Below are 121,896 nucleotides of genomic sequence, written 5' to 3' on the forward strand. Positions count from 1 at the left end.
CACACAAAACCAGATGTGCGTCCAGGAAGGTGAGACAGGACAAGACGAACACACACACACACACACACACACACTCACAGCTTGTCCTCTTTTAATGTCTTCAGTCCAAACAAGCTCTTCAGCTTCCTTTTGCGTGATCGTGCCTGGATGTCCTTTCCAGAATTCATTGAGGCAGATAAATGGCACACCGCAGAGATACTTTTGAAGTTAATGTGAATTTACTTTTTTTCTCGCTTTCGAGATGTGGAGCAACATTTATCCTTTTAGATTTAAACATGCAAATATTCCCATTTTGACCATTCATCCACTTTAATTTCATTGAATTTCTAGAATGAACATGTAAGGGGAATTGAACTGACTAAGGTGAATGTGATTTGTGAGTTTAAATCCTCAGAGTCTCAAAAGGCCAGTACTTGAGGAGCGGGATGATTACCCATAGTCCACTGCAGAAAGTCTGTGTAGAATCAACAGAATCTCTATTCTAGAGAGACTCTGACATATAGCAGGTAATTATAAGGACTTGATTTAAAGGAATAGTTCACTCAAAAAATGAAAAATACCCTTGATTTACTCACCCTCAAGCCTGTATATGACATTCTTCTTTCAGAGAAATACAATTGGAGTTGTATAAAAAATGTCTTGGCTAATCCAAGCTTTATAAGGGCAGTGAATGGCAGCACAAAGTTTGAAGCTCAAAAAAGTTTATCCATCCATTATAAAGTAAAACAGCTCTGGACTTCTGAAGCGAATTGATGGGTTTTTGTAAGAAAAATATCCATATTTAACACATTATAAAGTTAAAAATCTAGTTTCCGGCGGACCACCGTCTGTTTTCAATGTACGGAATAAGCGTAACTTCCGTGATGATGGCATGATGATGGATATGATACTTGGAAGAGCATTTTTTAATTAATACATTTTTTTTTTTTAGAGGACATTTTTTAAATACTGAATAACTCTGATAATTTCCGTCTGAAAGAAGAATGTCATTTAAACCTACAGGATGTCTTGAGGGTGAGTAAATCATGGGATCATTTGAATTTTTGGGTGAACTATCTGTTTAATCTCTGAATGTGCCCGTGTCTGCATATGCATGAGCATGCATGTCTTCATGTTTGTATGCATGTGTTTGTAGGTGTAGGTGAGTCATGCAAATGGAAATTACTCTATCAAACATCTGTTGAGCAGATGTCACACATATTCAATAACCACTGAGAATTTCTTCACATGAAAATGACAAAATCATCCATTTCTCTTCTTTATGTAATTGTACTTCAGACACATGATCTTAATAGGCCGCTGAATTAAATAAAGGTTTAATGGCCTCCAATTCAGATTGTATTAAAACTATGACTTTGAAAGTGAGGAAAGTTCAATACAAGCCATCATTTTGGCTCGTTTAGCCAGGTGTGAAAGACTGCACTTTTCAAAACTTTCAAAAGGTATTTAAACAGACGCAAAAATGTTGACTGAAAAATATATTTTTCACAAGAATAATTACACAGCAATGGTATAAATTTCTTGAGGGATCAAATGTGAGAATAAAGATGATTGCACTAAATATCTTTCATTGATCCGAATCATCTAATTGGCCCAGATCTCCACACACACAATGTCCAGAGAGTCACAGATTAGAAGCTAATTTAATTCTCCCCATGGTTTTTTTTTCATTGCTTAACAGATATTTCCTACAGCTGAAAGTGATAATGCACACCTTAATTCAATAATTCATGATGAAAACAGTCTATGATCAAATTACTGTTGATTAACTATTGACAATAAGGCCAGAAACGGCTTGGAGGCATGATAGAGAGGCAGGCAAATAGACATTTTTAAGACGATAATGTTAGTAATCATCACAATGTGAGTGTGAGACTCTTACTGTGCTTGTAAACAGCTCGCCCAGCAATTATTTAAACTACCTTGAATAATGTGAAAGGCAGGATGGCACCAACCAAACAACCTCTACAGGCTGTGTAAGTGACCACAGGAGTGATGCCTCATTCTAATAATAGCATTTCTATCATTTCTCTGTTGGTGTGTGTGATTCTAGTCATTAATCATTCTGATTTTTTCCCCAGAGTTCGAGCATTTCATCAAACAACTTTTCTGCTGTACTCTGATGCAACCCAAGTTCAAGGAGCGACTTTGCTTTTCTTAAGGTAATAGAAATTCTTCAATTCTACAATTCTTCACACTGAGAGAGAAAGAGAGAAAAGAGAGTCATTGCAATTAAAATAACTACAGATCAAAGCAGTGCTTTCGTCATCCATTTTGGAGAAATTCTATTCACTGTTAGTTATTATTTGTCATTTACACAAGGCATACATTTTTTTAAAGCACACTGTATAACATAGTACAGTAATCAACTATTTTACATTTAATTATGCATGATTATTGACAATTGAAATAGTCATGTACCCAAAATATTGCATGTATGCATTTGATACACTCTTTTATTCAGCTGGCAGGGAATTTAAGCTATACATTTTTCAATATCTGTCTTCCGTGGGAACCAAAAGCATGACCTTGGCACTGCTAGTGCCATGATACTGGTTGAGATACAGACACACTTTAAAGCAAGTGGGGAAGAACGAAAGTAAGCAGAGAGGCAGAAGGAATAGGACATCACCTGCAGCCAGTGAGGATACTTCCCTTGCTTGTGAGTAAAATAGAAGCTAATTAAGTAGAAGTGCCAATAGTAGAAGGTCTTCCTGTTTGTACAGCAGTTAGTTCCCACTAAGTCTTCCGTCCACCTCAAGGGCTATTCCTGATGTATTGAGTGAGACACAATGATCTATGGCCTAATTAACAGCAAATTATGTTTATGGTACATCTGTGTTCTACAGCATGGGCACAGGTGGAAAGTGATCTGTTCTATATTTCTCCTTGTGGAGACGGTGTGGTGGTTAAGTTGTCTGGCAAACAGGTTTATTATATGTACTTACAATGACACTGTAAGTCATTTATGACAACTCTGTTTGCCAAGCTAATACTCTGCAGGTGAAAAGACCTTCAATTTCCTGGAAAAAACATTTTTTGATATAATTAGTCCCAAAGAGCTATAGACAAGGATAGAGTGTGGACATTCGATACAGTTATCATAGTCTGACTACTCAGAGTTTGATCCTTTTTTTCTTCTTCTTTTTCACATCAACATGCATCAATGTGTGATGCAACCACGTCGTTTCCCCATGTTCGCGCGCGGCTCTGGCCAGCACATATAAAATCTGCGGCAGAGCAGCGACTGCGTTCACACACCGAAAATCTGCCTCGATTAGTCCCTGCCGGTTATCCGCTTCAGGGGGTCGAGGCAGAGGTTCGGTTGATACCCCAGACCAGCCTCGAGAGGCTGGTCCCCTTATCAGAGTATCTCGGCGCATGGTCATGCCTTCCGAATATCTCTGTGTGGGCCCTGCGCACTGTAGAACGGGGATACAGACTGCAGTTCAGAGTTCCCCCCCCGAAATTTGGGGGGATAGTCTGGACAGTGGTCGGTCCCGAGCAGGTGGGGGTAATGGGGCAGGAAGTACGCTCTCTGCTGGAAAAAGGGGCGATAGAAAGGGTCCCCCCGCCAGAAAGGGAGGTCGGGTTCTACAGCCGGTACGTCATAGTCCCCAAGAAGGATGGGGGGTTGCGTCCAATATTAGATCTCAGGCTTCTGAATCGGTCTCTGAGGAGATACAGGTTCAGGATGCTAACCATTCCTGTTATCGTGAGTCAGATCCAGTTCGAGGACTGGTTCGTCACGATAGATCTAAAGGACGCTTACTTCCATATTTCCATCCTTCCCAGTCACAGGAAGTTCCTGAGGTTCGCTTTCGGGGGCGAAGCGTTCCAATATCGGGTCCTTCCCTTTGGCCTAGCCTTGTCACCTCGCACCTTCACGAAGTGCATGGATGCAGCCCTGGCTCTGCTAAGACTCCAGGGCATCCGGGTACTGAATTATATCGACGACTGGTTGATCATGGCCAGGTCGTACGATATGGCAGTTCAGTATCGAGATGCTGTTCCAGCACACATGAGGTGTTTGGGGTTGAGACTCAACGCGAAAAAGAGCACGTTGACGCCCTCCCAGAGAATTACGTTCCTGGGAATAGTGTGGGACTCGGTAACGATGCGGGCACACATGTCACCCGCACGTATCGAGACCATACGGGCGGAGGTCTCAAGTATAAGGTTGGGCCACAGCATCACTGTCAAACAGTTCCAGAGACTGGTGGGTCTCATGGCAGCAGCGTCCAGTGTGATTCCACTCGGCCTGCTCCACATGAGACCGCTACAGTGGTGGCTGAGAACCAAGGGGTTTTCTCCGAAGGGGAATCCCTTTCGTATGATCAGGGTAACGCGCAAATGCATTCGTTCCCTGGTTATATGGAAGAAACCTTGGTTTCTGTCCCTGGGGCTAGTATTGGGAGCATCGTGTTGCCGGAAAACCGTTTCAACAGATGCATCCCTTACTGGTTGGGGCGCGGTCATGGAAGGCCGAGGGGCGAGAGGTCCTTGGACAGCCCAGCATGCTTCATGGCACATCAACTGCCTAGAGATGCTGGCTGTCTGGAAAGCTCTGAGGAGTTTTCTCGAGGACCTTCGCGGCCACCATGTCCTGATACGATCCGACAACACTGCCGTGGTATCGTATCTAAATCATCAGGGGGGTCTGAGATCGCGCTCTCTGTACAGACTGGCGCATCAAGTCCTCCTGTGGTCCCATGGGAAACTGTCTTCTCTCAGGGCAGTTTATATCCCGGGGGACCAGAACCAGGGAGCAGACATCCTGTCGAGGCAGGGACTGAGGCCCGGGGAGTGGCGTCTCCATCCAGAGGTGGTGGAGGCCATATGCGAGAGGTTCGGCCGAATGGAAGTGGATTTGTTTGCGTCTCGAGAGACGACCCACTGTCCACTTTGGTTCTCCCTCAGGCATCCGGCTCCGTTGGGCCTGGATGCCATGTCACAGGCGTGGCCGAGGCTGCGTCTGTACGCATTTCCCCCGATTGCTCTGCTCCCGGGAGTTCTGGAGCGGGTTCGCCGGGAAGGCATTCGCCTGCTTCTGATAGCACCCCGGTGGCCGACCAGGGTATGGTTCTCCGACATTATGGACCTGCTAGACGACCTTCCATGGCAGATTCCTCTGAGGAGGGATCTGTTGACTCAGGCGGGGGGCTCGATATTTCACCCCCAGCCAGAGTTATGGAACCTGTGGGCTTGGCCCCTGAGGGGGCAGAGCTCATAGAGGAAGGGCTGTCAGCAGGTGTCGTGGAGACTATACTCAGCTCCAGGGCTCCTTCCACCAGGAAGCTGTACAACTTGAAGTGGAGAGTGTTCTCCATATGGTGTAGAGACCGTGAAGTAGACCCAGTGAACTGCGCTGTGGCTTCAGTACTGGAGTTTCTGCAAGATCGGTTTTCCGCCGGGCTTACCCCGTCCACACTTAAGGTGTATGTGGCAGCGATAGGAGCTTTCCACGCACCATTAGGTGAAGGACCTCTGGGGAGGCACCATCTGGTTGTACGGTTCCTCCGAGGAGCGCGGAGGATGAGACCTGTGGCTCGTTCTAGGATCCCTGCGTGGGATCTGGCAGTGGTTCTCGAAGGGTTGGTTGAGGCCCCCTTCGAACCGCTGGAGTTGGCTGAGGCCAAGAACCTCACGCTTAAGGTAGCTTTTCTCTTAGCCATCACCTCTCTGAGGAGGGTGGGGGACCTTCAGGCATTGGCAGTAACACCCAATTGCTTGGAGTTTGCCCCAGGCAACGTGAAAGCTATCTTGCGGCCGACCCCGGGATACGTCCCCAAGGTACCGTCTAATGCGGTACGGTCGGTGGTTCTCCAGGCTTTTCATCCCCCGCCTCATGTGACGGCAGATGAGGGCAGGCTTCACCTCCTCTGCCCGGTGCGGGCATTGAGGATTTATTTGGAGAGGTCTGCCCAGTGGAGGAAGTCAGACCAGTTGTTAGTGTGCTTTGGTCCACCTAGGAAGGGGCTGCCTGCAGCGAAACAGACAATTAGTAACTGGATTGTCCAGGCAATAGCAACGGCCTATCAGGTGCGCAACTTGCCTTCACCTATAGCCGTGAGGGCTCATTCTACCAGGGGCATGGCCTCCTCGGTAGCCCTCCTTTCCGGAGCTTCTCTGCAAGAGATTTGCGAGGCGGCTGGGTGGGCCACACCGCATACCTTCGTGAGGTATTATAGTCTGCACCTCCCGGTGACGCCAGGCGCTAGGGTGCTCGCCCCCTGATTATGCACTCCGGTTCATGTCATGGGGTGCAAGATAGGCGAGGACTAGTGGGTACTCGTTCCCCGATGTGTCATCTACGATGACGCAGTGCGAGTTCCCTCGATAAAGGGAACGTCTCGGGTTATGAATATAACCCATGTTCCCTGAGAGGGAACGAGACACTGCGTCTCGTAGCCCCGCCTATCTACAGAGCGGCCCGCTTCATAGCAGTAAGCTGCGTTTGCTTGTGCCGGCGTCCCTTTATACCTCCGGGTATGCCGTCACTCGTTACGTCATTACGCAACACCAATCAAGATTGGACTTTTTTGATATGAACTCAGCAGCGTCACGCCGAGGGCGTTCCCCGATGTGTCATCTATGATGACGCAGTGTCTCGTTCCCTCTCAGGGAACATGGGTTATATTCATAACCCGAGACGTTTTTCCTATGTTCACATTTCTTCTTTAGTTTTTTTCAGGTTTTTTTTTTTGTGCTATTCAGTGCTGTCTTTTCATTTCTGTATCTCAATGACATGTTCTGTCAATAAAATACAGTACACACAGTAAGAGTGTACATTTGAATCTTTTCCATTCTCTTGCAATTACACTCACACATACACTAAGATGTAACTTACAATTGACAATAACTGTCATCAAAACTTTAGCTGTAGTTTCCATCAGAACATCCCTCTAGAGTAAACTGTTATATTGACAATATGACTAAACAATTTGACTGTCTTATCCGTACACAATGACACAAGATACTTTTGAGAGATTGACTAAGGATTTTGAGTAAGAGAGTGGCTTTTGCAGGTTATCCATGGTGTTTTGCTATTTGTACTAATTGTTTTGAGAAATGCACTTGCTGTTTTGAAAATTGTGAGTTTGATTCGAGAAATGTACCAAAGCGACTGGGAAAAACTATATATATATATATATATATATATATATATATATATATATATATATATATATATATATATATATATATATATATACAGTCTTGTTCAAAATAATAGCAGTACAATGTGACTAACCAGAATAATCAAGGTTTTTCGTATATTTTTTTTATTGCAACGTGGCAAACAAGTTACCAGTAGGTTCAGTAGATTCTCAGAAAACAAATGAGACCCAGCATTCATGATATGCACGCTCTTAAGGCTGTGCAATTGGGCAATTAATTGAAAGGGGTGTGTTCAAAAAAATAGCAGTGTGGCATTCAATCACTGAGGTCATCAATTTTGTGAAGAAACAGGTGTGAAACAGGTGGCCCCTATTTAAGGATGAAGCCAACACTTGTTGAACATGCATTTGAAAGCTGAGGAAAATGGGTCGTTCAAGACATTGTTCAGAAGAACAGCGTACTTTGATTAAAAAGTTGATTAGAGAGGGGAAAACCTATAAAGAGGTGCAAAAAATGATAGGCTGTTCAGCTAAAATGATCTCCAATGCCTTAAAATGGAGAGCAAAACCAGAGAGACGTGGAAGAAAACGGAAGACAACCATCAAAATGGATAGAAGAATAACCAGAATGGCAAAGGCTCAGCCAATGATCACCTCCAGGATGATCAAAGACAGTCTGGAGTTACCTGTAAGTACTGTGACAGTTAGAAGACGTCTGTGTGAAGCTAATCTATTTTCAAGAATCCCCCGCAAAGTCCCTCTGTTAAAAAAAAGGCATGTGCAGAAGAGGTTACAATTTGCCAAAGAACACATCAACTGGCCTAAAGAGAAATGGAGGAACATTTTGTGGACTGATGAGAGTAAAATTGTTCTTTTTGGGTCCAAGGGCCACAGGCAGTTTGTGAGACGACCCCCAAACTCTGAATTCAAGCCACAGTACACCGTGAAGACAGTGAAGCATGGAGGTGCAAGCATCATGATATGGGCATGTTTCTCCTACTATGGTGTTGGGCCTATTTATCGCATACCAGGGATCATGGATCAGTTTGCATATGTTAAAATACTTGAAGAGGTCATGTTGCCCTATCCTGAAGAGGACATGCCCTTGAAACGGTTGTTTCAACAAGACAATGACCCAAAACACACTAGTAAACGGGCAAAGTCTCAACAAAATTAATGTTATGGAGTGGCCAGCCCAATCTCCAGACCTTAATCCAATTGAGAACTTGTGGGGTGATATCAAAAATGCTGTTTCTGAAGCAAAACCAAGAAATGTGAATGAATTGTGGAATGTTGTTAAAGAATCATGGAGTGAAATAACAGCTGAGAGGTGCCACAAGTTGGTTGACTCCATGCCACACAGATGTCAAGCAGTTTTAAAAAACTGTGGTCATACAACTAAATATTAGTTTAGTGATTCACAGGATTGCTAAATCCCGGAAAGAAAAAATGTTTGTACAAAATAGTTTTGAGTTTGTACAGTCAAAGGTAGACACTGCTATTTTTTTGAACACACCCCTTTCAACTAATTGCCCAATTGCACAGCCTTAAGAGCGTGCATATCATGAATGCTGGGTCTTGTTTGTTTTCTGACAATCTACTGAACCTACTGGTAACTTGTTTGCCACGTAGCAATAAAAAATATACTAAAAACCTTGATTATTCTGGTTAGTCACATTGTACTGCTATTAATTTGAACAAGACTGTATATACGAGACGGAGTATAGACTGGTGCATGTTGTGTGTTTGCTCACGTGATAACGGCAACATCATACGCACATGTCAACGACAAGGAGGTTACTGGTGGGTAAAGCGAGTTAATCCTCCTCCTACCTACTCCTTTTTAGAGTTACTAAAAAAAGCTAGTTTTACTGAGATGTCTTATCCCATGCAAACTGGCCATTAATATTACAGATGTCCTGAAGTAAAATTACTTTATCTCCACGTCCCCATGTTAATCCCATCTGAATAGGGCAAGTCTGGAAACCTCTATATAGTTTTGTCCTGCTTCTGTTAAACTTTTGTGGGAACCAGTCACAGACTGGCTTATCTACCTGGCACGCTATTGGCGGGTTTGACCCAATGATCGATGCCCGTTGATCACGGCTCATGTGGAATGATTGATTGAAGGACTATCCAATTGTGTGGAGAGAGTCATTTAAATTATGCTCGTTGATCACAACTCTTGTGCAGTAAAAAATACACAGCAGACTCCCCACACCAATGGCTAATCTTATAAAGGGGTGGTTGCATGCGATTTCACATTTTTTAACTTTAGTTAGTGTGTAATGTTGCTGCTTGAGCATAAACAGTATCTGTAAAGTTACAGCACTGAATTCAATGCAAATGGAGATATTGTCTTTTAAAGTTATGGCAGGGTATTGCCTACAAAATTGGCTGGTCTGAACTACAACAAGCTTCTTTTCCGGGTTGGTTACATCATAAACCCTTGCTATTAACATAAACTGCCCCCGCGAACACGCAACAAAGTGGGCGACGTCGCAGTCATTATGGAAGAGAGAGCTGTTGCGGTAGGCTAGAGTGTTGCAGACATGCAAACAAAACAATGTTATTTTCACACAAAGTGCACAACTTCTGTGTTCGGCCTTCCTTGGGACGCTGGACTTCGGGAGCAATGGTCACAATTTGTGTTTAATTCAGTTCCTGCTGATTACAATGCAAATTTAGCAGTCTGTGCTGCACATTTCACAGAAGACAGCTTCAAGAATCTTCACGAGTTCAATACTGGATTTGCTCAAAGGCTCATACTAAAAGATGAAGCAGTTTCCACATTAAAAGCAGAAGCTGCTGTTTTTGAGCCTAAACCTGTAAGTACATGTCTTATAAATGTGTAGTTTCTGTATGTGTTTTGGTTGCATCAAAACCAACGCGGTTTGGCTACGCTAGGCAGTTAACTAAATTGTTTCATACTTCTCCAACAAGCGGCTACAAGATTCTATGTAATCACACACGCGAACATCGTTTATTTATAAAAAAATATTATATAAACAAGTTGTTCATGCTACAAATAAAACAATACCTTTACAAACAAGCTACTACTCAGTTGTGTATTCGGGTACATTTAAACTTTAACTAGAATATGAAAAGATAACTAACAGCAGTGACATTACAAAAAAACTTGAAAAAACGAAAATGCTTACCATGGGATGCATGCACTAACGTCCATTAAAAGCCTTGCGTGCAGAGGTTCGGCTTGACCTTCATCCCCTATCTGGGTCTGATTCGGGCTCAAATTGGTATGCAATATTGACGCCATTATTTACACCGCAGATGACTTCTGCCCATTATGGTAAGGGGTGTGGCGTTTCCGGGCAACCTGTGCATAAAATGCATGAAATCTGTTTTTAACAACGCATGCGTCCTCTACTTGTGTCCTTCACATGAACAAGTAAGCGCCATTTAATACAATAAACTACGCACTGCGTTGTTGAATTATAGCTTTAGATTATATTTTCATTTGGATACACAAGAAGCACATGCAGCGAAGACAGGCAGGTTGTTGTGGTAATGAACACCACCCCCATACAGCAAGTTTCGGCCCAGATCCGGGCCACATCTGGTAAGCTCAATTAATTCCATGTCGATTATGTCAGAATTGTTTAGCAGGTGAATATAGTATTTCACTGAACAGATAAATTTCCATATGTAGCTCTCTAAAAAGTTTATTGTCAAGCATTATCTATTGTGAAGGGTCATTTATCCACACAGCTCGTAAAGCCAAGCAATGTTCTTCTCCTGGTCTTTTTTTTTTTTGGGGGGGGGGGGGGGGGGAGGAGGGGGAGAGAAATTTAATCTAACATATTTTTATGGCGTTGCAACAGATGACATTAAACAATAATAACCCATAGTAAAATAATCACAGTAGCCTAGGTCATTGCCTTTTTATAAGCTCTTTTTTGCATTCAATTTCCTTCTTGGAGTATTTATTCACATTAAATCAGGGGTAAGCCTGCTGCACATTTGTGTAAACATTACATTGTAAACTGCTGTAAAAAAACTGTAGGGGTCAATATCTTTAACACGCTCTGAACACAAAAGAGAAGCAATGGAATAATGCAATATTCATTTAATTGGGCATCATTTAACAATCTCTTACAGCTGTTCTTTGAGCTTGCACGGTAATTAGTTCTTATTTGTCAGAACTGAAACCAACTAATTTAAAATCTCTTTTTAAAATACTACTCTATTTATATATATGAGTAGCATTTTAAAAAGAGATTTTTAAATATAAAAAAAGATTATATAAGATATATATATATATATATATATATATATATATATATATATATATATATATATATATATATATATATATATAAAATATAAAAAACAGCATAATTATTGGAATGCACTGGCTTGGGGTGAAATAAAAAGATAAAAATCTAAACTATTAATTATTACATTAAATCAGATTGAACAATGTTCTTTTCTTAGGACTTTCCAAGTTGTCACATGTTTTAATGTTCTCCAAAAATAATGTGTTGGCCAAAAGCACTGGAATATTAAGTAGGTCTACAGTTCCACTGGCCAATCCCTCTCTCCTCTCCGAAGGGATAAGAAATTACCAAATTTCCCTTTTTACATGTTTGGTTACTGCTGTTGTAACCAACATGCTTTTTGATCATGCTTTATTTCATAACTGGTTATTATTATTAAAAAATTTGCTGAAAAGTCTATTTAATGCATGCTAGACTCAATTTTAACCTCATATGGCATGAACATGCCACACAAATGTCAGTAGCCTATTTGTGAAACTGAACAGTTTTGTTTGTTTTCAGGACAACAATAAGTGAAATATTTATACTTGATATATGCAGGAATTGACTTTTAAACTATCACCTTAATCTAAAAAAAAATATTGTGTCCCCTCCCCTATAGGTTAAATAAGTATGTGGAGAAAGTAAGAAATTCTACTTCCAGGGCAACTTTTATCATCATTTTCCAAAAATGTTTGTGTAAAAGCGAGAATTGTCTTTTTGTTGCAGACAACTCCCTTCAACAGTTCTGTGCAGTTTGGTACGGTATGAATGGCTCTTATAAATGAACGCTCTGCCACCTGCTGGTGCGTCACTGACACTCTAGCCAATCACGCTCACGCGCCGGGAGAAGCCTTCCTCTCGTGCGCTCCGGGAGATTCCAGTGGCCTGGCAATTAGTGACCAGAACGATACAGGGAACCGAGACACAAATATCCGGACGGCAACGGACGACCGAGGACAAGCCGTGCATTACTGGAGAGGAACCATGCGCTTTTAGTGGATCTACCAAAAAGCAGAGGACTGACAAGAGCAAGTTATTTCCACTGAGCATCTTTACCTTTCAGTGAACTCTTGCTAGTAAGGTAAGATGTGGATAACGTCAAGAATTACATTAAATTAGTTGCGTATGTATTTAATCAATTGAACTAAATGCATAGTAAAGCACAGCAGCCTACTATGTGTATGCATGGTAAAGCTGTTGTATTTTTTATTTTCAGGATTGTTTCTGTAAACTCATTTGTAAAATTGAGTTAAATTCATTGTTAGAATGTATTTCTGCAACTGATCGAATACCATTTATTATATCATCAGTATACCGAAATTGATTAGGCTTAATTTCATCGTTTACAAAAACAGTGCTTAACAGTAGCGACACTATGTATTTAATATGCTACGTAGTCTATATCAGTGATATAGCTACCGTCGATAGTTTTTTTTTTTTAAATCAATGCTTTTAAGTAAAAAAAAAAAGAAAAAAAGAAGAAGAAGCTATTTTCTTGATTAAGTAGCTAGCTGGCTAGGTTGACAAACGATAATTTCGCTGGAAATATTACACGAATCATATCTGTTTGGAAGCAGGGCTAGATGCCTAATCGCAAATGAATCTTTGGAGTCGGTTCTTTTCAAAGAATTGATCAAACGATCAAACTGGTTCCCAAAACGGTCTGAATCATTTGGACGTCTCACTCGCGCACTGAATCGTTTGGAGAGGTTTCTTTGCAGTTCTTTATACCGAAGGGTGACTGCTAAATTAAAGCGGATACTTGCCTGCAGTTTATTGAAATCAAACCTGCAAATACATCTTATCCTTTGGCAGCAATATTAATAGGCTAAACACCTGCACGTGCACAAGTGAACCAATCTGCTGCAGGTAAACGCATTTTCCTAACGAATGAGTGTTAAAACAGCACACGAAAGCACTGAAAGTAGCAAAAAGAACCGTATCATGTGTGACGTACTGTACTTTAATGAATATAGTAGCCCTTACATTCTGACACCATCACTGTTTGTTTTGTTCAATATATTTCGAGCGTATAGCAAATAGCCATATTTTGAGATTGCCCAGCAACACATTTTAGAAGTTACATGATTGATTGCACGTGGCTTCTTTCGTTGTTTTAAATAATTTAATGTATGTAGAAGTGTAATTATTTTGACATTTTGTGAGCTTTATTGTCATGGTTATTGGAGAGCGCGCAACTGTTGGTGTTCATGAACGATCTCGCTGGGGAGACGTCATACTCATAACTCGGGTGACAGACGTTTCCATCCGCAGATGTTTTGTTTGTTTCTGGAAAAGCGTGAAAGGTGGATAGTTCTGAAATCTCCTTTAAATGCTGTGAATGTTTGCACGCGCCTTTGCGCACAGGGTCGCGAGCTTCTAGAAGATGAAACGGACAGAAACAGAGGGCGAGGGACCGGGTGCAGTGAAGGAATGTTCTGACATTAATGAGATGTCGGTCAATGCATCCCTTTAGAATGGAGGATAGTCAGTCTGCACTCTCAACAAGTATCTACTGCGCCATTTTGTATAACAGATAATGTATATTTTGAACTTCATGTGCACTTCTTGTCAATGTTTATGACTTTGATCTTCACTATGTTATTGGATAACTTCTCACTGTAGTAGGCCTATTTGTAAAATAGCCTTATTTTTGTAAGTCTGTTAAAAAAGTCAGTTAGCCTATATGTCGTATACAGTCATATTCTGTAAAGACATACCTTGTCTTATAGGTCTTGGTTACAAAACAAGCTATAACATTTCCATTGTGTTTTTAACTGAAAAAAGGAAAAATATTTAACATGTTGACCATTTTTGGGCCATGTCACACTATCTATGGCGAGGTATCACAATAGGAGCCATATTTACTTAAAAGTGTGTGTGTGTGTGTGTGTGTGTGTGTGTGTGTGTGTGTGTGTGTGTGTGTGTGTGTGTATATATTATACACAGAGAGCTAGAGAGCAACACTGTGTAAATAGTAACATACACAAACATTAAACCATTGATTTTTTTTCCATAAGTAATAAATATATTGTAAAAAAAATTACAGCTTGATGTGGCACAACAAAATTATATTTATGAAAAATCCCTGGTGTGACAATCTGGCCATGGTTTCTCCTAAATATAGAATAGATGACTGGCATTATTTATCAGGTAAGTATTTTTGATATTGTTTTACAGAAAAGCATTTCATTCAGTAATGAACAGTATGCTTATGTCAAATAGTGATAAGAGCTCCCCATGTTTGATGTATTAGGTCTTATCTGTGCTGTTCACCTCTTAATAGTGTGGAAACGGCAGCAAAGAACATAGTGTCCATTCCTGTCTTTGGAAAAAGACTTTAACATTGTGCGTGTCTATGTCTGCTTGAGAGAACTAGCCAGAGGATCAGATTAAAGAAAGATGCTGTGGAGTGCGCCATGCCCTTATATGAAAGGATTTTTAAAACGCCTAAGAATGAAGTGATCCCTGAAAATTTAGGCGGACCAGTATTTCGGAGTCTATTTCTTCTCATTCTTTTCCTTTCATTGTATTTGTCCCGTCCCTTTCCTTGTTTCATGCCTCCACGTGCACTCTTTTCTGTCTATCACTATCTATCTATCTATCTATCTATCTATCTATCTATCTATCTATCTATCTATCTATCTATCTATCTATCTATCTATCTATCTATCTATCTATCTATCTATCTATCTGTCTGTCTGTCTGTCTGTCTGTCTGTCTGTCTGTCTGTCTGTCTGTCTGTCTGTCTGTCTGTCTGTCTGTCTAAAACGGAGTTAGACGTAACACAGGATAAACAAACTAACCCACCTGCCTTTCCACTTGTCAGTCATGCCTCATTTACTTATCATTAGGCAACCATCATTTTAAAATGATTTAGTAACGGGTGTATGCTTCATCAGCCTCCTAAGGCTATTAAAAGATGCACCTCTGTAAGTAAATCACACCTTGTCAGTTAGGCGTCCTGAATTACTATTTTTTTAAATTATTTTTGTTTGTCTAGGGAATTAAAATACTAGCCAACTTCATAGTGTTAAAAGTATTTTAACTAGATCAAAATGTAGTTGATTAGCTTAATGCGTTAATTGAATGATTATGTTAGTCAAATGCCATTATCCTTCATGAAAGTCTTCTGGCGGAATGAAGTAAATTAATGGATTAAGCTAATCTAGGTGTGACAAGGCCATTCAGGGTCACATTGATGCGCAATAAATCAAAAGTGAACACATTTCATTGGTATTCCATGCTAGCTGTGTGTATTTGGCCCTTCTTGGCTCCTGTAGTCTTCTCAGACCTCCCCAATGTCAAAATGGCTGAATGTTGTGCCCCAAGCAAACGGTGATGCGCTGGACTGCATGTCCTCTCCTTGGAATGTGATTAGATTCTGTCATGCTTTAAAGGCATTTCCAAAAAGACGGGGGTAATTATGTTTACAAAACCTGGTCCAGAGCAGTGTTTAGGTGGTTGGCAGAACTGTGAAAAGAAACATATCTGGAACTGATATCTAGCCTGAAGGCTGTATAAAAATATAGGTGGGTCTGTAGCCTCTCACTCAATATAGTACCTGCTGTGCTTTCATGGTCAGATCCCTCTGTTAAATATCCAAAGCATCTGGACCAACAGGTTTAAATAGATTCACCTTTGGTTTTGATGCTTCCCTGCAGTTCTATCTTTACTGTGAAATAACGTTTATTTTTCTTTATCATTCTTAGTAGTGGATCATTGCACATAGAAACAAGCCCATTAATCACAAGCATTTCCTCTTCCCCATGTAAGCGATTCCCCAGGCTGCTTTAACCTGCTCATTGATAAGAGAGCATATCTTTTTTTTTTTGTGATGAATTGGTTTCATTTATTCTTCTAAAAAACAGTCATCTGTTTTTTTATTGCGTAATCGATCTTTGGATTTACTACGGTTGGTCATCATGCAATGTAAAAATCTGAAGCAATTTTGCTCCACATGTGTGTAGTCAAATATTTTTTTGTGTTGAATTTACACCCCAAGGAAGTTGTGTTTTTCATTGTATAGAATTCTCCAGACACAGTTTAATAAGTTTGGACTTGCACATACAATGGGTGAACCTGGTTATACTATTGTTTCTTATGTCGGTGCTGAGGCAGTAACTTTGACACAATCCCCATTAGCACTCTGGATTGCTGGTTTATAATCCCTTTTATTAAGTGTTCTTCTGACAAATGTAATCCAGACGTGATCCAAGAGCATTGTGACTCCCACCCAACAGTAGCATTTTGTCTCCTACCTAAGCTGATTTACTTCTATACAACGCAGATGTTGACTCTGAATTTATAGTTGGCACAATAAATAAGGGCTATGATTTAATTTAAAGTCTATTTTCAGTAAATACCGCATCAGAGGATACAAAAACAAAACTGGCTTCTGTAATGTTTTTAATAAATCTTTTGAGTTTTGCTAACACACGTGGTCACACTGACACAAAAACAATCAATCAGGGTTGCCAATCAAGCTGATTCTGTAGACACAATCATTGACCTCCTGAGGGCTTGTTGTTTATTATAGCGGGGTTCCTTTAGTCTGTGATTTAGGTTTACACAATGTCTTTTAAAAATTTTTTTTTTTTACTTGCTAGGTATTACCTGCTTTTAACTCATTTTGCAGTTAGGGATGCCACACTGACTGACTCATTAATACAAATAATAAATACACTCCCTTTATAATCTCTAAAGCTGTCAATGACTAGGTTTACATGTGCACCAATAATGCAATTATTTCTAATAATCAGATTAAGGTCTTAATCGCAGTAAGATGTTTACATGACGAGCAGAAATGTTCACTCCAATGTACATGCAATTTTCATTATTCTAATATTCTTGTTAATAATATGGTTATACCACACTCAGCTAGGCATACAGTATGCATGTTACCAGCCATTGTTTAAATCTACTTACATCAAATTCATAATACATTTTTATGGACGTACTGGATATTATATGACGCAGTGATGAAAATTGCAATGCTGGGTTTGTCTGCTGCCATCATGGCCACCGCGCCGTCCGGATGAAAATGTGGAGCAGAGTTTAGTGATTTGGAGAAGAGAACTTTAGAATAATGTCAGATTCATTCATGAAGTTGTGTGAACAACATCGTGTATGTCTGCACACGTGCACTTCGGTCAAAGCGGTAATAATGTGATTATGGTGTTTACATGCTTGTTTATTGCGATTTAAAATCAGCATATGCCTCATAGTTTAGTGTGATTATGGTTACTACAATTATGAGCTTAATTCTCATTAGTTTGACGAAAGTATTGTGTTTACATGAGGTAAAGTTTAATCGCAATATTGCCAAAATCCCATTGTGAGGAAGCAATTATGTAAACGTAATCAATGACTTTAGTTCAGCACAAGCGGATGCTAAAAAACACTGTTATAATCAATGAAGCTGTCTACATTGTAAAAAATAAAAATAAAAAAAATCCAGGTCTGCAATTAAACATTTTCTAGTGACTGATCACATCTACATTTTTCAGTTGGCCAAATTGAATTTCTGTGAATTGATGCAATAGAATTAACAGAAATTCAATTTGGCCAACTATTTTTTTTTTTAGATATGATCAGTCACTAGAAAATGTTCAATTGGAGACATGATTTTTTATTTTTTTACAGTGTATACTGCAACAAACGTCTTATTTTTTACCTAGTATTTATAGTCTAGAAATCTAGACACACCTTAGCGGCAGCAAATCTAATTTGCCGCGAGTGTAGTCTAGCAACTCTCAATAGACTTCTGAGCTGGAAAAACCAAACTCTGGTCAGGCCAATTACATCGTGTATAGAGTCGGTGGGCGGGCCTAACATAATGACGGCAGAGTTGTGTGCTACTTGTAAACGAAGAAGCTGGCGAACGGCTGTCTTTTGAATCCGCTTTGGCTGCAACTCTGGAAAAAAAGGAGTTAAGCTTTTCTTTAAGAAAAGATCAAAGAATGGCACTGAAATCATTCTTAAGAAAGGAAGATGTGTTCGGAGTTTTGCCAAACGGATATGACGAAAGTTTATTCTGTCAACTAGTTCTGCTTCACGTTGCTCTGGTTAGTTGTAGCGGTTGGTTGTAGTTGGTTGGTCAACTGCGTGCAGAGAGAGTTTGAAAGACAAGTGTTTATCCCGCCCCTCGGATTGAGTCCTGTAAATGATGAGTTCCCAGACCCAACATCTTGATGTGGGTCTGGCTTATCAGGCTATAGTATTTACACTTTGTTGGTTATAATAAAGGAATTCGCAAGCGAGAAATGCTCTCTGCCATTTTAAGCAGTAATTGAGTAGATTCTTAAATGTCTCTGATTGGCAATTGGGCATGTAACTGGCTATATTGCTCATGCTTAACACTTGCACAAAACAGGTTCTGTCAACCAACTTTATGTAAGATATTGTTAGGCTATTGATATGACTGCAGTCTCCTTCTCATATGTGACCCTGGTTATTAGGACAATTTTTGGCCGAGATACAAAAATCTGGAATCTGAGGGTGCAAAAAAAAAAAAAAAAATCTTTAAAGTTGTCCCAATGAAGTCCTTAGCAATTAATATTAATACTAATAATACATTTATATATTTACGGTAGGAAACTTACAAAATCTTGTGGGAAATGATTTTTGGCATAAAAGAAAAATCTATCGTTTTGACCCATAAATGTTGTTAGTAGCCTAGAAATCTAGACGCACACTAGCGGCAGCAAATCTACTCTGCCACGAGTGTCGTCTAGCAACTCTCAAAACACTTCTGAGCTGTAAAAACCAAACTCTGGTTGGACCAATCACATCGTTTATAGAGTCGGTGGGCGGGGTTTAACATAATGATGGCTGAGTTGCGCTTGTCAGGCAATGTTGTTGGCTATTGGCAAAAATATACCTGTGCGACTTATGACTGGTTTTGTGGTCCAGGGTCATATGATGATCTTTTTTTCTATTAATATATATATATATTTTTTACATTTTAATGTCTTCATATGTAAAAAATAAATAAAAATAATAAGCAACATTTGCTTTTTAATAAGCTAACCTTATTAATAACAACATTACAAACATTATTGATACCAGAGAAGAACACTAGTTAAACAAGCACCATGGAAAAAATATTGATATCTGTATTTTTGAATTTGCATGGCTTGTTAGTTCTTTACTGTATAGCTTATTGGAGTTCATTGTTAACCAGCCACAATAGCCCACCACAGAAAAAGTCCAACCTGATCATTGTTCTTCCATGAAAAGAGAGTCGCATGGGCCATTAAAATATGGAACAGCAGTTCAGTTGGCTTTCAAAACTCATCAATGTAAGACCGACAATTGGTGGAAAAATTGGTTGGGAAGCTGCTTGTCTTATAGGACTAGAACCCCCAAGTCTGAGTTGACATCCAGAAGCCTCCAAAAACGCAAACAAAGTAAAGTGAGACAAGGTCCAGACATGCATTGTCCATTTATAAATATGCTGTAATTACTTCAGACATCTCAACAACTCAGATGCCATTCTGCAGCTGGGGAATTATTTACAACTTCCCTTCAAATAAAACTGCAATGCAGTTGCTCTAAATAGAAACCCCTCAGCACCATGCAGGCTAAAATATACTTTTGACGTATGTCTTATTATATAAGTAACTTGTGTCTTGTTAGGCTGAATCTTGGATGACCGAGGCGGACCAGCCAAAATAAAGAGGAAATTGACAGATTTTGCTTCTAATACATTATTTACTCTTCAGACTGTAGTGTTAGTAAGCAAAGCAACCTGACAGAGAAAGTGACCTCCATTCTTCCCACTACCTCACCGCCTTGCACAGAGAAACACTAAAGCATAAAAGCCTTCAACAAGATGGCCTCCACAGGGGACCCTGGAGGAAAAATGCCTAGTGAATAAAGGAATGAACATTGACAAGGTGTCTTTTCTGTGAACTGGACCAGTTTTGTGGAGGTGAAACCTCTCAATGGATGTCACCTCAGAGTATATATCACTAGGTTGCTCTCTTTGTGAGGAAAATTTTACATTGACATCTTTTTCTTTACATTTTCCATTCTATTCTTTAACACTCAAATAAATACTTCTCTAGTTATGTTTGATGGAAAAATTACAAGTTAAACAAAAAGCCGTTTCTCTGTCACCAACTGCTTATGTTTATATTTCAAATTTTCTTTTTTCTTTTTTGCTTGTGAGTGTGTATGGTGTTGAGCGGTTTCATTTTGTTACAGATATAGTAGTTGCGTATGCCTTAACTCTACTGTGTGTCTCCACCAGCTGTGTAAGACCTAGTTTGCTTTCCTTTTTGTTCAATTCGATCAGCTCAGTCACAGAGCTTTAAACATTATTCATACTCTCCAAATCCTGTTGATTTGTTGTTGGATCCTTTTCAGACTTCTTAAAAAAAAATCCACTCCAATTCAATGTTTTGCATCAAACTTGACATTTAAGAGTTAATTTGCCTGGGATAAGTCCTCAAAAACAGATGGCCCTGTTTAGTCAGGTTAAAAGCTTTATAACAAACAGATATTGAAAGTCTTTTAATTAATGCTGCACCTGTTGAACTGGTCCTTCCCGGTGTTATTAACAACTTTAACATAATAGCAACGGTAATAGTCAAGTAGAGAGGATCATCCTCTGCCTCTGGAATTAATTTTTCCTGCAAGGAATAATTTATTGCTTTGCTGTGTATCTATTCTTACTTTTTCTCTTCACACTTTCTTTGTCCTCTCATCTTTCAGTGGTTAGTCTGTGGCTGCTGATAAGTAGAATTTTGAAACCAGAGGTCACCTGGGAATCTGTGATTGGACGACACATGCCTTCTAGTCTCTTCTGATCATCAGGAGGATGTGTTAGGAATACCATATTGCAATACTACTCTTGCTATATTTGCAGTAGTATGCATATGATGCATAGCTGTACAACAGTGCATACAATGTGTGGGATACTGTATTTCACAATGCAGTCGACCGATTTCCATGGAACAAACGAACCATAAGTAATGTGATTTTTACTTTTTGAACTTAAGGTTCAAGGATAGTCGGTTAACATGGCCCATGTAACTACACAATCTGGTCCTAAAAAGCTTGCATATTTCTCCCGTGATTGCCATTTACAAGTAGACGTGACTAAATATTTTATTGTAAGAAAATGTATTCGTTTTATCATATTATATAAAATACCTGTGGCCAAATGTATTTGTTTATTTTCCACTGTCTTTCATGCCACAGCTTAGGATAGTCGATAATAAAAGGTTTGGCCTTTATAACTTGTTTTCTGAAGTGAAAAGTGGATGTGATGACTGTAGCATTCTATTGTTTAAACTCTTTTATCATTGCATTATGCATTCTGTTTCATAAAAATACAAAACAAGAGGCAGACTTTATCACAGTATGTCGTAAACGGTAGTATTTCAGTTCAGAGCGTATAGACTTAGCTCTCTGTCCATTACCCAATTTCTTTTAATTTTTAAACGTGCTTGCTGTTTACGTGTCTTTCTTTTGTTCTTTCCTTCCTTTCATCCCCTTCTGCGATCATAATTACACTTTTGGGATTCAAATGTAGCAGCCGTAAGACAGAGTAATATTTGGTTCTGTTCATTAATTTTAACTATTTGTCATTATTTATTTATATTAAGTTTGTTTTTGTATTGTATTGGAGATTAGAGGCATTTTTTAAATTACAATATTTAAGCCTGTTTGTGTTTAGGAGAGAAATTAACTTTTATTTTCCATTGTCATTTTTCTTCTTGCAGTTTTGCTTAAATGAAATGCAGTTGATATATAAAATTCAGCTCACGAGGGATGATGACCTTAGGTCTTCATGGCTGGTTATTATCTTATAAGAAGCCATGATTTTAGCAAATGCAATTAATGCACCATCAATTATATTTTGGGACATTGAGAAAGAGATCAAGTATGAGTCAGACCCTTCAATTTGGAAATATTCCAAAGCCTTTGTCATTTCCCAGGAAACATGGTGAAGGCTCCCTATTACTTTATAATAATAACATGTCTGGATGGTTTGGATTCCATTTACAATAGTGGCAAGTCAACATCCGGATATTCTCTGGCAAGGTGAATTTCAGGGCTCAAGGATTCACAACATGAAAAGTCCTTGTTGCCTAGACACAGATTAATCTTTGCCCTGGATTATTCTGTCAAATAAAATTTTGAGAATTGAGAACATTTTAATCCAAGAAAATTCTGTGTCCAGGGAAATGACTTGAACTAACCCTGTCACACCTGAAATGATGGGCCTTAAAAAATAAATACATGCTTTCCATTGGCACAAATATCATGCTTCTGTTTCTTTTGTGCTAATAAATTATAATAGTTATCTGCATACATATATTATATTTCTACAGATTAAATATTTAATTGTGCATGCTCATTTCCCCCATTTAAATTAAAGTTGCATCATCCAACACTCATTTAATGTAAAAAAAAAAAAAATGATAAAAATACTAAAAAACATTTTTAAGATTACATTTAATTAGTGCTGGGCAATTGATGAATTGCATAAAAAGTAAAAGGTTGTGTTTACGTGTGTGTGTTTACGTGTGTGTGTGTGTGTGTGTGTGTGTGTGTGTGTGTGTGTGTGTGTGTGTGTGTGTGTGTGTGTGTGTGTGTGTGTGTGTGTGTGTGTGTGTGTGTGTGTAATTATTATGTGTATATACAAGAAATATTTTATATATAACTATTATATTATTTTTCTTAAATATATACGTGCATGTGTTTGTGTATTTATATGTACATAATAATTATACACAGTATAATATAGTGTATTGTTTAATTTTAACTACACAAAATAGTTGAGAATTATAGATAGAATAAATGTCTATTTTACAGTCAAATTCTCATTTTAGAGCAAATTTTGTTTTAACTTGAATCGGATACAATCAAAACCCAGACTGGCTTGAGTAAGTCTTTTTTTCATGTTCCAATGGAAACTAAAATTATTATTTCGATTGAGTTCTAGAATGTAAGATCTGTTATATTGGCTGAGATCTCCATTGATTGAATGTGGTTCATTCCTGATTTGTTTATACGGGATGCGGTTCACGTACAGGTATTTCCTCTGGACTATCTCCCTGCCACATCATTAGTGAAAGATCTATTAAGGTCATTAAAACAAAACATGACTTTCCACTTAATCAATCTCCAGGTTCTCTCTCTCTCTCTCTCTCTCTCTCTCTCTCTCTCTCTCTCTCTCTCTCTCTCTCTCTCTCTCTCTCTCTCTCTCTCTCGCTCTCTCTCTCTCTCTGATTTTATCTTTGAACTACAGTCTTAATCTTCATCTTAACGTATGCTCTGCCATCTCTTCTGCCCTCCCCCTACTCACTCAGATGAACAAACATGGAGTGATTGAAGTGTTCAGACATGATAACCCCAAATCAACACATAATGTTGGCGCAGTGGGAGTTTTAACCAATTCACAGACCTTTGCAAACTCCCACACCTCTCTACACCCAAAACCTTCTTTTGAGTTCTTTTGTATAGTTTGTTATTGCATTGCTTGAGGTTATCAGTGGCCCTATTCAACTATTATTGAGCAGTCAGAAAACAAAAAGTTAAACAAGAGACAAAAATATTCAGGCAAATGAATAAATTTGTCTAATTTCATCAATTTGAGTTGAAAATATGCCTACATGATTCATAATGTATGCCTATTAAAAGAACAAGAAATATTAACAAAGCCATTTTCATCAGATTAGGCATATTGATAATGAATGCGTATTGTAAATTACTATAATTCCATTTGTAACATTCATTAAATAAAAAAATCTCAGCTCATCCTGTATTGGGCATAATATTAGTAATGAATGTCATTATAATAGTGAATTAAACCTTAACTTTAATAAACAGTAAATTAACGTGTCTAGGAAAATTATTCATAAAACGTATAAATATCAGTATGTTAATATGTAAACCATATGGGTACTTTCTTCACTGACGAAAATGGAAAAACTAGCCTATATCAGTCAAAGTCCAGCGTTATGAGGGAAAGATACAGGGCAAGAGAAAAGGAGAGATGTGGAGATAATACTGCTGTGACATGGTTTTCAAACTATTGTTATCAATTTTTTTGGCTTCAGAACATCTTAAACCATATATATGCACATATATAGATCATAGAAATCAATTTTCTCAGGGGAGCATGCTCCCGAACCCCCCTAACATTTGGGATCTCAGTGATTATAAACCAGCCAACATTATCGGGTACGATTAAGGCATGTAGGCTACAATATGGCAATAAAGTATTAATATTAGCTTTATAATAATTAACAGCCAATATCCTATGGGTACGCATGTTAGTAAGCTACTAGTTAATAGCACAATTTGTCTGGATTTTTTTTTTTTCTTAGGCTACCCTCACTGGGGGCTAAATCCTAGAAACACCCGTGATTCTTATCAACCTTAAACTATTCAAGTGATTGACATAGTCAGCTCTGCAAGTCGTATTGAATGTAAAACACTACATTTCAAAACAACCTAAATTAAAATCAGATTTATTCACAAAACATTTCGCAATTCATTGATCCATTTCTTTTTAATAATCATGAAGCAAAACATCCAGATTTGCAAATACAGTCAAACTAATTGTGAATTTGTTTTCCTGAATATAAATGGTACGATACTTGCATGTGGTCACAGTTGAGAAGTTTATCTACTGGAAGATTGAGTTTTATTAATATAGATATTTGTAAATGAGATTTGCGAGTTTAAATTCACATTGACTGTTCATTCTTGATCGGTTAACAGAGTAAATCGTCTTTCAAAGTTTTGATGAAAGAATTGATCAAATATATGAGGATTAAGCCGTAACATAGCCGTGTTTACTATTACTCTTTATAAAACAACTATACAACATTATTTCTTCAACCGTTCTCTTCACTTAATTCAACACTGATGAACTTTTTCTTTAACTGTACTGTAATTATATAATTCTAGCTAAATGTGAACCATTCCTAATCATTAATAACTTTATAAATTTGGCTTAAAAAGGTTTTCAACAATTATCAACCAATTTTTCCCTCTTGTTTTTTTGTTGACAGTGAGGCATTATTTGAGCTCAATTTTCTAAACGGATTATATATAATTCCAAAATTAATAAACTGTGACTAAATGTTATTTGCCAGGTAATTAACCTCAGATTTAATGTACGAAATGCATCGCTCAGCTCCAGAGCGCTGCTAACTAAGCTAGAAACTTGCTTTAGTGGACAGACCTTAGCTAATGTGCTGTAAAGTTCATTCTGGTTACATCAACTCCCTCGTGACACCACACACCTCTCAGAGTGGGCTCGGGGGGAACCACAGGCTGATTCATCTGTCCGAAAGAGGAATGAGTGGTTCGTTTTTGCTGTTGATGCTGGACACCATGACCAGGGCATCTGTGACTTACATTTCAGTGTGTTTTAAGAATGTCCCCTTTTAATTTGAGGCAAGACTTTTAGGTCAGTCTTTCCACTTACAGTCTCTTTCCCTCTCCCCCTTATGAATTTCCCCAGTTTGATGTTATGTCTGGCAGAAGACTGCATAAATTCATTTTCCACCATCACAAGCTCGCTGAGTGCTTATGCAGGAGTTAATGAGCCATTCATTTAGTGCTGTCTCCAGCAGACCACAACCATCTCGAGCAAATTAGACTTTCGTTCTGCTTCAAGGCGACGCAAGGAAAACACAACACAAAGATTTAGTCTAGGCCTCGGTGGAGGGTTTAAGCAAGCAGAGTTAGCCTGAAAAATATGGGGCAAAAACCCTGAAACAAAGATTGAGTTGAATTCAGCTTTGATGCAATTTTATGCAGTTATTACGCTACCGTGACTTTGAAGGCTTGTTTCAAGCAAGCAAAAAAGTGTTTTTACATCATTTCACAGCAATACATTTTGTTTTCTGTTACGTTATGCTGCAACTAGTTTTTTTAAAAAAAACATTTCAGAAACCACATCTCTTATTAAAAATACTACAAATGAAATAAAGATGCAAGTCAGTATTTTGTCTTGTTTTCCAGTACAATAATCTAGACATCTTTAAAGGGTTAGTTCACCCAACAATGAAAATCCTGTTATTAATTACTAGTGTTGTAGTCAAGACCACCTAAACCGAGACTTTGAAGGGTCGAGACCGAGTCAAAACACACACACAAACACACACACACACACACACACACACACACACACACACACACACACACACACACACACACACACACACACACACACACACACACACACACACACACACACACACACACACACACACACACACACACACACACAGTACCATATCCCCATGCATTTTTTCTTATCGTATTTTGATATCTCATATGTATGATCTCTTATCTTGCTGTTTTTGTTCCTAATTTTTACATTATTTAAAATATTGTTTGGGTATATAATCATAGCAATATTAGAAATAGCATTAACAATTAATAGATTAGATACAATTTAATAAAGTGTTGAGCTAGCTAACAATAACTTTGTTCTGTTTTAACCTCACTCTAAACTAAATGATTTTAGAATATTTATTTTACTACAAATTGTCAACATAAATAAGCTGAAATACTGTGGATAATTAAAACTAATTCTTACTGTCCACTCTTTCTGAATTGGGTAAGCACCCTTGTGTTCTCATTTCGGAGGTGTTCTGAGTAAATGATTAAACTGATTCGTTCAGTTTAGTGTTGGACAGGTCAGTTGTTTTAACCAGTCGTTAAAATGATTTGGTTCAAATGAGTCATATTGTTGTGAATCGGACATTAGCAGACTCGTGTTTGAATCCTGGCTGTTAGAATATCGCAGAAGATTTGCCACACAGAAAACGCTTCATAACTGGATATGTTTCCCGTTTATTTAAAGTATGATTTATGTCAGCTGTTTAGGTCAGAGAAGATCAGAATTTTTTGAGCGCAATTCACACCCAGCGATAATTCAAGGGGAAAAAAAATGTCAGAATGTGCAACATTCACCATGGATTCGGCCTTCCGAATTTTTGATTTTGATTAATATGTAAAATATGAAAGATAAAGAGCTAAGAAGGTGATTATTTTGAATTCAGAGTGAGAGCTCGTGTGGGGTGGAGTTCTCTGCTCTTTACATGCCCTCTGCTGTGGTCTTGACCGGTCACGAGATAAAATCCCGAGTCATCTTCGTCCGAGACAGAGCATGAACAAGTAAAAATGCGGTCGATTCCGAGACTTTAAAAAGGTCTTGAGACCAAGACCGATCTTGAGTACTACAACACTTTTAATTACCCACCCGTAAGACTTTTGTTCATCTTTGGAACACAAATATATATTTATTTTTTTATGAAATCCGAGAGCTCTCTGTCCCCTACATAGACAGCTATATAATTAACTCCTTGTTAAATAGTCCATGTGACTTAATTTTACCTTAATTTTGCGAAGCGACAAGATTCCATTTTGTGTGGCAGCCAATGCTATTCATGAGAGCACCACGATGCATGTGCGGGAGCTGCACTGTATTTACAAAATAACCAGCGGATAGGAGACTGGCACAGGCCAGAACGAAATTGCTGAATTAAGTCATTATTTTTGTTTGTTTTTGCACACAAAGAGTATTGTCGTTCTTAAATGTAAGGTTGAACCATATCATTTTTTTTTCTTTTTTTTTAATTCTTTTTTTCCCTAGTTTATAACAAACCAAGACGACACACATCATGTATGTGAAGAAGCACTAGTGTACTTCTAGTGTATTTCATCACATTTCTGCTGGATATAAGAAGGCATCTGCTTTAATAGTTGTCAATCAAAGTCAAAACATGTCTGCACCAGATGATATGACTCCAACCACCCCCCCAGCCCCCCCCCCCCCCCCCCCCCCCCACACACACACACACACACACAATTTATATTACCATTTTTATATCCAAAATTTATTCTCTGCCTGACACACTTTTCTTATCTATGTATTTGTTTCTTTTGTTTTGTCTCTTTGTTTTAATTTATCTCTCTTCTCCAATGTTCCCTCTGTGATCAGATGCTTGCTTAATTAGTTTGAGGGTCCTGCTGTCTTAACTCGATCCAGAGTCAACACAACTTTTTTTTTTCTCCGAGACCTCACAGAGCAGCATGTTCTCAAGTGTGTCAGTGGGGAACATGGTGGTTCACAAAGATTCACTCTCTCCATATAAAGGAGTATTCAGAGCAATCTTGCAGTATAAAGGAGTGAACTTGATATTATATTACAAAACTTCTGCAACTTTGTGATTTTTACACAGATGAATGCATCAGCAGAAGGCATTTACATGTCAATGAAAACTATTGGCTGATAAGAAACATGCCACTCACCCAGTGAGGTAATGTGAAGAAAGCAGCACTATTATTACGGTTCTGCACATTATCATTTCAGTTCGATCTTAACCACTTATTTGGTGCGTTTCAGCACACGTGTTGTGACCCTGCCACAATTTAATGCAAATTTTGTTAAAAAAAAATCCCACAAAACTGTTTTTCAAGGATGGGGGAGATAAAAACTATATTTAACAGAACATAAAACCCACACGCTGATGTGTGGGTACCAGAGAATAGTGATGTTGCCCATTTTGTGTGTGACAGCTAGTGAATAAAGAGCCAGAGAGAATGTGGAAAAATGTCTTAGAAAAACTAAATAATGGCTGTTTTTGTCAACTTTATTAGAATTTTATGATACAATTTTGCTCTATCCTGACCAGAATGAGAGGCACTTCTCTAAAATCTTAAGTTTAAGTTTCTCTAAAATCTTTTAAGATTTAAAATACACAATCAAATCTGTAAAATTTGACTCCTATTCCTACTATCCGCAAGTCATAAACTATCTGTGATCAACAGAGCAACATTTTTTTTAATTTCAAAAAGCATCATTTGATCTTTTAAACCAAAAATATCCGAACAGCATGAAGAGCAGAATTTTCTCTTCATATTTGCGGTGGAGGTTTTTGAAACAACATTCACATTAAACATTACACACTAATGCAGGTAAGCTGTCACAAGATCATGATGACATGACATTTATATTGTGAGAAAACTGTCGTCGAAGTTATAATTCACTTAGCTCTGCATAGTTGCTGTGCAATTGCTTCATACACATAAATATACATGAACAAACCTTTTTTGTGCAATGTTGCATGATTATGGATTATTACATGCTGTGAGAAAATCCTGTGTCCGTTCACTTGTTGAGTGATTTGTTTGTTTAGTAAAAGCTTTAACAAAGGTCACTAAATAATTATCTTTTGATGATTTATCTGTTTTATTAGCCTTATATCCTCTTCTAAACATCTAAATATGCAGATTAAAGGCCTTACTTTATCAAATGTTTGCTAGTTTTGGGATATCAGCCTGATATGATATACAAAGTACAGTTATCTTTGTAAAAGTAGGACACTATAAGGTTCTGGGACCGAAATTAGTTGTGCGTCAGTATTTTGTTGCATTTATTTTTCTTTACATGCTTGTGTATTTAACTAATATGGCAAAATAAGCTTGAAATTAAATGTTTAAAGGGTCAAAAAGGAAAAAAATGCTAATTTACTCCTCTTTATATGCATTTTATTATTTATTTTTTTATTTTTACATTTTTACATTTTTTGTTCCCGTACACAGTAATAGTTTTAGGTTTCAAAAAGGTCCCAAAACACCAGTAACTTTTTTTGTTGTTGTGAAAAAAAATTGTTATTATTGAAAATCTGGACATCCTCTTTAATGATAAACACAGTAGTGATGTTAATCAGATCAGTTATTATTAATCAGATTGTTTCAATGAATGCATTGATCCAGTTCAAAAACTGATCTGAATGATTCATTCAAGGATTAGACGCATCCAGTCCGATTCAATGAACCGGACACAGCAGTTAACAGCTCACTGAAGGGGAAGATTATCAGTCAATGGTGACTTGCATTTTGGTCTGTTTCTCACACAGTTATCATATGACATCAGAAGACATATGGCTCAACAAGTCATATGGACTACCTTTATGATTCTTTAATGGTGCTTTGATATACTTTTTGAAGCTTGATTTTAGAGCTTCATTGATAGTATTTCAGATGTTTTATTTTGTTTGAATAAGCTATCTGTTTAAACGTGAACTCCTAGTGTGAAAATATGTGACAAAGTTTCCTGTCATGTAGATTCTGACCACAGCAATGAATTTTTTTATTATAGCTGGTTTAGTTCATATGTTGAGGCACATACTTATACATACACACACACACACACACACACACACACACACACACACACACACACACACACACACACACACACACACACACACACACACACACACACACACACACACACACACACACACACACACACATGTTGGTCTATGTGGTTTACAGGGACTCTCCATAGGCGTAATGGTTTTTATACTGAACAAACCGTATTTTCTATCCCCTTACACTGCCCCTGCCCCTAAACCTACCCATCACAGGAAACATTCTGCATTTTTACTTTTTCAAAAAATCATCATTTAGTATGTTTTTAAGGCCATTTGAATTATGAGGACATTTGATATGTCCTCATAAACCACATTTATAGTGTAATACCCATGTAGTTATACAAATTTGTGACCTCATAAACCACATTTATAGAGTAATACCAGTGTAATACCCATGTAGTTATACAAATTTGTGACCTCATAAACCACATAAACAGGCTCACACACACACACACACACACACACACACACACACACACACACACACGTCGTGTTTCCATGTTTTATGGGGACTTTCCATAGGCGTAATGGATTTCATACTGTACAAACTGTACATCCTATCCCCCTACACTGCCCCTGCCCCTAAACCTGCCCATCACAGGAAACATTCTGCATTTTTACTTTCTCAAAAAAACTCCTTATGTGCGATTTATAAGATGTTTTCCTCATGGGGACCTAAAAATGTCCCCACAAGGACAAGGATTTCAGATTTTCCCATCTTTGTGGGGATATTTTGTCCCCATAACGTAGGGATTACCAGGCCACACACACACACACACACACACACACACACACACACACACACACACACACACACACACACACACACACACACACACACACACACACACACACACACACACCCTCAGAGTTTGTGGTTCAGTGAGGCATGACACACACTTTAATTAGTGTCAGAAACCGTTTACTTCTGAGAGCTTTGGCTCAAAGTTAATATAGTCTAGCAAATATCATCCTGGCAGACATTAGTAGCCTTCTCTCTTACACACTTTCATGCTCTCATGTCTGTGTATATACATTCTCCTTGCATGTTTAAAATACTAATGAACATCCAAACACCCCCCCCCCCCCCACCCCATCATAGGTCATCCCAAGACTTTGCTTTCAGTCATCATAGGAAAACACCTTATATCAAACAAATAAAGAAACATTTGCTTATCTGTCTGTCTGTCTGTCTGTCCGTCCGTCCGTCCGTCCGTCTGTCTGTCTATCTATCTATCTATCTATCTATCTATCTATCTATCTATCTATCTATCTATCTTTTGCATGTAGTTTTTCCATGCTCTGCATTAACAACCAGATATTCAAAAGTTGGGGTCAGTTAATTTAAAAACTAAATAAAATCAATCACTTTTATTCAGTATGGATGCTAATTAAATTGCTCAAAAGACAGTAAAGTATTTTATAATGTTACAGAAGATTTCTATTAAAAACTGACAAGGCAATTAAGTTTACATGACGAGTTTACATGACTTTATTAATAAACCGGGTTATTTCTTTGTAGTGACGTCAAAAATAATAATGTCTGTATCTGACTCTGAGTTTTTCAAATGTTGCGTCAGTTGTGATGTTAAATAAAGCGTGTGCCGTGTCACCGAGAGATTTACAGCTCATTATCCCTCATGCAGTTACAGAAGCAGCGTTTTGACTGAACCTCTTCTACTTCTGCTGCGTGAGAAGAGACAACACATCTTTACAATTTTCTGGCTCTTAAAAGAGTCTGCGTTTGTGTCCTTATTTCATGCAAACCGCTAGCTCGCTCTGTCTGGATGCATTTAAATCTGCTCTAAGTTTGCGTTTTTGTCACTTATCACACATGCGCACTTCAATAATCCGACAGAAAGCAGGTTAATGCGTTTACATGCAGCGTAAAATCGGGGAAAGAGGCAAAAAACTACCCATCCCGAACGGTTTATGCTTACGCCGTTTATGAACTTACTCCAATAAAAGAAAGCGGGTTACCGCGTTTACATGACCATGTTCATTGTCGGCTTATTAGGCATAATCGGCTTAAGAACGTGCATGTAAACGCAGCCATTCTTATTCCCCTTAATTTCATAGGTGTCCTCGCAAATTGACAAATGTTTATATTTCATCATATTAACAATAAACATGCTTCACAAAATTTGAAAAGATTTGAAGACTTTTTGTCTTCATTTTGAACAATAATTGTTGTACATTTTGAAACTTGACAAACCTTTTTTTGTGTGTGTGTGCTTTGAAAAAGTACATTTCTGTACACCCATTTCTGTACAACACTTGGAGTGTTTGGCATGGTAATATGACTGTTAATATGCTGCTGCTTTTGGTTATTGCTGCTACTGCAGAGTATGGAACTTGCTAGTGCCAATACATACGTAACACGCTGCTGGGAGCAAGTCATGCTGCTGCTGAATGATAGAGCTTACATGAATTACTCGTAGCAGATCTTTACAGGTGGAGCTGGGGAAGGTGAGGGCTTTTGAAAGCGTGCTGCAAATGCTAAAGCAAAGCTGGTCAAACAAGTATTTGTATAATCCGGTGTACTGTATTTTGCGTACGTGAGTTTTTGTTGTAGATGGCAATTGCTGCACGTTTAGCTAGAATGCCATACAAAACCAACCCATTGGGCCACTGAATCTGCTTAACAACAACAGTTGGGGCAACCGCCTTAGTCCTAATGGGTTGTTATCATGGCTATCAAAACCCAGTGTTCTGTATTTTGCGTACGTGAGTTTTTGTTGTAGGTGGCTATTGTAGATGGCTATAAAAAAAAAAAAAGTACTGTGCTAATTAATTGAGACTTCTTACAGGTTGTTGGCCTCGTTTGTTTCGTTACTTCTATTGCTCTCCCCTTTTTTGTAAGTCACTTTGGATAAAAGCGTCTGCTAAATGATTAAATGTAAATGTAAATGCAAGTATTTGAAAGTTGAGCATCAATCTCCTTGGCTACAGATACAGAAGGAACGAATCACTTGTGCCCTATAGAGAAAAATGCGATTAAGTTAAGGACCTATCAACTGCCATTAAGAGTTTCTTGACAGAACTTTGTATTTCTTTAAATGCAACGTTGTAATATCATTTAAAGTGTTCGGCCTCTTTGTGTTTTCATTTGGGTATCACAATACATGACTAGCAACGCTTCTGGGCAATAATATAGTAAATTTGACTGACATATTAATCAAATAGCTTGTGCCTGAACAATGATTGATTGGACGTTTGATCCAGGGATTGATTTGTTTCATGCAATTAATGCGAAACAGTAAGTGACTTAAAAAGCGCTAGCCAGCAACCCCAAGAATCATAAATCATTAGATTTCCCAGGGAATGGATGGGTGAGTTTTTCCTGAAATTTCCCCCTTCATTCCATCCTCTGGTTCCCCTCATAACCCCTGAGGTCTCACAGTATGGAGTAAACTATCTGTCCAATCCACTTAGAGTTTATTAAGGACACACACATACCCCATTGTGAGTTAACTCTAATTACTGAGCTTGATTTGTAGTGGTCAGGAGTTTACCGGTAAGGTCATTGGTAAGATGTGTAGAGATTTGAGAGGATTCGTTTAAATTAATTTAGTTTTATGGACGTTATTTAAAAGGCATGCCTTTCACAAATGGATTCAGCACTTTTCTTTATCATCAATATCTTCAATAAACCCAGCAACGGTTGACATAACGCTACAGATTTCCCCAGATCATTGATTGGGGCAAATACATGATTCATTTCTCTGAAATAACAGAAGCAAGTCTTAAAGAGTTGTTTTAGGTTCAATAGACCATGCTGTCAAGTATTTTAGAAAACAATTTTGACATCCCTCAGTTTGTAAAAATGTCACGTACAGTAATGCACTTACAAAGGAAGCCTTTAGGGCAATGATTACACTATGAAAAATGTCAAAACAGGCCTGGTGCATAGTGTGATGAAACTGCTTACTAACCTCATCAAAGTTCTGAGCTTTGTTCAGTGACTGCTTGCTTTTTTTTTATCAAGCTAATGAATTTACTTTCGGGGGCATTTAAAAAAAACTAAAAACGCTCAGAGTGCTGATTTTGCATTAGTAATGTGATGTCATCTCATCAGTGACTGCAGGTATGGCTGTAGTATTACCTCATGTCTGAATCGGATGTCGGACTCGCAAAAACTCTTATGCATGACTCGCCAATAAATGACTGATTTATGGCCTAGATGGTCAATGACAAATAGGGCTTTACGTTTTTCATATAATGGGATGTCTCTTGTCTTTCTTGCATACGATTGTCATTAACCCAAACACACTGCAGCATTCAGCGCGTAATGATTTCGGAGTGCCGGCCTTGTACTGAGAGCAGCTTGTGGGACCTGGACTGTGAGTAAGCAGACAGTGCCTGTTCCACATTTTTATGTGCCGTTTATTTAGGGCTGTCAACAGTCTGTCATTCTGACAACCACATTCAGGGGAAGGAGAATAAATTCAACGGGCGAAATGCCTGAACAGATTCAAGGTTTGGGGAAGTAACCGTGTTGCAGACACACTTTGTTCGTTGTTTGTGTAGGTGTGACAGTTCGGGTTTGTGCACAATTATAAAAATGCTATAATTTTGGACTTGTCAATGTGAGGATTTCCCTAAGACACTTGGCATTCTTGAGACGCTGAACAGCAGATGTTTTTGTTTTTTTCTGCTAGAATTAATCGGCCCATTCACTTTATAGTGGATTTCATAATAATTTTTTTAATTATATTTATTATTTAGAAAATGAATACTCATTTGTTTTTATTTGTTTCTGTCCATAGATGAAACTCATACATTACATTTTAAAATGTTTACATTAAAAAAGGTCACACATACTCCACGCCGTGTTGTGTTTTCACATATGCTGCGTTTGCAGTCCGCAACTGATCCGCTGTTGCATACCACAAACACAGCATTTATTCATTACTTTACAATCCAAACGTTCTTACTGAACGTGGCTCGTCAGAATTGCAATTCTCTTTGTCTACTCTTTCATAGATGTCAGGTTTTAACATACTACATTTAAACAACATTTTATTAAATTAATTCATTCATATTTATATAGCCATACTTCAGATTTAGCTCACATAAGTGGCAAATCATTTAAACATAGGTTATAGCCTAAAATCACAAACATTTTGAATTAGAAACGTACAATAGGCTATTCAAAAACAGCCAACTCTCGTCTTTTCTTTCGTTTTTAAAACCTTTTAAAAGAAATCCTGCAGGTCATAAAGAACTTTGTTTTCCACCTCCATGTAAGGATGAGTGCTATTCATTATAGCACTTTTTTTTTCCTTAAATTCCAGGTAAGTTGTCATTTCCTTGCTTTACCTGAGAAAGAAAAAAGCCATGTGTTGATTAGTAGTAAAAAATAGTATATTTTAAATGATGCATCTGTGTATTGAAATTACTAGATTTCCACGTCAGTACATGTTTATTTTAATGCAAACAATGTTGTGTCACTTTTAATGCAAACAATGTTCTGTCACTTTAATGCAGCAGTGCAGCACAGCAAAAAATAGACTCGGTACGGAAACGATTGCTGCAGACGCACTGCACCTGGAACGGAATGACGGACTGACGGACCGCATCCGCGCGCAGTGTGAAAGCTGTAATCCTTTAACATGGGTACGGAAAAAAATGCGCACCGTATGCACACTGCAGATGGAGTATGTGTGAAACGGGCGTTAGAGCACACAAAGTGCCCAATGTTCTGTGATAAAATGAAGGAATTTTCCACAGTAATTTTTCACAGGTCCTTTCCCCATACTTTGGATTACGCATTATATTGTGTTATAGGGTTAAAGGAAATATCTGCACTGGAAAAAATATTTAGGACTCCAATTGAAAATTTTCAAGTGACTGATCACATCTAAATTTTTCAGTTGGCTAAATTGAATTTCTGTGAATTAAATTGCATCAATTCAAAGAATTTCACTTCGGCCAAATGAAAAATTTAGATGTGATCAGTCACTAGAAAATTTTCAGTTAGAGACATTTTTTTACAGTGTGTAAACTTAACAGAAATTTTCCAAATTTCTACAGATGTAATAAACTGCATTATATTATATATATAACATGTTAATCAAATAAATCACAATTTATTGCATGTATCCATATTTGTTGATAATATCACAATAAAAGATGTAACATTTAAGCAGCAGATACACCCTTTTCACCTTTTTTGCAGTAACCCAATAAATTGACAGGCTTAGTTAAAATGAAACTCAGTTATTAATAATTATTATTAATACTTGATACAGAGCAAAATACCATTTAATGTTAATTTATTCTTAACATGAAGTTCTTATGTTATGGAAAATATGAAAATGTTTCGCTCAATTCAGAAGGCAGCTGAAAGTAGGCACACGTCGTTGTCTCTGTGTTTCCTCACGCCTCTCATAAGGAGAAATCTCTGTTTGATTTATCCTGTTTGAAACAGACAGTGACACTTATATCATCTGTCTTATTGCTATGGTCCCAGCAGGAGCAGAAATCTAAACACAGAGAGGCAGGAGACGGCTGTACACCTCTGCCTGCAGCGAGCAGCGCTGTCAGATGCAGGAAATGTTCTAGAGAAAACTTGTCTACACTCTGGTGAGCTCTGCTCTCAAGGGAATATATCAAGGGGCTTTTAGGGTAATATTCATGGAGGACTGAAAATAGGACTTTTTTTCGATAAAAACTTTTGGAAATATAGTGAAAATTCATTTAAGGGCATCATCAGCAAGTTGTAGGTGGCATGTTTATTGACTGAGGTAACCCCAGGTCGTGTGAAGCTGTTTGCATGTGCTTAGACTCATTCTCCTCAGAGTGTAGACAGCTTGCACTCTAGCTGCCAGAGCTTCAGTTCTCATCTGGCAGGCTTTACCTATTTTCCATTTCAAGAATGAAGACTCATGACCTACTAGTGTCTTCTCACTGCCCTATTAGTCAAACGCCACTCAGATCTAAACCACCTGTCCACTAACATTACCACAAACTCAGTCACAGTGGATGGGAGGTCCTGATTATTATCCAAATAGTTAGTTATTGTTAGCTAAAAATTAATTGAAAAAAAGATCAAATTAAATAAAAAATAAAAATTAGATTTACATTTTTACATGACACCATTTTCAACTAAAAACGGAAAGCTATTTATGTATTTCGGCTGTTCATTTACATGACAACTGCATTTTAGGCAAAAACACATTTTTGAAAACAGTTTGTCTCTGTGTAAACTACAAACCACACATTTCTGGGCCACAAAACCAGTCATATGGGCCTTCTTTTTTAATTTTTATTTTATACATCATCTGAAAACTAGAATTCCAGATGATGTATGCATCATCATACATCAAGACAATATTTGACCAATTTACTATTTTAATCTGAGGGTGCAAAAAAAAAATCGAAATATTGAGAAAATCACCTTTAAAGTTGTCAAAATGAAGTCCTTAGCTATGCATATTACTACTACTAATATTTGTTATATATATTTACAGTAGGAAACTAAACATTTTCATCAAACATGATCTTGACTTAATATCCTAATGATTTTTGGTGGATTTTGAGTGGTTTTATGGCCCAGGGGCACATTTGTGAAAACAGTGACATCATGTGCATGCATATTACATGTTTTACATTGCGTGGAATATTTTGTATTTGTACACACAGGAGAACTTCTCACGAAAAATCGCCTAATTTACAACATGTGCATACACACATGTATTTTGTTCTTAACCTCAATCTGATGTTAGTGAGTTCTAAGTATTCCAAAAGATCAGCACAAGGTTAGTCATTTGCATTAAACATGCCCAGACCATCTCCATAATGCTTTACACACACGCCTACCTTACAGCCTTTTGCCACTCTCGTCAAACTTGCCGCTGTTTACAGACGCACTCTCGCCTGATCCTCGGGCAATGCCAAGTGTGCGGTTCACATCAGTTCTCAGAAACACCTTTTATACAGACCCAGACTACAGATCTCTCATTAGCCAGCTGTACACAGGCATAGCTATATCTGTATTATTCAGAAAAACCTGTATATGATTGTATTATTATTTTGTTCATTTGTACTATATCATTTTATTTATGGATTTTATATACAATCAATGTAACATACTTTAATATAATTATGGTTGTGTTAGGATGAAAAATAACTTCTTAACACAATTATAAGACTTTGCAGACTACATTCTTTTTGCGTACGTGTGGTTTCAGTTGTTCCTATTTTTTTTTTTTTTGTGAACGTACAACACATTTTATTACAATATTGTTTATTACCCATTGTTTTTCTAGCAGATTGTAGTATAAGCAGATGAGTTATCCAACAGCAGGTGAGGCTTCGAACTAGTTTGAAGTGAGATTATTTATTAGTATTGTTATTTGCACAGGCAACGAGTGCTCGCATCATATTGGTAATAAGCAACTCAAATGCGTATGCATAATTTGTTTTTAGGACTGCCTAATACAGTAAATTCCTTTGCATCAGTCATTTTACCCCATGAGTCACCTTTGACAGTGCCAGCAACAACCTTTAAATTATGTTTTAAGTTTTAAATATATGTTTTAGGAAGCAGGGATCCATTTGAATGTCTTCTTTATATTTTCACCAAACTCGCCTTTCGATATAAATGCGTTATTGTAAACATTTTGTTTAAAAATTCATTGTCATTTCAGACATTAATACATTTTCTCATGCAGCAAACAATGCAAAATGCAGTTTCCTGTCAGCCACTGAAGTTTGGATTTGGATGAGGAATCTGATCCTAGATTAGCAGTTTTACGGTCTTCATTATCCTGGAGAAGCAGAATTTCTAAATCAGTTTCTAAATTCATATATACTGTACACACATCATGCCTGCCAGAAGATGGCTAAGTTTATTCCAGGCTTACACACGCTCTGCTTATGTCAGTTGAAGACTTCTGCCACCTTTTCTCATCCTTCACTGGAACATGCACATAAACCATAGCTAATTTTAAAAAGTGCATGCCAGATCCCAACTAGTGCATGTACTAATGCACAAATCCTTGTTTGTGTCTTGACCTGTTGTCTCATATAGTTAGAGTTTCTCTCATACATTATGTCTTTGAGGATGACATTGGTTTTATTTTTAATGCACATTCTTTTGCTGGCCGACATATAAAGAAGTGTCATGCTTTTATGGACCAAAACTGCTTTCTGTTTGTTATGATAATGCATTACACAGATTCCACCTTGATTGTTGTGTCATTTAGTCATGAATGGAACGTTGAACAAAATCCTTTCAGGAACATACGACTACACCCTTGATGTGAGCCTTGTTTCGTTTGGCACAGGTTCTGGGTTGTTAAAGGGTCAGTATAAGAACTTTGACAACCAAAAAAGGCCAGTCTAGAGTCCACATTAAAGGGTGAACAAGTAATACATTCTAGCGGACAAAGTCTAAGGACACCTTTATAATGGATCCTTGAGCTTTTTGTGGTTTTGAGTTCAGTCAATTAGACTTGTAAGTTTGGGTAACAATATATAATTTGTTAGCATTCTTTGTGGTGAGTGTAGTCGCCATTTAGATGAATTAACTGCTGTAATATTCCTGATATCTCCACAGTTTTACAATGTTGTAACAGCTGTGATAAGATTTTAACACAAAGCAGCTTTTCCACACTAAACCCAAAAATGCTTTGTCATACAGCATCCAATCAGAACAATGCGTGGACGAGACGAGTCCTTTTATGGTTTTCCTTGTTGAACCTGAGGGATCTGCCTTATAGTATCAAATGCTTTTACAGTCGATTCCTCCTTGTCCATTTTTTTATGCTCAATATAAATGAGGTGTTCGATGTCAGTCAGTGTTTTGGTGTAAATGGTAAAGAAAAGCAAGCTTTTAGCATTTTGTTTTGTGTTGCACCTGGTTAGGCCAACTGAAACAGTGACTGCCAGGCCTTTTCAGGATCAGAATGTACTAAAATGTCTAATATAATCTTTATAAACCCTTATGTTCATAAAGACTGTTGAATGAGCTACATTTATGACCTTTTGTTCCTCCTTATATTCAAACAAATACAGCAATATCTCATGGGAAAGGTACATTCAAACCCAGCCGGTTTAAGTGATAACCTGCATTAGCTGTTTTAAATCTAGAAACTTTCAAAAATGACATCTGTATTAGATTACAGATGAACTGGTGTTTTAGACAAAGCCTAGTATTCATTATCATGGTTTTGATAGGATATTTGCCAAGCTCTGATAACATTTGGAAATGTGTTTTGATGGAATATACCAGGTCTTTCAGAAAATGTAGTGCATGGGCTATGTGTTCTTTGTTTCATATGAATGGTGTGAGAACAGGTAAGGTCGTCTCAATTAAGGCTTTATGTTTGTACTCTTATCATTGACCTTTTACCTCAAACACAACTTTTACTTAAAAATAAAATAATACTATAAATGTCATCTAATACAATGACATTCATACATCTTTAAGTGTGATTTTTAAGCGTCAAAATGCACGTTTGAGCCCAGAGCACATTTACATTACAAGCAGATGCTTCTGAGAGGCTTCAAAAATACAAAACGGCATCTCTCACCTGACATTGGACCATTAAAAGTGATGCTTTGTCTTGTAGTGTAAATAACAAGGACACACAGGACACTCTAAATAGTGAGGTGAATTTGAAATAAATCTACCCTGCTACACTATTCGTTGCTGCTACCCTCGATTTGTTTAATTTGCTCGCTGGTTCGTTTTTGTGGTGTCATTCTCAGTTTGTTGGGCTCCATGCTGACTTTTGTTCATGTCTGACATGAACAGAAATTGTGTGTCCCTAGTAATTTGTCAAACATTCTGTTGTGTTCCGGGTTCATCTCGTGAAAACATAAGTACAATCTGTGCTTAGTCAAAAGGAAGAAATGAATTCTGTTGTGCCTTGATCAACTCATTTGTTTCTTCTTGCTCATAAATTCACTAAAAAGCTCTACATTCTGTCTCAGATGCTGGAGATTTTACACATGCCAAAAAGTGGTTAAGGGAGGTTAAAAAATGAAAATGGTTTGTTAATATTTCTTGACTTACTGTGAAATTGTCAGTCAATTAAAAAATTAAAATATTAATTAAATTTTTAAATCTTAAGATAAAAGGTGCAAAATGTAGTATTTTTGCGGTAAAATATCCCAAAACCGTCAGCCCAGTGTTATATATGTTCTTCAGTTGAGTTCTTACTATATTCCAAATATTTCCAACTATTTGTAAATTGTTAGAAAATTGCTATTTTAACCAAAGAGCCGGGACGTCTGAGGGAGTCGCCTGTCAATTGCATCATATCCGTGTTACCCTCGGTTTCCGATTTTATTTGGCAGAAACACTTTAATCTTAGAAGTGTGAACAAGTGTCACAGCAGCCGCTGAGCGAACACACAGAATAACGTCATAACATGATTTTAAACACACTTAAATGTATCTAATATGATAAACAGAGCTGCGTTACCTCATGCTTATGATTGGAAAAGAGGAAATTACACCCACAAATGTGTCCTGTCATAATAAAAGTCCTGCTACTTGCGAGGCATGTGTTTGTGCAACAATCGCTCCAGCGGCCTTGCTCAGCTCCTCAACACTCGGTCCTGCTCTGCTTCATACTACAGTAACGTTAATAACCGCATCCATAAATATGATTTCTGCCCGAGTCCTATCCCGATTCTTTCCCACCGGCTGTGAGGTGAAAACTGCGTCCCAAGATTCTGATATATAGTGCAGCTTTAGTCAGCCATCATCATCATCTCGAAATAAACCCTGACAAATATACAACTACATGGACAACTGATTTAAATGGAAATTATTTTAGAATTCAAATCAGTTATTGAAAGAAATCCATCCATGTACAACTGGTCTGTCAAACACTACATATAACAATATTAAAATGTAATTTTCAATACAATTAATAACTATGGTGTGAGTTGCATTTACATGAAATTATAAAACTAATGTCGGTGTCTTGAGAGCAGTGATTGAAAATAAACAGTACATCCTAATTTACATAACTCTCCAAAACATATGGAATCTGTGAATTTGTTAAGTTACTAGACCTACACTACTTGTTACTCCCCACCACTGTTTCTGTCTGCACTGTTGTTGCATTTTTGGTCTAAGTACTTATAGGCTACAACATGGGTTTTGGATCATAATTCTTGTCATATGTGGATTTGCAAAAAACAAGTGCTAGGACATTTTTAATAATTTTTTATAAAATGACTTCTGTTTTTTTTATGTAAACATGCTTGATGGACATCTTTGATATTGCACTATGCCTTGTTTCTCTTTCAGTGACTTGCTCATAAGCGCTGCGTTTTCAATTAAATAACGTACTTTTTTTTATGTGTTGCAGTTCATCTGTTTCAAAACATTGGGCAGCTCCAATTTTGTTAAATTCCTCAGCTCTGTCTCATGTTTTTAAATTCAAAAAGCTGTTCTGTCATTGTCCTTTGAAAGTTAAAATAAGGCATGAATGATAGCCTGTGAAAGTCAAAATAGACAAGACAAAGTCTGCACTGTTACAAAACAAAAAGTGAATAGCAGTTAATTATTTCTGGCACATCATAATCAATTGAATTTGTGGGCATTATTAAGACAGCCGTATGAATGTGAACCTGAATGATAAGGCCAGACCACACGCATTTCCCCACGGTGGATCCTACTGTCATTATGGAGGAATTGTCTTTGTTAGGTTGTATCAATTATTTCCAGTGGTCCTTTTTCATCTCTGTGGTGGTCTATTGTTTTGCTCAGGCAGGGTCCTAAACAAGAGGGAGATACTTATACATTTTGCATGCTAAGAGACTTATTAGCTGATATATTCTTTCTCTTTCTGTTTTCCCTCATTCTCCATCTTTATTATTCAAAAGCATTTCATTGTTAATGAATTCTCATTAATACCTCTATTAAACTAGCAAAAGTGGATTCCGACATGTTCTAAGTGCATGCGCACGGTGCTCTTTAGACCTTGTTTAGATGGTTAAAATAGGGCCCTCAATGTCATGAAGCAAACTTTGCTGAATCTTCTGCTAGTTCCTTGGAAACATGCCATTGTATTAGCCTGGTACTGTACTTTGTAAACCCTGCAAAGTGCTAAAATGATGCACCATTACACCTGAAAATTGTGTAGAAGCAAGCCATTCTTATCGAAAGAGGGGATTTTTGTCAGATAATGTAGTTAATTCATGTAGTATGCATTAGACAGTAAGTGAATGGTTTGTGGTCATGTTGTCTAATGGTGCTACTAGGATCACAAAGACTTTAAAAGAAACATTGCTGCACTTAGTGGCCTATTGGACCAACAAACATGGGTTAATCTTTCAAACTGCTCTGAGACACTGTAGCCCTCGACTCCTCCTGCAGCTTCAGCAGTTTCAAGATTAAATCCAAAAGAACCCTGTGACCATATTTGTTTGCAAGCTTTGGATGGAGCAAGTTGTTTCAGATGTGTTGAAATTTTAAATTCTTGTCAAGTGTTGGCAGCTAAAATTACACTTATGACGATTTTTTACAGATCAAAGATGAATTATTCATTTGTTGATGGGAATGTCTCAATACAGATAAGAGAGTGGTACATCAGACTTTGATTCTTCTTGGGATCAAACGGGTCTGACTGTATGTTTGTTTATGTGCCCGCAGGTCCGGGGCAGTATGAACCAGACTAATGTTCTGTCTCCATGCCAATTGAAGCTTCAGGTCGAGGTGCACCTAAATCCTCCTGTCAGAAGGTGACCTCTCTGCCCCAATCCAAACTCTACAGGGTGAGTGACCAGAATTATTGCCCATGTGCAGCGACAGCACTGTTGAAAATGATTTTTTGTTCCCTCCTTTATTTTTAAGCGCAATTTTTCTTGCTACAGTTAATTTCCTCTGTTATGAAATTGCAGCATATGTGAGTCTTTTGAAATGGTAGTGAAATTAATTTGATAGGGAATAATGATAACCCATTCTAATGCCTGTGTGCCTAATGTCAGACAACTGTGTGATGCCAGAACTCACTTTGTGCTGATTATTATGGAAAGGCCATTAAAGGTCATATAAGTTCGATTGAAGGAAATGTCAGACTTTTTGTAGAATAATGCAATCTTCATGTTCTTTAAACCTCACTTTGAGTCCCCCAATGTGTTTTTCCATGTATATTTATGCAGAGAAAGACATTGTTTTGTCATATTTACTATTTATTATTTATTATAAGTCATTTTATCATAAGTATTCTCGTTTTCAAAAGTGTTCCAAAAAAACAAAATAAAAAAAAACCTTGCCTCAGTGAGTTTGAGCATCAAAATATGAACAATATATGTATGAACGGAGACAGCAAGGATCAGCTTTCAGAGATGACTGCAAAAATAATCTAAAACAGACTAAATACTTTTGGGGGCCACTGTTGCCTTTCTTTGTATCTGTACCAGGTTCTGATCAGGAAAAGCATACGGTAACATTAATGCGTATTTGCATTCAAATCCACAGTATGCTCTCAGAAAAAATGTACAAAAGCCATCACTGGAGTGGTACCTTTTTAAAAGGAAATAAATATACTGTTACATTACTAATATAGATATTAGGCACTAATGTTTCTTTAAGTTAATAATATGCACCTTTTAGGGCTAAATAATGGTACAAAGGCATACCTTTTGGAAGGGTAGTGCCCCAGTGACAGCTTTTGTACCTTTTTTTCCCAGAGTCAGAAAGGTCTCGCTCTCTCTGCGTGGGTGTGCTGGTTAGCAGCTTGACACTGAAATCTTTGGAGCTTAATTATGGTCCTGTCACATCGGCAGAATGACACGTTTTGATCTATCCTCGCGTAATCATTTAACATGAACATCAAAATCGATCCATCATTAATACCCTATGAGGTGCATGACTTTACATAGAATGGTGTGTGTTTGTTTGTTTGTTGGATGACAGAAATAGAAAATAGATTTATGATTGTATAGATAGATATGGATTTCTCATCCTTAAAATAATACTCTTGTGCTACCTAAAAAAGTACAATGGCAATACTATAGTACAGGAATGATTTTGGATCATATTTTGAAAAATATTGCATTAAAAGATTACCATATTCATATACCATGGTATTTAAATGCTATTCTAAGGTACTTAACGGGGAACTAGTTGTGATTTTGATTTGTGGGTCTGCTTGAATAAGTTTTCATACTTGAATATTCAGAAACTTAATTTTTCAAATTTTACATTGCCACACCTCTCGTTCCAGTCTGTCTGTAATGCTCTGTTTAGCTCTTGTCTCTATGAAACTCAATACTTCAATAGAGGCGTTTCAGGGAGTTCAGAAACGGTGCTTACTGATATAGAGAATAACTCTCTTTGGAGCGGATTGTGTGCTTTATAACTTTGCAGACCCTTTTCTTTCGCAAACAGCAACATTATACACTAAGGAAAGTTGAAAATGTGTAAAAGCATAATAGGACCCCTTTAAAAAAGTATTACTATGATGGTGTCAGAGAATTGCAGGATTGGAGTTAAACTGTTTCTTTTTTCAGTGATTATTTATGTTGGACAGATAAATACATTTACTTGATGCACTCAAACAGTAAATCAGAGCTTTTTATAAACAGCAACTGAGGCTAAAGTGGTGTCACATCCTGCTAAATGATCATCTTTGTCTTGTCCTGTAAGTGGAAAATTAGATGGTATTAGACAGAAATTGTGTTGATATTTTGTGTATGGTTAGTCTGGATAAAAGGACACCCATTGACATTGTAGGCAGCTTCCTGTTTTTTTTTTTCTCCATCAGCTTTTAGATGTTTGTGCAACATGATTGGGGCATAAAATAACAAGACACTTTCTCAACATCTCTAATCCTCCTCTGGTGACCCACTGAAAGAATCAGTCAGATTATTTTGCTCATATTGATTAGGTCCAAATCAGTTTTTGAGAGGATGTGTTATGTACACATTTGTTTTAGATGAATTGCTTATTTATGAATTTAAATGACCAGTGCAGTCTGTGTATTCACAGATGAATCAAGGGTCTGTCAAAATAGATTCAGTGCAGTGTCACTCAAACAGAAATTACATACGAACATTGCTGAATATACATTTATTTATGAGAAATGGGGTCATTTCAGTTCTGTAGAAACTAGTCAAACTCTTCTTTTGTTGTCTGTTGTTTTTAGGTTGGGCAGAGCAAAATTGTATCTATGATGTGTGTGTGTATATATATATATATATATATATATATATATATATATATATATATATATATATATATATATATATATATATATATATATGTGTGTGTGTGTGTGTGTGTGTGTGTGTGTATGTATATATGTGTCTATGTATATATGTGTAGACCAGAATTTTTGTTCTAATAGGCTCTTTCTTATATCATGACTTGCGACATAAAGAGATACAGTGTATTAATAGCGTTTCTGATTTAAATGTCAGGAACAACTAATCTGAGCTGAGAAGTGTGATTTCTATATTCTACAACTTCCCGTATGTTGTGTACAAACAGTTAATGTGTGGAAAGGTTGGCTCGGTGTCTCGCTTGCTGCGTCATGCCCCTCTGAGGACTGGATACAAGCACCAATTCTGCTCCTTAGCTGAGTTCCCCAGCGGTGAAGCCTGGTGGAGTTTCCCGAGCATCTTTGACAGTCAGATGCATCAAATGCCTCTTATGCAGGTCTAGTACCAGTGCATATGCCCGGGTAGTCCATTAGTATTCCTACAGGCAAGATGCAATCTCCATAGTGTTCTTTCCAGTTTGAATAGGCCCAATTTCCCAGTGTTATACAATAGTCTCACCGTACAGGGTAATAGGAACTTCAGTGATTGACATTCATTGTGCATAGCACTGTCCCTTCTTCTGCCCCAACAGGTTCGGGGGGACCATCTAGCTTGCTCAGGATGCTGGAAGGGGCAGCAGTTGTGGTGACTTCCATAGCAATCCCAATTCGGCAGTTCAGTTTTAAACGTGACTGACTCATAGAGAATGTCTAGGGTTACTGTTGTTCCACTCTGAAATTGGGTGACACCTAACACATTTGCAAGGTTCTACAGTCCGTTGTTTTGCATGTTTGCCAGAGACGTGCCGTGTGCCAATGCCCAGGTGGAAGCAACACTCGAGTAGAGTTGAGTGAGCTCTCACTCTGAGGAGGCATGGCTTGTCTTGGGATTGGTATGCCAAAATGATGGCGTCAATCCAGTGGGCCAGGCTCTGTTTGGAGACTGTGGAAGCCTTTCCTTTCTGCTGGCCTCCATAGAAGACACAGAGCTGCCCTGTGGTTCTGGACAGGACACCGCAACATAAGGACTGGGTATGACTCCTATGGGGGCAGCACTTGCAAGTTCCCCCCCCTGGTCCCTATAAGGTGTGGTGGGAACATATCCAGGCCAGGGTCTTATGTGAGAGCTGGTCGGCCAGAATTCCATCCACACTTAGGTCCCTCACCCTCTTAATTCATCTTAAGAGACAGGATCTTAATCTCTATCAACTGCAAGGGCTCGAAGTGTGCTTTCAAGACCAAGGAAAGGTCACAAGAGGGCATGAGGTTTGGCAGAGGTGGATTTAACCCTGAAGAGGAGGAACTTGTACCGATATCCCCGTTGAACGCAAAGTGCAAAAATAGTCAATGTCGAGATGGGATCGAGACATGGAAGTACACATCCTTTAGATTGATCGCTGCAAACTAATCTTGGCTGTAAACACACGTGAGGATGAGTTTCTGTGTCAGCATCTTGCATGGGAGCTTGTGAAGGGCCTGGTTCAATAGACATAGCCGTGGTAGGGTGAGCACTGTAGAGCACAGTGCACTCTTACCTGGCTCTGTGGTTTCTGTGAGGGGGTGGCTGTAGATGCATGAGAAGATGTCCCATCCTCAAACTGCATACTCCTGCCTGTTGGCAAAAGAAGAGGTGGATTAGAGGGACAAGGCATTCCACCGCTTACTGTCAACCCACACCCCTTGTAATACAGAGGTCCACCATCTTCCAAAGAGCAGACCAAGATGGAAAGGCGTTGGCAGCAGCATCCTGTTGGGACGGGATGTGTTTGATCACCTCCATCTGCTTCTTTACTGCCAAGAACTGCTGGGCAAAGTTCTCAAAAGCATAGATGAAGAGGCCTGGGATGGGGAGTCAAGAAAGCTAACCTTGTTGACATCTCAGCAAGGTTCAGCCAGAGTGCTGTAAGCCTTGGCTGTGAGTGTAGCCAAGAAGTGTAGCCTTGAACAGGCATAACTGCACCGCAATTAAATGCTCCAAATGTGGGATGCTCCAAAGCCCAGCCATCAAGGGTAATGAGAGCGGAGAAGGCAGCAGAATGGTTTCTAGCAGAAAAAGGTGTCTTCCACAACTTTGTGACCTCCTTGTACACTTTCAGGAAGAAAGGCACTGGAGCAGGATGCTGGGGGCTTAAACTACACAACTCTCCCCAAAGGGGGCAGCACAGCCAAATCTTCATCCCCAGAGGACTCCAGCCCACCCTTTGATGCAGCAATTGACATATGCAGTCCTCAGGGGGAGCCGCAAATTAGATGCTGGGACTTCCATGAGAAGGCCCAGCAACCACAGCCGGAAGCTCCACAGCTTGTGATGGAAAATACAGGTGGCTGCTTCTTCAACCTCTTTTTGAGTGTCTCTGTTCATCTTTGTATTATCGTGTACATGCTGATATGGTTTGAGCTTTCTGCAAAGTTGCCCCATGCTTCAAACAGATAAGACTGATGTGTATCAGGTTTTCTGTTGGATTAATGTTTCAGGACAAAACTTAATTCGAGGGCGATGTAAGCTGGGTCCCTTTGGCCTCTAGTTACTGACAGCACAGAACGGAAACCCCCCAGCATTGCTCCTCATATCTGAAAATGAAGTTCTGCCATCTGAGCATGCTCTCATTGGATATACACAGACCTCCCCTGCACCTGTCTGGCTTCTCCAGGTGTGTGTGTGTGTGTGTGTGTGTGTGTGTGTGTGTGTGTGTGTGTGTGTGTGTGTGTGTGTGTGTGTGTGTGTGTGTGTGTGTGTGTGTGTGTGTGTGTGTGATGGTCCATCCTCTATCAGGGTTTAATTAACACTCTGAAAGGGGAAGACTGGAGGGAGATAGAGTGTTCAGTGCAGAGAGGGAAAGATGGATTGCAAAGGGGGGACAAGTGAAATAAGCAAAAAAGAAAGAGGGCAGTGAGCCGTTGATGGGGGAGAGTCTGCAATGGAATTTAATTGGCTACTTATACAGGCTGCAGGGTATTGTACCTGTCACACTAACACACTCACCGTAAAGTTTAAATGTGTGAGGGTTCATGTGTGTGTTTGAGCATGCTATCTGCAAACATGGCACATAGAGGTCCACTTAAATGGATAGTTCATCCAAAACAAAACAAAAAAAATTCACCCTAATGTTGGTTTTCATCCAATATGTATGTTTATTTTATTTCAGTAAAACATTTTTTTATCAGTTTAGTTAACAATAGCAACACTGAGTGAAAAATACGGAAGAAGAAATGAAGATATTCAAAACGCGATAAATGGCAAAAAGAAAAAGAAAAAGAGTTTGTCATGCCATTTTGCTGTGTATTCTCTGCTCCATCAATCTTTGGTGCCAATTCGCTATATTTCCTTGTTTAATGTACTGCAAGATGTAGTCTCTTTCCAAACTGCTATAAGTGCCGAGTCTGTGATATATCCTCCCATCTTGTTTTGAGCCCCTGCCCTTTGAAAGTGAAAGTGCCCTTTTCGATCGCGCTACGGTATCCCCATGAAAAGCTGTTTTTTTTTACAATATATAAATGAACTACATATAAAAAAATGGATTTGTAGCGTTTTGAGAAAAAAAACAATAATGTTGTTTTATTTAACAATCCTTGTTTAACATGTTCAGATGGAGCCAATAGACCATTTTCTCAGGATAAAGCAAATATATACAATCTGTATGAGTGTAGGTAAAAAAAGACATTTTCATGAAACCTATTAATATGGATTTATAGCATTTTGGTAAAGAACTCCTCATATGTATAAAATGTCTCAGTTTTTTTAATTTTTGGGTGAACTATGCCTTTTAAAAAGTCAACTTTATTTACTTCCATAATTTGTTCATTTAGAAACAGGCATGTTTGAGTAGCTAATTATATATATATATATATATATATATATATATATATATATATATATATATATATATATATATACACTCTGTATATTGTTGTTTTTCATAGTGATTCTCCCTGTTACATTGTTCCTCTGACTGACCATGTTAAACAGCTGCCATCTGAATTTGGATTTTTCTGAGAAGCTGAAAACTCATTTTATTCTCTCTGGTTGATTGGGTTCAGTCATAAGCAACTTTATCACACAAATGCATGCCTAATTCCATAGTTTTCTTCCCCTGGCCCAAGGCCACATTAACTATTTAACCGCATTCTTCCCAGCCAATCACATCACAGCATCTTGACAGGGCATGACAGGGGAAAGTTTATCCCCTTAGACATTACGTTACGGCAAACAAAAACACACACGCATGCTCCTGCTACCACCACCACCACAGCTCCATAAAAATGATCACCACTGTTGAAATTGGTAATTATGGAAAGAGGGGAATAATTTTGGTTTATCTATGTCAGTCACGCTTGCTACACTCTGTCTTTTGGCTTCGACAGGATCTGCAGGATAGAGCGTATGCCAGGAATGCATTTCTAACAGAGCGGGAATAATCACATTGAACTGCCGGCCTGCATGAGTAAATAGCATTGAACACAGTGTGCTGAAAAACTGTGTTTATTTGACGCCACTAAATGCCTCCAAATGCTTGGATTATCCGACGGTAATTCTGCCTCTTGCAAAGATCAAGTCTCATTTATTGGTGTTTAATGGTGCTGTACTGTATATCATGGTAGACCAGATTTTTACATTTTTTTTTAAAATAAATTTAGTCAGTGATGTTTATTGTTGCCTTTGATGTGCAGTGTTAGTTTTATTTTAGGTGATTGTCTACTGGCATAAGTCATAAGAGCCTAGCCAAAGTCTCAGTGATCATTCAGATATTACCCAGGTTCCTCCTTCAGTGTTTGTCCATTCTATGCTAAATTATATTATATTATATTATATTATATTATATTATATTATATTATATTATATTATATTATATTATATTATATTATATTAATTATATTATATTATATTATATTATATTATATTATATTATATTATATTATATTATATTATATTATATTATATTATATTATATGGAATTAGTCAGTTGTGTCTGGCAATTTGTATGTAACCCTGTTACCGGATGATATCCATTCGTCCACCCGTACACACAGATTATTATTTCTTTTAATTGTATGTATTGTGCATATCCAGTTTTGGTGATTATTTTGTATATATTGCTAAAACACACTAAGGTTTTAGGTTTTGATCAATAAACTGAATTTATGTCAGAAATATTAACGGAAAATATATATTTATTTTGAGATTTTATTTAGCCTGAAATTTTAAGTGAATTTAAAATTGTATTGAGTCTAAAACTGTTTTGTACCCTATTCATGGAAAGTGCCAGTAATAAAGACTTGATAGACAACATTAACGCTTTGGATGACAGTCAGAATCAAATTCCTGAAATGTGAGGAATTTTTAGAATATCTGTTTATAAGGGTTACATGTGGACTAAGAACATATTGTAATGAAAGAAAGGTCAGGCCATTAATGTTGTGCAACACCAGAGACATCCAGCAAACCTCAAACAGCTCATTTAAATATCCTACATATCCATGGATGACTCAAGGAACAGATGGTGGAAAGCAAAGTTGGATTATTCATTTGAAATGAGAGACCAACAGATAATAGTGCGTGCGTGTAATTGAAGTTTCTTGAGGCATAGAATAGGATCTGCTCTGAATAAGCTCCTGTTTTGCCTCCAGAGGTAAATTCCTCATTCTCACAGGTGCTTTCACCTGCACCTGTTATCTTTTCATCCACTTGGATGGATCTCAATGTCCATGCGTCTCTTTCTTTCTCTTCATTTCCTCTTTTCTCTATTCATACTCTCAGTTTGTCTGCACCGGCATTGTGCACACACTTTGGCAGGTGCTAAAGTGTAGGTGAGAAGTGTGTGTGTGTGTGTGTCATAAAATCGTTAACAGAAGGCCTTTTTTGTGTGACGTTTTTCAAGCTTTGTTCAATAAATCTGTCACTCAAAACATGTCAGTTCCATGCTGATCTTTCTCACGCAGTTAAACTGTTTTAGTCAACCTTTAGTTCGACGTCACCCTTTCCCCTCCTCCCATCTCCAGAGTTTTATCTTTCCGTTGTGTCAAACAGCTGTGGTATTTGTTAATTAAGTTGAAACACTTTGTCAGATCGCAAAGCACAATTTGACAAACCGAATCTCCCCCTAGATGCTTTTCCTTTCGATCATTTCAGATGTAAGATAGCAGTATTTCACAGAGCACAGACGATTAAGATTTATGTGTCAATTCTTCAGCGGATGCTGCAGTAAGAGTTAGTTTAAATGGATCGAAGAGTTCATCCGTGGTCAGTTGGTTCATTTCATTCTTATAGGTAAATGAATAAATCAGTTAAGCTGATGTTTTATCATTGCATTGTTTCATGCTTGTCAATTCCCCTGCTACACAGCAAGCTGCTTTTCATATACAGTGGCTTTAATGCATTGAACTTGGTTTGTATCTTTTATCCTAGTTATTGTGTCTTTACAGACCCTGCAACCAGTGCCATATGACAGTCGGATGATCCCAGTCCCTGTAATATAATATTAATAGCAGAAACTATTGTATTCTTGGCAGCTGAGACAGTGAAAGTTACAACTGCTGAAAGACCGTTTCAGGTCACTGCTTGAGAATGAAAAGCTTTTACTCTGTGCAAATATGACTGAGGTTCACTGAGAAAAACACACTCGATCCACGTCCTACATCATTTTAGAGAAAGATGGAGTTTCTCTTATTGTATACTGAAGGGCAGAGAGGATGGCACATAGCCAGGATCCAACACTGAATCTTTGAAAAAACGTTGGCATTTCTTTCTTTTCTTGATAAAATGGTGTATTGAGCTGGTAAATTACTAAAGTTAATGACACCATTATTACTATCACTCATTACTACTTATTATGAAGTAGTACTATGAATAAATGCAAGTAAACCTTACCCTGGGAGGCAACTGATATGGCTATTTTAGTCAATACTTCTGTGCTGAATGACACAGCCACTCATGAACAGATGCTTCACCCCCTCTGAAATTCAATCATGTTATATAGCGCTTCAACCTGGGCTTGGCTTGAGTGCAACTTGTCTGCAATGAGCATTTTAAATACCTCCAGTATTGCTTTGTATTCCTCTCATAATGTGTTATGACAGTTTATTTCAAATAGATTTACAGCAAGCGATTAGTCTTCATTTCAGGGTCATTTTATATGAATCGATCGAGACTTGCTGAATATGCTTTGACAGTGATGCAGCATTGTTACACAGCTTTTCAAGGCAACAACTTAAATTTAACGTTATTATCATTAAATCTATCATAAAATATCCATAAGCTGTCTGTATCATCTTGTTGTCATAGAGAAATGGGCTAGTTTTAATTAGCCTAATGACAGAAAGGAAGAGACCAGAGGAAGCCAGATAATTATTTCATTATGCAAATGTGAACTAAGACCATAATGACAACTAGCATGGAATATAAATATCATTGTTTCCTTCCAAATACCCCTGACCGACATTAAAGGTCTCCCTGCCATAATGACTGCTCTTCACTTTATTAATACTGACCAAAACAATATTCACATAATTGTTGGGCTTAACATAATCACAGCAGAGTTGCGGAGGTTCTGCGTGCTACTTGTAAACAAAGAAGCTGGTGAACGGCAGTCTTTCGAAACGGCTTTGGCCGCAACTTTGGAAGACTTGAGTTAAGCTTTTCTGAACAAAGAACGGCACTGATATCATACTTAAGAAAGGATGTGTTTGGACTCAAATTATTTAAATTTTAAAGTTTAATTATCAACTAGCTCCACTTCACGTTGTTCTGGTTGGTTTTAGCACCATCCTATTGTATGCAGAGGGAGTTTAAAAGACAACCGTTTATCCCGCCCCTCAGATTGAGCCCTGTCAATGGTGAGTTCCCAGACCCAACATCTTGATGTGGTTCTGGCTTGTCAGGCTAGACCATGGGTCCTCTTACAGTTGAAAGACATTGCAAAATGGCAATGTTTCTAAAATAGCCCTAAATGGACAAACTTCTCTACAGAGCGATGTCTGTGCTCTCTGACGACAACATTTTGATCCTTTGTCGGCTACCTTAGTGCTGGTTGATTGCAATTCACAACCTCTCCGCTAGATGCCACACCGAACCTTTAATTAAGGCTTTATATGGTTCAAGTTGTCCTGTAGGCATGGAGTCAAGCAAAATCTAATTTAAAGGTCCCGTTCTTCATGTGTTTTCGAAGCTTTGATTATGTGTACAGTGTGCAATATAACATGAGTTCATGTTTCGAGTGTAAAAAAACGCAGTATTTTTCACACAATTGACTTATCTGTACAGCGCTGATTTCTCTGTCCTAAAAACGGCCTGATGATTTCCTTGTTCTAGGAAGTCCCTCCTTCAGAAACACGTAACGAGTTCTGATTGGGCCAGCGCTTCCTGTGTTGTGATTGGACAGTAGCTTAGCGCACTTTGCCCGGAAAGGTCCCGCCTCTTACCATAACGGGGAGATGCAATCGCTGAATGCTCGCTCTTCTCCACGTGGGAGAGCAACAAGACCACGCCCCCTATTTTGCGTGTACTTGTGGGCAGAGGGTTAGTCAACAAACGGTTCTAGTGACGTCACTCAAGCAAGGAAGTGCAGGGGTGTAGTCCAAACCGGCCGTTCGCTGTAGGCTTTGAAAGGGAACTTCTGTTAAATAAAATATCTCGCTTGGCATTGAACTTTGAGCTTTATAATTTTACAGGTATTATTTATGCTCCAACAGCAACATTACACACTAACTAAAGTTTGAAAGATGGAATCGCAAAGAACGGGACCTTTAACCAAGTGCATTTGTATATGTATAATTTAATATTTTAAGTCATATTTATTATTTTCAGCGCAACACACACACCTCCTGTATATGTAAATTTGAGTCAATATAGACTGCACATTAAATAGTGTTCACAAAACACTATTTGCTTGCCGCAATTATTGTTATGTTATACTGAATTTCATTTAAAAGATATGTTTGTGATATTTTCTATTGATCATGATTGCAGTAATTAATGAAATGATGATCAAGTGATGGGGAAGAGCATTATTACCTGACATATCCAGATGGTCCACATGGATGTCTGAGGCTACATCTACATTTAATCTCAATACATTTGAAAATGTCAAAAATGCATTAAACATGCACCACCGTTTTTCAAGTACCTCAGTCCACACTACAATGCAAAATAATGCGTTTTCAAATTGATCCACTTCTGAAAGAATCTTCAAAAATATTCACCCTCTCTCAGTGTGGACGTGAGGCTAAAATGTAGAGGCAAGGATGCGTCAAACATCTCTGATTCAGTGCGTTTTGTTTTTTGGTCTAGATTGTTAAACAAAGATTTGTACGTGTCTGTTGTCAACTATAAAGCTCACAGTTGGTAACTGTCTCACATGAAAATGTTTAGTTATTCAGAGTCATGCATCATAATGCATAAATAATGGATGCAGGAGATGGAGGTTGTATATTGTGAAGAGGATAATTCACCGAGGTGATGTTTAGTGTGATGAAAAGACCCTCTTCAAGGGGCCCATTTCACATTCATCTTAAATTTCCAAGAACCCCACTTATGTTTTTTTTTTACTTTTTACTCATGATTACTTGCTCAAAAGGGGCTGGTTATGGCCAAAATCACACACACCCTCTGACTTAAAAGTGTTTATTATAGATTAGTCAGACATACGTCTTTGTGAGAGCTGCAAGACTTTGAAAAACATGTTTTTTATTTATTGAAAAATAGTCCTTTGAGAAAAATATGTCAGTAGTGGCACAGAATCTAGAGGGATGAATTGTGGATCTGCGCTGCAATCTGAAATGGGAGATTATTGCGCCGTAAGTCATGATGTGTAAGTCAAGATGTAAATAACAGCCCCACAAAAGTGTGTTATGACTGCAATATAAACAGGCCATTATGCAGTATCGTCATCATCACTATTACCTAACTTTTGTTTTTGTTCAAACTTTGAACTTTCTGTTGGAAACTAATGCTTTTCATTTACAGTGCTACCTTTTGGAGGGAAACCCTTTTAAATCCTGAAGATCTGAATTGATGGTTCTGGCTTTAATTAGTATAGCCTGTTTTAGTGATCTGATCAATTCTTTACAGGCTATGCTAATCTATGCCAGAATTAGCAATGCATGTGGGACGGACTTACTCTTCGCTTATGGCGTCACTTTGTATTGATAAGTGGTGGGCACTGTGGCACAAGAACAATTTTGAAGTGTGTTTGCTTTATGGATGTGCTGATTATGACCTCACATAATGCTGATGGTTTAATAGGTCATCCTTTCAATATATTAACATGATATTTTGCTGTTTGGATAAATAGTCTGTGATGCATTGATACCTAGATCAATGCATTAGTGAAATGTAATTATAGCTGAAATGTAAATAATTATGTTTTAAAATTATATATTCAATTAAGAAAGTTGTACTGGTTTGGAACAACATAAGGGTGAGTAAATAATGACATAATTTTCATTTTTGGGTGAACTAATCCTATAAGGATTTTTTTTTCTTTTTTCTTTCTGGCTCACTGCACATTTTACACCACAAGATAATAAAAGCAAGCGTTTCCACTTGACTTACATAGCTTCCATACATTCTGAGAGCCTTGATCTGATTTAGTGCAGGCGCTTGTGTGCCAGAGCTGAACTACCACAAATAAGAGGAACAAAGCTAAAACACAAAGACCGTTTCCCTAGAAAGATGTCCAATCCAGTCTACTCATCCTTGTCAGTGGCCCAAGATTAGATAGTTTTGTCCACTGACCAGAAGCATAACACAAAGACCACCTCGTACAGACAAGAGCTGCGTGTCATCATCTGTCTGATTGTAATCTCCATGCCGTCCTGACTCAATGTTATAGGGCAGCAGAGGACGTAAAAAAAACTAAATTGGGTCATGCTTCAGTCCTGATCTAAGAACATTCTTCATTAACCTGGGGGTGTCAAAGGTCATCAGTTGGTGAATGGCCTTTGGAAACTAATTTAACACAACACCGCACCTTTGGAGAAGTCATTATCAGGTGTTTGAATTATTTCTGTGTATAGTGGGTCGATATCTCTGGCTTCCCTCCAAACTCGTGTCGTGCTCTAGTGCACTTGAACATGTTCCCTACATGTATATGGACTGGAGTGTGTTTACATTTTCCAATGTACTTCAAAAAGGCTTCGGTCCAGTTGTCAAAAATTAAAACTAGATAAGTGCCAAGAATCAAATACGCTTCTTGTTGTTTTTTTCTTAGGAGCAAAAGAATGAATTATATTTTATTCATCTTCTGTAATCTCTCTCGACCAGTCTTTTCTTTGCATTAACTTTGCTCACAGTGCTCAGGTGAAATCATCTTGGGAAAAGGTGCCATATATAGTCCTAATTACTTGCCCATGTTTTGTCCTTTTGCGCTATTGACAGGTGGTATTAGTAGACGTCCTTCTGTGTGCATGAACCCAGGATGGCTTCACAGTCTCTTCACATAACTGATTTGAGCAGGGCTGCAGCTGATCTCAGATCAGCCTGAAACGTCCACCTCTGCCCAGTAACAGATTGGCGTTTGAGTGGCAGAGCGAAAGGCTGTGATAGTCTGTAGGCAGCTGGTACACACCCCTGGCATCCAGGTCCATGAATGTTAATGTGGCACTGTAAAGCCCACGGGTACCAGATCTCTCCACAGTGGGAACACCTGAATTTGCATACCCCGTCAGTCATTACAACACCTACTTAAAGGGATAGAGACCTAAGCTGGTGCGGGTGTCAGAAAAAGCAATAACTTGTATATACCTGGATTTTTGGTATCTTTTACTTTTTTTTTTTTAAAGAGAATTTGCATTTCGCTCCAGGGCTTCTGTCATTAAAGGGGGCTAATATCATAAGAAATGTAATACCCTTGATCTCTTGATATAAAAGAGTTAATTTAATATGAAAACGCTCTGTGACTTTCAGAGTTTAAAGCAACTTCCCTTGTCCGACAGGCACATTTTTTGAAACTGAGCTGCAAAACAGCTCTTTTCAATATCCTTGATTTCTAAAGTAAGAAACCTGAGAACATTAGCACTAGGGCTGCAGCAACTAATTTAAAAAAATCGATTATTAACGATAATGAAAATAATCGAAAGCGTATTTGATTATCGATTAACTGAGTCTGCGCACTGTGCTTGGAAACCATCAGCGTTACAACAGTAGTAAATGAAAAACCCATTTCTACCAGAAAGATTCGGAAGCCAGATGAATTGCAAAAATGAACAAATTTATTGATAGTCCAGCAAGTATGATAATTAGAGTTCTTCGGTGTAGGCCCTGTCCTTAGCTTCCGTTTCGAGGGTAACGGACTCTGCATATCCTGTCTGAAGATGAAGGCAGGGGCGCAGCCGACCCCCGGGAGGCGGGGACCATCCTGGTGGTGGTGGGGAGGATGGAGGTAAATGTCGGCATCAGCATTTGCAAACTCAGACATGTGTAAGTGACCATCTTTCATACTCTGTGGATTATGAAGTGATTGGTTAGGTCTGAAAGTGACGAGTGACATAACATTGAATCTTCCTGGCAGAACTTGCGCTAAAGCTTTAATTTCTATAGACTAACACATATGGAGGACATAGGACACAGAGTGAGATTCTGCGGGAATGGTATACGAATCAAGGTCCAAGTTGTCCGAAACATGATTGATTTATATTTATAAGCACTTCAAACAAATGCATACAGCATCTTGCCCATCTGCTTTGACATATGTATGTGTCGTTTAATGCTTCTGCTACGAAACGTCTTTCCTCGGTGCATAACTTACATTTTATGGTTATCTGTAAATGTTAAAAAGTCCCATGAGTATTTCTATTTTGCACATTCTGACAGTCTTTATCTTGTTAAACTTCACAGACTGCAGTGAACAAGCATCGATGGGCACATGCACATCAAAAAGACGGTACGCAGTAGAATAGGAGCGCAATAATTCTGACTAAAATACATATTTTGCTCAAATATGCTGTAGGTTTAAAATGTTGTATATTATGTACTACATAGCCTAATAATGTTCAGCATAGCCTACATGGATACTTTCACTAAATTCGTTTTCATAGGCTTTATATTACACATTGTTTGGAGGACATAATTGGGCAGAAAAAATGTATAACATTGTTTAAAATAATGGATTAAAACATTTATGTATAATAATGACAGATTGATTATCAAAATAGTTGCAGCCCTAATTAATAATAATAAAATATTAATACATTTTATTTGTATTGCACTTTACATTTGGAAAAAATCTAATTAGCACCTTATCAGTGTTCAGAAACGGCCAGTCATGATGAGTTTAATACTGAGACACTAGTAGAAATGATTATCATTAAACACTAATGATAAGTAAGAAATGATAAGTTTGTCAGACATTGTGCTGTTCCTGGCTTCATATCTGCTTATTTAAATGATCCAAACACTGATGATAAAAAGTTTCAGCCAGTTTTTCTTAATGTTCCAGTTCTTTATTTGTAATTGCAGGGGTCAGAGAGGCTGGAAATGTTTATGAAAAACTATATTACTTTGGCACAAAAAAAAAACTTTGACTTGTATTACAGGTGGACCACATGGGGGAAAAAAAGTATAATTTGATTCCTCGAGGAACTGAAATGAAGACCTCATCATCTATGTTTTATCAGTCCGGCACACTATGCCTGGCCTTTCAGCTTCAAAGAACCTATCAACATCTTTTCCTCCTGGTTTATACTTCATATTCTGATAATGAAATCGTATCAGTATCCTAGTTAATAAAATCATTTACCAAATTTCTTTCCAGCATTCATAAAGTTAGTGTTTGAGTTGAAACATGTGGCAACTCTTATTCTCTCAGCAGCCATGTCTCTTGGCAGTCCATTTTATCTTGCTGGAACGGTTTATGCATTCAGAACTAATTAAGGGTTTCATACAGGGACCCATTTATTTGCAATATAAATTCATTTATTTTATTTCTCAACACCTTCAAAATGTGTTTGTTTGTTTTTTTTTTGTTTTTTTGGCAGGCCGTTAGTAGATGTGGTCGATCTACTTGATCGATAAACTTTTATTCAAGGTTTTTATTTTATTTTTTATGATGAAATGTCTTGCTGTGTGAATTCTGGACGTCTGTTTAGACTATTATGAGCAGATGAGATTTGTGGTGTTGAAGCAGGTTAGCCGTATGGCTCTCTGTGTGTGCCTGATTAAAATTGAGATAAGCTAGCAGTGTGAACTGTCTGAAATACACATGAGGTTGCCAAAGTTTGATGCACAGAGCAGAACAAAACACAAAACGGTGGACTTTATATCCACAGTTTGACTTTGAATTTTGTTAGAAATTTAAAATAAAATACTGTTAATTTAGATAAGAATGTGTTTTTTTTCCCCCTTTTCATTTTACCCACCTTCATGTCATTCTAAATGTGTATGACTTCTTCTGTGATAATTACTAATGTTCAGGATGTTCTTTTTCATGAATAAGCAGTAAATGAGGAGCTTTCAAGAAGGGATGCGCTGATCATGATTTTTCACAATGCCTGATCAAAAATGTTTTTTAATTTTTTTATTTGAATGTATAATTTCATTATTTAAAGCCAAAACAGAATGGTCTGACTTGAGCTTTGTATAATTATACTACATAAAACAGAAACATCAGACAGACTGAATGAAAATACAAATTCATTCTCTGACAGTAGGTGGCACTTATGGAACAGCAGCTTTACAACATTTCCTTGGTTACCACTGTACACAAAGCAGTGCTGCTTATAAACACTACTTTAAAAGGCATGATTGTAAAAATAAATAAAATGCATCTGAACGTTTCTGTAGACAGCCAGTTCCCTTTAGAAATACATATAAACCCCAAATCCCACTCAGTGAGCTTGCTGTGCTTGGTAAGGTATTTTGTGTGCCGTCCTCTCCTCTGTACGTCTGTCTTCAACGTGTCCCTTCTCTGGCCTGTGTTATCGTCCACTTTACAGCAGTCTTGTGCACAATTCAGAATTGAATTGAGAATGACTCCCAAATTCGAATTGAATTTGAATTGATGTGAAAAACTGAATATAGAATTACAATTCGAATTTGAATTAAAGGAAGTAGAATTGAAATTCAAGAAAAATTCAAAGAAATGCATATACATGTCCATCTTGCCATAGCAGCTTCTTCTGCACCTGTTGAGAGAATCTTTAGTGTTGCAGGAAAGATCTTCAGAGCAGAACGCTGCAGACTCGATGATAAAACATCTGAGGAGCGATTGAGGATTAGATGCATCAGTGCTGCTCAGTGAGTTTTGCATTGTGATTAATAACTGCATTTACAACAACTTTGTGTTATTTGATTACTTTGACATGACAATAACATTGGAACAAAACTATTAAATAGTATTGAGGGCGTAATTTATTGAAATTGATCATTATCTGTATTTTAGGACAAAATGTATGCAGGGGTGAGGAGTGACACTGTCAAAAATGAATCATGGGTCTTGTATTTTTCACAAAAAAATTTAAGGTGATAATTATGAATAGTGTTTATTATTATTATTATTATTATTATTATTATTATTAATTATTAATTTATTAAAATTAAAATTAATTAAATTAATTATTAATTTATTTATAAGATAATTGTGGTTCTGTCATAAAGTCATTAGTCACCTTATTCATAATATGCTTTCTTTTTTACTCTCATCTTCCCTCGGGTCAATTTGACCCTGAACTTTTTTTTTTTTTGTAATGAAAAATGTAAGTGTTCACCGGAGTTGTCCCCCTAAGACGTTTGTCACACTTGAACCACAAATGCACAAAACAAATTACCTGGATTCGAGGATATTGGTGGTTGAAACTTAAAAAGTAACAAATCCTTCCATCGTAGGTAAATTTGACCTACATACGAATTAATCGAATGCTTTAGTACGCATAGAAAAACCTAAAAATGCTCAATTCAAACAAAAAATGCTAAAAGTGTATTATTTTAATTATATATTTTTAAAATATTTATTTTAAAAGCTGATCTACAGCTGAGGTGGGAGACTCTGTTCATAGGACCACAGTCAGTCGTATACTGCACAAATCTGGCCTTTATGGAAGAGTGGCAAGAAGAAAGCCATTTCTTAAAGATATCCATAAAAAGTGTTGTTTAAAGTTTGCAACACGCCACCCGAGAGACACACCAAACATGTGGAAGAAGGTGCTCTGGTCAGATGAAACCAAAATTGAACTTTTTAGCAATAATGCAAAACGTTATGTTTGGTGTAAAAGCAACACAGCTCATCACCCTGAACACACCATCCCCACTGTCAAACATGGTGGTGGCAGCATCATGGTATGGGCCTGCTTTTCATCAGCAGGGACAGGGATTGATGGGAAGATGGATGGAACCAAATACAGGACCATTCTGGAAGAAAACCTGATGGAGTCTGCAAAATACCTGACACTGGGAAGGAGATTTGTCTTCCAACAAGACAATGATCCAAAACATAAAGCAAAATCTACAATGGAATGGTTCAAAAATAAACATATCCAGGTGTTAGAATGGCCAAGTCAAAGTCCAGACCTGAATCCAATCGAGAATCTGTGGAAAGAACTGAAAACTGCTGTTCACAAACGCTCTCCATCCAGCTGTTCTGCGAGGAGGAATGGGCAAAAATTTCAGTCTCTCGATGTGCAAAACTGATAGAGACATAACCCAAGCGACTTACAGCTGTAATCGCAGCAAAAGGTGGCGCAACAAAGTATTAACTTAAGGGGGGCGAGTAATTTTGCACGCCCAATTTTTCAGTTTTTTCAATTAATTTTTGTTCCACTTCATGATTGTGTCCCACTTGTTGTTGATTCTTCACAAAAAATTACAGTTTCATATCATTATGTTTGAAGCCTGAAATGTGGCAAAAGGTCACTAAGTTCAAGGGGGCCGAATACTTTCGCAAGGCACTGTATCATCGGTCTTGGACAACGGTTAAAATTTGTTCAACATGAGCTTCTATTACCCTGCGTTTTAAAAGTATAATTTCATTTATTTTCCCCATGAAACCCAATGTTCTTGACACCGAATTACATAAGTGATTGGCGAGTTTTCTATGCTGAGGTAATTTTATTAATTTCTTCCTCTTTTCACATCTGTGAAACTGTGAGCTGTATTTACTCTGCTCTCTCTCACTGCTTGATCCCATTATAATGAAATGTAAAGCACAGTACAGTGGTGCGGTTTATAGCTAAAGCTCAGGGCTGGTTACTAAAATGTTTATGTTGATAGTGATAGTTCACCCCAATATTTTTTTTATTTTTATAATTTACTTAATGTCAAGAGTCAAAAAGGACAGAAAAGCACCATATTTTAGTTTATGCAACTTGTGAGCTATAGAATTCTAAACCCATAGTGGTATGCGAAACAGGCTGAAGTATTTTTTTGCTGAATCGTCCTTCTTGACGTTTTTTTTTTTTTTTTTTTTCGTAATTTCTCTTTTAAAAACACTCTCAGCACTTATCTCAGCTTAATCTGGTTGCCTATTTAGCTCTGACTGTAATCTTTGCTAACCTGTGCAGTGTTGACACTCAAGAGTTGATCAGCAGTGAATGAAAAAGAGAACGTTCTAGCTATGAGTGCATCCTTCAGCACTTTGAGGAACAGCTTGTACTTTCCTACGGGGAGAGTCATTACTGTAGTCCTGGTTGTCTTGGTTTTATAGACCCAGGAATAGCCCCACAGAAAGATGGAGGAAGTCTCCCATCAGCAAAAGCTCTCTGTTGTGATAGTCAGCATTTGTGTGGTCACTATAATCAGAGATCCGATGTCTTCAGGAACAGTGTGTGTGTGTGTGTGTGTGCGTGTGCGTGTGCGTGTGCGTGTGCGTGTGCGTGTGCGTGTGCGTGTGCGTGTGCGTGTGCGTGTGCGTGTGCGTGTGTGTGTTTGCATAGATGCCTAAATCCCAAAGCTAACTGTTTGTTTGTTCGGTTGTAGAGTTTATGGCAGCAAATGGATCTGATTTTAGCCTAGGACTTATTTTAGGAAATGCAAGGGAGAAAAGCTGGCATAATATTTGAAAATGATTTATTTGATTTATACTTTGATATACTTTGAATTATACTATATAATTCTTGCAGTAAATTTGCAGGTTAAGGTGCAGTCGCATTTACCATTTTTCAGCGACGGTTTGTAGGCGAAAGAAAGTGAGACCAAATATTTGTACTCTGCATTTAATGCATCCAAGTTAGTGGACACACATTTGTAGTAGGGAGTAGTGAACATACACACTGCAAACCATGGACACACACACCTAGAGTGGGTAGCCATTTTGCTGTGGCGATTTGGGGTTAGGTGCCTTGATCAAGGGCACCTAAATTATTTTCTGCTGGTATTGAGACTCAAACCTGCAACCTTCGGGTTACCTAACATTCCAGTCTGCACTGGAAGTCCATTAGGTGAAATTCTTAATTGCGCTAATTCCAATTAAAATGACTGGATTTTGTGTGGAAAATTTCACTGCGCGGTGGTAAATATCATGCACCTTTTGTTTTGCATAGCCATTCTTTTAAATACATTTTAAATTATCTACATTTTAACTCATACTGGGCAAAAATGTGCTGCTTTATTCTGGAAGTAGTCCCCTGACCTAAATTTTAAAGTGACCAAAGTTCAATAAATTTGAGTGTTTTTTAAATGCATTATATCAAAATAATAGGCCAAAGTGAAAAAAAAAAAGTGGTGAAATAATTATCTCCATGAACAGTTATTATTATTTGCAGTGTGAACTCAATACAGTTGCTGTAAATACAGTATGCAGAAAACTGCAAGCCATTTGTCTTTATAATTTCATAAAATGTAGTCAGGGTCATCTATCCCAGATAAGCTCCTTATTATGTGGTTTTAGTGATCTAATCATGATTAGATCACAATTTGTTTTGGATGCATTTCACCTGTGATCTGATAACTGAAAACGCACAATGGTCAGTAAAATGTAGAATATACACACTTTAAAAAAATAATTAGAAAAAAAGTTACCTAGTTGCCTTACAATTTTGAGTTCATTGAAATTAAAATTTTGAGTTAATACAATGTTTTTTTTTTTGTTGAGATTTGAAATATTATTAAAAGATTTTGTAAGCATATTGGGTAATTGTGTGTGTTTTATTTCTGATGACGCAGTGAAACATGCCAAATAGTGCTGTTTTCATGATTTATCACCTTTTTTTTAAATGTGGTTTAGATACAATAATATTTTGAGTTTCTATTTATTAAAAAAATGTCCTTCATTGTATCAACTCAATTTTTTAATTTCAATAAACTCACAATTTTAAGGCAACCAGGTTACTTACATTTTTAAGTTAAACCAACAAAAAATGACCACATTTTTTTACAGTGCAGAAATATTCTGCTTTTTGATAATCTAGTTAACCTGCTAATGAGTGCCTTTCAGATACCTTTCAAAAACGTTATGCCAAACTTTTGGCAAATCCTTGAGCAAATCTGTTTCATCCTGCAAAGTGTTCTGTACTGTTTTGGGTTTCTAATTGACCATGCAAGAGTTTCTTTTTCTTACTAACTTCAAACTCGAGAGTTCATCATACAGTATGTGTTTTTCACTCAATTAAGGGCCAAATAAGGAGAAGAAAAATACAGCTGGTTAATGTCGGGGAAGAGAGGAGGAGAGAAAGAGTGAGTGATTGTCTGTTATAGTGGACACAGAGATTATGTGTGTGCCAGACTCTTTGGCTTTCCATCGTCATACAGCCTGATAAATACTTTACACCTGCGTTGAATACTGTAGAGAATCAATCATTGGCCTTTTAAGAGGGAACAAAACAGAACGTTTCTGCTGCAGCCTCAGCATTCATTTATTTGAAAAGGAATTAGATCCCTTTCATAAGTCAGAGAGAGTGTGAAGCGTGAATAGGACAAGAAGGGAAACCTATAAGAACATTCTAGAAGCATGATGTGTTATAAAGCATTGCATCTCCATTCTTGGAAAGTGTGTAGAGTGTGAAAATCTGAAACATAAAAGGAAATGTGAAATTGACCGGCAAATACTGACAAATACAAAGACTTCTGTGCCTGAGTAATGGAGCAGTGCCAGATGTTATTTTGCAAAACTTAGACCAAATTGTAGCATTTGAGGCCACTATCAAAACAAATGGAATATTGGTCTAGGTATTCCAAAACATTTTTAAATGTTTTATTTATCAACTAGGATGTCCACAAAACATGGAACCTATTGAAATTAAATAAGCTCCACTAGCATTTACAATAATACAAAAAAAAAAAATAATAATAATAAAATAAAAATAATTAATTTATATTATATATATATATATATATATATATATATATATATATATATATATATATATATATATATATATATATATATATATATATATATATATATATATATATATATATATATACACACACACACACACACACATTTCTGCCTTTGCAAAGGAAAAAAGGCCGTAACTTCGTTTTTGGTCAAAAATGAGTTATTGACATTTTTGGGACATTCAAGACCTCCTTTATCATGTGGATAAATATCGTTAGTCAATTCTGTTGTTTTTTCGAGAAAATTATGGATTGTCTTAACAGTAACTTCCAAAAGCCCAGGAGAAACCAAGGCAGAACACCGTAACAGCAGTTACCGCTCTTTGCCTTTGTTTTGGAACGCTCAAACTGAGTTACGGTACTCTGCCTTTGTTTTGTCATGCTTTAAAATGAAGTTACGGTACCGACATGCAGTTATGGTGTCCCGCCTTTGTTTTACTGTCTATTAAAGTTTGCCCCTTTAAGTTATGGTGTAGCCTCTGTACTGAGTGTCATACATATTTTCATAATGCAGAATATTCACTCAGCGCGCTGTCAGGCAGTCTGGGGCTGCCCACTGCACCAGTGTGTGTAGATACCGTGACAGCGTGCGATCACGCATACAATCAGTAGTAACAGTTCGCAATTATATCCATATATCCTACCTTTTCTTGTAAACCCGATAAAATCCATGGCAATGAACGTCATCGGAGATGTTTAATCCACAAGCATTCTGAGAATTATTCCTACTTGTCGTTCACATCAATCTAAAAGTTGTTCTTTTAGGCTAGGCAATTTTCATTCAAAGATGTAAAAGTAATTAAGCTATGTAGCCTATTGTATCATTTTTTTTACTAGATGAAAACAATAAAAACATATTGCAATAAATAATTACTCTGTTTAGCCTATGAATGGGCAATCCGATCCAGTCAGCGCTGTCATTAGAGCGTGATAGCCAAACTTAACCCTTGATTAACCAGCGGCACTGTTTGCTATTTATCTTATTCCAATCCCATGCATTTTTACATGATTTGTTATTTGTTCTATTTTTTATATCTTTTTATATCTAGCATTATATATGCAAATGTTTACTTGCTTATCTTGTTCATATAATTCAGTGTCACCTATCAATCTGTAAGTTTTGCTGCACACCAATGAAGATACTCTTTACAAGACGTATTGTGTCCTTAATAATAAGAAGATGGCTATAATTAATTGTAAATCATCCAAAAAAATGCCATGATCATTTGATTTTATAAAGGTGTTACTATATTGATTTTGTAAATGGTGATCAGCAACCAAATATTGATAATATGGAAGTTACTGCCTTTTGCTTTGGCATGACTTCTCATTTTTTGCAGACAATACAAAGGCAGAGTGCAGTAACTTCAAAATAGGGGTCAAAAGTCCAGTTTGAGTTAAAAAAAAAAAGTGTATGTAGATAATTTTCATTACTAAAACATCTAAATACCAGATTTCCAGTGTCCTACCTATAACTAATTTGGCTGGACAACAAAAAATCTTTAAAGTCATTTTTCTCAGTTCCACACTCCAGTGAGTTAAGGTCTTTTGCCTTTGTAGGGCAGTATAGGCGTGACATGCGCTCTCTTAGGCTCATTAAAGTCCGCTCTCGCTGCTGCATTCTGGATCAGCTGCAAGGGTTTGATAGTGCATGCTGGAAGGCCAGCTAGAAGAGCATTGCAATAGTCCAGTCTGGAGAGAACAAGAGCTTGAACCAGGAGTTGTGCAGCCTGTTCTGATAGGAAGGGCTGTTCTAATCTTTCTAATGTTGTACAAAGCAAATCTGCAGGACTGTTGCAGTAATGTGGTCAGTGAAGTTTAAATGGTCATCAATCACAACTCCAAGGTTCCTGGCTGTCCTGGATGGAGTTATGGTTGATGAACCAAGCTGAATGGATACATTTTGATGAAGTGCTGGGTTGGTTGAGACAACAAGTAATTCTGTCTTTACAAGATTGAGTTGAAGGTGATGCTCCTTCATCCAGTCAGAAATGTCTGTCAGACAGGCAGCAATACGAACACTGACTGTAGGATCACCTGGTTGAAATGAGAAGTAGAGTTGAGTGTCATCAGCATAGCAGTGATAGGAGAAGCCGTGTTTCTGAATGACAGAGCCTAATGATGACATGTAGATGGAGAAGAGAAGTGGTCCAAGCACTGAGCCCTGGGGAACCCGAGTAGCTAGATGATGTGACTTAGACACTTCACCTCTCCATGACACCCTGTAGGACCTACCAGAGAGGTAAGACCTGAACCACTGGAGAGCAGTTCCTGAGATCCCCATCTTCTTAAGTGTTGACAGGAGGATCTGGTGGTTAACTGTGTCAAAAGCAGCAGACAGATCCAGCAGGATGAGCACTGTGGATTTGGAAGCTGCTTTTGCCAGTCTCAGTGCCTCAGTTACCGAGAGCAAGGCAGTCTCAGTCGAATGGCCGCTTTTGAAGCCGGATTGGTTGTTGTCCAGGAGGTTGTTCTGTTTAAGAAACATAGAGAGGTGATTGAACACAACTCGCTCAAGTGTCTTTGCAATGAAAGGCAGAAGGGATACCGGTCTGTAGTTTTCTAAAAGTGTTGGATTCAGAGAGGGTTTCTTAAGCAGTGGGGTTACCCAAGCCTGCTTAAATGCTGTGGGAAATGTTCCCGTGTGAAGAGAAGTGTTGACAATGTGAGTGAGTGCAGGAGTGATTGAAGAAGAAATGGCCTGAAGGAGGTGAGTGGGTATAGGATCAAGTGGACAGGTAGTAAGGTGATTGGAAAGGATGAGTTTAGAAATATCTGCCTCGGAGAGCGGAGAGAAGGATGGAAGCGTGTTCGGGTTAGTTGTTGAGATGTGCGTGTCAGTTTGTGGTGAGAAGAACTGGTTGCTGATGACAGATGTTTTGTTTGTGAAAAATGATGCAAAGTCATCAGCTGTAAGAGTTGATGAATGAGGGGGAAGAAGAGGAGGACAAAGAAGAGAGGAGAAAGTTTTAAAGAGTGTGCGAGAGTCAGAGCAATTGTTGATTTTGTTGTGGTAGTATGTTGTTTTAGCAGTGGAGACATTTGTAGAGAAAGAAGAGAGAAGAGACTGATACAAGGTAAGGTCAGTATAGTTTTTAGATTTCCGCCATTTCCTCTCTGCCGCCCTGAGTCCAGAGCGATGTTCACGGAGAACATCAGACAGCCAGGGGGAAGATGGGGTGGGGCGGGCTTTTCTGGATGAAAGGGTGTAAAAACTGTCTAAGGAGGATGTAAGAGTGGAGCAAAGAGTGTCAGTAGCACTGTTAGCGTCCAGTACTGAGAACTGAGCAGTTGGAGGGAGTGAAGATGAAACCATAGTGGATAGGCGAGAGGGAGAGAGTGAGCGTAGATTACGCCGAAAGCTAATCTGTGTTGGAGTGTGTGTTGTGTCAGGAGTCAGTATGAGGTTAAGAGTGATGAGAAAGTGGTCTGAGGTGTGTAATGGAGTAACTAAAGTGCTGTCCGTGGAGCAGTTGCGTGTGTAGATGAGGTCTAATTTGCTTCCTGATTTGTGAGTAGCCGTAGTAGATACTAACTTAAGGTCAAATGAAGTCAGTAGAGTGGTGAAGGCTGTGGCTAGGTGTTTATCAAGATGGATGTTGGAGTCACCAAACAGAATTAGAGGAGTGCCATCCTCAGGGAAGCTAGAAAGTAACACATCCAACTCCTCCACAAAGTTACCGAGGTGACCTGGAGGACGATAGACCACTACAACATGAATTTTAACAGGGTGAGTAATAGTGATTGAGTGCGATTCAAATGAACTGGCCGATAGAGATGGTAAGGGATCAAATTTCCATTCATTTGAGATAAACAAACCAGTACCTCCACCCCTCTCAATTGGTCGAGGGGTGTGTGAAAAAGTTAAATTAGTTGATGGGGCTGCAGGAGTGGCAGTGTCCTCTGGTTTGAGCCAGGTCTCAGTTAGGGCCATGAGGATGAGCTGAAAATGAGTCCCAATAGATGAAATAAAGTCTGCTTTGTTTACAGCAGACTGGCAATTCCAGAGACCAATTGGAATAGAGAGTAAAGTAGCAGAGGATTTATGTAGACTGCGCAAATTATTAGGATTGCGGCATCTCGAGCGTACAACATGTGATTTACGAGTGCTAGTAGTAATAGTAGAGATTTGAAAGCACATGGTGAATACAGATCAGAGAACAGGCCAGACAGAAATAAGAAAACTGAACACACATAATAAAAAGGAAAAATTATACTCAAGTGCCTTGTCGGGGTCCTTGCTCGGGAGGAGTTGTTCAGGGAAAAGTTGAAGTCTTTACACTTGGTCTTGCACAGGGAAGAGTTGAAGTCTTAACACTCGGTCTTGCACAGGGAAGAGTTGAAGTCTTAACACTCGGTCTTGCACAGGGAAGAGTTGAAGTCTTAACACTCGGTGGTCTTCACACAAGGAGGGCTTCACACGAGGACTATCCAGTATATTTATACTCACCTGAGTATCGTTATTGAAAGCAGCTGGGAGCGCCCCTAACAAACGCATTCACTCACAAACGTGACAATGACCAAACAAATGCTAACTCCCCCCACACACACCGCGAAAATACACCAAAACTACTAATACACACCACTGCACTAGACAGACACACTTATCCAACAACAAATGAACAAACAATCAAATGAGAATTATATATATTATTTTTTTATTTGTCTCATTTCAATAGGTTCTTCATTTTTACATTATAATCTCTATTCATTCACATTTTTTAAAAATTTATTTCATTTTTATTTTGTACAATATAATAGTATTGTAATTTGATCTTTGAGCTGCATTTTTAGTGCATGAAATGTTATACAAATAAAATGATGACAAATTATGTAGTGACCAGCCATGATTAACTTTTAACTTCTTTACTGAATTTTACATGACTAACTTTTTTACTCACAAATGTGATTGGGATTTCTGTCCAAAGATAATGAGTTGGTTACCAATCATTTTACTTTTTGCAGAAGCCAGCCAATACAATTTCTGTCAGATCTTTGGCATTGTAAAACAGCAGTTGCTCTTTCTGACAAATGTTAGGATAAAAGAAAAATCACAGATCTTTAGGGGACTGCAATGAAAGATAAGGTACAGGCAGACCCCACTAAATATGGTCTCGCAATGTCTATGACCTTATGTGTTTATTTTTGAGGGTGTATGTGATTTGTTATGTGCCTGACAAGCCTTACAGGAACAAGTGTGTGGATTCTGTCTGCATCTCATTGAATTCATCCCTTAATGCATTGACCATGAAATGTGTCCTCTTCTGTCACCCGTAGGTTGGGTGCATGTCCTCTAGAAAAGCATTGTGGGTAATTAAGAGTCCCTGGCAGTAAATGTCGGGCATAGTCATAAGTCACTGGATAAAGAGTGTGGTTATAAAACGCTTACGAGAGCGTTGCTGCTTAGTAACCCTGTTTGTTGTTTGAATCTTTCCATTTAGAAGAAATGGCTAAAGTCAGCATTGACAATTAATCATGCCTGATAATATAACGGTCTCTTAAATGTCTTTTCATTGCCGTTTCTCCTTTATACAGATTGCTGCAATCTGTCAGTATGCTAGAGAACTGTGCCTATGCAGTAATACCTCCTTAAAACCTTTAGTGAATCAGACTATAGCTTATGCAATGATGGCTTCCGTACTGATAGAGCTCTTTTTTCATCCATTTTCACATTTCCAGTGTTATTTGAGACTGCCTCGATATAGTCCAACATGTGAGATCTGAGCTAGTCTGAACTAGTCTAAATGCTTTCATCATATTCAATTCTTCCCTCAGTTATTTATTGAATCTTAATTGTGTCTGACAGAAATGATTAAAGACACTAATTTGCTTCGTGACATGTGTATATCATTCCTGTAGGGTCTTATAATTTACATATCCTCAACAGTCTCTTTAGCTATTCATCTCAAGCCTATGAGCCATTTCTATGACCCCACTGTTTAGCTCAGACTCATATTAATAAATCAGATGCTCACGTCTAAACCGTGGCTCTGTCTATTGACAGATAACACCATCATGGTATATAGTAGTATGTGCCTGCTTGGCTGAAGTAGATCTGTCTACTTCTATTGGGTCCCAGTGCCATTTTTACTGATGGCTTGTGAGCTTTTCATCTTTGGCACGCTACCAGACAGCATCTGAAACCGAGAATTTTGTGCAACACCCTGAGAGCGGAGAGAAACCTCTCCAACAGAGCTGAAGATTGTGTCCCTGAAAACTGTGTAGAATGTGTTGTGGTGTAGAATGTGTTGACTGGAGGCCTAAAAGGATGCCAGATAAGCTTTAATCTTGCTTTCACTAAAGTCTTTAAAGGCTTTAGACATACATTTCATGTTGTTTGCTGGTGCTTTTCTAAAAAGAGAAAGAAAAAAAGCACAATATCTGAAAACCTCTGTACGTTGAGGGGGTAGCCTTATCATGGCATAAATACAGTGTATACTTAATAAAAAAAAAAGTTTTACAAGAGACATTTTATGCTCACCAAGGCTGCCTTCATTTGATAAAATACAGTGAACATTATTCTTTTTATTTGAAAATGTAATTTAAAGCTACACAATGTAACTTATCCATCCACTAGAGGGCACCTATTCAAAACAAAGACGTAGCTTGATGACGGCAAGTTTCACAGAATCAGAATCTTGGGACATGTGGTTTTCACCTCACAGCCGGTGGAATAGATTCGGGATAGGACTCGGGCAGAAATCATGTTCATGGATGTGATTATTAACGTTACAGTAGTATGAAACAGAGCAGGACCGAGTGTTGAAGCTCAGCAAGGCCACGGGTGCGATTGTTGCGCAAAACATGGCTTGCGAGTATAATATCCGCGATCCCGGAATCGCGGAATTGGCATATTAACACGGAATCTGCATATTAACACAGAATCTAGTGTTAACGCAGATTTTCCCAGAATTTTATATATTTGTAATGAAATTCTGTTTTGTGTGGGAGGAGAACGTATGTCTGAGGAAAATGCAGACTGGGGGAAGCAAATCTTCACGACACAACCCCTCCCGTCATTTCTGCTCCCCCTTCAGCTCCTGCCACTGTCGCCTTTGGCTTGACTTGCTCAGTTGGGGACACTAAAATTATGATCAAAGTTATTCAACTAATTATACAAATAAAATTTATGAATTAGGTTTTAATTAATTCTATAAACTATAATACTGATCTGCCAACATTGTCGCTGTATAATAAATTAAAATAAGCTGATAACATCACTGTTTTCTCTAGAATGACTGTACAGCCAAATCAAATTTTGTTGCAATATTATCCTGTTTGACACTGTGAAGCTGCTTTGACACAATCGTGATTGTAAAAGCGCAATATAAATAAAGTTGATTGATTGATTGATTCAAAACAATGAAAGTATGACTAAGTTGGTCTCCACGGCTCTGCTTTCGTCAGCGAAAAAGTTAAGAAGCTCGACGCTAACGGTGGTTTCACACTGCACGCGTAGGTAGTGCAGAGGCTTTGCGTATGGAGAGCGGGAGCCGTGTGCCCGTTGTGCTTTACACAGGCAGCAGGCTCGACCCCTGTCATTCTCGTGCTCTGATTTATGATAGGCACATTAGGCAGCATATCTCTTGCAAATGCGACTGTGTTCCCCTCTGTTCCAAACACATATGCATATAACATGCTGTATATGGGTATTTTACATCATAAAAGTAACCTTAAAGTTAAGATAAGCATCTAGATTCAATCATTTAAAAGGGCCTTTGAAGTTGGGGGAAAAAAAACTTCTGGAAGTGTTTTGTTTTCGTGTATTTTAATTTTTCACAGCTCTGGATATCATAGCCTGGTTATTGTTAAACACACAGAACAATTTACTACATGATTTCATGGTGAAATGTTATTTTTTTTTCATGTTAATTTTCAGCTCTAAATTTTTTACTTAATAGTACTGTATGTAAAAGATGATTCTTATGATTTTTTTGTTTTTGTTTTTTTACTTGAAAGAAAAAGCTAATGGAGCACTTTCATTTTAACTTATATAAAGTAATATAATGTATTTTACCGGAAAGTTTAAAGCTAATAACCATTAATATTTGAAGTACTTGAAGTGCAGTGTTATGTTGCATCATGCAGTATTTGTCCTGAAAAGTAAATGTGATGTTTGTTACCTCAATAAATTTAAGGTAATTCCTATTTTTTGTTTTATATGTTCTATTATATTAACATTAAAAGCATACTCTTTTTTCACCAAAATAACAGTAAAGGGTAAAAAAAACCTGATTTCCCCCCCAAAAAATACGGAAAAAAAGGAATCTGCAAAAATTTAAACGGAAAAAACGGCATTTGGGAAAAAATAAAACAGACTTTATAGGGCACTAAGTATGAGGTAACTCAGCTCCGTTTATTATATTAGATACATTTAAGTGTATTTAAAATTGTTATGACATTCCTCCGTGCGTTCACACTGTTCACACTGCTAGTTTTGTGATTGCAAAGCTGGATTTTCAGCATCATTACACCAGTTTTCAGTGTCAAATGATCCCTCAGAAATCATTCTGATATACTGATTTTATAGATTATTATTATTATTATTATTATTATTATTATTATTATTATTATTATTATTATTATTATTATTGTTATTGTTATTATTATTATGCTGCTGCTTTATAATTTAGTGAAAACTGATAGGCTACATTTTAGAATCATCTGATGAATAGAACATAATTTATTTGAAATGTAAAAATCTTTACTGTCACTTTTGGTCAGTTTAATGTATCATTCCTTGTTGAATAAAATTATTATTTTTTTCAAAAACATATATAAAAGAATATACAATATTTAATTTGTTGCACCCTGTCTTGTTTTAATGTAATATACAAGTCAGTGACAGAATTATGCAAATCAGGTTACAGCGTAAATACAGTATGGACAAAAAATGTTTCGTGAAAAGTTGTTTGTCTGTGACAAACAGTCACCTTTCATAAAGTAAATAAACTAAATATTAACAGTTTTAGATTTGTCATCATTTTTATGAGTTTGACGCACCACAGGACAGTGCTTTGTCTTTTTGACTGTGCTTGTCTTTTGCACTGTTTTGAGGGACATTTAGCATCAGCATTCATCGCGGCTGCTAAACTTCAGGTGCCTCCTAATCATAATTCTGTGATGATCTCAATGTTAATTTTCCTCATTACTTGACACAACTGTCTCACTTCCATTAGAGGCACATTAAGCGTCTGCCAGCATGTCACATTGTCATTCGATTTCAATGGTGTCTGTTTAATCTATCAATCTTGTTCATCAATAGATCTGCCTCACTGTAGGCGGATGAGCAAAGGTCAGAGGCTGGTGTTATGTCAAATATCATTTCAATAGAAATTTGTGCATATTTGTTATTTTGGTTCAAAACTATTTTGGAAAAAGTGTTTTTGCTTCAAAATATGGATTTTGTTTTCTTTGCAGCTCTTTTGGCTTTGTTGTACATCTTAAGCAAATCTCAGAATGAATATCCATATTTCGTACTGCACATTATAGTTTTTATAATTCATTTATATCATTTAAATATATTTAAAATGTAATTTTAGACAAAATAGCCATATTATATTATCATTATCACCCAGAATTTTATAATGGTTGCATATGTGCCTGATCTGCCTACGATTTGATTTCGCTCTGCAACTCAGTCTGGAAACCTGTACATTCATTTCTACTGCTTCTGTTATACTTTTGCGGTAACCGATCACAGACTCGCTTATCAGCCTGGTGCGCTATTGGCGGGTTTAAAGATATGTATGTAAGATTGTGGCCAAAACTGGTACTGTAATAACTATCCCCTCTCCCCCTCCCCCTGACTTGAGGTTGCCAGATAGGCTGCAGGATCCAGCAGGAACGTTAGTAGCTGCAGCTGTGGTAACTAGAGCAGAGCTGGCAACCCGGATGCCCAAACACTACTGACTTCATGATTGGTCGATAGGTGGAGGGTGGAGCTTCAGGCCAAAACACAACATGTCAACAACATCAGTTGAGAGCTGCAACAACAACTTTTAAATGACAATATCCTTGCTGGACTACTGTTGTCAGTGATATAAGTATTTGAAATTAACATGATTTCCTAATGTCTATTGACATATCAGAGCCATTTTATGATTAATTGAAATATATTTCTTACATACAGTTCCTTTAACACGATGACAGATTGAGAAGCAGTGGGTCGTTGCATGTTGATCATGCCTCTTGTGCAGTAGAAAATACAGAGCCACCCCAGACCAATGTTCCATTTTAAATTGAGCTTGGTCTGGTAAATGCCAGACAAAGTTGACAGATAAATTGCTTGTGTCTGGACAATTGCACTGTTTCTTGCTTAACCATGTAAGTTAGCGAGAGAACGAGAGCGATTGAAAGGAATACGGAGCTATCTGCTCTCTAATTGCTTTTGCAATATTTGATGTCATACACCATCAAAAACGTATGGGTCATTGGGTGCGTTTACATGCACGTTCTTAAGCCGATTATGCCCAATAAACCGACAATGAACATGGTCATGTAAACGCGGTAACCTGTTTTCTTTTATCGTAATGTTCTCTTTTCTCATGCAGCAGAAGTAGCCTATAGAAGAGGTTCAGTCAAAACACTGTATAACTTCATAAGGGATAATATGAGCCGTAAATCTCCCGCTGACACGGCGCACACTTTATTTAACATCACAACTGACGTAACATTTGAAAAACTCAGTCAGATATACGGACGTTATTATTTTTTACATCACTACAAGGAATAACCCGGTTCATAAATAAAGTCACGCGGTTTACTTGCGTTGTCGGTTTACTGGTTTGCATGTAAACGGGGAAAACTGTTTTTTTCAATAAGCTGATTTTTTGGTGTTATCAGCTTACTGGTGTGCATGTAAATTCACCCAATGACTCATTTGTTCAAACCAGTTTTATATTCAAATTAATTATATCTTTTTAAAGGGGTGGTAAAACACATTATTTCGAAGACCTGATTATGATTGTGGGGTGCACTGTAACGTGTTCATGCTTCGTTTTTAAAAAATTGCATTATTTTTCATATATTTTACCTTTATTCTACACTGCTCTGTCCCTCCTTGTAAAAACTGTCTAATGGTTTCCAGGTTCTATGAAGCCGGTCCCTCAAAAATACGCAATGGGCTCAGTTTGGTTAGCTGGCCCAGCTGTGTTCTTATTTGATAACCGCCTAGTTCATGTGTTTGATATTCCGTAAATTATCACCAGCTGTGGGCGGGGCTCCGCAATTATACATTTTCAACAATCAGGGAGATGGAGCCTGCTGGATTCACAACAAAAGATCCAAGCCATTGTGCAAATCCTGCACTGAACTCGCGACGATTGTGAGTTTTAATTCCTCCGTGAAATGTGCAGCACAGAGAGCGAGATTTAAATTTTAACCATTGATCTCTAAATCCCTGTCCCTAGGAAGGCTGAACAAAGTGGACCTACAATTAGGATGAAAATAACAGCGTTTCATCTGCATTGCAAAATGGCCTCGCCCCCATTTTTTAATATTCTCGAAGTAGAATAAATATTGAACCCGCTGATGTCAGTGAGTCTGGAGGAAAAGGCTGTAGTTCCCTACCGGCCGTTTGCTGTAGTCCTTAGAAATTGATTTCTTTAAAAGCAAATATCTCGCTTTGCTTTAAACTTTGAACGTTGTAACTTTGCAGATGTTGTTTATGATCAAACAGCAACATTAAAGTCGTGTTTTAGCACTAAATACACTGCAGCAATTCAGAACCGTGGAAGATCTGTGAAGATCTAAAAAATTTGTGATTCTTAGTTTATCCAAAATCATGTAAATCTACTTTAAGGAAGGCAAGCCAGTCAGTACTATATCAGTGTTAATTTCGTTGACGAAGACTATGACGAAAAATATTCGTCAACTAACCTTTTTCACGGACGAAAACTAAATAAAAACTAAATAAAAAGTCAGATATGATGACGAAGAACGTGACGAAATATAATTGGCACTTTAGTCAACGAATAAAAATGAGACGAAAATATATGGGAGGGACGAATGGAGAAGAGATCCAATCATAAGTACTCTTTTTGTGGGCCGTGTTGGGCAGAAATCCAATCAGAGCGAATCTTTGAGGGTAGGTTGATCTATGCAGAAGCAGCCGAGAGCCATTTAAAAAAGCCGCGACAAATGGAAGCGCAACAGCTAAACAAACGCAGCAGCAGTTACACACAGAAAAGACAGAACAGAAATGTCAGAGGCACATGAGTTACATGCCAAAGCATGCACGCCAAGTTTATTTTATCAGATAAACCACCGTGTTTCCGCTAGCTGCTAAACTTGGAATAAAATAGAAGCTAAAGAAAACCACGTCTGACCTGTATTGATTAGACCAGCGTTTCTGACCAGCGTGCGTGTAAAACGCACTTGCACCGCGGTCCATCTTACATCTGATGATGACGCATCTTTGATATGGGTTGTAACTTGAAAATAATGCTTTATGTATGTTTCTGTCGATGGATACACGTGCTGGCTCCTCAGTGATAGGCTACACTACAACAACGATAATAAAAGAAAAACTGGCAAAACGGTTTCTCTTTGTAAACTGTGTTCAATGCACGCGAGTGCTGCCGTTTGTCCAGTCATTTCGCCGTCCTCACCCGGGACGGGTAACGTTATATTCGCCAGAAGACGCGAATGAGAGCGCGCACGCGCTGTGTGAAGATCTGTCATCCGAGAGCGCGCACGCGTCCCACAGCGCGCAAATATTCAGTTATCTTTCAAGTCTTGCGCTTGAACGGACAAACTCATACAAAAAGTATGTCAACATGTCCATCTTGTTAAGTATCCAAGCAGACATAGTCTGAATATGCCTTAAGTGAACTTTATACAGTATAGAAAGACGACACATACCCCTGTCTTAAAGGGGCAGCAACCTTTAATGTCAAAGAAAATATGAGGACTCACTGCTCTTGATTGAATAGCTTGTGTAAGTTTAATAAGGATTAATCTTTCATTTAAATAGTTAAATAAGTAGTTATTTTACATTTGATTATTTATCCTATTTCTCTGCCTAAAACTAACGTTAGACCTACCTGAAAAACAGGAAATGCATTGTTCATTTTATCAGTATCTTTGCTCAATAGAATTTATTTGTGCTACTGCTTGTATTTAAGTTATTTGCTCTTATCTTCTTTATTTTTAATAGTCCTTTATTCTGTGAACATAGCAAATACCGAACCGTACTGAAACCATGAACCTAAAACGTTATACAAACCGACCCGTGAGACTAAGACTAAAACTCTTATGATATTTAGTCGACTAAAACTAGACTAAGACTAAAAGATTTCAGATGACTAAAATGGGACTAAAACTAAATGGTGTGTTATTCAAAAGACTAAGACTAAGACTAAATCTGAATTTGCTGTCAAAATTAACACTGTACTATATACACTGACATTGTCAGTGATAATCATAACCTAATGAGCACTTAAAAAAATAATAATCTATTATTAATAAAGTCTCTCTCTGGAATCTGTTAAACAAGAAACAGGTCTTTTAAAAGCGTGTATTCACCTTTAATAAGTCCTGTTGGCTCTGAATATTGTCAATATTTAATAAAAGGATTTGGAGGGATGAAACCTCATATTCTATTATTAATATGCTTCATTCACCGTATAATAAGGAAATCCTCTGAAGGAATGAGTCTGAGGAGGAATAGTTCCTACGGTTTTTGAAGACCGCAGCATATTTTTCTCTCTTTCTCTCTCTTTCTTTCTGTAGCGCACTCTTGCTCGCTCTCTTTGTACTGACAGGAAACAACTGATTCGAATTCTTGCTAATGAACAGTGATGGAAAGAAAAAGACAGCGTGAAGCTGGAGTCAGGCACTTCATAATGTTAGGTTTAATGAAAACGCGATGTTTCACTAATTGAAAAGGAAATTGATGCAGGAGATGCGTAATGCACATTTGGGTTCAGGTTTCCCATTTGATTTTGTTTCTGCATGATGTAGGGAATTCAGGGTGAGTCCCAATGAGCTGTCACCATATTTTAGCCTAGATCCATTTGAGAGTATGGGCTTTGAGAGAAAATAAATGGAAATTTGAATGAATTTAAATTATATACGCTATGGTTCAAAACTTTTAGATCAGTAAGATTTCTATTCATGTTTTGTATTAATTAGGGCCCAAGCCCTGAAAGGGCGCAGAGCCCTATTGTTCTTCTAAGGATTATTATTATTAGGGCCCAAGCCCTGAAAGGGCGCAGAGCCCTATTGTTCTTCTAAGGATTTTTCTTATTATTATTATTATATATTATTATTTTTTTTACCGACTATTTGGGCATTTTTGGGGCCCTTCATAGGCTATCACAAATAGCTATCACTTTGATGTGAAAAATAAGTTAAAAAAACCACACAAAATATAACATATCTTTAAAAAATTTACAGGCCTTCTGGACTTACAAAATTGTGCATGTATATTACTCTTACCTGACACTGATATTAAAATCATTTTTGTGGTTTCTGTGATTTAGATTTATTTATTTATTTATATTTTTAAAAATATTGAATGCCACACATATTAAAATAAAAACATGCATGCTTTTTACTGCATAAGACTGGTGAACAAACAGAAGCTACGGTAGGTCAAAAACACAAAGAGAAGTGTAAGGATAATACAACAATTCATGCTTGATAATACATCAAATTGCATGTGGGCTCATTACTTTTCTTTTTCTCCTCTGATTTAAAATTACATTTCAATGAGTTAAGAAAGTTTTGGACTTTGAAGACTTTGCCATGAAGTTACAAGATCGTAGACTCCCCCGTTGGCCCAGAGGTCTTCACATTCTCCATCCCTAAAACACCTCATTATAACGTTTATACATGACTGCACACATCTCACCACCTACACATTTTCAAATAAGGATCAATCGATTGGAGGAACCACATGAAACTTTATACAGTTTTAACCATTCATTTATGATAGGGTTATACGTATATGCAGCCTGCCATTTAATTTTAATAAAATGTTTAATACTGTTCAAATTTTTGTGGTTGGCCACATTTAAAAATGTATATATAAATATTTTATAAAATATTTGGTAGCACTTTAATGTCAAACTTTAGTTTAGCATCCAATTCTCACTATTAAGATAATAGTTGTTAAGATTAGGTATTGGGTAGGATTAAGGGATGTAGAATACAGTCATGGAACCTCCTAAACCTAACCTTAAGTAGTTAACTTAGTTTACCCAGTATTTTCTTAGGTAAGTTGTAAATACACGCAAGTGCACATTCTGTATAATAAAGTGCAACCAAATATTTGTAAGTCTATTATGCTCACCAAGGATCAAAAAAACAAAAAAACAGTAATGTTTTAAAATATTATAATTAAAACTTGTTTATTATAAAGAGATCATGTCATGAGAAATCGTTGCGTAGGTGTCTACAAAGTATAAATATGTGAGTTAAGTTTCTGAGTCTGCTGACAAATGGAAGAGTTTAAAAAAATAGCTTTGTGTTAACAGCTTGTTTGCGTATCATTTTGCAGTGAGGCACAGTGTAACGGAGAGTTTGCAAAGAAACTTGTTGAAATGAAGCAGCCAGCTTGCTGTATTGGATTTGATTTTAAAATGCATTGTCCAAAAATGAGTTTTATAAGAGTAGTATTTTCAAAACAATGACTTGTGTGCAGTAGCGAGTGGGTGTTGATACTGTTTAAGTCACCCCTTTAAAACAGATCATTTTAGACAGCGGATTAGATTTTGATTTTATGCATTTGGCAGATGCTTTTATTCAAAGCGACTTACATTGCATTCAAGGTACACAAATTTACATTATTATCAGTTCTTGCTTTCTCTGGGAATCGAACCCATGACCTTAGTGTTGCTAGTGCCACGCTCTACTGGTTGAGCTACAGGAAAGCATGGATCAGAATGAAGGAAGAATAATCATTACTGGTAAAATCTAAGACCTAATACACGGTATATCACTAATAAACACTGAAATGCACAATTTGCTTCTTTGTCCCAATGTTACCATTCATAAGGAGATTAACATATAAGCAGATGTTTATTGATCCCTAAGGGGAATGTCTGGAATTTTGGATAGGTTAATATGTGTCTTAATTACTGTTATTTCCTCAATAGAGAAAAGCTGATATATTCTCATGAGACATATTCTGACATGATCTTGTATAGTATTTGAGTCTGGGCTACTTATCTTACATTACACACACACACGCGCACACGCACACGCACACGCAAACGCACACGCACACGCACACGCACACGCACACGCACACGCACACGCACACGCACACACACACACACACACACACACACACACACACAGAGAGAGAGAGAGAGAGAGAGAGAGAGAGAGAGGGGGGGGGGGAACCTTTTAATACAATTTTTCCCATTAACAATGATACTTTTGCCAAATTCATATTTTCTTCTGCTTAAATATTGCAAGCATTTCTAATTTGTCCCTATTGTTTTAATTCTGAATTATTGTATAGATTTTTCTAGGTCCTTAATGTCATCCTCCTCCTGGAAGTTATATTTTTTGTAAGAAAAAAGCAGCATAAATACATTTTACATATTAAGATGTAATGTATTCTGTAATGTCTGTAGTGTTTGATTATCACTTTCAAATATTCCATTCTGTCAGATAAAATGTGTGAAAATCTTTAAAAAAAAATAAAGATTTAACAATAAATAATAAATTAAAAAATTAAATAAAAAAACACTCTTAATCCCTCAATGAGAAATGACTACCTTCCATACTGTTTAGTTTCATCTTATTAGGCCTGATAGAAATATTTTCTTGCCATTTGTGTAAATAATCAAGTTTAAATTAATACAATTTATGGACCTGGGCCTGAGCAGATCATATTTTGAAGGTCTGCTGTACCCTTTTATGGAAATACTTCCCTAAATTACAACAGAAGCGTATTCATTTTTTATAAGTTAAAGATCTCACAAGGCACTGCCTAACAGGAATAGCCCAAGTACACGGTGTTATCTTCACCACTCAAGTCTGCAGTTGATTCAGTTATGCGGTTGTTCACGTTCTTTCCTCCTGTGAGCGGCTGGTTGGGACTTCACAGGTGCTTCAGAGGTGCTATCTGACCGTAGTGCTCGTCCATCAAAAAGCCCTTGGAGTCTCCTTTCTGCTGTAGATTGCTGTGTAAGGTATGCTGTTATCCAGTTAGCAGTTCCCTTGGCCACTGAGGTCATGTTTATTTCATATTCATTAGGATTGATGGCTGCGATGCGCACTTCATTTCCCATAAGGTCCGATGCCGAAGATCTTTAATAGTCTGGGTGCAAAGGCCAAATATTTGAACCAAGTTCAAACTGACATTGTATACATGATTTAACCTCTACCCTAACAACAGTATTAGAGTTAGAAAGTTCATATCTGTTAAACAGCACGAGATCAAATGTCTTCTATGATTTGTAGGCACTTAACAGCTGTGATTTTTCCATTATTACAAAATGTACCTATGAGACCACCACTAACTGAATGAAAGACCTCCTTTTGGCGAGTCAATGTGGCATGAGTTGTTGTTTAGAAGGTAAAGAGGGAGGACACGTTAGGGCTGATTTTGCAAATTAGGTTTTAAATAGCCTGGACACAGTTGACTCGTTTGCTGTAGAACTGCGGTGCTCAAAGACGATCAGAACCACTAAACTTAATTAGCCAATTCAGAAACGTGCCCATGATTGAAATGCTCAGCCTCACACAGTGAAGGAGACCAAAAGAAGAAAGAAACTAGAGGTGGGAACTATCGGCATATGTATTCATACAGTAGGTGTCAGAAGAGCCCATTTTGATATGTGAAAGTAAAATCTTTTAAACATTCAATAAAATGTTGCTGTTTAGTGACCAATCTTAAAGGAGCCGGTCCTTAAAATTAGATCATTTCAGATGGTCAGAATAAAAATTTTTTTAAAAAGTTTGTGCAAAAAACAAAGATATTCCACGAGATCTCGCGAGACTAAACTGTACGAGATTTCTTGTCGAGTAAAAGCCGTATCGCCTCATATCTGACGGAGTGTGAGGGTGAAGTTAGGATATTTTATGCAAATGGTATGTTTACATTACGCCTTCACTCTAGTTTTGCTTTTTATAGAAATAAAAACATTCAAATGCAATATCAATACGTTACCCTGTTGGCATGCGTGGGGCATGCGAATATCTCCCAATATGACAACTATTAAGTTGTAACCATCTCTTAGCTCTTTTTTTGTATGCCTGAAAAAATGTGCACTTTGAAAATTGAGTACTTTGTTTATGGTTATTGTTTGCACTAAATATCTATGATCAATTTGTGGGAAGGAGTTTAGTTAGGAGGCCAAAATAAGCTCATGCACAGTTCTTAGGTCTGAAAAGACAATCATACAGGAGAGAAGCCAGTCAGTTGAGTTTTTGCCAAAACCTTTACAATTTTGTTTTCTTTTTTAGTGTCTGATAATTCATACTCAGAAAGTTGATTTGTTAAAACATTTCACATGCACCTGAAACAATTCTTCAAGTCATGTATTTCATCATTGAGGATTTCTTAATTTTCTTAATACTATGTAAAAATCGGTAACACTTTACTTGAAGGGGTGTGCATAAGACTGACATGACACCTTCATAATCATGATATGACACGTGTCATGAATATGAAGGAGTTTTTATGCATGTTTATAACAACTGTCATTAAGTGTCATTTGCTTAATTATGTCATTTTTAATGCAATGATGACATTTCGGAGATGTCTTTGTTATGACAACTTGACATAAACCAATACATCATAACCTGTCAGTGTCTTTGTCATGACAACTTGACATTACCAAGACAACATAACCTGTCATAAACAGACATGAAATGACATAGCAGATTAATTATCAAATTTAAGAAACTACTTAGCTTTTTGGGTTTACATTACATTAGTTGCTAGGCAACGTGGGGGAGAGGACGCTGGCGTTGTCTGTTCGCCGCTTCTCCACCCACAAATCATGTTAACTTTACTATTAAATTTAGATTTTATTTTCTTATTTTTTTGACTAGTCTAACAGTCAGAGCTACAAATGGGACTGTTGCTGATTGCTGGCAGCCACTGAGAGGACGTTATTTGCCGTTTTTTCACCGCTTCTCTTCTGTTTTTGTTTGAATTTGTGGTTGGTTTTGGTTTGAAGGACATTTGATGTTGCTCGCTGCGGCTGCTCTCTCTTCTGGGTGTCGGCTGCTCACTGGTGGTCTCCCTCGGGCTTGAACTGCATGGTGGCTGAAGTTTGCACCAGGCTAGCGTCATCAGCATCCGGCATGATGTTGAGATGTAATTTTTACTTGTTATTCATGTATTGTTATTTTTTCCCTTTGTTGCACTTTGAGATTCTTCGGAATGAAAAGTGCGTTATAAATAAAATCTATTATTATTATTATTATTATTAAACTGTCATGTGGTTGGTTTTGACGTTGGCTGTCATTAGGCTATCATGTCATGATTTTTTTTATAAATTTAATTTGTCATTTACATGTCATTAAGTGTCAATACTCTGTCAAATTATTTTATAACATTGTCATGAATATATTTCTTGACCTAAACTACAGTGGTACAAGTTGAATTTGTCATTAACATGTCATTAAGTGTCAATACTGTGTCAAATTATTTCATAACATTGTCATGAATATATTTCCTGACCTAAACTACAGTGGTACAAGTTGAATTTGTCATTAACATGTCATTAAGTGTCAATACCGTGTCAAATTATTTCATAACATTGTCATGAATATATTTCTTGACCTAAACTACAGTGGTACAAGTTGAATTTGTCATTAACATGTCATTAAGTGTCAATACTCTGTCAAACTATTTTATAACAGTGTCATGAATATTTAGCTTGACCTGAAATAAGGCATCATGGAGGAAATCGTACAGAGTCATTAAAAACTATTAATATAACTTAAAATTATAGAGTGGCATAGACATATACACCTATATGATGATGTCTATGGTGGCACCACTGGTTATGTGTACGCTGTAACAGTTGTTGGCAGAGCCTCAGTCAGGTTAGTTTGTTTAAGTGTTTAATGTCAATTTAGTTTGCAGTAAGTAAAAACAATTCACAACAACGTTATGTTGGGTTTAATATACTTTATTTAAACTTTCGCTCACTCTTTAACGAATAGTTTGAGTTTATTCTTACCATTTCTTTGTTTGTCTGTTTGTTATGTCGGAGTCCCGTTTGCTGGTGCACCGTCTAAAGGGGTTCGGGCGGAAACGTTGGCCCTATATATAATGTTCCGCCTAGGCTGTAGCGGCAACCATTCCTTGTTCAGCCCGGGGTGGGGCTCTAAAGACTATTCCTCTTATTTTTATACATCGGAAGATAATTTATAAAGTGAAGTCATTTGACAAAGTGTTATTTTTCTGTGTTTGTTTATGTGTGCATATGATGTTGATATATATATGTTTATTTTGTGTAATGGCCATTATTTGTGTACGTGTTTTCCCCTTTTTGCGTTAATTGGTGTTGGTCACCTGTGTATAAATTCATGCCTTGTGTTTTTAAGAGTCAGTTCTGTGAGAGGGCAGGTCTTAAAAATTAAATGATTGATTTTATTTCTCGAACTCCTTTTCATATTTTTAAGACATTTGAAATTGTCTATTATCTAACCTTCTGTTGAAGCTGGTGGTTTTATTTTTAAACTTAAAAAATAAAATAAAACATTATGAACTGAAAAATATTAATGATGCTGTTATTAAAAAAATATTTGACAGCGTATTAACACCTAATTACATTTTAATGACAAATTAAACTTGTGCCACTGAAAAAAATGTATGACATTATAATGGCCTCAGTCAACATCAATACCAACCACATGACAGTTTAAGGTTAACCCTATAAGATAAGTAGTTTCTTAAATTTGATCATCTGTTATGTCATGTTTATGACAGATTATGTTGTCTTGGTAATGTCAAGTTGTCATGACAAAGACACTGACAGGTTATGATGTATTGGTTTATGTCAAGTTGTCATAACAAAGACATCTCCGAAATGTCATCATTGCATTAAAAATGACATAATTAAGCGAATGACACTTAATGACAGTTGTCATAAAGATGCATAAAAACTCCTTCATATTCATGACACGTGTCATGTCATGATTATGAAGGTGTCATGTCAGTCTTATGCACACCCCTTCAAGTAAAGTGTTACCTAAAAATCTTGTCCCGTTCTCGTCTCGTGAGATTAGTGTGTCGTCACACCCCTAATAATAGGTAAACCTAAAATAATTAAATTAATTTCATGAACGATTTAATTATCTACTGTGTGAGAGAGTACACACAAGAAATGGGCAAGATGTCCAAGGCTCACTGATGCACGAGGGCAACACATGCCATCCTATCTGGTTTGAGCCAACAGAAGTTCTACTGTGGCACAAGACACACAGTGCATCACACTCTGCTGTGTATGGTGCCGCGTAGACCAGAGTGCCTATGATGACCTCTGCCCACCACCGAAAGCGTCTACAATTGACACAAGAGAGTCATAACTTGACTTTGGAGCAGTGGAAGAAGGTCGCCTGGTCCAGTGAGTCACATTTTCTTTTACATCACATGGTCCGTATATACGTGTGCACAGTTTACTTGTGAAAGTAATGGCACCAGCAATGACTGTGGGACAACGAGAAGCTGGTTGAGGGAGTGTGATCTGGCCATTCATGTGGACATAGATTTGACACGTGCAACCTACCTGAACATTGTTGCAGACCAGGTACACACCTTCATGGCATTGTTCAGGAATTGTTTGAGGAACATGATGAACAGTTCAAGGTGTTGCCCTGTGCTGGACCAACAAACTCAATCCCCTGCGGCTCCACTTCGCAAACGACTAAGGATCTGCTGATAATTTGTTGGTGCTAGAAACCACAGCACAACTTAAGGAGTCTTGTAAAGTGCATCCCTTGGCAGGTCAGCTACGTTTTTGGCAGCATATGGAGGACAAACAGGATATTAGGCATATCATAATGTTTTGGCTAATCGGTGTATATGTCCATGTGTGTGTTCAAACTTTTTGGTCAGTAAGATTTTTTTTGTTTGTTATACTCACCAAGGCTAGACTGGTTAAACCCAGCCTGATCTGCCGCCGATTTGATTTCGCCCTGCAAACCTGTACCTTCATTTTTAATTCTTCTGTTACACTTTTGCAGGAACCACTCACAGACTGGCTTATCAGCCTGCTACGCTATTGGCGGGTTTAACATAACGGATAGAGAAGCGATGGATCAATGCCCGTTGATCACGCCTCTTGTGGTCTGATTGGTTGAAGGACTATCCAATAGCGTACAGAGTCATTTGAATAATGCCCGTTTATCACGCCTCTTGTGCAGAAGAAAATACAGAGCAGACTCCCCAGACTAATGTTCAATCTTAAAATGAGCTTGGTATGGTGATAGCTAGACAACACCAAGGCTGAATAATAATAGTATTTTTATATAGCTCCTGACACATTTCTGTGACCTTATAAAAAACGTCTGAAGAGCTAATCAGAATTGTACAAAGTATCATCAGACTTTATAATTTGAAGGTCAATATCTAAAGGATATAATTATTGTCAATGATTGTCAGATAACACACACACAAAAATAGCCAGTTTCCACTAAGATCTGTGTGTTTCGTTGAAATGAAGACTTTGCAGTCTTTCTTTGTTCTTGTAATAATCTGTTGCGCATATAAATGAACCGGTTATGTTTTAGCTCATACTTTAAAGCACTCAATCTAAATATCTTTCATGATGCATTTGTGGTTTCCGCTCTTCCACAATGGCGTAATTGATGCTCTTAACTTGCTGAGCATCATCATTGTTTAAATCCTCCTCTTTCACTCTACGCTGCTCTATTATTCATTGCCCAGCCTGATGACAGAGTGTCACACTAAACCTGACACACCTCATGTTACATTTGCGTGGAGCCAAACTCATTAGATACTTTTAGAGCCGTTAAAGGTCAGGCGAGCGGAAATAACCATGCGGGCCAAACAGAGCATGTTTTAGAAACACTTATTAAAGGAATTTGACATTTCATACCGTGATTGGGGTTGTAGTGTCTTTTCGGACTTGTTAATGTTGGACTTAAAGGGATGGAGAAAAAAATATGGATGTGTTTTAAGGGGGGGGGGGGGGGTGTTCACATTTTTGATAAGGTTATGTTAAAACAAACCACTCTCTTGCACTCTGTAAGCATACACCGTGTTTTGAAATGTCAGCCGCTTTTACTTACACATGAACTGTTGCCTAATGAGATTTTAATACCTGATGGCTGAACAATGCAAGGTGCTAAATGCGAGAAGAAATTTAATGCTCTCCGTCAAATTTTATGGATGATTGCATTGGCAACAGGCAATCAATTCACTCTGCATCTTTTTACAAACATGTCACTTAAGTCTTATGTTTTAGGAACCGACGCTTCCTGTCTGTTTGACTGCAGAAAGACAAAGATGTCAATGCGACGCTAAAGACAGATCGTGATTGAGACATTTTAAGACCTTATTGTGGGTACAAATTACATTACCATGTTTTATTCAGAGCTTTCGCCTGTCAGAGGGTGCACGGGTTACATTGATGGAGGGAGGGAGTCAAATAGTGAATTATTAATTTGGTCCTAATAATAGAAGCATGGCTGTTCTGGAGAATTAAGCCAATTCGCAAGTCTGATTATGCCTCCTTTTAGTTTCGAGCGACATCTGTGAATTTGTTGTTCTTTCTGTTTTCGTCCTTTATATCTGTCTATCTCAGCCTTTGATATTACAGATTAAATGGTGCATTTTGCTGTCGGATGGGCATGTGCTGGTACAGAGAAGCATTGATATGAGGTGACTGGCCTGAGATGGTTTTGATCAATGCTGTGATCAAGCCTGAAGCTATGCTTTTCACCATCCAAATGGTTTTTAACAACTCCACCTTAACTGCCACTCCACTTACTTGTTTCTCAGATTTTTATCTCATCTTGTGCTTTCACCTCTCTGGGTGGGAACCAAAGATGATCAATAGATGCTGTGCATGCAATAACTCTTCCACATGATTGGCGGAATGAGAACTCGTACATCTTGCTTGCTTACAGGTAGCACACATCACGCTGTCATCCTTCTAGATCAGCTTGGACATTTTTAATGTCCTCCTTCGCATCTGAAGGTTGAACTGAAATCTATAGTGCCAAATGTCGTTTTGTTCTGTATGTGAAGTGATTTTTTTTTTCATCCTTCATTCATCTCCATTGTAAAATACTTTACTTTAATTTTACTTTAATTAAGAATGCACAGATGTGATAACTGCTAACTATCCCCACACAAAATTTAGCGATAAAATGCTGTAATGATCCCCCGAGGTAATCTAAATGTAAAAATTGGATATTGCATATCCAATAACCAATATTATACTTATATTTATTGTTCATCCTTAACTTTAATGTTATGACAAAAAATCGGTGACTTGCTTGCTGTAAAATAGCTTTTAATGGAGAAAGATGTTGTTGGAGCAGTAGGGGCTAGCTGGGTCCCGCTAACCAACCCAACATTGACCCTCTGCCATGAACAGGCCTTGATTGTATTGTTTGGGTTATGGATCTGATGATGTGAAATTTAAGATGTCCTTATTTCTTTTGGTCCTTTAATGAGCAACATTGGTAAATGAAAGTAAATGAAACATTGCATGTCATCAGCATTGTGGAATGCTTTTGGATACCGCGAAAACTAGAAATTTAATTGAGTGGTGATGGAGACTAATGCTTTTTCGTCATGTTGCTAAGGTGCGGTTTTATATAAAAAACATTCTTAGTGTTTCTTGTTTATTATTTTTCATGAACTTGAGGCATAAATTCCATCTTTGCGTGATTGTGTGTTTCAGGTGTTTAGACCCATCCAGACCAAGAGTTGATTATGCCAATTTCCTGCACAGTGCTTCCCTCCCCTGTAACTTTTCTTCCAGAAGCATCAGCTGTTGATGTGGTGCATTTACACTGCTACATTCATTCCGTGCCCAGGATGCCTGTTTTTGCAGCAGATCTTACCTCTGGTCACACCTCACGTACAGCCCCATAAACCCTTAAAACATGGACACACACAGTGACAGAGCTGATTCTAATTGAAAATGCCCTGAATTACTTAGCCCCATGCCAGTTTAACATTACTTAAATGGTTTTCTTTCAAGTCATCTCTGTCACTTTTCAAACCAGCAGTAATAGAAAAATGCTAAGGAGACCATTTAAGAAGAAAACTTTTTTTTTTTTAAATTACATACCCAAGGCTTCTGGGTTTTATCTGCACTCTGTAGTATTTATGATGCGTCTCCAGCAATTACCTCTCTATGGTCCATGCAGTTTTCCACAGGAAGAAACGTTTAGATCAGCAATCGTTATACACTCGGTTAAATGTGATTTGTTGTGAATGCATTGCCTTTTTGATCAGCCTGAATGGTTCACTGCTCTGTACTTTAGCTCATCGACTGAAACTGGAAAGAATCTTTCTGTGCTAAAAATGCAACATGCTTTAGTAGAGGGACATTCATCGTTACAGTGCAGCAAAATCTCATTAGGAGGAACACTACATCTTCATTTCAGCCTAAAGAAAGTAGAAAGTTGTTCAGAAAGTATTGACTTTGGGAATTATACATTAGTCATTTAGAAGCAAACACATCCACATTTCTGTCAGCAAAGCCACTGTATTCTTTTTAAATAATTATTGATTTGTGGTTAACTTCAGCAATTTGTACTTAGGTAGTAGTTTGGTTTGTATATTTGATTATCATCTGTCTATTTGATCCTAGATCCAAGTTCCTTCCTTCCTTCCATCCAATCCATCCATCCGATATGGATTACAACAGAAATAAACCTGACAACAGTCAGGAGCCATGTGTTGTGTTCTGACTCACTGGATTATGTGACCCTAGTAGGCCTACATTTTTTCATAAATGTAAAACAAGTGCATAGTTAATCATTTTTTAACTTTATCTCAAAAGTAAACCTCCCATCAAACATGTTTTAATGCTGACACCATTTTAATTTACAAACTCACTTCAATTTTTAAGGCAGATAAAGCATGTTTGCACAGTTTAGGTTTAAGTTATGTTACTTTATTTTTGGTTAATTAACTATTATAAAATTGTATCATGGAACCCTCTGGTTTCTCAAGGCTTCAGTGATTGTTGGGAAACTCTTTAAACTGGCATCATTATCAAATTTATATTGTGATAAATATTGATATTGATCAATATGGAAAAACATTTTGGGATCATAATTTTTGCCCTACTTCCCTATACTATACCTTACTATACTATAAAGTACTTGACTGGGTCAATTTTATTGTTGAGAGAGATAAAAACAAACAGCTGCAACAGGTGTATAAATGTCAAACAGTGTATAAACAGTAAAATAAAATAGAATAAAATATAATAGTAAAAACATTATAAATGTTAAAGAAATTTTCCACTCACTCCACAATAAATACTGTCAATTCAAAAGTATTCAGAACAGGGATAAAAATATAAATTTTATAAAACAATGTATAGTGGCATTCATTATAAACAACATTTATCATAAACACCAAGCTTAAATTATTTAGAGCAAAGCTGCCAGTGTGTGGGAAATGCGCTATACAAATGGTCTCATGTACCTCTGTCACAGTATAAAAGTGTGGTGTTGGCAGGGGAAGAAGATTTAACACATTTTAAATGTTATTAAAATTAAAGCAAACCATAACCAAACTCAGGATGTCCGCTAACGCCAACTGAAAAACAGAACTGAAAATGCAGGAACTAAATACTCAGCCAGACAAGGTTAATTAATGACAAACAGCTGAACAGAATTACTAATCATATCAGTAACCATGACAAGTCATATGTGGTGGGAAACTAGAACAAAGAAGACATGTGACTGAGAATAAACAAATGTCTCAGTTACTAATGTAACCTCGGTTCCTGAGAGAAGAGAATGAGTATTGCATAAGTTAGCTTACACTAAGGGACAACTCTTTCACACATAACCAAATACAAGAACCGAAAAACATTGAGTAAGAACTGAGGGCTTAAGTACACAAAGCTAATGTAATTTAATGCAAAAGCTAATATACACAAGAGAGCTTTTTTGAGCGATAAGTGCTTCAGGCTCACAGACTGAATCGACTCAAATGGGGCACCTTTCATTGCATCCAGGACTGTGGAAAGGTCCCGTATAGGAATCGATGGGGGTTGAGGCGGGTTCAGCCACCTAGCTCCTCTGAGGAAGTGCTCGACTAGGTGGCTTTTCCCCAGTGACTGTCCGACCACATGAGCGTGAAACACTGCTATGGCCACCACATATACTCTGAACTTGGACGGGAGTGACTCGCTTCCAAAAGTTCTTGAAGAAAAGAGAGCACTTATGTCACTCCACATGAGTGTAGGTCCAGGTTCGCGTTGCACATCGGCTTGAGAGCAATTGCTCTTGAAAAAGAATGTTGGACTATGAACATTGTCTTCTTAGGCAAAGAGATCGACACTCCAAATTAACTGAACCGTTTGTGGGTGAAGAGACAAGTCCCCTGGGGGAATTTTGTCTCTGGATAAAATATCTGGGCCCTGGTTAAGAATGCCTGGCACATGTGCTGCTTAGCGAATGCAGGTTGTGTTGAGCCCATGAAAGGAGGCCATTGTGTATAGGTTGCTTGACCTGAGTCCATCCTGGCAATTTATATAGTATACCACTGACATGTTGTCTGTTCAGACCAGTTTGTGGTAATCCTTTATGTATGGGAGGAAAGCTCTTAGCGACAGATTGACCGCTCCCTGTGTAGCACTCCAGTGAGTCCAGTGAAGACAGGAAACCGGCGCTCAGAACTGTTAAGCAGGTGGCTCATTTCGCTGAAGGCCTTTTCCACTGTGACTTCTCAATCCGGAGGTCATTGATGGTAACTAAACTGAAGGAGATTAAACCCGAATCCGCCGTAGGTCACGCCCATTTCGGCGGGAACTGACACGCTAGGCCGTGAAGCCTCAGCCACCTCACCATAGGTTTGTGCAGATCCGCAGCCAATCAGCATGCTAGTATGCTCTGCTTGGGTCTACGCTTCAGATGCACTGTGTGTTTAATATATAAAATGATCAGGATAATTTTTGTCTTCAATATTTCTGAGAAGCTAACTTATGCAATACAAGAGTAGTCTCGAAAGGGAACAAAAAGTCCAAACAGAAACCATGACAACCTCTCTCATTTGCCACAAATGTGTTTTGCATTAATTGCAGTATACAAGTCGCATTGGAATATAAATCAAAGCAAGAAAAATCAACTTGTATTCCAGAAAATATTGTAGGCTACATATTTATTAATATTAATTTAATAATTGTTTTGCATATTGTAATTTTAAAATTTGCAATTAGAATTTCTTCCCCGAATGAAGCCAAACCATTTGGAAAATTATGAGAGAACTGCAAACTTGGCAGAGTTCCTTTGCCCCTCTTCTGTACTCCTTCCTATTCGGCTGTTTCCCTGACAGAATTATTGATCCATCCCAAATTGGCTCGCGGTGCCTGAGTCTCAACTCAACAGTGTCTGGGCTGAATGACACCGATTGGCTTGCTCAGTTCAAGAGCTTTTCCATTTTCAGGTCTATCAGTGCTTTGGGGGCTTGGGGAGCGACATATCGTTTTCTGGGTTCAGGTTTCTTTGAATTGCAAGTCCCACAGAAAGCAGAGCACACGTCCTTAAACTTGGCTTAAAAATTGCAGGCTAGTTGACCCTGCATTTGAGCTGTGTATGAAGGTTTTTTATTGGCTAGAGGACAGAATTCGGTGTCATTTTGATGACTGTGGGATTGGACACACTGCAAAGTTTGGATTCCTCATCCTTCATCATTGTCAGAAGGTTAACAGCCTCTGCCAAATGTCTCACAAATTAAGTCCTGATAGGCATATGTCTGCACCCTGTTATTGTATTTGGCAGTTGTGTATTTCTCATCAGACTGTAATCAGGCTGTAATCAGAATAGTAGCTGGTGAGAGAGTCATTTGTCAAGCCGACGTGCAGATTGAAAAGGTGGAACATAATTCCACCGGAATGATTTCTAGCTTCCAATTGTTGTGTATTTTTTGTTTTTATTATTTTATTTTTAAAACAAATTATTCTTGGTTAATTATTGTGCCATGGCATGCCCTTCCTGATCTTCTTTGCAAACTGTCTTCACTCAGCATTTCTTGAGACATAATACAAAACATGCCCCAAAACCTTACCTGCTGTTAGCTTTTTAAAAATATCAACATTTTCGGTTTGAAATTATTTATGATCACTAAAATTAGATTTGCAACATTATAAATGTCTTTACTATCATTGTTAATGCATTTTTGCAAAATGTAAAACTAAAACAAAACCAAAAAAAAACTAAAAAACTAAATACGTGTGTGTGTGATTTTTATATTATTATTCTTATTATATTACTATTAATTGCATTTCTTCTGTTTGGTAATTTGTTTTATAGGACTAAGGGCCATAATTATATGATTGGAAAGTTTGCCTTTAAAATATTTTGCCCTTATAATTTGTGTTAAATACTTTATGTAAAACTATGAGATAACCCTTTCTGAATCATTTCATGTCGTAAAATTAATATTCAGTACCATTTGACAGTGCATTTTCTTTTCAAAGATTTTTCTTAAGTGCTGCTAAAAATTCCCAGAAATAAATGTGCCGCATTTGTGTTTGACAACAGGTTATTAGTCTGACTGTTAGTTTAAAGACCTTGTGGTTTAGATGGTCCATATTTTATGGTTGTCAGTCAATTACTGTCATCTTTTGAATGAAATCCCATTTATTGTATGGTACAGTTCAGCTAGGCAATATCATACTTGCCCAGGTCCTCATAAGTTTCCTCTTAAGGTTTCCTTGAGGCTTTTTCTCTTATAGATTGACCACCTACATATTGTTCTTAGACAGTTATCAGTATGCAGCAACATATGCTTTGTTTAATCGCTATAAACCATGGCTGCAGCTAAAAGTCTGGTATTTTATTTTGTTGGGAATGCGTTGGGAATTCAGGACCACAAACCACAGTAATGTAACACTATCAGCTCCCTGTCAGGCACTCGAGATAACTCAAACATCTCCCCGTGGAAGCCCCTGCTAGTTATCATCACATTACAGTAGTGAGAGAAATACATAATAGCCTTAAGATAATGCTCTCCACGGGGAAGAGCAGGCATAAAAAACACATTTTAAGTTGCACAGGGTTCATTTGCTCAGGTTTGTAGATTTAAGGTATCTCAGGGGAGCACTTCAGAGATGTATTATTATTGCTGGTTTGGGAGCACTGTACCTCTCACAGTCCACATTAAATTTGTATACAATTTAATATTGAATTGGTTCACACTTGAGGGGAAACTCTGACATGCATGTTCTCTGTAATAGAAACACCTTCTGTATTTTTCTCTGGCTCTCATTCTCTCTGTTTTTCTTTCTCCTAAGAGTATTTGGCAGGCTGTTGCATTCTTAACCATTTCATCTGTAGTAATGTAATGTAAGCGTAGCATTGTGCTACATCAATGTTTAGGAAGTTACTTCGAACCCGTAGCATTTAACTAAATATTTTGCTGCAGAGCATTGACTTCAACTAATCATTTATTTCAAACCATGCAAATGAACCTTCCCAATGCTATAAATAAGAGAACAGTTCAGACAAGCATGTTTTAATGTTTTCTTAGCTTGCTCCACTGTAAAAGGTTTGGGTGCAATGAAAATTGGCATACACATACAGTCAAGGCAAAAATTATTCAGACAACAAATATCATTTTTACTGGTGGCTGCAGGACACTATAAGTGAGAATAGCAAAATAAAGTGAACTGACATATACCCAAATATACGGAAGAGGATTAGGGCCAAGCAAAAAAAAAAAAAAAAAAAAAAAAAAAGCATCTCGAGATTAAAGTCATTATGATGAAAGATTAAACTCGTTAAATTTCGAGAAAAAAAGTTGAGATACAATCTCGAGAATAATCTAATTAAATATCGAGAATAAAGTCGTTCTGTTTCGAGAAAAAACTCGTTATATTTCGAGAAAAAAAGTCTAAATAAAATCTTGAGAATAAACTCATTAAATATTGAGAATTTAATCTCATTGCATAGCATACTGATAGAGGACATGGCAGAGTTGGATCACTTAGTCAAGCTATATTTCAGACTTTCTTTCAGTAACAAAGAAATACTATCAACTTTAGCTAATTATGACAGAATTATATTAATGTCCTCTATCAGTATGCTATGCAATGAACACTGATTGAATGCGTTATTCTCAAGATTTTATTTCGACTTTTTTTCTCGAAATATAACAATTTTTTTCTTGAAACACAACAACTTCATTCTCAATATTTAATGAGTTTATTCTCAAGATTTTATTTAGACTTTTTTTCTCGAAATATAACTAATTTTTTCTCGAAACACAACAACTTTATTCTCAATATTTAATGAGTTTATTCTCAAGATTTTATTTCGACTTTTTTTCTCAAAATATAACAAATTTTTTCTCGAAACACAACAACTTTATTCTCAATATTTAATGAGTTTATTCTCAAGATTTTATTTCGACTTTTTTTCTCGAAATATAACGAGATTTTTCTCGAAACAGAACGACTTTATTCTCGATATTTAATGAGTTTATTCTCGAGATTGTATCTCGACTTTTTTTCTCGAAATTTAATGAGTTTAAATCTCGCATTATAATGACTTTAATCTCGAGATGCTTTTTTTTTTTTTTTGCTTGGCCCTAATCCTCTTCCGTACAAATATTCTTCATACAGTTTACTACCAGTAAAATTAATATAAATTTGGGACCAAATTCACTCTGACTTGACCATGTTCTGCTTAAATGTTTTCTCTTTAATTGCTAATGCAACCTTTTACACCACAGACTAAACAAAATGAAGCATTGCTTGGTAATTGGTTGACCTAAATTGGTATTATCAAACTGTGTACTTAAATTTAACAGCTGAAAGCTTATGGGTTGATTGTAATCCATTACATACCTTTCTAACGGTCATCTGACATTATCAAGATTAATTTGTTCTGACAAAGTTTACTTCTTTTCATATTTTATTACCATTTTTTAAACTATAGAGAATAAACTGTGATAATGTGAGAAAATGTTGAAGGTGTCTGAATACGTTTTGGCTTGACTTTATACCAATGTAATGTTTTAGAAAGCTACTTGTTAAAAAAAAAGTAGCTTATTACAAAAACAATTCCAAAATGTAATTCCCTTTTGTGTAGTTGTTCTGCAGAATTGCTACATTAGTGCACTTTTGAGTTGGTGATTTAATATTTATTTGATATAGTCACCAGATATTTTGGAGATATTTCAAGCGCTTCTCTGGGACAAAAATATGCAGCAAGGAGAATGATGTACTGTGTATTATTGTAGTGACACACTTGGTTTTGAGTGCATGTCAGTGGTTCACTTCTGCTCTTTGTTCACTGTAATATGTTCAGTGCACTTCTCTTAGCATCTAACTGTGCTGAAATCATGCGGTAAATGCTCGCCATTCTTAAAGATTAGTTCCACTGCCAAATTTAAAGGTGAAACGTGTAATTTATGTGTGTAACAAGTTTTGCAAAAATAGTTCTTGTTTTTAAACAGGAACACGTCTGCTGTTTGCCATTGGCCAGACAAACTGGTAGCTCCGCCCTAATTTAGTACCGTTTAGATCTCTGGCCTGGCTCTTGAAACAAACAGCACTGTTTTGAAAGCACCACTGAGCTACAGTGTTTACAGTTGTCTGGGGAATCAGCCTAGGAATGGCGTACTTGGGTTTCTGTGTATTTAAATGAAGTAGGAGAAAATATTTGGCATCAAAGAAGATATTATACACTTCACTTTTAATAAAATCTGAAATATAAATTTGGTTGAGCCATCTCCCGAGTCTGGATTTCCAGTATTTCTCCATTTGAAATTGCTCCATTTTTGTTTTCGTGCCAGAAACTGCTGCTTTTTTCTTTTCTGTACCTCTTCCGTTGCTGTCAATGAGATGGCACCATGTAAACCATTTGGAAATTACAAAGAGGGAAATTATCTCAAAAGTGACAAAGCGACTGGAATTCATCGATTTTTCGGAGAGAGATATTTAGTGATTTAATGTGATATGAGTGTCAGACTGTTGGCAAGAAAGACCTCCCTATAAATGCACTGTAAGAAATTGTACACTTTGACACAGTGTAAGCCACATTTAAGCTGATTGACATGTATTATAAAGTACGATGGCAACACATACTGTAATTACCATATAACATCAGGTTTCTGTCACACAATGGACATCTTCATTTTATTAATAATCATAATCATTCAACATGAATTGTCATTCGCAAACCATTTGACTTCAGTAACTTGACATTTACGACTGACTGAAACAAAACTTTACTGAAATGTACTGAATGGTAAAAGTATGTTAAACATAATGGCACTATAGACTGAATGTGAGTTTGCTAAAATAGTATACTTAAAGGTCTTTTTTGCTATTTGTTAGCAGTATCCATAACTCATGCAGCTTAAGCGACTTTAGAAGTAAAAGCTAAGGCGTTTCAGAGGAAGTTATTACTTTTGAAAGATTACAAAGACAGACTATTTGTAATGTACATGATTAATCATTCATAGAATTGAATGCAGAATACAGAATAGAGTGAATAACATCAGTTTTTCTTTCAAGGAAAATAAATCATTTTTCTTTGTTCGCGTTCATGTTTAAGTAATTTCTATATTATGCTGACCTCGTTTATGACACCCCACCAGGCCACTAAGTTCCTACCATTAATACCCCAGCACAACTAATCTATCACCATTCTTGCCTTCCACACTTTCAGGAAATCCTGCATGTTTCTCTGGCATGAAGTTTTGCAGGTCGATATTAATTATCAATAGTGTGTCATAGTGCCCTTTTATTCCATATCCTTTCACTTCTGCCAAAACATGCATGTGTGCAATTGTGAGAAACTAAGCATACAGTTTTAGATGGCTGTGGATCTGTCCCTGATAAGACCCTCATCTGTCTGAAGTGCAACTATTCACTTTGCTGTTTCTAAATTAAAAGAGCTCTTAAATATTCATGGCACCTCAGGCATCTTGTTTGCCAATATACTGTACACTCTGTGTACACATCGCTTGTAGATAAATTTTGTACGCTGCAGGGAAAAACTGAACTGTTTTTCACAGATTATGTTTTTTGAGCAGACTAAAATCCAAGCATGTCCTCGCTGTGTCATTGTAATGAATACAGAATGCATTTCTTCCATGATCTGTTCCAGCATGACCAGAAATCAGAGTTTGTTTTTCCCTCTCTTTTTTTTATTAGTTATTTATTGGCATACAGTTGTGCCAAGCGATTACAAGGCACTGCCCTTCGAACTGGTGAAGATATAAAAGGAATATTTAATGCAATTTCGGCTGCAGGGTTATGGTCGGATGAAAGGGAAAAGGGAACATTCATTTTGCTCCAACCCAGGAGTCAATGAAATATACAGAGACATATCCAGGGGAGATGAGTTTGCTTCTGTGGAAAATAATTGCACTGAACTCGCAGGGAATAAAACATCCTCACAAGGAATCAAATGTGAGTTGTTTTCCTTTGCCCAAGCTCCCAAGTGAAATGATCTACATGTTTATTTCATTCATCAGATAAAAGCATATAGGCCTCAAAACATGCATGTTAAATAACCGGATCACAGTAGGATAGCACTTGACCACATTTACCCTAAAGGGGTGATGAATTGAGAAATACACGTTCCCTTGAGCTTTTGATATATAAAAGGTCATGGTAATATAAGAATATCCTGTAAGTTTCAGAGCTGAAAATGTCCTTGTTAGTCAAAGAAAAGCTTTTATAGACAGCAGGACCAGAAAATGATCATGTGCGCATCTTGACGGCGACTGACGAAACACCGCCTCTACATTCTTATTGGACTCATTGGCTCACGCTAATCAGTAGCAATAAACATGCTAAAGAATATAACAAGATATTGCACTATTTCTGGTCTTGGAAGAAAACAGTCCATGCATAAGCTTCCTTTGGATCATAATATTAGGAATGTGTGGTTGAACTTTATTTTTAATGAAGTTCCAGCTGACGTGGGGAAGACTCACAATGCTCTTCTTCTATATTGGATCCGACAGGAATGGTGCAACACACTTATGTGAGTAAAACTTTTTTTTTTCTGTAATAGTATTGCATTGTTATAGATCGTTTTGCTTATGTGTGCGTGTCTAACAGAACATACCTTTAGCACGCTGGACTCAGACATGAATGGGCCAGGGCTCGCAAAGCTACCAAAACGTAAGCCTGTCGGCAGGGCGATGAATCTCATAATATTCCTTTCTTGTTCTGCTATTCTTTCTCTTGACGTGACATTTGAAGGGCATGCTCGGGCTTGTATCGAACTATCAGGCGTGCTATGTAATACAAAAATAGTGCAATCAATCACGGGTGGATGAGAAATAAATCATTGTGTTTGTTTGATGTAGAAAGACCTACTTGAATCATTCCGGTTGCTTCTTTGAAAACAACCTCTCCCTCGTGTGAACTGAACAGACAGGGGCATAGATATGACAGTGAAGCTGAAGCTCATTAAATATGCAAATCTTATCCAATCCTAGCCGTGAGACTTCCAAGTCTCCAGTACATCACGCCTATTTCTTATTAACTATTATTAGTTATTATATATTACTATATATTACTAGCCTATTACTTATTAGTTATAATAAGTAATAGGTAATAATGTAATAATGTTTTTGAATGTAAAAAACACACAAACATCATAAGTTGACCTCTGACAACAGTATAAAAAAATTAAAAAGCCAGTTCATTACACCTTTAAATAAGCAGGGACATAAATGTTCTCAAATTTGCAGATATTTAACACATCAGGGCTTCATTCAGTCATTAAAATGTTTTACAGTTCGCATTTGCCATGATTATATAATATTATGTTTTATTACATGACATTACATTAGTTCTGGTTCTCAAATCTGCAGCCTTTTCCAGCTGATTTTTTATTAGTTAAAACAAAATGCACCTGCAGACTATTTACTAGTCGTTTATTTAATCATTGAGGATTTCTTAAAAATTGTGTATTACATATAGGGCTGGGCAAAAAAATCGATTTTTCGATTAATCGTTTTTTAAAATCTGATCGATTCAGAATCGATTCTCAAAGGCCACGAATCGATTTTATTCCCATATTTATTTCCGCAAACATTGAACATAAGATTAACGTAAATCTAATTACTAGTCTTCTCCACTAGATGTCACCCATTTGCCTTGAGTGATCCTACAAAGGAGCAAGAGGCACACATCATTTATCCATTCAGTGTTTAAATGGCAGCTCCCAGTGAGTTGTCGCCTTTTATAATGCTGAGGTGAAATGCTGTAGGATCAAACTTGAGCAGTCACTTAAGCACGTACGTTAGCCATTATAGACATATTCAACTTATAGTCCACATACAGTGCAGGGTCAATAATTCAAACCTTAATAGCTTATATTATAAACATATTTCCTCAAATAATAGTTAGTCCACAGTCAGAACGTTGTGGTATTGTTGTCTGTTACCACGGCAACTACTTGTGTCCAGGAATTAACCATAGACTGTAAAAAAATAATGAACGTGTTTCTCGTGTATGAAAAGTAAATGCACACATGATGAGCGGCAAAATCGCAAGAAAAGCTTGTCGTGTACTGAAAATTGCTAACAAATCATCCAATATTATTTTTATGTTTTAGAATAAATGTATCAAAACATCCATAAAATACTTCTCGGATATTTTTTTTAGAATAAAGTTGCATCAAAATTGTATTTAACAATTGTATGGATTTGAAATATAGAGATGCGTTCTGTTTTAATGTACTCAGGTGTACCTAAAATAAAGTTTAATATACAGGTTTGTGGCTCTTCATTTCTTTTTAATTACCCACTTATGTTCACTGTTCTTTTTTATAGATACGTATTTGTATTAAATCTATATTCATTTGAGTTAAATCGAGAATCGAAATTTGAATCGAAATTGAAAATCGAATCGAGAATCGAAATCGAATCGATTTGAGAGCTTGTGAATCGAATCGAATTAGAACATCTGAATCGATACCCAGCCCTAATTACATATTATATTTATATATATTCTTTTAGTATAATATTTTAAAGGAAAAATGCAACATGTCCTCCAACCAATATGCCTATATAGGTCGTTTGTCACTTCCTTGAAATACGACCCATGGGAGCATTTACTAAAGTGCCGCCCCTATCGACAATATTTTAAATAATTAAATGCGACGGACAGGATCGTATTCTAAAGTTGTGCTCCTATTGACAGCAGGAAGCTTTCATTTTAAAGCATTTTTCCCTTTTATCTGCTTAATATTTGAGGTTTTGCATAGCTCAGTTGTTAAAGCATTGCACTACACAACAACAACAACATGTGATCATGCGATCGTGAGTTCGATCCCAGGGAACACGTGCTCATAAAGTGTGTATGCACTATAAATCACTGGGTAGGTTTAGGGATGGGGTGGGTGTAGTTGTACAATTAAAAAAATATATTTTTGCTAAATGGAAATATGACAATTGGTGGTAAAAAGTCCAGACATTGCATTAAATGAACACGCATTTTGGTAGGTAACAACAGTCATACGTCATTTCATGACGTCAGACGTGACACAACACTGTCATTATTTTTACGCCAGCTAGAGGGCGCATGACTTAAAAACGTAAATATAGGTCGTAATAAGTTTAGGTCCAATTGGGATAATTTGGAAAACCAGATAGAAATATTAGTTCAAATAGGTGAGAATTCTGCTTCCTGTTTGTCTTATTTGCTATTTAGATACTATATTTGAGATGATAATTTCCACAGATTGTATTTTTCAAACTTTTATCTTTTTGTGCTTTGTCAACTCAGTAACACACTGATGCGGAAATCGATGAGTTATGTAGCTAAGATCAGAGGGATCCTTCTCCCTCAAAATATGATTACAAGTGGTCACAGGAGACGCGTTTGAGATGCATGTTATTACCTGGTGTAAACAGCAGTGTGTTTTGACAGACCACTTGTGACTGCCTGAAGTGGATGTTAATACTAGGTGTAAACAGGACCACAGACATCCAACCAGAACACTGCATTCATGACCCATACACACGTGTATGATCATTTCAGTTCTAGCATGCTGTTGATTTAAGCTGCACCAATGGGCGTCCCTAAGCTACAGTAAGCCCTCTCCTACTCCCAGCTTGAGCATTCCTCTCCTGCTGTTGTGTTTACACTGGAGACGGAGTGTGCTTCTTTTCTCAGACAGGTCTGTGCTGGAGTCCTGCCTCAGGATGCCATGTAAGGCCTGATTATCACTGCACAACATACAGATACAGAGTATTCATAGGCACACATAGGCAGAGGAAGATTACGGAATGGCATGGTCAGAATGTGTTTGATAATGATGATTGTTTTATTTTAATGTCATGATGAACATACATCAAAATAGGTTAAAAACAAACGATTTAAATTAAATTAGTTTCTATTTCAAATTAAAAATACTTTACATTCATCTACAGAGCCTCTAAGGCAAGGGTGTCCAAACTCGGTCCTGGAGGACCACTGTCCTGCAGAGTTTAGCTCCAACTTGCCTCAACACAGGCCAAGTAAGACCATGATGATCTGGTTCAGCTGTGCTTTATTGGAGTTGGAACTTAACTTTTCAGGACAGTGGCCCTCTAGGAGAAGGATTGGATACCCCAGCCCTATAAGAACATTGTGGTGGAAAATATGAAATTTGAGGAAATATAATCAAAAGTCAATGGTTATGCATTGTCTCGCAAATGCTTTGCGTTCACTCACAAAATGTTTCGGTGGAAAGCAAAAACAATTATATTTTATATATTTGTTATATTTATGGGCTCTGTATTCATTAAATATTCAACAAAAATGTGCATATATATGTATACACAACCAAATACAGAAATGTATTGCAAAACAGGCCTGGCACTCTCAAACCCCACTCTATGATGATCAGAATGATGAAGATGATTACTATTAGGCAAATTTTTTAATTAAATCAATACTATTACAATTAATTTGCCCCGCAATTATTTCATAGTGCACAACTGCACACTGCACAACTCATACTACATTTAAAAGACAACTTAACACGAAATAGCCTACATCTCTTCTATATATTTTGTGCCACACAAGAAAATTAAAAAATATATATATATTATTGTGAAGAAAATAAATTAAAGCTATATACCATTATCAGACCATATTCAGCTGTCATCGCTCAGTTTTTAGTTTCACTTTCTGCAGTGAATGATTGACTGGAATTTAGACTTCTTCACCGGCATAAAGTTGGCGCATTGCTTTTGTGATATCATTGAATTGCCTTTATGGTTTATAACGCAAACATTTCTAATATTGTGACGTGACATTTGTCTTTATCAACAATTGCTTGCAAAATGATGGACGATTCACAGTGCACGCCATAACCCGTTATAATAAAATCAAGTAAATTATTATTTAAAAATAATACATTTTCACGCAAGCCCCTCTGAGAATTGTCAAATGACTAATATTGTCTGGGACCGCTTATTGTCCAGTGTTTACTCTTCAATGGTGTGGTCGATGACCTGGAAGCTGAGTTTTTTTTGTTTATTGTGATACCTGATCATTTGTGTACTGTTTCATTGTGAGTATTTGCAGCGCATTTTTGTATTTGAGTGCGTTGTGAATTTTTGCAGCATGTTTCTATATTTGGTTGTGTTGTGAACTTTTGCAGCACATTATGTTTTGTTTATGGTGGTTTATCTATTTGCATGTGTTTTCTTCAGTTGCAGTGTGTTGAGCTCTCTCGGACACCGTTATTTTAAATTGTAATAAAAAATTTTTACCATTTACTAAACAATCTGGTTTAACATGATGCTGGATGAAGGTGTTGATACTTACCTAGACCTGTGGATTGCTCCTTTTTCACATGTGATATGCAGGTGATAATCCATTTAATTGCTAAGATAATGTTGTAGTTTGTATATTTTTTCTATTGATCTTGGAAGCAATAACTCATCAAATGATGGAGTAGAGCATTATAACTAGGCATTTTTCCAAATACGTGAGTGCACTTTCAGCATTTTAAAGAGCTAATTGTAACTAGGTGGAGATTCATTTACTTTTGTGGCACTGCAGGCAATAGATTCACTTGCATGGTTGGCTCAGTTTTGCCACTACTTAAACTCTCTTCAGAAGAATTACAGAAATCCCATGAGCCTTTGAAAAGGTCTGCATCGCAACCACACACAGAAGAGATTTTAGTAAATCTAGCCTTCTCACACCATGCTATACATGCAGGCATGTGTTTTCTTCAACTTAAGTATGCACACGTATGCTATTTGCAATCGAGCATGCACTCAAACATGCATGTCTGTTCGCATTCTCCGCTGTATACATTTGATTTATTTTACGCCCTCTCACAGCACAAAGGGTGGCATATGTTTTCAGAGCTTAACGCTTTTATCCACTGGTTATGTATTGGTGTTTAATGACCAACAGATGCACAAGCAAGTGTATTACAGGAATAACACTTATTCACTAATCTACCCATGTGCCACATAGTTAGTAAAAACAGTATATGTAATTTATTGGGTTTGAATCCCTGTGCTGCATTGACCATGTTTATCTTTATTTCTGCCAGTGTAAGAATTCCTCTGGGTGCTCCTGGAGGCTGGGTAATACTCAGAAGCACAGCCCTGGTGCTTCAATAAAAGGCTGTTGAACTGCATGTGGTCCACCCTTCAAGGAGTAAAGAAGAGAGGTTGCAAAGACCTGTTGCACTTGCTATTTACTGCATCTAAATCTTTAGCTTTTTTTATCTTTTTTATGAATACAAGCATGTGGTCTTTCTTTTAGCATGATATCTAGTGTCTGGCAGTCCATGCTGAGAGTAACTAACTATAAGTAATGATGTTACTAGATTCTAACAGTAGCATGAGAGTAGTTCATATTTTTTCCAACATATCTCAGATTATAATGAACAAACACATTTATTGTGTTGCACACACGAGTGTGCCAAGGTAGTAATTATTGTAAATATGTTCTCCTAAAATGTACATTTATCATAATTTGTGTCCTTCTACTTTAATTTGAAAATGTGAATTTTAAAAGTTTGCATTTGGTAAATGAAATGGTTATTTCTGTCATAAACCTTTATTGATTTTGTGCCAGAAAATATCCCTCTTATTATTGACGAGATGGCAACACTTGACGTTCTGCCAGGTGCAGTTCACGTCCTCAGACAGAGGTTTTTATACTGTTGTCTGAGGTCAAATAATGACGTTTGTGTGTTTTTTACATTCAAAAACATCATACCTAATAAGTAATAGGCTATTTTCCACACTGGTTTTGAGGCTCTGTCCTGAACGCTGGGTTTTGATGGGCGTGACACATTGGAGACATGGAAGTAAACGCCCGCAGCTAGGATTGGATAAGATTTGCATATTCAATGAGTTTAAGCTCCCCTGTTCAGTTCAGTTCAAACGAGGGAGGGAATGATTTAAAAGCGGCAACCGGAATGAATCTCTCAATCACAGGGCTCGTAAACATCTTTATCAAACAAACACAATGATTTATTTCTCATCCACCCTCAATTAATTGGAATATTATTTCTGTATTACATGGCCCACACGATCTGTGGAAATAAGCGTGCGCACACACACACACACACGCACACACGTCAAGAGAGAACATTATTTCTGCCGACGGGCATACATTTTGGTAGCCCCTCTGGAAAACACATAGCCTCGGGACTAACTATTACATACGTTTTGACGTTTTACCCACATACGTTTGTTGCACCATTCCTGTCGGCACAACATTGTGTCTGCAAATCCAGCACTTGAGATGAACACACGTACACTGTCTTCCCCACGTGAGCTGGAACATTAAAAATAAATGAAGTATCACACATTCCTAATATTGGAATAATATTATGGAAGAAGCCTAATAACTTAGAAGCTGTGCATGCAATAATCGCAGCCTTTGCCAAATCTTGTGTGATTTTATTGCAATTTATCGTGCAGCCCTTATGGTAACAATGCAACCTGCCCAAATAAACACCACTTATCATTGCCTTAGCAATGGTTCTCATTCACTATAATTGCCTGGATTATTTCATATTCATACACACAGGGGAACTTCTCAAGAAACATCTCTGCCTAATTCACAACACGTGTGTAAACACATTAATTTGTTCTTAATCTCCTTTTAATGTTAGTGAATTTGGAGTATTCTAAATGCACATGGTTAGTCATTTACTGTATGTGATGATCTGCTACGCTGCTCTTATTTCTGCTGCAGAGCAAGTATGGGACTTACTACTGCAAATACCTACACAACACGCTTCTGTGAACAAGTAAGACATGATGCTGCTTTACAATAGTGTACATGAATTACTTGTAGCATATCTATACAGATAGAGCTGGGGAAGGTGGAGTGTTTCTGAAAGCGTGCTGCGCTTCTACAGAAAATTCTGACCAGCATTTGGAGGTTGAGCAGCGATCTCATTGGCTACTGATACAGGTTTCGTTTGTTCCTACATTTTTTAATACATTTAAGTTGTTTTTGCTGTATCATAAAACGTTTGTAAGCAGATTTAACAAACAAATTAGTTCTTACACATGCTTAGTGAATGAGACCTAATGTTTATATGGGATTAAAACATGCTGGTGTGATAATATTATAAGAAACGTGCATTCCCAAATGTGGATACTTTTATAGTGGATAAGTTTCAGCCTTTCAAAGCAAAAGGATTAAACCTTGGCCAATCACAGAGTGAGAGAGGATATGCTGCATCCCTGGGGATGTGGATCTTGTCATAGTCTATGATGGATTCTTTGGACTGCCTGAGATTTAAGGTATTACTTACACCTGGGTGGGTCGATACAAATGCACTGTCGATGACTGGATAAAGGAACGTATTTTCTTTTCTACCAGTCTTTATATGATCCCTTTTTATGTGGTCTCAGTCTTGGTATGTAGCACGTATAGCATCTCACCTTATCATCAGCTCAAATTTGTCTTGTCAGGTTGTTGTACATGCAGAAGTAAAGGGTGTAAATTAGCCCATCATGCTGATGAAATAATCTAACCCTATATACGACCCTGTGTCTAATATCGAGTGCTGATGTAACCGATTCTATTCTGACTGGCATTTTCATCTAGACAGTAATAAGGTCACCAAATTGCTTTGGCTTCACAGAAAACCTTTTTACCTCTAGCGATGTATACAAACATCTCTCAGGTGATCCGGCTCGGAGGCAGGAATGAGGTGTTTATGCTGAGAACAGACAAGCAGAGAATTACAGCTTCCTGATAATCAACCAACCAGAACGTTTGACCAAAAATAGGCAGTAAACACTACTAGAAATGCCAGAAACAGGTAATAAACACTACTAGAAAAGCGAATAAGGGCAGCATGATTGAGGAAAAGAGGAAAACGGAAACCAAAAAGCAGATGGACAAGACAGTACATTATAGTAAGAACATGCATTAAAATGAACAACATTTACTCTAAATTAATGACCAAACAAATGTTCAGTGGGAACCATTTGTGAAAATGCTTCTATTTTGCAGTTTTATTTTTAACTTTATAAATAATACAATTATTATATAATTTCAAGATGTTGGGTCTGGGAACTCACCATTGACAGAGCTCAATCCCAGGGGCGGGATAAATGGTCGTCTTTCAAACTCTGCACACAATCAATTGGATAACACTAAAACCAACAGCAACGTGAAGCGTTTAAATTAAATTATGCTCTGTCTGGTCGGCAAAACTCTGAACACATCTTCCTTTCTTAAGAATGATTTCAGTGCCGTTCTTTGTTCTTTTCTCAAAGATAAGCTTAACTCCAAGTCTTCCAGAGTCATGGCCAAAGCGGCTTCGAACGACCGCTGTTCGCCAGCTTCTTTGTTTACAAGTAGCACACGGAACCTCCGCAACTCTGCCGTCATTATGTTATGGCCGCCCACCGACTCTATACACGATGTGATTGGCCTGACCAGAGTTTGGTTTTTTCAGCTCACGAGTAGAGGTCAAACGAGTAATTGGTTTTGCCGATTAATCGGCACCGATAGCTGATTGGTGGAACAATCGGTTATCGGCAAAAATCAATACCGATATTTACGTATTGAGAAGGGTCTGCTAACATTATATAGCATGAGAGCGGCCTCTAGAGGCCAATAAAAAACTATCACTGACGTTTTTTACATTAAGACGTGAGGCCGCACGCTTCACGTCAAGCACATGGTGCACAGAGCGCTGACACATCTGATGCGCGTTTAAAACATCCAAAGGGAAACGGTATGAATACAGAACACTTCAGTACATGTTGCCAAATCATTATAATGCTTTAGCAGGGAAAAAACAGCCGGATGTAGGTACTATGTCGTCGAGGCTGACAGAAAGCTAACATTAGCAGTAACGGTTACCTCAACCAATTAAAACGATGTAACAACTAGTGAAGTGAGAAACCAGACTGTATGGTCATGCATCCGACAGAAATATAAACAAATCAGAATTGCATTGGATTTCAATAAATATTTTGTTATTTTGATTAGAAAGCCGTCAAGTGTTCTAAAAAAGCTAACTGTTTGGATTTATATGAAATTATAACACTTAATATAATACAATAATATTCCATTTTTAACATTAGGTAAGGTTAATAAATGCTGTAGAAGTATTATTAATTGTTAGTTTTATCTGTTAACCTTTTTATGCACTATGAACTAACATGAATGATTAAGTAAAATGTATATTGCAAAATGCATTTAGTTCATGTAAGCTAGCTAAATAAGCGAATACATCCTTGTAAACAAATGGGACTTGCAGTCGGTTACCTATGACATTCACATACATGTTTTTTGTTTATCGCTAAAGAAACATTTATTGGTAATATTTTAATGTTTTAGTTATTTTATATATAATTTTTTTTCTGTAGAATTTTTTCTGTTATAACTTATCATTTTAATATAATTATATTTGCATATGCAATTTAGCACATTTTCATGGTTCAGTACTGTTTTACTTAGTTATGCTTTATCCAGTATCTATTTTAAAAACTATCGGTGGATTAATCGGTTATCGGCAAGTATGGTTCAACCTAGTTGTCGGTAAAATCTGCTATCGGTCGACCTCTACTCACAAGTCTATGGAGAGTTGCTAGACGACACTGGCTGCAAATAGATTTGCTGCCGCTAGGGTGTGTCTAGATTTCTAGATCAGTAAATAATCTGTAAGCGAGCAGTCTCTCATGCTTCACTGACCTCCACTGACTTTCATATTGAGATATTAATAGATAATTATGGCTTCACTTCTATAATTGTACCCATGCCAGTGATTAATTCCAATTCCAATCGGGAATATTGATCAAGGTCCTGCATGCTTTCAGCGCTGACATTTCTGTCAGCTAAAGGCTATGTGAGGTAATCACGGATCTCCCTCAAACTCTGGAAAAGAACGTGTTGACATTTAATCATCATTCTTCAGAAATCCTCATTCACAGCACATCCAAAATACACCACACACACACACACACACACACACACACACCTCTTACTACACACACTCTCCTCACACTTAACTACCACGCCAGGGGGGAACAGCACCAGACATGCCAGTCTGTTTTACTGATAAGTGTGTTTTCCCACAGAAGATGTGAAAACAAAAGCAGCTATTGCGCTTTTCAGTCTGTTATCATTACAGAAGCATTTCACTTTGGAATATAAAGTACTGCTTTTGTCTATATGGCATCATCAGACTTGCAAATAATTCTTTAAATGCGTAGAGGAGTGGTTTTACACACAAAAACTATGTTTGATGTACAGTATGTGTTTGAAGTCATGCATGTAAACTCCAGATGTTCATTTGATTCTCAGGTCTGTCATCAAAGGCGTCAGGCTGTGTGTGTGCGTGTTAGCGCATGCTGCTGTGCTTTTGTGCGTATGCTCAGAGTGTGTGTTTGAGGGGAAGGAATGCTTAAAATGTAAAAAAAAAACATTCTCTTATCCTGCCCTCCGACATTTACATTTGAATCATATTACAGTTTAATTTTTTCCAAGAATTTGAGTTGAAATCAGCTATAGGTGTATGTTTATATGTATAGAGTTGGCTCTAACTGCATTTGCCATTGAGTGCCCCTCATGCTTCCCTCCACATCCACCATGGTCACCATGACAACAGCCCGTTCGTCAGCTGCTGTTTGCGGATCAACCGAAATTAAGACAATTCCCAAATTCCATGACTTAATGGAATTACGACTATACGTGTCACTAGTTTTGTACAAAATATATTTGCAATCCTCTATCTGAGCTTGTGTGTTTCAGGTCATAGCACAAATCTAATAGGATTAAAGCACAGAACTGAACGCAGGAGAGCAGGGGCCCGAATCGGAGCCCAATGCCAATTAGATTTTTCTCTGACTTCATCTTTTGTTATTTGATTCCCTCTCCGCCATTGATATCTCACTCAGATGAATGACCAAGAAGCCTATATTTAACATCAAACTCTCTTTGAGGTTTTATTTAATGCATTGGATGCTGTGTGTTTCAGTCTTTTGATTACAAAGCGTGTGTTTAATATTTACTATTCAGTCTACTTTTGCAGGACATCTATCAGGTCTGATATTTCATTTAGACATGAATCAAATCATCATTATCAACGCTCATCTCCCATACCGTGTGTAATGTGAGACACAATTTCTACTTCAAATTAATTCTGTTCTCCGTATTACGGAAAAGGATTAGGGCCAAGCAAAAAAAAAATAAAGCATCTCGAAATTATTATTATGCGAGATTAAACTCATAAAAATTCGAGAAAAAAAGTAGAGATACAATTTTAAGGAATTAACTAATTTGATATCGAGAATAAAGTCATTGTGTTTTGAGAAAAAACTCGTTATATTTTGAGAAAAGAGTTGAAATAAAATCTTGAGAATAAAGAAATCGATCAGTGTTTAATGCATGGCTTCTTTAAAGTTTGAATGCTAATTATAGCCTAATTCTGTCATAATTAGCTAAAGTTGATAGTATTTCTTTGTTACTGAAAGAAAGTCTGAAAATATAGCTAACTAAGTGATCTAACTCTGCCATGTCCTATATAGGCTATGCAATAAACACTGATCGAATTCGTTATTCTCAAGATTTTATTTCGACTTTTGTCTTGAAACACAAAAACTTTATTCTCGATATTTAATGAGTTTATTCTTGAGATTTTTTTCTCAAAATTTTACGAGTTTAATCTCGCATTATAATGACTTTAATCTCGAGATGTTTTTTTTTTTATTTTTTTTTATATTATTATTATTATATTATTATTATTATTGCTTGGCCCTAATCCTCTTCCGTACTATATTCATTAAAAAATCCTGAAATATAAATGCATCAAAGTTTTCACAAAAAAAATAAGTTAAGCAGCACAACTGTTTTCAACATGAATGATAATAAGAAATGTTTAAATAACATGAAAAAACGTCTGACTGGTATTTCTTTCAGCTGCCAGTTTGACTCTCGGATCCATATAATATATATGGCAGTATGATGCTTTTTGCCAAAGCATCATACTGCCTCTGCTGGCTTGTTCCCCAGTTAAGCAACGCTTTCACGTGTAAGTCGGCTTGTTCCCCAGGTACGTGGCGCACAAGCACCCGGCAATCCGCATGCGAAAACGTGATCATCAGACCTTCTTCCATTGCGCCATGGTCCAGTTCTAATGCTCGTGTGTCCACTGTTGTCGCTTTCTGAGGGGGACAGGGGTCAGCATTGGCACCGACTCTATGCAGCCACATATGCAAAAAACGGTGATGTACTGTGTATTCTGACACCTTTCTGTCAGAACCAGCATTAACTTCTTGAGCAATTAGAACTAAAGTAGCTCGTCTTTTTGATCAGACCACACAGGCCACCCTTCGTTCCCCACGTCCATCAATGTGCCTTGGCCACCGACAACCCTGCTGCTGGTTCATCACTGTTACTTCCTCTGACCACTTTTGATAGATACTAACCACTGCAGACTGGAAACACCCCACAAGGTTTTGGAGATGCTCTAACCCAGTCATCTAGCCATCACAATTTGTCCCTTGTCAAACTCGCTCAATTCCTTACACCTGCCCATTTTTCCTGCTTCTAACACATCAACTTTGAGGACAAAATGTTCACTTGCTGCCTTATATATCCCACCCATTAACAGGAGCCGTGATGAAGAGATAATCAGTGTTATTCACTTCGCTTGTCATAATATTATGCCTGATCAGTGTATATCCTTGCCACTTGGAATAATATGGAAGTGATATGCGGGTGTGCACAAAGTACAGCTTTGAATGTGGTTTATCCAATCAAGAGTCGGAACTGATTAGTTAAACATGAATATTTCCTCTTGCAATAGAGATATCTTTCATTGCTTTTCACAACATGTATTAAACACTAATGTATTTTATATAGATTATTTTAAGCAATATTACACAAGCAAAAGCACAGTTTTTCTACGGAATGAAGCAGTTATCAAGTAAATTTTTTTAGACAACATTACATCCTGATAGCTTTGTTCCCTCAGTTAAACACTGTCTATATATGTATTCTTGCTCTGCCTATTGTAAAGTAATTATCCCTTTGTTTCCGCTGTAGTAGAACTGAGATTGAATCCAATAGCTAATTACCTCTTTGGAGTCTTTGGTGTGTGTGTGTGTGTGTGTGTGTGTGTGTGTGTGTGTGTGTGTGTGTGTGTGTGTGTGTGTGTGTGTGTGTGTGTGTGTGTGTGTGTGTGTGTGTGTGTGTGTGTGTGTGTGTGTGTGTGTGTGTGTGTGTGTGTGTGTGTGTGTGTGTGTGTGTGTGTGTGTGTGTGTGTGTGTGTGTGTGTAACGGGTCATGTCCATTTGTTCTTTACTCTGTTGTAAATATTCAAGCCTATAAATGGCAACTTAGCGACAATGTGAATATACTGTGATTTATGTGATCGGGCTGTTGTTCCCTCTTAAATTTTACTTACTTTTCCCTCTCATCTTTGTCTTCCTTCTCACATCCCACTGCCATATCAAGATGAAAAAGAGTTTCTGAGAGAGAGGCAGATGTTCTCGGTTCAGCTTCCTTTTAAAGTTTATGATGACTATATTTAGTAATGTGGGCCTGTTCTGCTGAATGATGCTTTATGATTGTCATCCTTCCTGTAAGAGCAGAAGTCAGCACCATTTTTGACTTATTTTTGAAGTTCCTGAGGCCACTTCGTAAGGTCTTTTTCCCCCCGGAAAGATGATGATTTGTATTTGCGTCCAGCTTCTGGTCAAGACCTACATATCATTTTTATCTGAATAAATGAGGCGTTCATCCATCTTTGGCCACGAACCAGTTACATTCTATTCTCTGCCTCTATCATTGAGATTAACTGCGTTTGTACGGGGCATTCTGGGAAAGCTCTGCAACAACTTCCTCTTGCAGAATCTAAGTAAAGAAACACCTCGACCATCTTTCATCTTTCTTAATGTTAACATTTTCTCCTGCTTTTCGTGTGCCTGCTAACTCACAGACATTTCTGCTTTTCACTGGAATGCAAAAGCTATTTGGAAATGTTCTTCAGAAACGCGTCAGTTTTGTCTGATAGTTGTCAGTACATGCAGAGTTGTGCTTTAGCATATAAACTCATTTTAGCACACATTGTATTCTGATTTAATGGCATGTAATTATTGTAGCGAGACGGCGGTTAACATTTCTGTGAAAATGGTACACTGATTTTGTTGAATATCTAAATTTTTATAATAAACTTCCTGTTATATGAATGTTGGTCTAGACCAGTGTTTCCAAACTGCTTTTGTTTTGTGTACCCTCAAAGCCTCAGGTACCATTTCATCGAGATGGAAACATAAAAACGTCAGATATGCATTCCTTTTGACTTATACACAATATATTTTAATATTATCATTAATACTATTAAAATGGATGTTATTACAATATATATATATATATATATATATATATATATATATATATATATATATATATATATATATATATATATATATTTTTTTTTTTTTTTTTTTTTTAAATAAAAAAAATCACCAAGTAGATTCTTCTCCCATTAATGAGATGCCGGAGCTTGTTTTTTTTTTTGTTTTATGATTTATTTTTGTCCAATCCACATGGGAAAACAATTCACTTTTGTACAGTGGAATTTAAAATCCATAGAACCTTTTTTTCTATGGAAAAGATTTTAATGAGAATTTTCACTTTCAGGAAGCTAAATGTAACAATGGAAATCTTACCCACCACCCCCATTTTTTTATTTAAAAATGCACATTATAAAACATTTTTAGTGTGACAATAATAAGCATTAGTTCCTCACAACATTATACAGTGCACAATGTCATTTTGTATGGTACAATATATTCAATCATTTATCAGCTGTATTCTCCTAATAAAAAAAGGATTTCTTTAAGATTAAAGAATTTAAGGCTTAATAAAATCAGTAGTTTGAATGAGTTTATTTTCCTCACTGAAAAAACTAATGGATTAATATTTTATGTTCCACAAAATGATCGGGGTGCTTTCAACATCCACATATTTGGAAGCAGTAAGATGCACAGAATGTATTTAATGCTGTATCTCAAATGGATTTCTTTGACGTTTTATGAAAAGATAGATCTGTTGATTTAGTAGATCAACATCACCCTCTAGTGTAGACATAAAGCAACAGCAATCTTACATTATTTTAGGAAGTACTTTGTGTAGAGAGCCGTTACTGTAAAGTTTGACTGCTAAGATTGAACATAAATGTGAGATGAATAAACATAAACTGATTATTTTCTCTTTTTGCTCAGAATATGCCCGGCCTGCACAATGGACTCCAACAGCACAGAGTTGGACCTGTTCTCTCCATCCGATGCCCTGGGAGTGGGAATCCACCTGGCATCCACTCCGTGGCCTCTGCTCCAGAACACAAGCCTCATCAACCTCAGTGCTGTTTTCAAGCTCAATGAAAGTAATGTTGAGGTTGAAGGTCAATCCTATGATCCCCTGGGCGGCCACACACTCTGGCAGGTCATTCTCATCGTTGTCTTTACAGGACTGCTTTCCCTTATTACTATCATCGGCAACATCTTGGTCATGGTGTCGTTTAAGGTCAACCGGCAGCTTAAAACGGTTAACAATTACTTCCTACTGAGTTTAGCCGTGGCAGATCTCATCATTGGGGTCATCTCTATGAACCTGTACACTGCCTACATCATCATGGGCCACTGGGCAATGGGAAACTGGGCATGCGACCTCTGGCTAGCCATAGACTATGTAGCCAGCAACGCATCTGTCATGAATCTGCTGGTCATTAGCTTTGATCGCTATTTCTCCATTACGAGGCCTCTGACGTACCGTGCCAAACGCACCACCAGGCGGGCAGGATTGATGATCGGCCTGGCATGGTTTGTGTCACTCATACTTTGGGCACCTGCCATTTTGTTTTGGCAGTATTTTGTTGGGGAAAGGACCGTTCCACCGGATAAATGCTACATTCAGTTCCTCTCCGAGCCTATTATTACATTTTGTACCGCAATGGCGGCTTTCTACCTGCCGGTGACAATAATGAGTGTTCTGTACTGGCGAATATACAAAGAGACAGAGAACCGTTCTCGGGAACTTGCAGGATTACAAGGCTCGGCCGGACGGTTTGGAGGGGTCGAACGACCGCGTTTCCACCTTCGCGCTACTGGGGGGAGCTCTAGAAGCTGCAGCAGCTTTGAACTGGGCCAACCTGGTCACAAGCAAAGCTCCGTTCATGGTCTCAGCAGCCGATTCCACTGCTGGGGTTGGAAGTCAGGGGGCAGAGATAAAGGTGGGCCGCACCGGGAGGCAGATCAGAGCAGCAGTGACAGCTGGAACAACAATGACACTGGACTTTCAGCCGATCACTCGGGCTCGTCTGACGACGACGAGAGTGCACCATCCACCACACGGGCGATCTTCTCCATTGTTCTCAATCTGCCTGGCATGAGGGCAGCTGTAAACTCCCAAGTTACTTCTTGTGAAGATTTGGACACCGAGGAAGATCCATTACAGTCACCGGTAGAGAAGGACAGCAGGGATAGCAACATCTCGTGCTCCGTCACCAATGGTAACAAGCGTTTCGTTGGAAGAATGGGTAAAGTTCAGTCAATGTCCTCCATACAGCCTTCGACGGATCCGAGCGCAGATGGCGGCAACCCCACCATCAAATCCCCCTCAGCGCCCATAACTTTCAAAGAGGCAGCTCTAGCAAAGCGCTTCGCAGCTCGTGCGAGGACGCAAATCACCAAGCGGAAGCGCATGTCGCTAATAAAAGAAAAGAAAGCGGCACAAACTCTAAGCGCCATCCTTTTCGCATTCATTATAACGTGGACACCTTATAATATCATGGTGCTTGTAAACACTTTCTGCAATGGCTGCATACCTGAGAACCTCTGGGCGCTAGGCTATTGGCTCTGCTATGTCAACAGTACAGTAAATCCTATGTGCTATGCCCTTTGCAACAAGACTTTTCGTAGCACTTTCAAGATGATCCTGCTATGTCGCTGGGATCAGAAAAAAAGCAAGCCGAGCTTTCCACAAAGACAGGCTGTAAGGTTTCACAGAAGCATACCAAGAGACTCCACATAGCAGCTCGTGATGAGGCTAAATTGCTAATGCTAAAATGTAAGTTGCAAGGGGCGATTCCTCAAGTATCTGTGCTAGGGGTGTAATGGTTCAAATTACTCATGGTTCGGTTTTTATCAGGGGGAAAGGACTACTGTCAAATAAAAAAATAAAGACAATAAGAACAAATAATCAATCTACAGGCAACAGCACAATTAAATACAATAGAGCAAAGATACAAATAAAATGATACAGTGCTTTTCAGGCATTTAGCGTTAGTTTTTAGTTACAAAAACTGAATAACATAATCAAATGTAAAATAACATTGCATATAATCTTCACTGTATAAAGTCAATAAATGTTAATCATTATTAAAGTTACAAAAGCTATTCAGTCAAGAGCAATGAGTGATTTATTTTTCTTTTGTTTGATGAAGATTAAACACAGACAACAGCAAGAATTTTAGGTTGCTGTCACTTTAAGGCATAATGTATGGCTCCAATACAATGATACTGGTACACATGTGTTGTCTTTTTCGACTGTTTACAATCACTCAAGACATAACCCACTATGTCTGCTAGGATAATCATGTTGACATAATTTGCATGTGAATTTGTCCGTTCAAGTGCAAGACTCGAAAGAGAACTCAATATTTGCGTGCTGTCTGAGACGCGGATTTCTGCTTCATATGAGTGCACACACAAATCTTATTACAGCACGCACGAGTCCTCTTTCGCGTCTTGCGCTTGAATGTTGAAATTGGTATGGCTTAAATGAGTTTAGTTTAAACAGAGAGCAACGTGCTGCTATCTGTGTTGTTACTTTTGTTACTAAAACATTATTTTCAACAAACCATATTATAGTAAATGTGTTGTCCGATTTGAGATTAACTTTGGTGCAAGTTTCGAGAACCATTACACCCCTAATCTGTACTATATGCTGAAGCTTTAATGTGTGAGTGTCAATGTGGACGTGTAGCTCTGTCTCTTATGATCCCAGGATAAGAGATTTGAACATTAAGGCACTGTGGTTTAGTGTACAAAGAGCTTCACAACTGAGCAAGTGCAATTGCCATAAGTACTTTCTGTGGACTTTTATACAGTATGCCTTTAAATCGGCAGTGCCAACTTTCAGCAGTTCAGCAGCAACATTCAGCAGCAACATAATAAAAAAGTACATTTAAAATGGAGACTGTGTATCTTGAACCTCAGAGAGTTGATCGGATCCGATGCTCTCAATTAATTGTTTGACTATTTTAGGGTGGAATATTAGATATCTCATTCTTGTCAATGAGCAGAAACTAAAATGTGATTTTTAAATAAGGTGATGTATATCAAAGTATTTACGGTGAATAATTATAAGATATTTCGTTTTGTAAGTGACATTTGCGGATTTCTGTGAAAGCGTCCCACACAGAGGTTGAGTATATTTGCTGTCTTGGTAAGTGTAAGTGTTCTTCTGCAACATGTGAGCCACGGTTGAACACTTAGTAGGTTTTTTCTCTCCTGTTGAAATTTTTGGTTATTCACAAACAGCACTTCCATGAGCTGCTCTTGTATAAAGCGTGGTTGTTTACATTTGTTTTGCTACAAGTATTTCAATAGCTATTATGTATGTTTTCAGTGCACATTGAATATGTTTGTATATGTTTGGAATGCCTTATGTTTGAACTTTGAGATTGTGCACTGATTATACTGGGCTAGCTGTGAAATCATTTATGAAACCTAAAGAATGTTTTTAATCTGTTAATTCAGATTTTGACAGTAGTGTGCTGGGACGTAATTCCATTTACAACCAAACTATTTGCTTTATCACAACTTTATTTTGGAGGGCCAGGTTTTAAAGGACAACTCCCGGGAATTTTTAAGTTTATCTTGATTGTTATACCTTTGTGAGTACAGTCTATAGAGAAAAAAAAAAAAAAAAAACAGACTGGTGCTTGCAACACGGAGCTGTTACAGTTAATGCCCAGAGCCCCCACTCAACTAAAACGGCAGCTTTGGGGGCATAGACGTAAAGGGTGTCTTTGTGCCTCTTAACAGACACAAAATGCAATTAAAATGACTGTCCAACATGAACAGGTCCCTTACATGACAACGAAATGCGTTTAGCCACTTAGCCATTGTTTAAATTCACCTAAATAGTGTTTTAGACGGCTAGCTGTATCTCGCGCTGAAGTCCCGTGAGAA

At 37.5% G+C, this 121,896-nt stretch overlaps 1 protein-coding gene across 3 annotated transcripts; it reads left to right on the top strand.

Annotated features, from left to right (window-relative positions):
- The first annotated feature begins 12,291 nt into the window (after positions 1 to 12,291).
- Positions 12,292 to 121,606, top strand: chrm3a (cholinergic receptor, muscarinic 3a). 3 transcript variants are annotated; one of them, XM_067454635.1, is made up of 3 exons: positions 12,292 to 12,479; positions 44,221 to 44,342; positions 117,925 to 121,606. In XM_067454635.1, exon 3 carries the CDS (start codon positions 117,944 to 117,946, stop codon positions 119,729 to 119,731), a length of 1,788 nt encoding a protein of 595 aa, XP_067310736.1. In that variant the 5' UTR covers positions 12,292 to 12,479; positions 44,221 to 44,342; positions 117,925 to 117,943; the 3' UTR covers positions 119,732 to 121,606. The 3 variants fall into 3 exon arrangements, with proteins under 3 accessions (XP_067310736.1, XP_067310737.1, XP_067310738.1); XM_067454636.1 differs by lacking the exon at positions 12,292 to 12,479 and adding an exon at positions 13,152 to 13,267; XM_067454637.1 differs by lacking the exon at positions 12,292 to 12,479 and adding an exon at positions 37,169 to 37,188.
- The last annotated feature ends 290 nt before the right edge of the window (positions 121,607 to 121,896 follow it).

The sequence above is a fragment of the Pseudorasbora parva genome, chromosome 10 (assembly GCF_024679245.1).
Source record: "Pseudorasbora parva isolate DD20220531a chromosome 10, ASM2467924v1, whole genome shotgun sequence".
In the NCBI taxonomy this organism is placed as follows: Eukaryota; Metazoa; Chordata; class Actinopteri; order Cypriniformes; family Gobionidae; genus Pseudorasbora; species Pseudorasbora parva.

Coding starts and splice junctions, on each gene's coding strand:
- chrm3a (XM_067454635.1), top strand. CDS start 117,944: ATGGACTCCAACAGCACAGAGTTGGACCTGTTCTCTCCATCCGATGCC.